General features: G+C 40.9%; 8 protein-coding genes across 14 annotated transcripts in view; 5 read left to right on the forward strand and 3 right to left on the reverse strand.

Moving 5' to 3' along the window:
• The window catches only part of bspry (B-box and SPRY domain containing), a 6,213-nt gene extending 6,127 nt beyond the window's left edge, over positions 1–86 (reverse strand). The window contains exon 1 of the mRNA XM_038734173.1: positions 1–86. This exon is cut by the window's left edge and continues 363 nt beyond it. The gene's annotated coding sequence lies outside the window, so the exon portion shown is untranslated.
• A 20,490-nt stretch (positions 87–20,576) lies between these two features.
• Positions 20,577–27,042, forward strand: zmynd19 (zinc finger, MYND-type containing 19). Its single transcript, XM_038734148.1, has 6 exons — positions 20,577–20,825; positions 22,438–22,497; positions 22,581–22,687; positions 23,347–23,487; positions 24,089–24,269; positions 24,515–27,042. The coding sequence occupies exons 1-6, from the start codon at positions 20,775–20,777 to the stop codon at positions 24,656–24,658; spliced, it is 684 nt and encodes a 227-aa protein (XP_038590076.1). The 5' UTR covers positions 20,577–20,774; the 3' UTR covers positions 24,659–27,042.
• A 3,297-nt stretch (positions 27,043–30,339) lies between these two features.
• On the forward strand, positions 30,340–32,388 carry tmem141 (transmembrane protein 141). Its single transcript, XM_038734571.1, has 5 exons — positions 30,340–30,518; positions 30,723–30,789; positions 31,353–31,436; positions 31,553–31,663; positions 31,820–32,388. The coding sequence occupies exons 1-5, from the start codon at positions 30,465–30,467 to the stop codon at positions 31,879–31,881; spliced, it is 378 nt and encodes a 125-aa protein (XP_038590499.1). The 5' UTR covers positions 30,340–30,464; the 3' UTR covers positions 31,882–32,388.
• A 4,346-nt stretch (positions 32,389–36,734) lies between these two features.
• sapcd2 (suppressor APC domain containing 2) lies at positions 36,735–52,269 on the forward strand. Its single transcript, XM_038734251.1, is given in 8 exon segments — positions 36,735–36,750; positions 36,866–37,492; positions 37,494–37,716; positions 42,221–42,354; positions 46,659–46,805; positions 47,405–47,506; positions 50,408–50,527; positions 50,653–52,269. Coding segments are annotated over 7 exon segments (1,422 nt in total). The 5' UTR covers positions 36,735–36,750; positions 36,866–36,925; the 3' UTR covers positions 50,782–52,269.
• A 10,860-nt stretch (positions 52,270–63,129) lies between these two features.
• On the forward strand, positions 63,130–67,838 carry LOC119914209 (proteinase-activated receptor 3). Of its 2 annotated transcripts, none has more exons than XM_038733329.1 (2): positions 63,130–63,543; positions 65,956–67,838. In XM_038733329.1, the coding sequence occupies exon 2, from the start codon at positions 66,012–66,014 to the stop codon at positions 66,897–66,899; it is 888 nt and encodes a 295-aa protein (XP_038589257.1). In that variant the 5' UTR covers positions 63,130–63,543; positions 65,956–66,011; the 3' UTR covers positions 66,900–67,838. The 2 variants fall into 2 exon arrangements, with proteins under 2 accessions (XP_038589257.1, XP_038589256.1); XM_038733328.1 differs by lacking the exon at positions 63,130–63,543 and adding an exon at positions 63,848–63,954.
• A 53-nt stretch (positions 67,839–67,891) lies between these two features.
• LOC119914208 (zinc finger protein 436) lies at positions 67,892–75,799 on the reverse strand. Its single transcript, XM_038733326.1, has 2 exons — positions 75,344–75,799; positions 67,892–70,767 (listed from the first exon to the last, which is right to left on the reverse strand). The coding sequence occupies exons 1-2, from the start codon at positions 75,672–75,674 to the stop codon at positions 69,128–69,130; spliced, it is 1,971 nt and encodes a 656-aa protein (XP_038589254.1). The 5' UTR covers positions 75,675–75,799; the 3' UTR covers positions 67,892–69,127.
• A 93-nt stretch (positions 75,800–75,892) lies between these two features.
• Positions 75,893–88,465, forward strand: LOC119914207 (PH and SEC7 domain-containing protein 4). 5 transcript variants are annotated; one of them, XM_038733321.1, is made up of 19 exons: positions 75,893–75,981; positions 76,713–76,795; positions 76,912–77,314; positions 77,772–77,822; positions 79,174–79,844; positions 80,206–80,287; positions 80,490–80,823; positions 80,960–81,988; positions 83,515–83,595; positions 83,699–83,811; positions 83,929–83,987; positions 84,095–84,184; positions 84,268–84,311; positions 84,432–84,604; positions 85,294–85,364; positions 85,504–85,643; positions 85,730–85,874; positions 87,326–87,472; positions 87,561–88,465. In XM_038733321.1, the coding sequence occupies exons 5-19, from the start codon at positions 79,344–79,346 to the stop codon at positions 87,846–87,848; spliced, it is 3,297 nt and encodes a 1,098-aa protein (XP_038589249.1). In that variant the 5' UTR covers positions 75,893–75,981; positions 76,713–76,795; positions 76,912–77,314; positions 77,772–77,822; positions 79,174–79,343; the 3' UTR covers positions 87,849–88,465. The 5 variants fall into 5 exon arrangements, with proteins under 5 accessions (XP_038589249.1, XP_038589250.1, XP_038589251.1 ...); XM_038733322.1 differs by lacking the exon at positions 77,772–77,822; XM_038733323.1 differs by lacking the exon at positions 77,772–77,822 and having other exon boundaries at positions 76,912–77,086.
• Positions 88,466–95,804: 7,339 nt separating this feature from the next.
• pax8 (paired box 8) lies at positions 95,805–108,723 on the reverse strand. Of its 2 annotated transcripts, none has more exons than XM_038734717.1 (12): positions 108,589–108,723; positions 105,848–106,007; positions 102,794–102,935; positions 102,375–102,572; positions 101,996–102,072; positions 101,671–101,796; positions 100,820–100,995; positions 100,422–100,542; positions 99,957–100,196; positions 99,348–99,449; positions 98,061–98,150; positions 95,805–96,833 (listed from the first exon to the last, which is right to left on the reverse strand). In XM_038734717.1, exons 2-12 carry the CDS (start codon positions 105,867–105,869, stop codon positions 96,763–96,765), a joined length of 1,365 nt encoding a protein of 454 aa, XP_038590645.1. In that variant the 5' UTR covers positions 105,870–106,007; positions 108,589–108,723; the 3' UTR covers positions 95,805–96,762. The 2 variants fall into 2 exon arrangements, with proteins under 2 accessions (XP_038590645.1, XP_038590644.1); XM_038734716.1 differs by having other exon boundaries at positions 102,794–102,959.
• Positions 108,724–124,082: the final 15,359 nt, after the last annotated feature.

Genomic DNA, 124,082 nt, shown 5'->3' on the forward strand with positions numbered 1-124,082 from the left:
ATAAGGCAACAGGTGCACCGGCAGAGCTGGAGTCGCACCTACAGCACAGCGCTGTAATACAGGTGTAACAGGTGAGCGAAACGCGGAAGTAACGCGGACTTCAGAGGTCAGAGCTCAGAGAAAAAAAGGGTTTCGCTCTACTGGTTTTCAGTTGTATGATTTAGCTTGCCTTAATTTCCTGTTTCTGTCCTCGTTTTATGTCTTATTCATGCCACTTTTTTAAACTCAGATTTCCTGTGAAGCCCACAGGGGGAATGTAAAACTCAAGTAGCTACTGTAGTTTAACTATTATGAGGTGGATTGTACTTTACACTATATTTTAGTGGGAATTTGTACTTTTTATTCACAATCAGCCTTGATTAGGCTAACCTACCTAAAGAACAATTGCAGATTTTGACTGAAATAGGTCTGAGTATATGGCACACGACATTAATAAGAATATTTTTTTTTTTCCCGATATCGATATAGTTCACTGTTAGGCATCTTCAGTGCGATTAAATGTGCTCCTTTACTTTTTACATTCAAAACAAAAACTTTAATTCTTTATTTTGTTAGTTTATGATTACAGTTTTTTTTTTAACTCATCACTTTAGACAACATACTTTTGCAAATGTGATTTTACTGATAGCCACTTTTTTGAATCATTTTGACATAGTTTTTTATTATTATATAAATCTGACACTCAAAAATCCATTACTAGGTAACGTTGTGAAAAAACTGTGGAAGAGTATAATTAAATTTTCCAGGGTGGAACCCTGTACCCAGGGATCAGAGGTGCGGCCACATCTCACAGACAGATCTGTTTAGCAATAGTGAGCAACACCCACCATCTGGAAACGCTCTTTAGTCTAGGAAAAATAATCTCTAAGAAAACCAAATATACATTAAGAAAGATTGCCCGCCCTTATAAATGGCCAGACCTATTCATTTAAATTGTTGTTAAAATGTTTTTTTTTCTAAAACACAAAATATATTAAAATAGCTTACACAGTCTGATACTGGTAAACTAGTAGAACTGTGATAGTGTTAAAAAAAAATGGAATCTTTTGCCTGTGTTTTCCTGGGCATGTGATTGGTGAGAAACTGGAAAAAGAAAATAATGTAATATGCTGTTGTTCTTTAGTAGGCTACTTGATATATTTGGTTTTAATTTTGCAGTGTAACATATTGTTTTACTGTAAATTGAGCAGCTTCTGTGCCCTATTCTAACCATATGCTTTGTTCTCACCCATTACTAGGGCTGCAAATAATAACTATTTTCGTGGTCGACTAATCTTTTAATCTGTTAATTATTTATTCGATTAGTCACTAGTCACGATTATTTTTGTCACCCCCTAACCCTAACCCAACCATTTAACTAATTAAATATCTTTCAAGTGAATTACTGATCTCAAACACACAGCCTAACTAGCTAATAGTAAGTGAACGAAGAAGACAAGACAACTTCGGTAAAACTGCCAATATTCAAATTGTACACAGCTGATTTTTAGCCTCAGAACCGCTCAAAATGTATTTAGTGATTAAATAGCGTACAAACAAAAGCCGCTCTGCTGTTCGCCTCTTTCTACGTTACTTTCTTCTGCTTCAAGCGTGAAAGCTTCTTCTTCGTGAGTTGTGTCAAGTAGTCATGGGAGACAGTAGAAGCGATACTGCCCCCAGCACCTCCTGTAGTGCATTGCAGTTAGAAATAAACTACAAATGTTCCTAATATGAAGATTGCTGTCTCTCCCTTAAACGGCATCTATGTAAAGATGCGTTGTTTTGTCGATTACGTTGCCTAATCGCTGCATCCCTACCCAATACCAATATTAGAAGTTTCCATTTAACTCTGTCAAGAATCCTGAAGAGGAAAATGTGGGCAAGAGGTTTTAAACAAAGGTTAAGTAAACATGTTTGTATCCTCTTTACAACCCCTTCCATCCTATCACCTTTTAAAATGAGCATAAATTATATACATTTTGTTAAACCTTTATCATGTATCATATATCTCTTGGTAAGTTTGAGAGGACACAGATCAAATCTCAAGATATTCAACCAACCTCCCACTCTTCCCATTTCCATGTCTTTGTGTAACTGGATAGGAGTGATGGACAGATGAGAGTCATGCCCACTGGCTCAGACAAGGTGGGTTGCACATTCACTTTGAAATGAGCACAGCAGAGACACAGGGCTGCCATTGTCTCCAACACAAGAAGATGTTTTCTAATGGGTAAAACTGGTAAACACGAGACATCCAGGTATTAATATCATGAGACGAACAAGGGCTTCCTGTGCACTAAGTCTGTTGTGTATGAAAGAGCTAAATCCATGAATACATACAATAAAACAAAAATATTTAATAATGCAAATGGAATTTGCTAAAATAAAATTACACCCCTCTCTCTCTTTTATACACCCTGTTAAGGTTAAAATAAGTTCCACCAAAAATTCTCTTCATGATAATTTAAAGTCACTCTGGGAGCAGCATGTTAACATAATCATAAATACAATAGTTTTGTTTTGTTCTTATTGATTATCATACACCATTCATCTCTTTTACAGAAAATGCAATAATAGACTTCCTTTCAAATTAAAGGCATCTTAAATTGGAGAGCAGGAGCAAAGAGAACACAGTATAGCACAAAGCTACAGTAGAGGGAAGAAGTCAAGTGAGTAACATACATTAATGGGATAAGACTGCATACAGATGGGGAGAGAGAGGAGGAGACAGGAGCTCAGTGCATCATGGGAAGCCCCACCCCCCGGCAGTTTAGGTCTGTAGCATCATAACTAAGTGATGGTTCAGGGATTATCTGAGCCAGCCCTAACAATAAGCTCTATCAAAGAGGAAAGTCTTGGGGCTACTCTTAAATGTGGATATGGTGTCCGCCTCCCCAACCTAAACTGGGACCTGATTGCAGAGGAAAGGAGTTTTATAGTTGAAAGCTCTGGCTCCCATTTTTACTTGTGGAGACTCTAGGAACAAGATGTATCCCTGCTTTCTGGGATTGCAGATGTGTTGGGTTGGGGCCTAAAGATGCTGGTAAACACTTTAAAGTGCAGCGTCTTGTGCTTCTAGATGAAACTGTATCAGGCCCTGGAGATTACTTAGAGTAATGACTGCACATCACTATAGCTTCTTTGATAATGAATCATCCTTAATGGCTCCATATTCCAAATGTTACTCCTTGGGACGCAAGGGATGCATTCCTTTTATTTACTCTCCAATATCCCATTATCCAGGTGCTGGTTGTGCTAAACTACGATAATATAGCCTCACATAGTGGTTTGAATTCTTTTTACATTTCTTATTGTTATCAGAATCTGTTTAAAGTTTATTAGTAGCAGTTTCACTTTTACAAATTATAGCCTTGTAGTAAAACCAGCAGAACTGGTTTTCATCTTAGTTGGCTACATTCTCCAGTGTGCTACCATATGAGCATGAGAGTGTATGGGGATGAAATCAAATGTGGTACATTTCTTTAAATGGATGGAAATAAAATGGCTATTCAACGAGACAATTATTACTGGCTTTACAAAAGTCAAAAAAATTAAAGTGAAAAATATAGTAAAAATATAGCTGAGCGGAAATGATTGGGATCCAAGCAAGTCATGAAAAATGCATTTGACATTTTCACAGAAGAACAGATGCAGACAACTTAAGAGATTAAAGTGATGAAAGAATTCAGACTTAATTATTAATAATTGCAGCAACACAAACTTGATTTTTACAGCATCACCTGAGATCAGAGAGTGTCATTATACAGGTGCTGGTCATATAATTAGAATATCATCAAAAAAGTTGATTTATTTCAGTAATTCCATTCAAAAAGTGAAACTTGGATATTATATTCATTCATTACACACAGACTGATATATTTCAAATGTTTATTTCATTTAATTGTGATGATTAAAACCGACAACTAATGAAAATCCCAAATTCAGTATCTCCGAAATATGAATATTACTTCAGACCAATACAAAAAAAGGATTTTTAGAAATGTTGGCCAACTGAAAAGTATGAACATGAAAAGTATGAGCATGTACAGCACTCAATACTTAGTTGGGGCTCCTTTTGCCTGAATTACTGGAGCAATGCGGCATGGTATGGAGTCAATCAGTCTGTGGCACTGCTCAGGTGTTATGAGAGCCCAGGTTGCTCTGATAGTGGCCTTCAGGTCTTCTGCATTGTTGGGTCTGGCGTATCTCATCTTCCTCTTCACAATACCCCATAGATTTTCTATAGGGTTAAGGTCAGGTGAGTTGGCTGGCCAATTAAGAACAGGGATACCATGGTCCTTAAACCAGGTACTGGTAGCTTTGGCACTGTGTGCAGTCCTGTTGGAAAATGAAATCTGCATCTCCATAAAGTTGGTCAGCAGCAGGAAGCATGAAGTGCTCTAAAACCTCCTGATAGACGGCTGCGTTGACCTTGGACCTCAGAAAACAGGGTGGACCAACACCAGCAGATGACATGGCACCCCAAACCATCACTGACTGTGGAAACTTTACTCTGGACTTCAAGCAATGTGGATTCTGTGCCTCTCCTCTCTTCCTCCAGACTCTGGGGGGGTTGGTGGAGGAGTGTGGTGGCAGGCTGACTGCGAAGCACAAGGGGGAGCCGAGAGGGTGCCATGGAAGACGCCTGAGGGAGACGTCTGAGGGGAGCCCAGCCGATTCGACGGTGGACGGAGATGAGTGAACCTGGGGAAAGACAGACAGGCAGGCAGACAGGGTTAGTAATGGGAAACCAGAGAACGGAGAACAGAGATGTGGCGAGATCAAAAAGCTAGGGATGGCACGCTCGATACGCAAGTGACGTGTCGACGCTGTGTTGAGATCCCGAAGCACAGACGTTTCGAAACACTGCTCCAAAGCGTGGTTCAAAATGTCAATGTCACGTGACCGCAGTGAAACGAGGCTTCAGTGCGTTTCACCCCTGTTTCGACAGGTGGCACACCTGCCGCTTCTACGCTTGATTCACAGTGTTTGGAACAAACTGCACATCAGCCTCTAACTCATTTGACAGATTTGTTCCAAGGACTGACAATAATTTGATTTATGCTGTAGTATATCCGCACCTGTAGGCCTAATGGCAAAAAAATATTTATCTTTGCCAGCAACAAATGTTCCATGTGACCAAATTTTGAGGCTGGTGATGTCAATTATGAAAAAAACCCGACTCAGCCCCAAAACAGCTGAATATTTCTGAATAAAACTCTTGACATATAACAAATGTGAGACATTGTTCCACTTTACATTTATAATTCTTAAAACAACTTAAACTTTACTCAGTTACAGATTTTTTATCCATTACATCTCATCACTGCCAGCACTCATTATAATTAATGATTGTTACACTAGGGCCTATATCTGTCCTGCTAATCATCATCACACCTATGTTAATAAGCTACTGTATAATACCGTAGATATCCACATTTATTATTATATTCTTAGATTTGTATACTTTATTATATTCTCTTCTCAGTAACTTCAACTACCTAGTATTTCTATTCCTTTTATGCCTTGCGAGTATCTGGAAAATAATTCACCAATAAGGTATTTCGATTATGAAAGTGGACACAATAATGGTTAAGACATATGCCTTTAGTGTGAGGGACGTGGGTTCGATTCCCACTGTGATACACGGGTCCCTGAGAAAGACACTTAACCTCTAGTTGCTCCAAAAGTGTGCCCTCTGACATAGCAATTGTGGTTTGCTTTTGAGAAAAGTGTCAGCTAAATGAGTGATTACTTATGAAACAACACACACTTTTATTGCAATCCCCATCTGCTGTCTCTGACAATCTGAAAGCGTTTGTTGTATGGTGATTTCTCCTAATCCTGTTGGTCATGTACTGGTAAGACATGTAGAACTGGAAACACTGCTCAGTCATTGTTTCAATGAAACCCCTACCAAGATGTGTCAATATCAAAAGTGACCAGTAGGTGTCACCGTGGAGACGGTTATCCAAGTGTTTCAAAGCCTCGACACAATTCCAGCACAATTGCTTCAAACATTTCAATGTTCCACAAAGCCTCACTTTGCCAATCACTACAAAAAGCTGGAGGCAAGCACTGGCACCAGGTCAGGAGCAACAACAATCAAGCAGAGATTCTGTGGAGAACCGGGGTTGAAATACTGGCAGTGATGGAGATAATTGCTGGCAGGTGTGGCAGGTAGAGGAGGTGGCTGACGAGGTGCAGGTGTGGATCGTCAGCTGGGCTCAGGAGCAGAAAGAGAGAGCGAGAACACAAGCAAGGAGACACAGACAGGCAGGCCAAAACAGAATCACAAGAAAAAAGGAGAAATAAACAGGATCACCATCAGCCTGGCTACCACCACAACATGTCACTCCATTGCTGTGTGGCCTCCACTGGCTACCCGTGGCCTCCAGAATCAGATTCAAGTCACTAATGCTTGCATACAGAGTGACTACTGGGTCTGCACCCATCTACCTAAACTCCATAATGCAAGTTTACATACCTCTCTAACTTCAAGAAGCTCTTGAAAACTCATCTCTTCCGAGAACACTTCCTCTTATAACACCTCTAACTCCTAATATCTAACATGCTCTTCCTGTGTTCTTCTTCTATCCCCTACAATTATCTTATTGATTGCACTTTTTGTTAACTCTAACTTCTTTCCCTAGGTATCCTAGGTATATCCCCGTAGCGCTTACTAGTATTTATTGCTGCTTTTATTAATATGTATTGTCAGTTGTAGATCTCGTGCTGTATTTGATGCTCTGTTGATGATTGTATGTTGTTCCTCAAATGTAACTCGCTTTGGATAAGCGTCTGCCAAATGAGTACTTTACACTATATTTTAGTGGGAATTTGTACTTTTTATTCACAATCAGCCTTGATTAGGCTAACCTACCTAAAGAACAATTGCAGATTTTGACTGAAATAGGTCTGAGTATATGGCACACGACATTAATAAGAATATTTTTTTTTTTCCCGATATCGATATAGTTCACTGTTAGGCATCTTCAGTGCGATTAAATGTGCTCCTTTACTTTTTACATTCAAAACAAAAACTTTAATTCTTTATTTTGTTAGTTTATGATTACAGTTTTTTTTTTAACTCATCACTTTAGACAACATACTTTTGCAAATGTGATTTTACTGATAGCCACTTTTTTGAATCATTTTGACATAGTTTTTTATTATTATATAAATCTGACACTCAAAAATCCATTACTAGGTAACGTTGTGAAAAAACTGTGGAAGAGTATAATTAAATTTTCCAGGGTGGAACCCTGTACCCAGGGATCAGAGGTGCGGCCACATCTCACAGACAGATCTGTTTAGCAATAGTGAGCAACACCCACCATCTGGAAACGCTCTTTAGTCTAGGAAAAATAATCTCTAAGAAAACCAAATATACATTAAGAAAGATTGCCCGCCCTTATAAATGGCCAGACCTATTCATTTAAATTGTTGTTAAAATGTTTTTTTTTCTAAAACACAAAATATATTAAAATAGCTTACACAGTCTGATACTGGTAAACTAGTAGAACTGTGATAGTGTTAAAAAAAAATGGAATCTTTTGCCTGTGTTTTCCTGGGCATGTGATTGGTGAGAAACTGGAAAAAGAAAATAATGTAATATGCTGTTGTTCTTTAGTAGGCTACTTGATATATTTGGTTTTAATTTTGCAGTGTAACATATTGTTTTACTGTAAATTGAGCAGCTTCTGTGCCCTATTCTAACCATATGCTTTGTTCTCACCCATTACTAGGGCTGCAAATAATAACTATTTTCGTGGTCGACTAATCTTTTAATCTGTTAATTATTTATTCGATTAGTCACTAGTCACGATTATTTTTGTCACCCCCTAACCCTAACCCAACCATTTAACTAATTAAATATCTTTCAAGTGAATTACTGATCTCAAACACACAGCCTAACTAGCTAATAGTAAGTGAACGAAGAAGACAAGACAACTTCGGTAAAACTGCCAATATTCAAATTGTACACAGCTGATTTTTAGCCTCAGAACCGCTCAAAATGTATTTAGTGATTAAATAGCGTACAAACAAAAGCCGCTCTGCTGTTCGCCTCTTTCTACGTTACTTTCTTCTGCTTCAAGCGTGAAAGCTTCTTCTTCGTGAGTTGTGTCAAGTAGTCATGGGAGACAGTAGAAGCGATACTGCCCCCAGCACCTCCTGTAGTGCATTGCAGTTAGAAATAAACTACAAATGTTCCTAATATGAAGATTGCTGTCTCTCCCTTAAACGGCATCTATGTAAAGATGCGTTGTTTTGTCGATTACGTTGCCTAATCGCTGCATCCCTACCCAATACCAATATTAGAAGTTTCCATTTAACTCTGTCAAGAATCCTGAAGAGGAAAATGTGGGCAAGAGGTTTTAAACAAAGGTTAAGTAAACATGTTTGTATCCTCTTTACAACCCCTTCCATCCTATCACCTTTTAAAATGAGCATAAATTATATACATTTTGTTAAACCTTTATCATGTATCATATATCTCTTGGTAAGTTTGAGAGGACACAGATCAAATCTCAAGATATTCAACCAACCTCCCACTCTTCCCATTTCCATGTCTTTGTGTAACTGGATAGGAGTGATGGACAGATGAGAGTCATGCCCACTGGCTCAGACAAGGTGGGTTGCACATTCACTTTGAAATGAGCACAGCAGAGACACAGGGCTGCCATTGTCTCCAACACAAGAAGATGTTTTCTAATGGGTAAAACTGGTAAACACGAGACATCCAGGTATTAATATCATGAGACGAACAAGGGCTTCCTGTGCACTAAGTCTGTTGTGTATGAAAGAGCTAAATCCATGAATACATACAATAAAACAAAAATATTTAATAATGCAAATGGAATTTGCTAAAATAAAATTACACCCCTCTCTCTCTTTTTATACACCCTGTTAAGGTTAAAATAAGTTCCACCAAAAATTCTCTTCATGATAATTTAAAGTCACTCTGGGAGCAGCATGTTAACATAATCATAAATACAATAGTTTTGTTTTGTTCTTATTGATTATCATACACCATTCATCTCTTTTACAGAAAATGCAATAATAGACTTCCTTTCAAATTAAAGGCATCTTAAATTGGAGAGCAGGAGCAAAGAGAACACAGTATAGCACAAAGCTACAGTAGAGGGAAGAAGTCAAGTGAGTAACATACATTAATGGGATAAGACTGCATACAGATGGGGAGAGAGAGGAGGAGACAGGAGCTCAGTGCATCATGGGAAGCCCCACCCCCCGGCAGTTTAGGTCTGTAGCATCATAACTAAGTGATGGTTCAGGGATTATCTGAGCCAGCCCTAACAATAAGCTCTATCAAAGAGGAAAGTCTTGGGGCTACTCTTAAATGTGGATATGGTGTCCGCCTCCCCAACCTAAACTGGGACCTGATTGCAGAGGAAAGGAGTTTTATAGTTGAAAGCTCTGGCTCCCATTTTTACTTGTGGAGACTCTAGGAACAAGATGTATCCCTGCTTTCTGGGATTGCAGATGTGTTGGGTTGGGGCCTAAAGATGCTGGTAAACACTTTAAAGTGCAGCGTCTTGTGCTTCTAGATGAAACTGTATCAGGCCCTGGAGATTACTTAGAGTAATGACTGCACATCACTATAGCTTCTTTGATAATGAATCATCCTTAATGGCTCCATATTCCAAATGTTACTCCTTGGGACGCAAGGGATGCATTCCTTTTATTTACTCTCCAATATCCCATTATCCAGGTGCTGGTTGTGCTAAACTACGATAATATAGCCTCACATAGTGGTTTGAATTCTTTTTACATTTCTTATTGTTATCAGAATCTGTTTAAAGTTTATTAGTAGCAGTTTCACTTTTACAAATTATAGCCTTGTAGTAAAACCAGCAGAACTGGTTTTCATCTTAGTTGGCTACATTCTCCAGTGTGCTACCATATGAGCATGAGAGTGTATGGGGATGAAATCAAATGTGGTACATTTCTTTAAATGGATGGAAATAAAATGGCTATTCAACGAGACAATTATTACTGGCTTTACAAAAGTCAAAAAAATTAAAGTGAAAAATATAGTAAAAATATAGCTGAGCGGAAATGATTGGGATCCAAGCAAGTCATGAAAAATGCATTTGACATTTTCACAGAAGAACAGATGCAGACAACTTAAGAGATTAAAGTGATGAAAGAATTCAGACTTAATTATTAATAATTGCAGCAACACAAACTTGATTTTTACAGCATCACCTGAGATCAGAGAGTGTCATTATACAGGTGCTGGTCATATAATTAGAATATCATCAAAAAAGTTGATTTATTTCAGTAATTCCATTCAAAAAGTGAAACTTGGATATTATATTCATTCATTACACACAGACTGATATATTTCAAATGTTTATTTCATTTAATTGTGATGATTAAAACCGACAACTAATGAAAATCCCAAATTCAGTATCTCCGAAATATGAATATTACTTCAGACCAATACAAAAAAAGGATTTTTAGAAATGTTGGCCAACTGAAAAGTATGAACATGAAAAGTATGAGCATGTACAGCACTCAATACTTAGTTGGGGCTCCTTTTGCCTGAATTACTGGAGCAATGCGGCATGGTATGGAGTCAATCAGTCTGTGGCACTGCTCAGGTGTTATGAGAGCCCAGGTTGCTCTGATAGTGGCCTTCAGGTCTTCTGCATTGTTGGGTCTGGCGTATCTCATCTTCCTCTTCACAATACCCCATAGATTTTCTATAGGGTTAAGGTCAGGTGAGTTGGCTGGCCAATTAAGAACAGGGATACCATGGTCCTTAAACCAGGTACTGGTAGCTTTGGCACTGTGTGCAGTCCTGTTGGAAAATGAAATCTGCATCTCCATAAAGTTGGTCAGCAGCAGGAAGCATGAAGTGCTCTAAAACCTCCTGATAGACGGCTGCGTTGACCTTGGACCTCAGAAAACAGGGTGGACCAACACCAGCAGATGACATGGCACCCCAAACCATCACTGACTGTGGAAACTTTACTCTGGACTTCAAGCAATGTGGATTCTGTGCCTCTCCTCTCTTCCTCCAGACTCTGGGGGGGTTGGTGGAGGAGTGTGGTGGCAGGCTGACTGCGAAGCACAAGGGGGAGCCGAGAGGGTGCCATGGAAGACGCCTGAGGGAGACGTCTGAGGGGAGCCCAGCCGATTCGACGGTGGACGGAGATGAGTGAACCTGGGGAAAGACAGACAGGCAGGCAGACAGGGTTAGTAATGGGAAACCAGAGAACGGAGAACAGAGATGTGGCGAGATCAAAAAGCTAGGGATGGCACGCTCGATACGCAAGTGACGTGTCGACGCTGTGTTGAGATCCCGAAGCACAGACGTTTCGAAACACTGCTCCAAAGCGTGGTTCAAAATGTCAATGTCACGTGACCGCAGTGAAACGAGGCTTCAGTGCGTTTCACCCCTGTTTCGACAGGTGGCACACCTGCCGCTTCTACGCTTGATTCACAGTGTTTGGAACAAACTGCACATCAGCCTCTAACTCATTTGACAGATTTGTTCCAAGGACTGACAATAATTTGATTTATGCTGTAGTATATCCGCACCTGTAGGCCTAATGGCAAAAAAATATTTATCTTTGCCAGCAACAAATGTTCCATGTGACCAAATTTTGAGGCTGGTGATGTCAATTATGAAAAAAACCCGACTCAGCCCCAAAACAGCTGAATATTTCTGAATAAAACTCTTGACATATAACAAATGTGAGACATTGTTCCACTTTACATTTATAATTCTTAAAACAACTTAAACTTTACTCAGTTACAGATTTTTTATCCATTACATCTCATCACTGCCAGCACTCATTATAATTAATGATTGTTACACTAGGGCCTATATCTGTCCTGCTAATCATCATCACACCTATGTTAATAAGCTACTGTATAATACCGTAGATATCCACATTTATTATTATATTCTTAGATTTGTATACTTTATTATATTCTCTTCTCAGTAACTTCAACTACCTAGTATTTCTATTCCTTTTATGCCTTGCGAGTATCTGGAAAATAATTCACCAATAAGGTATTTCGATTATGAAAGTGGACACAATAATGGTTAAGACATATGCCTTTAGTGTGAGGGACGTGGGTTCGATTCCCACTGTGATACACGGGTCCCTGAGAAAGACACTTAACCTCTAGTTGCTCCAAAAGTGTGCCCTCTGACATAGCAATTGTGGTTTGCTTTTGAGAAAAGTGTCAGCTAAATGAGTGATTACTTATGAAACAACACACACTTTTATTGCAATCCCCATCTGCTGTCTCTGACAATCTGAAAGCGTTTGTTGTATGGTGATTTCTCCTAATCCTGTTGGTCATGTACTGGTAAGACATGTAGAACTGGAAACACTGCTCAGTCATTGTTTCAATGAAACCCCTACCAAGATGTGTCAATATCAAAAGTGACCAGTAGGTGTCACCGTGGAGACGGTTATCCAAGTGTTTCAAAGCCTCGACACAATTCCAGCACAATTGCTTCAAACATTTCAATGTTCCACAAAGCCTCACTTTGCCAATCACTACAAAAAGCTGGAGGCAAGCACTGGCACCAGGTCAGGAGCAACAACAATCAAGCAGAGATTCTGTGGAGAACCGGGGTTGAAATACTGGCAGTGATGGAGATAATTGCTGGCAGGTGTGGCAGGTAGAGGAGGTGGCTGACGAGGTGCAGGTGTGGATCGTCAGCTGGGCTCAGGAGCAGAAAGAGAGAGCGAGAACACAAGCAAGGAGACACAGACAGGCAGGCCAAAACAGAATCACAAGAAAAAAGGAGAAATAAACAGGATCACCATCAGCCTGGCTACCACCACAACATGTCACTCCATTGCTGTGTGGCCTCCACTGGCTACCCGTGGCCTCCAGAATCAGATTCAAGTCACTAATGCTTGCATACAGAGTGACTACTGGGTCTGCACCCATCTACCTAAACTCCATAATGCAAGTTTACATACCTCTCTAACTTCAAGAAGCTCTTGAAAACTCATCTCTTCCGAGAACACTTCCTCTTATAACACCTCTAACTCCTAATATCTAACATGCTCTTCCTGTGTTCTTCTTCTATCCCCTACAATTATCTTATTGATTGCACTTTTTGTTAACTCTAACTTCTTTCCCTAGGTATCCTAGGTATATCCCCGTAGCGCTTACTAGTATTTATTGCTGCTTTTATTAATATGTATTGTCAGTTGTAGATCTCGTGCTGTATTTGATGCTCTGTTGATGATTGTATGTTGTTCCTCAAATGTAACTCGCTTTGGATAAGCGTCTGCCAAATGAGTAAATGTAAATGTAAATCATACAAACCGAATTTTGTACGAATCCATGCAGCGAATTCCGAGGTATAAACTTTTTGCAAGTGTAGCAGACTCGTCAAGTTTGGTGACAATAGCTTAAGCCAATTTTGATTTACCGGCATTTATGTAAAATTGTACGTAAATACACATAAGTAAATATTTATGAAAAAAAAACCAGATTGACGTATTAAAATTCTTTTGACAACTTTTGATAAGCGACATCCGGAGATGATCCTGCCAAAGTTTCAGGTCGATTGGCAAAACCATCTGGGACATGTTTGCAAAAATAGGATTTAGAGAAAAATGATAAAAAGTCATAGAATTTAACATTTTTAGATGCATGCAGAGGAATCCAGAGATTAAAATAATGAAAGAAGTTTGATTCTAAACGAAGCCATTTTCGAGATAAATGCGAAAACGTAAAGATGGTTGTTATAACGCCACCTCGAAGTCTATGAGTGCCATTTTTTTTTGCATGAGTAGTGGGTGGAATTTTGTTGAGTTTTTGTCCAGCAGTTTTTGCTGCCCAAACACTTTTAGCGGAGAAAAAGAAGAAAGAAAGAAGAAGAATCAGAACAAAAACAATAGGGCTCCAGCAGCTTCGCTGCTAGGATCCCTAAAAACAAGCAAAGGTAGCAGTCTAATACACAATTAAACAGAGGAATGACGTCTACATCTGATATTTAAAAACATCTGTCCTTTCTCCAAATCAATATTTGTATATATATATATATGTTCAACATGGCACCTCATGGAAAAGAACTCTCTGAGGATCTGAATAAAAGAATGGTTGCTCTACATAAAGATGGCCAAGGCTATAAGAAGCTGGCCAAGACCCTGAAACTGAGACCATACAGCGGTTCAACAGGACAGGTTCCACTCAGAACAGACGACATGGTTGACCAAAGAAGTTGAGTGCACGTGCTCAGCGTCATATCCAGAGGTTTTCTTTGGGAAATACACCTAGCAATGCTGGCAGCACAGATTGAAGGGGTGGGGGTCAGACTGTCAGCGCTCAAACCATACGCCGCACTCTGCATCAAATTGGACTGCATGGCTATCGTCCCAGAAGGAAGCCTCTTCAAAGATTATGAAGAAGAAACCCCCCACATGCACTGTGACATACTGAAGCAGAGCATGATCCCCTCCCTTCAGAGACTGGGCCGCAGGGCAGTATTCCAACATGACTTTTGTGAGATACTGTAGACCTCTGATGTTGTATCTGTAGCCACTCTCCCAGTTTGGGGGTCACATGCCTCAGTGCTCCGATTACCACTGGCACCACTGTTGCTTTTACTCTCCACATCTTTTCTAGCACCTCTTTCAGCCCTTGTTATTTTTCGAGCTTCTCGTGTTCCTTCTTGATGTTGCTGTCGCTTGGGATTGCTACATCTATCACTGCAGCCTTCTTCTGTTGTTTGTCGATCAACAAGATTTCTGGTTGGTTAGCCATCACCAGTTTGTCAGTCTGGATTTTGAAGTCCCACAGGATCTTAGCTCAGTCATTCTCAACTACCTTAGGAGGTGTCTTCCATTTTATCCTTGGGACTTCCAGCCTATACTCATGGCAGATGTTCCTGTACTCTATGCCAGCTACCTGGTTATGGCATTCCATGTACGCTGTTCCTGCCTGCATCTTACACCCTGCTGTTATTTGCTGTACTGTCTCTGGGGCATCCTTGCACAGTCTGCACCTGGGGTCCTGTCTGGTGTGGTAGACCCCAGCCTCTATTGATCTCGTACTGAGTGCCTGTTCTTGTGCCGCCATGATTAGTGCTTCTGTGCTGTCCTTTAGTCCAGCCTTTTCCAGCCACTGGTAGGATTTCTTGATATCAGCCACTTCTTCTATTTGTCAGTGGTATATGTTGTGTAGTGGCTTGTCTCTCCATGAAGGTTCTTTGTCTTCCTGGTCCTCACACTCTTGTATCTGCTGCCTGAGGTATTCACTAAGCCCTTTGGGAGCCATCTTCCTAATGTATTCCTGGATCTTTGTTATTTCATCCTGGACAGTGGTCTTGAGACTCATTAGCCCTCGGCCTCCCTCGCTACACTTAAGCTGATGATACATGGAGCAACTTTTAGAGCAATGGTGCTGGGCAATCTTGCTGCCTTGCTGCGGCCCCGTGTATCATCAGCTTTAGTGTACAGTCTCAGGTTGCTGGAGTTGGGGTGAAACCCTCCATGCATTGTGAGGAGCTTTCTTGTCTTGACGTCAGTGTCCTCTATCTCCTCCTTTGGCCAGTTTATTATACCAGCGGGGTATCTGATGACTGGCAGGGCGTATGTGTTGATGGCTCAATCGTTTCCCCTCTTTTTGGTACCATGCGTCCACACTCGTCCGGTCTGAAAGACATTCCAATGTCGTTGCTATAGATCCTGGTACTGTGGATCAGTGAGTCGATGTCTCGCTCATTCCTGGCATACAGCTTGATGTCATCCATGTAGAGGAGGTGACTGATGGTTGTTCAGAAGTTATTGGCTGGTAGTTGGATGGGATTGTTCCCTTCTGGGGATCCTTCATGATCAGGACTGTCTGTCCTCGGGTTAACCATTCTGGGTGGGTCCCATCCGTCAGCAGTTGGTTCATTTGTTCTGCCAGACGTTCATAGAGTGCAGTTAGTTTCTTCAGCCAGTAGGTGTGGATCATGTCAGGGCTGTCCAGCTCTTCATACCTGCCACTCTTTCTTGGATGTCTGCCATTGTAATGGTTACTGGATCTTGTTGTGGGAGATTGCTGTGATCTGTTCTTAGATCCACTAGCCACTGAGCATTGGTGTTGTGATGCCTCTTTCTCCCATATGTTCTTCCAATACTGTTCAGTCAGCTCTGGGTGGGTCTGATCTTGTGTTACTACCCTTCCACTGAGAGTACACTTTGGATGGTTCGGTGGAGAACATCCGGTTTATCATCTGTGGGCGTGTCTGTTCTGCTTTGGTCATTTAGTTTTCAGTCAGTCATGTTATTTGTAGTCTTGTTCGTATCTGTCTTATAGTATGTTGCGTCTGGATTTCAGTACTGTCTTTGTCCTATGTCCAGTATCTGTTATATAGTTAGTCTGTGTTTTGGGGTTCAGTCATGTCTTGTGTCTAGTTTACTCTGTGTGTTTGTGCTGGTCGGTCTGGTACTGTCTGGTTGTGCGGTTATGATCTGTTTAGTTCATTATAATTTTTATCATTCTGCTTTAGCCTCGTGTAGCCTTGTTTATCATTTTGTTCATCCGCATCTTTTAGTTTACTTAATATCTGACTTTTATCTTAGATTTAGCTCTGTCTTAGCTCCTCGTTCTGTGTCTCAGTTAATATCTTAGTGTTTTCTCCGGGTCTGTGTACTTCTGTATTGTTTAACCCATTCCTGCTCAGAGTTCTGTCTTATCCCAGCGTCAGTCTGTTTTCCCTGTTGGTGTTAGTTTTGTTATGATCTGTCTGCTTGTGTCTGAGTTATTTTGTTTGTTATTTCTGATCTGTTACATCTCGTGTTATGTCCTTTGTTTAGTGTTCAGTAACTTGTGTTGTGTCTGTTACCCCAGTAATCCCTCTGCATGTCAGTCTCTCTCTTTTCCTCTTTGCAATCTCTGTCTGCCTGCCTCTCTCTGTTTTCCCTGCTGTCTCTCTGCCTGTCTCGTTAGTCTCATGTCCCTCACCTGTGTACTCCCTCCCAGCTCGTTAACTGTGTGTGTGTGTGTGTGTGTGTGTGTGTGTGTGTGTATATATATCCTTGCTTGTTTCCTCTCAGTCCTTGTCCGGTCATTATAGTGTGTTGTAGTGTTGACTGCTCGTGCTCATCGTGCTCATCGTGCTCATCGTGCTCATCGTGCTTGTTCCCCGTCAGTTGTTTGGATTTTCACCTGTTTCTGGATTTTTCTGTTGGATTACCTTGTTTGTCTGAACTGTGTTATTTTGGATCTCCTGTACACAGCCTCTCTTGTAAGTGTGCACGCTTTTTGTTTACATTAAAATATCGCTGAACTGTACCTGTCAGCCTATGTATCCTGCATTTGGGTCCACCAACCTGCTCTACCCTACATCCACCGTGACATTCTCCCTTGTATGTCTCTAGGCTGGTAGCCAGAGCGGTAAGTCTCCAGTGCCTCAGGTATCGACAGCTTGTTGTATTTCTTAGGTAGCCCCTTCCTTGCACCTTTCTGTAGCTCTGCGAGCTGACTAACTTCTCTTTGTGTTGCCTTGATCTTGGCCTCTAGCCTTCTCCTCCCGCAGGTAATGCTCTTTGTGGCTTGTGGTGTTCATCTTATAGCCAAGTATCTCTAGGATTACTATTCTTGCCGTGGCGTACATCAGCTCATTGGTTTCGGTTATGGCTTTAGTTCAGAGGGTACTTTCTCACTTAGCCTTGTGAGGATGATGATGATGACATCTCTCCACTGACCTGTCGTCCTGGCTCCCCCTTGCTGTAGCATATTTGTTGTACTTAATCAATCTCTAGTTGTGATAGCAGTGGCCGTTCGCGGATGTTAGAACACTGAGCTAGGAGTTGTTTCTTTGTCAGTGTTGATGATGGTTTTCGATGCATCCATATATCCCATAGTCTCTGCATATAGCCCCTCTCACCGGGATTGCTTGTATAGTAGCATTGCATCAGATGCATATTTTCTGCTCTAGTCCATAAATGTCTTGTTCCAGTAGCCCATTTGTCAGAATCAGCTTTATTGCCAGGTATGTGTACACATGAGGAATTTGACTCAGGATTGTACATTGCTCACAATGTGCCTACTCATACAAAATCACAATAATAAAAATAAGATCAGACACGGACTTCAGTGTAGACAACACAAATATACACTATGAACAAAAACAATATAGACATACTGACAAATAGTGCAGTGAGCAGAGTGCAAAGGATGCAGGAGTATGTACATGTCGGAGGTGGATGTGATATACAGGTACATATACATGCATAAATATACACAGTGCAATGAAGCATAGTGCAAAGGATGATGGAATAAATAAGTATATTGTGCAGGAGTTATGACTTGAGGTAGGTGGATTGGTATACAATATCTACAATATAACAGTATGAACAGCTCTGAAATGGAGAATGGTGAATAAATAATAAGTGTTAGCCAGTAAGCAGGTGGCTGATTAGAGACAGAGTTACTGGGTTATTTCACAAGCATTGTTCCTGACACTGTGAGTCAGAAATCAGCTGTTCATCATAGTGATGGCTTGTGGGAAGAAGTCATCAGAGACATACATACATGCATACATACAGGGGATGGTTGTAACACAGGTCAGATGTAACATGTCCAATCAGAAAAAGTATGACTCACCTGATTCACTCTGCAGATGCTCAGTTTAGCCCTATTCACACTTTTACACTTGTCAAACTTAAATCATGTTTATTGCATGTCTAGATATCTTTCTTGCAAGATGTTTAGTGCTAATGTTTTAGCTGTAAACTAGTTCATGGCTACAAGAGTTTGGGTTAGTTATAACAACAATGAAAAAGTTACAACCTACATCAAGAAAATGTTTAGTTATATTTATGTGCTTTCTTTAAATTTCAATGTGTCTGACACACACAGTCATGTTTAATTGTTTTATATGTTCAAAGTAGACCTAAGTGAAAGGCTACATCCACACTACTACCTTTAAAACTCTGTTTTAAAACGAAAAAACGTTCTCCGTCCACACCAGCATTTTTACTGTGTATCAGAATTGATCTCAGTCTATATTAAAATGACTGAAAACGCACATCAGGTAGCCATTCATTTACACTGGGCATGCGTGCACCGGTGTATACAGGAAGCAGAAAGTCTACTCTGCAGTGGCGGAAGATTCAGCGAAAGAAGATATTTTTGCATTGACCCACAACAAGTGGGGACTGTTACTGAAAGTAACACGGGAGTATGAAGCGACTGTGGCACAGAGTTGTTGCAAAGCAAATACGGCAACATGCACAGTAAAAAATATTTCATTAAAAATACCAACACAAAAACTGTTGGTAACATTGTGTTTTTGCTTTGCATGACTTGTAAGACCCAGTCAGAATGCTAAATGTGTATGTCTGCGTCATCGTCTTTAAAGTCCTGCGTTTTCGCCTGTCCATACTAATACGCTACCCCAAAGCTACTGTCATTACTATGACAGACAGTAACTTAGACACTTGGATGACCACCCCACACACACACCAATTGTGTTAAAAAAATTCAAGTGTTGAATAAAAATCTTGCAGCTGTATGGTGGACTATATAGTGAGCTCGCCATTTTGTTGTGCTGTCCGAATGCAAGAATTATACCATATAGAGTCCACTCACTGATGAAAAAATTTGTCCACCAACCAATTGTGCAACAGCAATGATGTAATGAAAGGCTCAGAGATAATCGGAGTAGCGTTGTTTTCATTGTGCAGTTGAGCACACTATATAGTCCTTTACATGGAACACCCTAGATAGGGAGAAGACCATTTAATAGCATTTACATTTACTCATTTGGCTGATGCTTTTATCCAAAAATCCGGGCCTCTCACACCAAAGGCATGTGTGTTATCCCCTGCTCCATTGCCACCCCATTGCAGATACATGTAACTAGTTGTATCACATTTTGAACCCACTCTGAGATACAGACTGAAATGTCAAAAATGTCACAACCATCCCCGGTCTCCCCTAAAGGCAGGCAGGCAGGCAGGCAGGCAGGCGGGGGGCAAATTAAAGAAAGTGTGGAGAAACATCAAATGCAGATGCTTCCTTTTATCATCATATGCATCTATGTAGTGATGTCTTTGTCCTTTTATTGTGCCTGGCTGTGTTTGTTTTTCTTTCTATCTGCTGCACTTAGGTCTCTCTTGCAAAAGAAAAATTTCTCAATTAGATTATCTGATAAATAAAGGTTTTATTATATATATAAAGGAGGGAATATATTGTGGAGGAATAGTGTTCATCCCTCCAATAGAGTTCCACTGACTTGGCAAGGAGCACTGAAGCTCGTGGTGGCCTGACTCAATATAAGACACATCATGTTGGCTTTTCCTTTTATTAGTCACCCATCTGTATGTGGTCCTGTTCGTTTCCATATGGACGCTCTCTTATTGCGTCCATGGTAAAAGGTGATAATCCCAAATACAGCCATCAAACATTTCGCGCGAAAATGGCTGGAAGTGGTCACGAGAGTCTGATGACGTTATAACTGAAATGAGGCGGTCGTTAAGAATACTCATTTTTCTATTGGGCAGCATGATCGCACGCGTCGAGTTAAAAAACGTAGCGTTAAATTTGATTGGGCGGTCAGATTATTGGGTCGTCCCGCTCCACTCCGCCCCCAGCAGCTAGGCTTTCCTGCGCCAGCAGCGGTGTGTCACCGAGGCTAGGCTGCTGCCGGAGAGACCCGGAGTCAGGGCAAACACCCAACCAGTTAACCCAAACTGGCATCGCAGTGGGGCTGAGGGGCTGCCCCTGCGAGTTTTAAACTTGAACATCTAGGTTGGATCCTACGCCTCTCTCTGTCACCACCGCCTGTCCTCCTGATGTCGGATTTCAAGCTCGGGATCGTACGGCTCGGCCGTGTGGCCGGGAAGGTGAGCTGGATCCCAGGGCTGCCATGTGCGGCCGGGGATGGGCCCGCGGAGACCACAAAAGGCGATGGAAAATTAGTTTTTTGATGAGTCTGTGCTAGTCAACCACTAATGGTTATCAAGCCGTTGCGTACGCGGGAGTAGTTCGGCTTTACCGATTTTAGCCGCGTTTGAACGGATTAGAGAAGCCGGCCGTGCCGAGCCAGACTGGTTTTCTGTTCCTCCGCCGCCACCAACACAGTTTCGCTATGAAGCTAATGCTAACTAGCATGTAGCGTGGGACGTTAACTGTCGGCTAACGTTAAACGGTGGAGTACTGCCATAACGGTAAACACATGGGTTCTTATTGTGTCGTTACCGGTGTCGGGTAGTGAAGGAACGGAGACGACAGTTGTTTTTCGACGGAGGGTCATAGTTAATGTTAACGGTGGTACAGTTAGCAGCGACACGCTAGCTATGTTATTTGGATTACACGTTGGAGTGTCTGTTAATGAGGAAGCCCTGCTCCATCAACTGATTTCTTTTGTGCAATGTGACAAAGCACCGGCAGGACACTACTCAACAGCTGGGGCCGAAAACATGCATCGTTATTTTGGCTCGTTACATAAGTATCTCTCCACACAGATGTGACGTTAAACTAAGGTTGAATGTTGGTCAAGAAATGCTGCTGGTCCCACATTTAACGGATAAACTGTGCAGTCCCTCTTGTTTAAGCTGTGGCGACTCAGCTGCTGAGTGACAGTGCTCCTGTCAACAGTCATGTAACTAATAAGCATGATGTCACTCCTGATCTTCACAATAGCCTGGCAGACAAAGTGTCACATTGCACGTTAGGACCTTTTGGTATGTGGACAGCACCACCCATGCTGTTTTGCAACGTTACCATGCTCAGTGTAGCGTGGGGTTCTGTGTTGGTATGCTGTCACGTGCATTTGACCCACCTACTGAGTGCTCAGGTAGTCCATAAATGGTTAAAAGTAATCTGTTGTTCCTTTAAAAGAAAACATGTTGCATCTGGATTTGAGAGGAAACCAACAGTTTGGTTGGTTTAAAAGAGGCTCTTGGTATGAACATTTATGATGCTTAAGAGAGGGTCCTTCTGTTTATATTTGTGTGGCAAATGTCACATGCAGTGCAAATTTCTTCCAATCATTTGTGGCCTCTGCAAACATGCCTCTATTCATAAACAGTGTTGTCTTGACTTTTCAAGTCTGTACAAACCAGTTAAATTGGAGCAATTAGTAAATAATTTGCCCTGCTTCTTGGTAACTTCAGTCAAAGTTCTCAGAAAGTCATAGCTAAATAATATGAGGTTGTTCTGCAATAGCCAATGATTATCACTAATTGAAGTCTTGATTTATTTAATATCTAAGTGACTGTAGTTTCAAACTACTCAAACAGCTCTATGTGAATGCTTGAAGATGGATAGATGGAGCCAGTTATGAGCTTATAGAGTCCTTCTTGGGCCTTTTCCCCCTATGGGTTCCTTGTCAGTGTCCCGAAATGTTGGATGTTAATGAGATGGCGTCTTGCTAAAGCTGCCCCATGAAACGATAGCTGCTCCTGTAACAGTTGTGGTTCTTACAGTTTTTATCTCTCCATTCTCTCATTGCAGACAAAATACACACTGATTGATGAGCAGGACATACCGCTTGTGGAAAACTATGCGTTTGAGGTAAACTACGTGGATTCAACTGTTTCTTTTTACCACTCATTTGATAGTGCCAGTGTTAAACAGTTACATTATTTCCTTTACAGGCTCGCATGGAGGTAGATGCGGATGGCAATGGAGCTAAGATCTTTGCCTACGCTTTCGACATTGGCAAAGGCCGCTGGGCAGGAAGGCCACTACATGAGCTCCTCTGGTGAGTAATTTGTTCCTTATAACAGGTGTGGAATAAATTTTCTTTTGAGCATCTGGGGTATGACCCCCTTTACCCCTGGCATTAAAATGTGTCTCATATCCAGAGTGTATCTAGATATGACTTTAACCTGATTACATTTATACCTGGTATTAATGTGTCTCCAGTGTGCACATTGAGATCCGATCGCTTTGTCCAGCTCAAACAACCAAACGTGACATCCTCCCCTTGTTTGCACTGGTCAAAATTTTTTTTTACTGAAGTTGTTGGTATAGCTTCACTTTAGTTTGCTATCTTAAGGATCTCTGTTAGTTCAATTCACCAGTCCTGTGTATCTCACAAGTTTTGAGTTGACAGTTGCTTGTTATTGGTCATTCATATAATAGTATAGTATCCCATGTTTATCAGCACATATATTGGCACTTTGTACCTTGATCTACATAGTATCTGACCTGCAAATAACTTCTTGAACAAGAAGGTCCTAAAAGCTCTGCTTTGCACTTTTTACACAAGACCAAGTATTCTGAAATAAAACAAGGAAGTGGCCAACATGCAGTCCTTGAAGCACATCTTCATCAGTGAATAACACCCTCATATTCCTGAGCTGTCTTTATTTTGTAACTGGTAACTGATGTATGATCTGGATACATGTCTTGACCCAGGGAGAAGCACAGAGGAGGCATTGCCCCCAGTTTTCAAGTCATCCATATTAACTCTGTGACTGTGGACAACCGGCTAGACAACCTGCGACTGGTACCGGTGGGCTGGAGTCCCAAGCCGGAGGAGATTTCCAGCAAACAGAGGTAGGGCTACAGCTACTAGTGCTGAAGGCTGAATTATGATTCTGTAGCTCAGTAGGAACGTGGAGTACTGCACAAGCTGGATGTTTTGTCTGTAGGCACAGCCAGTCTGAGTCTTTAACGCCCTAGCTTAGCCTAAGCCTGACATCAACAAAAATATTTTTTCTTTCAGGGTAAAGGATATGACCATTTGCTCAGACAGAGTAATCTGTATATCTGCTTGTTTGTTTTTGCCATATCCAGACCTATTAAAACTAAATACTGACCAAAGTATTTAGTTTACTACTGAGGTCAGTCAGACAAATTTAGCAATGCATTAGCACCATGTTGGACGCTGTATGTATAACTTTTGTTTCTTGGTTAGCTGACCCTTTGAGACTATTAAGAGTAATATATATGTTTATAACTGGCTTCTTATTTCTTAAAGTAGTTAAGAAAATCAAACACTTTTAAATCCAAAGGAACAGAGTGGACTGAAAGGTCTTCGTTAGAAGATGAAAGTTTGATTATTTTGTCATATGTCTTGTGTAAAAGTCCACTATGTGATGTGTCTCAAGGCTTATACATAACTATTTGTTGTTAAACATGTAACTTTCTTGTCCAGAGAGCAGTCTCTGTACTGGCTGGCCATCCAGCAGGTACCGGCCGACCCTGTAGAGGAACAGTATCTGGAGCTGAGCCGCACACGCTATTACAACGCTAATGGGGAGCTAGTGGAGGAAGAGGAGTGCTCCTGCACTTACTATGAGTGTCATTATCCTCCTTGTTCACTCATTGAGAGGAGGGTATGTACTGTAACTGGCATTCCTGTGAAACCTGCATGAATTTCAAGTCATATTTTAATGAATTAAATGCATAGTGAAGTCCTTTCCCTTCATTTATTCAACAAGTGGGAGATAAAGTACAAGCCTTTTCCCTATCATAAACCTATCCACATGTTGACGCATACAGTAAATGGCTACCTGGGATCATGGACCGAAGCATTATCCACACAGAGCAATAGATGATCTTGTTCCTCATCTTTCCACAGCTCCGGGAGTTCAACATCTGCGGCCGCTGCCAGGTGGCGCGCTACTGTGGCTCCCAGTGCCAGCAGAGGGACTGGCCCGCCCACAAGAAGCAGTGTCGCGAGCGCAAGCGGGTGCTGGCCCTGGAGTCGGAGCCCGAACGATGATCTGCCTTCATCCTCGCCTGGGAGAGGAAGGAGAACTGGGTGGGGTGGTGGGAGGGTTAGACTTGTGGGAGGGGAGCGGGGATGAAGTGCAAAATGGGGGCGGGGGGGAATGCTGACAAGAGACTTAACAACAGAGGACAATGTTGGTTGCTCAATTGTTTTGATGGATTCAGGGGGTAAGAAGATGGAGGAGGGGAAGAAAAACAAAGCAAAAAGACATCTGCCACTTCCCAGAACTGGTAATTCTCCATAGCTTGCTTTTCATGTGGACGACGGGCGCACGCGGGGGGGAAGGTATTATTTGCTTTTTATTTTTGTCTTTATTTTTCTCGAGGATGGAGACCCTCGAGCTCTACCTGCTGCTATGGTTTTGTATGTGGGAGGGGGCGAGTTGTCTTGTTGATGAACTGGACAAGCTTCTTTTGGACCACAGTACAGACAGTTGTGTTGTCATCCACTTTTGTTCCTCCACCCAGCCACAGGGGTGTGGTGACATCTGTGCAGACGGGGGACCCAGGAGCTGCAGTACCTGTCGTTCAGCTGGTACAATGGGACATGGACCTTTTCACTGTATCGCTCCCTTTCTGACCTCTGTGGTGCACATGGCTGCTGTCTTCATTGGCATCGACACCTTAGCCACCACCCTGTCTGTTGCACCCCCCCCCCACCCGATAGATTTCACTGATTGAATCACACTACCAGTATTGAGTGGGAGCGTGTGTGCGTGCGTGCGTGTACTGCCAATATGTACTGAAGGACATTGACATGGTCAATGTGGGTTATGGATAGGGTTAATGTATGTCCTTTCTCTTCTTAAAGGGGCCATATTGCACCGTTTTTAAATTTCATATTTAATAATAAATTGGTGGGTTAAAAATAATTTCACTGTTCTATAATAAAGTAGCTGCCAAATTAAGTTAAGTTTTCTCAACCCATGACTTTTTATTTTTGTCATATTCATCTGACTTGTTTAGTTGTTTAAGACCTGGTACAACATTTTAATCACCTGAAGTAACTAGGTATATAACTTTTTTTTTTAAACGGCATTTTCAAAATTCTCCTGTTACTATTCATAAAGTGGTGGTGTTGGTACTTTGACAAGCCTTTTTTTCACGATCCCACAGAAACAAAGTTTGTCACATTGATCACAGAATATGAAACTGCTTTTTTGTGCTCACAAAATAATTTCATGTTCTTAAGACACAAAGTATCTGTCAAACTTTTCTGATCACAAGGAAACAAAATGGGGGGGGCGATCTCTACCAAAGTCTGCTATGACCTGTAGTTGCCACGCCTGTGTCAACTGGTTTAAACCCTCCAGTCACTCTTAGTTTGCTGGTTTTTAACAGACACCTGTCTTTTCAACTGTACTTTTTACATCTGCAGGGTTATGATATGATGTGTGTGTGTGTGTGTGTGTGTGGGGGGGGTGCTCAGTTTCTTGTGTGAGAGTTTGCTCTGTTTGGTTTTTTTGTTGTGTTTGTTGTTGGTTTTTTTTTTTTGTTTGTTTTGTTTTTTTTTTGAAGAAATTCTATCAACGGAGCTATATTTATTTAAAACATTTAATTGTGAAACCTGTTTTTGTCCTGGTGATATTTGAAGGCAAAGGTTATATAAAAGTGGACAATATGGGACCTTGATGTCTCATCTTTGTGGGCAGGGAGTGGGACTGAACATTTCAACCCCTACTTGGTTGCCCCCCCCCCCCTTCCTGGTCCTGAATGAATGAGTCCTCCTCGGTGTTGCCCTTCCAGATTTTCCATGAAAACACTGCACACCATCATTGTACTAAAATCTTCCATGTGAGAGACTGGGAGTGTAAAACTTGAATTCCCCCCTTTACACACCTTTGGTAAAATTCTATTATTGAGAGTGGTTTTATGAACTGAACCAATGACCTGCTATTGTTTTCTAAGACATGGCAGTCCAAGTGAAATTGTTCTGTGTCAACTTTTATCCTAAATTGCCTGCCTTGTATTACCTACAATGCACACCCGCTTATGTGTCCTCTTGTGTTTTCGCAGAGGAGTCCAGACACCTGGTAAGCATGTATTTCACAGACGTACATGCGACTTGTTGATTGTTTATTTTGTGTGTGTGTGTGTGTGTGTGTGTGTCTCAACAGGTTATCAACACTGCACTAAAATTTGGCTCCGATGTTTAGCGTATTTGTCATAGATGGGTTGAAGGGAGGGGTGTGATTTTGGAGTGTACAGATTGTGTCTGAAATCATTTTGTTTTGTAAGAATATAAACATTAATCACCTAGAAATAAAGAGCTACAATATGTGAATGGAAGTACAGTTGGCGCTAACTGACGGTTGCTTTTCCAATGTTAAATGATAATAAATAAAATGAACCTCATTGGTTGGAGTCGGCTTGGAGTTGTTCAAAGTGTGACTAATACTGGTAAATATGGGAGTGCAGTGTTCTTAGAAACTGTTGATTTAAATTCAAGGATGCTTTTGTGTGTGTGAATAGGTAAATAAAACTGAAGAGCGTTCTGCGGAGCTAGAAAAGCAGCAGGACTGCACTAGCCAGTGCACATTTATATGATAACACTTTACTTTAACCACCCCTATTTAGTATTTATAAACCTTTAAAACATGGTATAAAACACATATTGTAGTTTTAAGCAGCTGTAAGGACATTTTAAGTGTTCATTATTGTACAGTGTGAACAATTATAACTTCTATAAAGACCCATTACATATTATTACAACTGTGTTTACTGTTATTTATTTTGTTTATACAGCAGCCTCCACGTTCTGGTGCCCACAAGAGGATTTATATTTGTTAACAAGCAAATTTACAACTGATATTTGCTTACAATTCCATTTGAGTGTAGTATAAGTCATTTATTAAATGTTTATATAGCTATAAATGCTGAATTGGGGTGGTTACAGTTATTTTTTTACTGTATATCCCACCGGTGCTGGACTTCTCATGGGTATGTTACAAATATTTTAAAGATCCACCCAAGGATTCAGAAAATTGCCCATAAATGTTAAGTCTGTCCCTGAAAAGAAGAGTAAATCATTAAGCATCGATAGAGAATAAATCAACAACAATTTTCATTAGAGATTAATAAAGTGATTATCAAGTAAAACATTTGCTGGTTCAAGCTTCTCAAATCTGAACATTCTCTGTTTTATATAACTGTAAATTAAATATCTTGATTTCATAATTTTCTGGTGTTTTGTCAAACTATATATTTTGAAAGAAATTATCAAAAGATTTAAAAAAAAAAAATCTTTAGTTGTAACCCTAGTTATGTCCTCCCATTTTTGTGTAAAGTGGTTTTACATCCTTTAACGGTTGTATCTTTGCATAGATGAGGTTTGGATTGGAAGATGCAGCCAAAGGGGTAATTTATACGATGCTGGAGTCCTGATATTTGATCTCCTGCTTACACTAAAACATTTCCTCCACCCAACCCAGCCCCACTCACTGATTTGATGGTGAACTGCACATTGTTCTTAAAGATGTAAATGTTGATATTCACTGCTGTTAAAACTGATTTAACATCCAGATTGTGGATTGGTACTTTAGTGCTCCAACCAAATCCCCATCATGGTACCTAATGGAAATCTTGATAAAGTCCAGAGGCCTGTGAGGAACCTTATAATTTCTCACACCTTGCTGCTGATAGATAACCACCATTAATACTAAAAACTAGTTTTTCTTGTTAATTTGTTATTTCTACGCAATGTTAATAAGTTATAATAATGAATTAAAAATAAAGTATCAGACTTTCTCAGAGCTGTTTTAGACCATGTTGATGTAGTCCTTGTTTTCAAACATACTAAGCTAAACTCTGTGGCTTTATCACTTGTGTCTCCAGTCTATTCCTTCTTCTTTCTGCTTTGTATGCCCAGCTGCTCTGCTGTAGCTGTCCCGTAACTTAAGCCTCTGTGTTGTTACTTGTGTCTCAGCAGTAGGTGATTTCTCTCCATCTGCCTCTCCTTCTTCCCGCTCATTGAGGTCACTGTGGTGTCAAAGTTCATCAGACGGGGTCACAGAGGGTCAGAAGGCTGTGCTGTTGTGGCAGGCCTGAGGTCACACATAGCATGTAACAGACACAAAGATGGGTTACTGTGATGGCTTTATTTAAGCACCATCTTAAACTTTAGACTTAATGCTCCTGTACGTTAACAGTTTATATTAATTTGCACAGTAACACAAAATAGATATCCTTGCTTAGTGGCTAAAGACGAGCAATACAATATTAGAAGCACCAGATTCAAAGTGTGATGTGTGGAAATGATCAATAATGACAATAATAGGTAGTTTTGGTGACTGACATTTTGTTTTCCATGTTTGGAAGAAGAAGGAGTCATAACTTTTGTTGATCTGAATCTCTGAACATTTAATTTCTGTCCATCCATCCATCCATCCATCCATCCATCGTCAACCGCTTATCCTGCGTACAGGGTCGCGGAGGGCTTGAGCCAATCCCAGCTGACATCGGGCGAAAGGCAGGGTACACCCTGGACAGGTCGCCAGTCCATCGCAGGGCCACACATAGACAAACAACCACTCACACCTAAGGACAATTTAGGGTCACCAATCAACCTAGGCCGCATGTCTTTGGATGGTGGGAGGAAGCCGGAGCACCCGGAGAGAACCCACGCAGAAACGGGGAGAAAATGCACCCACAACCTTCTTGCTAACTACTGCACCACCGTGCCGCACTTAATTTCTGTCCCTCTGAATAAATTTATATTTTATAGTCAATGCTAGTGGTTCCCAGTCTGTGGTCAGACAGATCACAATTATTGTCAGATAAAACACAACGGCTCTAACTACAAGTCTAGACATTTCAGTTTGTGTTAATGTCAGTATCTGTACCCTTTTTTCCAAAAAATGTAACATTTACATTGTGTGCTGAATTTTAACAACATACGTTACATTGAGGAGCCACATGACTTACATTTTAGATATTATGACCTTCTCTCTCCAAGTGGCTATCATTTGTAGCCTGTAAGCAGTGGTGGAAAGTACAGTGAGGTATAATACTTAATTCCAATTTTCAGGTATTTTCTGCTACTTTATATTACTACTGCACTACATTTCAGAGGGAAATGTTGTAGCCTACTTTTCACTATACTACATTTATTTGAAAAATATTTATATTTATATTTAAATACTTATAATATTTGTTAGTAGTAAGCTTGCAGTTTTAGATTAATAGTATAAAAATATAATAAACAAATTGTTTTATTATAGGTTAAGAAAAAACTATTAAAATCCACAGCAGTGTAAAGTCATTAAAATGAGCCCCACTTTTCTTTTTCTTTTTTTTAAACTTTTGATGTTTTAAGTATATTTAGATGCTACCTTTACTTTAGTAGAATGTTGTATGCTGGAATAACAGTATTTTAATTAATTATTCTGACAATAACAGTAGTTATATAATATAATTATTAACAGTATTATTTTTGTTTGTTATACGGTTTCTTAATTATTTATTTTCTCGTTGATCTAATTTAATTTTAGTTGTCACTGATTTGTTTGTTTTTTGTGAGATGCCTTTTTAATTTATAATAATCAGGATTTTTGTGACCAGCACAAGCTGTCTTCCTCTGCAGTACCACCTCCCCTCCATCTGGCGTCGCTAGTGTTTTACACAAACTGCTGTTCCTCTCATTTTCGGTATTTCTTGGTTCGTTTGTAGCACGGAAGTTTTAAAACATGGGTTATGTACTTTTTTTGTCTATGGTTATATATACACCCTCAGCATGAGCCGGGAGCTAGTGTTATTTTTTACCTAAGAATTGAACCTCTACCTTCACAAAAGCCAACAAAATGGTCAATATCGGTCTTACCAAAGTGGACGATGCGCTGGCAGAAAAACACCCGGTGATTTTTGTTTTTACCTTTAAAAGAAAAATCATTGCAGTCTGTTGATCTCTGGAGGTCAAAATGAACTAGCTGCTGCATATATTAAAACCTTTTTATATACAGTCTATGATTAAAACCTGTGTAATATACGGGAAATAGCATAGAAATGTTTTAAGAGGGTCAACTGTGTGGTGAAAGCTGCTGTGGTTTCCTCACTTTCAGGGTTTAGGAAGTTATGCTGCCTGTCAGTCTCACGCCTTCATGAAGGGGACTGGGAGCTTTGTACTTGGTAAGTAGACTAATGTGTTATTTACAACACAGTTAAAAAAACACTAGACAATACTGTGTATTTTCGTGTTTTATTCGATTATCATCACTATGCAAAACATTATATGAGATTCTTTCACTTTTCGGTCCCTGAACAAACAAATTTATATATCATTAAATTTAACTGAGTCAAATTGTTACATGTCTATACCAAACACTTACATGAGGACCAGTGAAACTAGACAAAACATTACTTTGTACTATGTATACCACAAGAGGGAGCAATATCTTGTATGTTTTTGGTATAAATAAACCTGGCAGCTGAAAATGACAGCTTGGTTTGACTTCTATGAACTTCACAGTGATCTGTGATTTCTCATATCCTACCTAAACAGTTATTTATATACAGTATATTGACATTGGAAGAAGGCCATTAAATAAATATTTGTCCTACTGTTTTAACCATCCTGACTGTTATCGTTGGTGGACACTGTCATTGCTGTCATAATCCACCTGTATACGAAGTTTGAATGTTCATCATGTCTGTTAGACGTGCCATTGAGATGTCTTGTGTTGCTTCTACAGGTGCTGCTGGTTTATTTGCTATTCAGAAGGTTCTTCAGAGGAAGCTTCCTTATCCTCTTCAGTGGAACCTACTCATTTCAATAGGTGAGAAATAAAATGTGGGCTTTAAATAGTAACACACAAGACATCAACAAATATTTGCTCTCTAGCGAACCGTACTTCCTCTCAGCTTACATCTCTTCCTCTCTCTCCTCTCTCAGTGGCGTCGTCAGTGGGAAGTTATGTAGTGACTCGCTGGGAAACGCAGAAATGCTCAGACCTTTGGTTGTTGCTAGAAACAGGCAAAGTCCCGGACAGATCGTCACCGCAGGGTGAGTGCAGCGTGTGGCTGCAGACCTGCTCGCCATCCCTCATGGCTCAGACTGAAATGATAATGAGAGTGTTTTGTGGTAGTGGCTGTCTTTTTCGATCAGCTCTCTTCTGACAGTTTTATGCTGTATGTTTGCCTGTGTCTGTTTGTCTTTCAGTGTCTAAACCAGAGGAATCAAAAGGACCTGAGAAGACAAAATATGGCGATGTGATGGAATGAACATAGTTTTAAACACATTTTTGCATCTACTGTATATAACTGCACCTTTTCAGAGAATGTACTATGGTTGAGTGATATTCAGATAAGCTGTTTATTAACTATATAGAGAGTGTGAGGTAGTACGTACTGTACATAACCTTGTTTTTATTTTACCTTCTACATGAATGAAGTGTCAATTTTTCTGTTGCAGAGTTTGTGGAGCTTTTGAATTTCATAACTGCTTTACTGTGTGGATAAACAGACGAGTTTCCTGAATCAGAGTTCAGGAATTAGTTTGGGTTTTTCAGAAGAATCCCCTGTTAAGCCTGTGATCCGGTATTATTATTTGGATGCATTTGTTTGACATGCAACAGGAATTAACGCTGCACTGCCAGAACCAGCCACTAGTTGTCACAATACATCCTATGGGACAACAGAGCTGTGTGTTACTGGTGCCTCAACCAAACTAGTATATGACTAGTTTCTGTTTGCAAGTGTATGATCTAAATTAAACATTGATCATTTTAATTATCCGTGTCTTGAATTACGTGGAACAAATCATTGTGTAATCATTCATCGTTTTAAATATATAAACATTATTAGCTGCAGTGCAATGCACATAAAATCATTTACTGCTGTTGCTTTAAGCCACTGCATGTTCAGTCGTCCTTTTTCTGTTCAGTGATGCTGTTATGAACCCTGCAATACCTCAGGATGACCAAATATTAATCCTGTTCGGATTTATATCAATTTGGCATTCGTGCAAAAACATCCACTCCATGAGGTTAGGTGCTAATTTAGAATGACAGCACAAGCAATAGGTTAGGAGGATTAAAAGATGTAAGAGGAAATCTTGAAGGCATTGCAAATTCAGGCTTTGTATTTTTTTTAATAAAGAAATTGTTGCTGCATTTTTACAAAAATAAGAACTGAGAGGAGGAGAGAATAAGTGAGTAAAAGTGGCATGTTTCTGTCATTTTAACTCTGTTCTCCAGTGGGAAATTTTAGATCGACCTCCATCCTGCGAAGGATTTTGAAAGGTTTGCTTTATTAATGTGTAAAAACATTCACAATCCCACTCTTTGTTGTATATATTTTTTATTGTATTCAGAGTACAAAAACATAACATTCATCTGTCTTCCCCACGGACACAAAGACACCCATATGATCATGTTTTTAACTAAACTGAGAGGGGAAAATATTACAATGTACCAGGTACTGTGCAGCTGTCAGAGTGGACCTCTTGCCCAGCACCTCTAGCCCAAAATCATCATAAATGCGAAGTAAAAATATCAAAGAAATACGCCAAAGTTACAAAGATGTGTCAAAATTATTATCGTATCTTCAGGACAGGAAATAGTAGGACAAACTGTACATGACTTGTCCCATGCTATACTGGATGCCTAAGACACCTTTATTGGTTTTGACTAAGGAAATTAATCAACAAAATTAAAAAAAGATTGATAGACAGGTGGAGTAATTAATTAATATCTAGGGCATATTGCACTTTTATAGCAGCCAAATCACAAATACAAGCAACATAAGGCCACTTTGAGGTAGATAAGTAACGGTGAAAACCTAAATAAATAAACTCATTGCTGCTAAACTAAAAAACTACATTTTTATAAATACAATGCCTACTACTGTTATGTATAGCAGCAATGCTGCAAGATGGCAAGGTGCTTCATTGGAATTGCATATATGAGTGTTGAAAATAAGAAAATAACACACACACAATACCCAGCTTTATATGTGGCACAAATGGGAGTAGAGCTAATCCTGCTTTGGCAAGTACCCAGATTCAAAGGTACTACCATTTTGAATTTAAACCTGCCACCTTATATCTGTTAGAAGACACAACACACTATGAGCTTATCCAGGTGCAGCACTCTCCCACTTTATAAAGATAGATGGTATCAGCTGTATACATTTAAATAGTTGAATATTGAGTAGAGGATAAGTTCCTTTAATATCTCTGTCCAGATCCTTAAGAGCTGGGGACACTTGGTCTTTCTTTTGATTCAAATCTGCAACTGCTGGCAGTAGTGCTGAACATGTCTCTAAATGCATGTAAATGAGATCTTTCATTTTCAAATGTGCGAACATCCTCTCATGACATTTAGGCTCAGTCTTTTTGTCTTGGTAAACATGTCCACTAAAGAAAAATGTGATTGTTATTACATTCTGCTTTCCTTAAACCACACTCTGACTCCACTTCATTTGCATAGCTGAACTAGTTTGTACAATAAGGTGTTAGCAACATAAATTCTGCACCATGCAGTGCAGGCCATTGAAACAATCAAGTCTTTCAAGCATGCTTTAACACCTCGAGTGAATGAAACGGCCAAAGTCCAGGCCTTTGAGTCACAAGCCAAAGAAAAGTCCACAAATTCTGCAGTGATTACCATTTTTACAGTGGTTGTAAAAGACAAAATGTATGGATTGGTGATCCCCATAGTAAAGGAAATCTGAATAAGGGAAGATCTTGGCTTCGTTTTAATGTTCCTTTTTCCTTCAACATCTTTGTGCAGTCTGAATCCACCCCCACTCTTGCATCCCGTCGCTCTCGTCCTCCCACTGTAATTCAAATCTGATTTAACACCTCCAAGATTTGCAGGTTTGGAATCCTCTTTCTGTGTCTCTCTCCGTCTAAAAAAAAGGCTTCATGAATTGAATAAGCCCTCAAATCCTTTGTCACATGCACACTGATGCTGCTGAAGGAAAAGACTTTAGAGAAACAGAGAGCAAACAGGAGATAATGAGAGAAAAGACTGCATGTGTACCTAAGTGTGTTACACTGGACGACTGACTGGCCAGTGGAGATGAGGATCAGTACACGTCCAATAACTAAAAAAAACAGCGGTATGGACTGGCCTTTTGGCACGCTTGGCAACCAGTGGCATGGTTTATAAAGCCTACAGAGTGTGTGTGTGTGTGAGTGTTTGACTGCCCTGTGCAGCAGTGCATGTGCGTGATAACATGAGAATGAGAGATGAGGAGACCAGGAGTGAGCATGCACTTGTCTGACTGTGTGAGTCGAGAGATGAGCTGCAACTGGACAGTGTTGAATGTCTCTTTCTCCTCTTTTTTTCACTCATGGTCTTTCTGTGGTTATATAATAATCGAGCCTGAAATGCAAGTCAAAACCACTCCCAAACAAACAAACAAACACAATTTACTACATTTTTATCTCAGCCTCAAAGTGGAAAAAGCAAACCATGATCTAAATCAATATTATGAAACAACATTGAACATCTGATCTATTTGGCCCAACTCTCTAGCCTAGAGACATAATCAATTCCCACAAATGACTTTGTTAACAAGAACAACTGGTGTGTTATTGACTGACACGTGTTTGTTGTGAGGGAATTTATTGATTGTGTGTCCTCTCTTTCAAATGCTTTTCTCATTAAGAAAAATGCACAGCGCATTTGATAAACGTAATAGGGAATTTATGTGTATTCAGTACCTGGTCTGACAGGAAAAATAACTGAATTCCATGCATTAGGCGGTTACAGGCAGTCCTTTGTGACAGTATGTTTGACGGGATGGGAGTTCAAGTCTAGGCAGGTCAGAGATAAACATGGGTCTGTGCAAGTTTCTCTGCTTGACTCACCGCTATAGACAGAGAAACAAAACAAGTGTCCCTGAAGTGCCAGAAATAAATGGTTGCGATTTGTGTTTCAACTCTGTGAAAGTTGGATTTAAGTTGTGTGCAAGAATGCAGCTTTCCAGCCCGACTGAGCAAAAACCTTGATGTAGGCTACATCACATTACATAATATCAAAACTGATGAATGATGGAAAGGCCAACTGAGGGAAGAAACACAGTTAACACTTTATTGAGATAGGATTTGTTGTCATTGTTGTCTAGTATCCTTGTTTAGGGGTTAGGGCTATTCTGTAAAGTGCAAATAAATAAAAAATGACTGGCCTATTTTATGCTTTAATTTTTATTTGTTACAAACCAGTGGTTCTTTATTTGGTAAACCCCCCACTGTTAAATACATAAAATGGGAAATATAAGCCATTTGAGCCAAATGACTTTAAATTCTAGTCAAAGAATATGAAAGATCGGCTCAAAAGCAAGGATGCATATAAAATAATGAACATGATGTACAATTCTCCATTAAATGCACTGCACCTCTATAAAAATAGCAGCAGTGGATCCATGAACACTTGTATAATCTAATGAAACAACAAGTTTTATTAACATTTGTGGACCTTCTTGTTTGCAAGAGAATTCCTGAGAGGTGTTTTTTTTTTACATTGCATTATATTGTTAGAAACATGGTTCATACACTTTCCAATAATATAGCTTTTTATTAATGGCCTATATTATAGCCTGTTAGACTATGTTACATCTGCCAGACTCCTGTATATGGGTAAAGTTGAATCATTTAATTAAATCTATTATTCAAGGAGTAAAATTCCTCAGTGAACATTAATTGTAGTTTTGAGACATATAGGCTAAATAACAGAAATGGCTGAATGTTTACTCATTAAAATGGCGTTTTCCATTCAGATTGCAAATAAATGATAAAGTGAAAAGGTTATTTAATGATGTGGAACTAGTCTATGTGTAAAACAAAAGGATTCTTTATGACTGTAAGGTGATAGTTTACTCAGCGCTTTCTGGTAATGTGGAGGGGGGGTGTTCATATCCAGGCTTTATGAATAACGACTCAGCATTAGTAATAACAAAAGCACAACTCAAACTGGAGCATACCTAAGGCCTGCACCAATGAGCGCCGAGCTCATTCACACCGCGGCCAATGACTGGTCCCGGGGCGCTCGCGCACAGCCGTTTGAAGGGCGGTCCTCGGCAGAAAAAGGAAAGTATGGATCACAGAGCAGCGGAGTTTCGGTGGGAAGGTAGACACCCAAAACGGTAAAATATCGGTAATATTTCAGGCTGAAAGTCATAATAAGTATATACATTTTCTGTTCAGTAAGCGTGTGTTCCTTTTATTAATCTGTAAATTCTGTTGTATGTTTATATAAAGTTTGCCAACTTGTGTTGGCAAGTTTTTGATTGATTAGTCAGAGAGATAATCAGAACCTTCATGGCGTTGATAGCGACCGACCAGGGCTGCAAACTGAACGGTACGTCGGCGGTTTACGGCAGAGTTGGACCAAGAAAAGAAGTCTATCAAGGCAAGACGGAGAGCTTTAAAACTGCCAAAATGCAGCCCAAAGAAACGGACTATTCAACAGATGGCCTGCCCAAAGCCTTCCTGCACAGCCTGAGGACCCTGTTTGACATTTTGGATGACTGTGGACGGGGATATGTCCACATCTCAGAGATCGAGAGCCGCTGGCAGGGCGCAGACACCCGGGATCTGCCCGGCGGAGTTCTTAGCTGCCTCAGGAGGGTCACCCCACCGCATGGCTGCCTCACCTTTGAGCGGTTCGTTGCGGGGCTGCGGTACTCCATGCTCAACCCGGAGAACAGCAGCCACTTTAAGGCCCAGGCTGCTGTGCACCCGCAGCAGGTACCAAAGCAGCCCCACAAACCCGCCCCGCTGTCCACATGCAGTGTTGGGACACGAGTTGAGAACAAGGTCCGTCCGCTGGGGCCAAGCAACGTGACCAACACCCAGCCGCACCGGGCGTCCTCCCTACAGAGCCGGGGCCAGGCCGGAGGAGGGTGCCGGGTACCCCGTGTCTGGACCGGCGCCGTACAGCGCGGGCTTCGAGAGGTCCGGGCGGACTTTAGAGCGGAATCCCGCCGCTCAGGGGGGCGGCTGTTACCGGGCCGAGCCGGCCCATGCCACCAAACCAACGCAGCCCCAGCAGAGCCGCGTCAGGTCCATTGAGTCGCTTGCTCTGGAGTCACCGCAGCTCCAAGGACCAGGTTTGTGGCATGTCATATAAGTAAATGAATAAATAACGTTGTCTTCAACAAGTCAGAACCCTGTCTGACAAAATCTAGATGTAACAGCAGCATACACTGACACTAGCACAAATACAAAACCGCACATAACTCTGATCTCATCTGCCAATCAACAGTTCATACTGCTGTCACTTCTACCACACATTTCACTGATTAAAAATTCAATTAGTGCGATAGAAGTCTCTTTTTCTAGTTTGTTTAGCCCATAAATGTCAGGGAATAATGCGAAATACCTATCACAATTTTCTGAAGATGAAGCTGAAGCAGTCAGATAGGCAAAGATATTCAATTTGTTTTTCTGGTTTCTAGGAAATATTAATCTATGTATGATAATTTCAGCATTGCTGTCTATCAAAGGTTCATGCAGGATGCTACTGTCTTTTCAATACTCCCATCACATGTTTTGAATTTATTATTTAAGGCTCTTTTTGTTTGTGTCTTAGATTCAATTTGCTGCTGACCTAAAACAAAGACAAAATCTTATTTAGACACCAAAAAATGTGCCTGAGGACGAGTTAGAAGTGGAGCTGCTGCGTCCCTAAATACACTTGAGACTGAATTTCCAAGAGCAAGCCTGCATAACTGAGTTGATATGTCCATTGCAGCCTTGCCAGCTTCGATCTCATATTCTCATTTAATTGGATGCAGTGATCCATGTAGTACACACTAGTGCACAATGCCTGCAGTGCTTGCAGGTCAGTGTTTGTCATCCAGAGAGAGCCTTGCAAAAGCCTTGTAAAAATGGTTCATTTAAAAGGGAGTCTTCGCTTGAATCTCAATGGGGGTCAACAACAATAGTCATTTGTGGGTTTTGACAACACACTTCTCAGGTATCAGTATTATGTCACAGCTCAAACAGACCCTGTTTAAGGGCCTCTACTGCAGTGGGTGACTAGTTGAATAATTGCCGTTGTTAACTCCAGGTCAGGTCAGAGGTTGTGTCAGAAATTCCTGCAGAAATGTATCTATCTTGAGGTGTTGCCTCGTGGAGGGAGCAAAGACTTCCCTGCCATTTGATTTGTTCAGTTATTCCACAGTGTCCTGAGTGTAGGTTAGAGGAGTCGCTGCTGAGAAATTTCCATCCCATTCCCTCATTATCTCGTTCATACATACAGGCTCTCGCTCTCCAACTCTCGTTTTTCTTCCTCTCACAATCATATCAGAGTACTTTCACATGCTCTCTCCTTCTCTCACACACTACACACACACACATCAACTAGAGTCAGTCTAAGTTTGCCTGATCTCTTTTCTGACAGGCCTGTCTGGAGCTATAAGAGTGACACTCTCTTTGTTGAGCCCTCGGGGCTTTTACTGCTTACACTACTTGCTCTTAGTACAGTGTTTTTAGATTGATGGACAGATAGACTAAAGTCTAAGTTCGCATACTTTTCTGTACTTTCGGTCAGTTTTTTGTTCATTCAAATGCAAGGAAATCTTAATGCTACAATATACAATGACAGAACCCCAGTGCCCTTGTGCACAAAGCAAGGTCTGCGAAGAAATGGTTTTCTGAGTTTGCTATGAATGAACTGGACTGACCTGCACCTCTGCCTCATCCAACACCTTTGGGATGAAGCACCCAACATCAGTTGCTCTTGTAGCTGAATGAGAGCAAATTCCTGCAGCCAGTTTCTAAAATCTTGTGGAAAGCTTTTCAGAGGACTGGGGGCGGTTATAGCAGCACGTGTGTATCCAAAAATCACACTTGGGTGGAAGTCTTATGTCCACATACTTTTGGCCACATAATGTAGACAGACAAACAGACCATCTGAGTCCATGCTGTAATCTCTCACATGCAGCCAAACCCTGCTGGATTAGGCCAGATTACAGCAGACACACCAGGCCTCACTGAATCACGGCAGTGGTGAAATCCTCCCTAACACCCTGGACATTGCCACAAAGTCCTGCCTCTATCTCTCTTTCACTTTCTCTTGGTTTTTGGAAAGCAGTAGGGGTGTGCTCTTAAATCTACACATCTGATAAATACCTCAGTTGAGATGAGGGAAATACCACGGAAAAATACCACATTGACATGCCAAGTTTACACACTCAATGAGACTGAATGAGAGTGGAAGGAAGAAATCTTTTTAAATGTTGTCTTTGGAATAACTTAATACTGTGTTAAAGTTGAGCTACTACCCACTGTAATTTCTAAATGCCACAATTTGCCTATTACACTGTTATTGTGTTCAACCATCTCACCTCGGTATTGGAAATCCCAGTATTTTCTAAGAACTTGCTTTAGGTTTCTGAAAGGAGCATTGATATAAGGAGGTTGTCCCCTTGTTGTTGAGATATCTGAGATGTTATCTCTATAGTGTTAAAATTTACATATACATATTTTCTTATGTGAAGTATTTTCCTCACTGTATATGTGAATAAGTATTTGAACACCCTGCTATTTTGCAAGTTCTCCCACTTAGAAATCATGGAGGGGTCTGAAATTGTCATCGTAGGTGCATGTCCACTGTGAGAGACATAATCTAAAAAAAAAAAATCCAGAAATCACAATGTATGATTTTTTAACTATTTATTTGTATGATACAGCTGCAAATAAGTATTTGAACACCTGAGAAAATCAATGTTAATATTTGGTACAGTAGCCTTTGTTTGCAATTACAGAGGTCAAACGTTTCCTGTAGTTTTTCACCAGGTTTGCACACACTGCAGGAGGGATTTTGGCCCACTCCTCCACACAGATCTTCTCTAGATCAGTCAGGTTTCTGGGCTGTCGCTGAGAAACACGGAGTTTGAGCTCCCTCCAAAGATACTCTATTGGGTTTAGGTCTGGAGACTGGCTAGGGCACGCCAGAACCTTGATATGCTTCTTACAGAGCCACTCCTTGGTTATCCTGGCTGTGTGCTTCGGGTCATTGTCATGTTGGAAGACCCAGCCTCGACCCATCTTCAATGCTCTAACTGAGGGAAGGAGGTTGTTCCCCAAAATCTCGCAATACATGGCCCCGGTCATCCTCTCCTTAATACAGTCCAGTCGCCCTGTCCCATGTGCAGAAAAACACCCCCAAAGCATGATGCTACCACCCCCATGCTTCACAGTAGGGATGGTGTTCTTGGGATGGTACTCATCATTCTTCTTCCTCCAAACACGGTTAGTGGAATTATGACCAAAAAGTTCTATTTTGGTCTCATCTGACCACATGACTTTCTCCCATGACTCCTCTGGATCATCCAAATGGTCATTGGCAAACTGAAGACGGGCCTTGACATGTTCTGGTTTAAGCAGGGGAGCCTTCCGTGCCATGCATGATTTCAAACCATGACGTCTTAGTGTATTACCAACAGTAACCTTGGAAACGGTGGTCCCAGCTCTTTTCAGGTCATTGACCAGCTCCTCCCGTGTAGTTCTGGGCTGATTTCTCACCTTTCTTAGGATCATTGAGACCCCACGAGGTGAGATCTTGCATGGAGCCCCAGTCCGAGGGAGATTCACAGTTATGTTTAGCTTCTTCCATTTTCTAATGATTGCTCCAACAGTGGACCTTTTTTCACCAAGCTGCTTGGCAATTTCCCCGTAGCCCTTTCCAGCCTTGTGGATGTGTACAATTTTGTCTCTAGTGTCTTTGGACAGCTCTTTGGTCTTGGCCATGTTAGTAGTTGGATTCTTACTGATTGTATGGGGTGGACAGGTGTCTTTATGCAGCTAACGACCTCAAACAGGTGCATCTAATTTAGGATAATAAATGGAGTGGAGGTGGACATTTTGAAGAAAGACTAACAGGTCTTTGAGAGTCAGAATCCTGGCTGATAGACAGGTGTTCAAATACTTATTTGCAGCTGTATCATACAAATAAATAGTTAAAAAATCATACATTGTGATTTCTGGATTTTTTTTTTAGATTATGTCTCTCACAGTGGACATGCACCTACGATGACAATTTCAGACCCCTCCATGATTTCTAAGTGGGAGAACTTGCAAAATAGCAGGGTGTTCAAATACTTATTTTCCTCACTGTAAGTGCTCAAATAAAGGACCATGACGTTTTTTTTGTCCTATGTAATTTATATCTGAATGTTTCTGCTACATGTATTATCACTCTGTGTTGAATTCAGTGTGCACCATGTAATACAAGTCATGCTGGATTGTTGGAACCAAGCACAATAAGGGAGGGAGTACAGCTCCCTCCTGTGGTATACACTGGCAACCCAAATGCATTATCGGTTCAATTAGTGTTTTGCCTGTAGTATTCTTAGTCTTCTTCATTACTACAGATGTGGATGTTTGGCCGGTGAAACTTAATCTCACATTTGTTAGATCAGGGACTAATTTAGAATGGATGTATGAAAAATGAACAAGAATTCGAATACAATGCAATATTTATTTTCAAATCTTTTCATAAAGGATTGTGCAAAATGAGTTTTTTCCCCCTATACTGCTACCAGTAAAACTCCAGACTACAGTGTTGGACTGAAATTGATTAAATCTCTCTGTTTCACATTTGTGTAGGTGTGGTGAAATCAGGGTTACCAAGATCTCAGAGCGAATCAGCAACAGGATTTACTGGCTGCTCCAGGCGACATGGGCGGAGTCGGGAAGAGCAGAGGCGGCATACCATATCCAACGGGGTGGATTATGGAGTGGTTAGTACACACACACACACACACACACACACACACACACACACACACACACACACACACACACACACACACACCACACACACACCACACACACACCACACACACACCACACACACACCACACACACACACAGGAACATTGGGGCAGCAGGTGACTCACAACCATAGATTCAAACTCTACAGCCCTGAAGGCAGAAATACCTGTAGAAAGTGACAGAAGGAGAGAGAAAAGGAAGCACATGGAAACTACGAAAGAGGGAAGAAGTCAAGTTAGGAACATGCATTAATGGGATAGGAATGTGTACAGATGGTAATGGTGGGGAGGAGAGAGAAGCTCAGTGCATCATGGGAAGTCTCCTGGAAGTCTAGGCCTATAGCAGCATAAATAAGTGATGCTATGGCAGAATATGATCTGTTTTCCTGGTTCTTGACAGTACATGCGCTGCAGCATTCTGGATCAACTCTTAAGGGACTTATTCGTGCATATGCGTGGACTAGTTTTTCTGCATCATTTTGAGACAGGATGTGCTTGATTTTTGCAATGTTACATAGGCGAAAAAAGGCAGTCCTTTAAGTTTGTTTTATGCGGGAGATAGAGGACATCCTGATCAAAGATACGTCGGAGATTCCTTATGGTGGTGTTCGAATAGGATTGGTTGAAGCACAGAACCTTGTGGAACTTTGGAGTGCATAGAAGATTCATTGTTAACATGTACAAACTGAGAGTGATTTCATAAATAGAACTTAAACTAGCTTAGAGTGGTTCCTTTAATGCCAATTAAATGCTCATGTTTCTGTAATAGGATATGATGGTCAATGGTTACAAAGATGTAACAAGACATGTACAGAAACCTTTGTCTGATGCAATTAGAAGGTCATTTGTAAGTTTCACCACTGCTGTCTCTATGACTGAAATCATGAAATAAACTATTTCTATTATGTAGAAAGTCACACAATTGATTGATGACTGCTTTCTTAAGGATTTTAGATAGAAAGGGAAGGTCTATAGTTGGATAAAAAACCTTATATACAGTCTATGATAAAAACCCAAGAGTGGTGTGGATACCCAAGAGTGGGCTTTTTAAGAAGAAGATTAATTACAGCTACTTTAAAAGACTGTGGCACATTAAGCAGCCTAGTTGGGATGGGGTCTAAGAGGCAGGTTGATGGTTTAGATGACGTTAGTTGGTGAGTATGGAAGAAAATCAGTCTAAATATACATCAGATTTTACAGCTGTTTCTAAGGTCCCTGAGATAAATCTGTACCGGCTGAGGACAGGAGGTGATGAATTTTGCCTAATGGTGTGTAGTCCAGTAATAGAGACTTATTAAATAGTGGTCCGATAAAATGGGATTCTGTGGAAAGACTATTTAAATGTTCCATATTTACCACCTCCTTAACCAGTGCCTCGAGGAATGTAAGCCAGATTTCAGCAAGACAAAATAAATCATTAGAATAATCTGATAATAAATAATTTACTAGTACAGCTTTATATGACAAATATCTGATTGTCCACATTTAATTCTTTGTACCTTTGCAGCGGTGGTGTTCATTTTTATTAGGTTTTTATGCACAACTCCTTTTTGTTTACATTTGATTTAATTAATTTAAGTGATTGGGGTCCAGCCACCATTGCTAAAGGGTTTTGGGTGGGTAACCGACAGAAAATTAAACAGTTTTGATAAGCGATTAATAGTTAATTATTTTTCAAGCAAAAATGCCCAAAAATGGCAGGTTCCATCTTATCAAATGTGAGGATTTACTGATTTCATTGGTCTTATGTGATGGAAAATCTTTGGCTACAGGACTGTTGGTCAGACAAAATACGCAATTTAAATCTGTCATCTTTGCACCAGTTTTAAAACTCACAAAATAGGACAACCACTGACCAAAGTAGGTAAGGTAAGTAAGTAACCAAGGAAGATGATATTTTTGAACATTCCCCAGTGGATGGAAAGTCTTACACATGATTTAAAAATATATGTCAGAAAATATTTTATTTATGTGAAAAGTAAATAGTTGATGCATGAAAATTCCAGGAAAAAAACAAAACAAACTCCTACTTCTACTATAGGCTCTTCTCCATTTCACTTTCTATTGGTCCCCACATTCCCCTCCCATCCCTATGCCCGCTGCCTTTCCCCCCATTCTGCCCCTCCCACACTCCAGTTCGGAGCTCCTGCCTCCCTTTGCTCTCAGTCTCTCCCCCTGCCTCACCATTTCTCACTCTCTCCAGTTCGCCTCCTCTCCCTATTTCTCTCTCTGTTTGTGTCGCCGTCTCCGTCTCTTGTCCCCTCGGCCTCTTTGTCTCGAGAGGCAGACTGACCGACTCCCCTCCTTCTCCCTCCCCCCCTCCCTGCCCCTCTCCTCCTCCCCCTTCCCCGCGGCCCTCCCACCCTGGCCGACTTGGCCCGCTGCTGCCCTGATGGTAGTGAGCCGGGTCGGGCCCAGGGGCCTGGTAGAAGTAGAGGACTCGCTTGGCCGGCCCGGCCCAGCCTGGACGGCTGTGTGGGCTGCCTACACTACCGTCTTCATCCCCCTCAGTAGTAGCCTCTACAGCAGCAAGGCCCTGCACTTTTTCCTTTGGGTGAGTAGGACAAGAAGAGGGAGAAGGAAAGGGAGAGGTGGTTGTAGAGGATACTGGAAATTTAAGTTTGTCCTTGAGATGGTTTTTCAGGATTTCAAGATGTGCATCAGGTTGTCTTAATATTTAATTGTGACAGCTGAAACAAAAAGAGGAGATGAAAAGTTGTGATCAAGTTCACCAGCTGGGAATTCAATGTGTATGCTGTACCGGATAGTTAAAACGATTTATTTGTGCTAGTTTTAGGGACTTTGAGGCTTGTTTGTTGGCTCTAACCGACTGTGGTATTATCTGGCTTTGGGGTTTCAACTAGTGCTGAGACAAGTAGTCGATTAATCGTTTAGCAGTTTACCAGAACTTAATCGACAAAGTTTCAAGTCATTTATTTAAATATCTTTATACTGTTGGCTGTTGACAAAACAAGCCAAGGCAGGCATTTATTTCTATTTTCTAAATATTTAATTGATTAATTGACCAACTGCTAAACTAAAAAAAGCCTACAGATTATTCTGTGTAAATAGTTGTTAGTTGCAGCCTTAAACCATCCTTGTTTCAGAGACTTTTGGACTTTGGCTGTTTCATGGTGCTTTGTAGATGCAATTTGAAAGGCCGTTATGCTCTCTTTTGTGTTTTTAGCTAAACAGCTTGTGCAACGGGTCATGTTATTGTATGTTGTGTGTATTCATGCCTGCTCATTCAGCCAGCATACAAACATATGTGCAGACACTTTTCCACAACCTTTTTGCCTCTCTGCTCCCCCTCTGCTCGTATTTCCTTTTCTCCGCTCCCTTTCTTTTTTAGTTTTGAACAGTGGGTTCTCCTGCCTGTGGACTACTGCACATTCATGCAGCCTGACACTGGGTTATGCTTCATTCTAGACACGGACCCCTCCTCTTCGCCTAAACTCCCCTTTCTCTCTTCCTCTGTGTGTACTCTTGCTTTAGGCTCTTTGGGAAAGAGTATGTTAAACAGAGTTTGATTGATTTTAGACTCTTAAACTCTGTCCTCTTTTAGTTTACTTTCACTACATGTGTCCCTGTGTATGGACTGTGTTTTCAATAGCACTGTTGTGCGGTGATGAGTGGAATGTACTGAGCTACACAGGGGATGGAGGGCTGGAGCAATGGGTGGCTAGAAAGATGACACACCAGGTGGCTGAATGCCAGCAATGAGGCCTGGACTGTAGCAGTGTGGTGCATGGACAGCCTGGTCAGCACAACTCAATGCAGCCTTGCTGGGGTTCACACACACACACACACACACACACACACTGGGGTGGCCATAGTTGAAGTGGGTCCACCGTTTACCCCATTCTTAGGTTGCTGTGAGGTTGCCATGACGCTGGACTGATTGCTCCTCTAAACATTGTTCAGGATGGGAGCGAGTCCGGCACAATTGCTATGGCGCCATTGTCTCCGCCAGCACAAAAGAGTTTGCTGCAGATGCCCTTGTGAAAAGATGGGAGTTTGTCTACCATGCAGGCTGCTGGCAGCCCAAAATCAATGATTAGATTTAATCTTGGCAGCAAACAGAAATCTCTCTTAGTGAAGGCAGAAAAATTAAAAGAAATGTTTGGGTCTCTATGTAAGACCTGTAGAGAAAGTGAAATCAGGCAGTTTTGTTTTTGTTTTGTTCTTAATCACATTTTTCTCTTTCCTCTTCCACCATTTTGCTTCCAACAACACACCTTCCTGTGTAACTTTCAACTCAACTCACACAGTTGAAGCAAATGAAAGAGCTGGAGCAGGAGAAGGACTCCCTGCTGGCAGGCCTGGAAGTGGTGGAGCGGGCCCGCGACTGGTACCAGGGCCAAATCCACAATGTCACAGAGAGACAGCGGCAGATCGGCCAGAGCTCCCACTGCACGGTCGGTTCAAACACTAGTCTAAAACTGTTCAAAGGCACAGAGAGTGTTGGAGATGCAACCTGTTGTAATTCGTTGTTTGGTGATGTTTGATATTTGGTACTGCATTCTTTTATTGATATGGCTAACTGGATAACAGATGTGTAGCTGTTGAACTAAGTATTTTTATATTTCCCAATAAAACAACAAAACATAATTTTAAATGGAATTAATGAAAAATTAAGGAATTGTTTGGACCTCCTCTTCCCATTGTTCATGAGTTTTAAAATGCCTTCAGTTCAGCATGTCATTCTGAGAAAGGTACTTTGGATAATGTAGTAAACTGCTAACTGGATAACCAGTTAAGGCAGGTTAAGGGGAACTTTGGTAGACCCGACATAGAAAAGTACCAGCCAGTGTTAGTTTACTGTATGTCTTGATGCCTTGATTGACGTTTTTGTGATGGCAAATAGTTCCTTATTTACAATTTTAAGGCAATCTCCTTTTACCAAAGCTTGTCCTTTGTTTGTTAAGTCATCTTACCTCCTTGTCATGACATTTTCAGACCTTTCACCACTTTCTTGAATTTCACACTAATTGTCTTTTATGTCCCCTCTTCTCAGGATTTCTTCACAGAAGCAAATCAGAGTCGCATTAATGTTCTAATACCCAAACTGCAAGAAGTCAACCGCTGCCTTAACGACCTTATTTCCTGCACTGGGATGGTGAGTGTTGTCTGTCCACTGCTCACTGATTCATGTGATTGTATTAAATGTTAAGTGATTCTCCTGACTGCCAGTTTTATTAAATGGCCTTTTCATAATGTCCTTTTAGCTAATTAGGGGAAATTATATGAGACGTGGTGATCTTCAGTCATACTAGCGGCACGGCTCTAGTGGGTGTCAGTGTCATCACTTTGGTCTAGACAGAAATATTTCAAAACATCTAGTGGGAGAAATACCTGCATAACTAATGACAAGTTTACGGAGCCACGCTATATGTTTTGCGTTCCATTTTTATCCTTCTATTCCTTCTGACCCATAGCCGTGTCTGTTTCTGCACAATGCCCCAGAATGGATCAGATTTTACTTTGAACTGGGTATTGCCTATGTAGACAAACCGGACTAGTCACCACAGGAGGGTGCTATGACCATCCCAGAGGAGGGGAAAGAGAGCCGGATAGGACCCTGGCCCAGCTTGTCCGGTCTGGACAAAATGGGACTCTGAATCACAGTCTGTTGTGCCCCCATCTTTACAGAGACCTGCTCCATCATCCGGGATCAAGCACTCGGCGGGCGCATTGTGTTCTAAGCTAAAAGAGCACAAGACTCTGGCGAGATGAGAGGAGGCAGACTCTGTGTTTACATCGATGATGTTTGGTACTCAAACGCAGTCAAAGTGGATGGATGTTTCCCAAATGTGAGACATTTTATGTGAAGATGAAATCCATATTATCATCACCATCTTGTTGCTGCTGTTTACGTTCTCGTGTAGCATGAAGGGACTACAAATGTCCATTTCGAGGTCAATGATGCTGCACAGTCTCTTTGCTCTACACTGAGCTCGTGCCTGGATAGCCTGTGTCCTCTATCCACCAAGCCTGCTCGCCCAAACCAGCCCCACCCGAGGCTAACTGATACCATCCGTGGGCTCCGTACTGATCTCAGAGCCGCTGAAAGAAAATGGCAAAAAAACCAAAGACCCTGCCGACCTTAAGGGCTACCAACTCTTCCTGTCCTCCTTCTCAACAAGCATCAGTGCTGCCAAAACTGCGTTCTATAATGACAGAATTAGCAGTGCCACTGACTCAAGGAAATTATTTTCCACTTTTAAAGCGCTACTAAATCCTCCTCAACCACCAACAAACTTGTCTGCTGATACCTTTGCTGCCTTCTAAAAGATAAGAAGATAAGATAAGAAAACCTTTATTTGTCCCACAGTGGGGAAATTGCGGTTTGCAACAGCAAAGACAAGAGCAGAGATAGATAAGTGTACAAGATAAAGTGTCAGACAAGAAAGTACCGTTCTTACAGTAAATAAAAACAAAGTTACTTTACATTAAATAAGACTAAACAGACTATGCCTTATACAGTACAGTCTTCTGCGGCATAAATAAATACTGGTAATATAAAAGTGTTATAGAAGGGCAATGCACATAAGTCAGATATAGCAAACTGTATTATACAATAATCCAACCATCACTCCAAGCAGGGTGGTTAAAAACTGTCCTTTTCAGACCATGTTGCTGCTATCTCTCGGTCGTGCCGCTTTGCTCTATACAACATCAGAAAAATCAGGCCCTACCTCACTCAATATGCCACCCAGCTTCTGGTCAAGCCATGGTTATATCTCGCCTCGACTATTGCAGTGCCCTCCTAGCGGGTCTTCCAGCTTGTGTGGTGAAAGCCTTACAAATGGTTCAGAACGCAGCAGCGCGACTGGTTTTTGATCAGCCCAAAAGGACTCATGTCACTCCATTGCTGTGTGACATCCACTGGCTACCCATAGCCTCCAGAATCAGATTCAAGTCACTAATTCTTGCATACAGAGTGACTACTGGGTCTGCACCCATCTACCTAAACTCCATAATACAAGTTTATGTTCCTTCTCGCCCACCACGCTCCTCCAACGAACGCTGCCTGGCTCTGCCGCATCTGTAACACCACGATGGTGGAACGAGCTACCACACGCCATCAGAGCAGGGGCGTCCCTCTCTAACTTCAACAAGCTCTTGAAAACGCATCTCTTCTGAGAACACTTCCTCTTATAACACCTCTAACTCCTAACATCTAACATGCACTTCCTGTGTTCTTCTTCTATCCCCTACAATTATCTTGTATTGATTGCACCTTTTGTTAACTCTAACTTCTTTCCCTAGGTATTTACCCCATTGATGCGATATGTGCTATTAGCGCTTACTAGAATTTATTGCTGCTTTTATTAATATGTATTGTCATTTGTAGATCTCGTGCTGTATTTGATGCTCTGTTGATGATTGTATGTTGTTCCTCAAATGTAAATGTAAATGATAAATAAACTACCTTGATACTTGATTAGTGAAAGTAAACTGAAATGAATTCTTAGATGAAGAGGCCTCTCCAGAAGAAAGTACTACAGTAATCTGCAGAATGTTTCATTCGTGAAAAGTTATTGTGCTCAGGACAACTGCACCGATACAGATGGATGTATTTTGAATGAGCTGGATCCCAGACGGGGTCCCACTGAGGAAAAGGAGACATCTCCAGAGGCGGAATTATTTCTCAAGGAGACCCAGTTTCAAATGGCATATTGCCTCTTATGATAAACTCAAACCTTTCAGCACTTATGTTAATGGCTTAAAGTCTTTTCTTACTCGTAGGCCATAATCATTACATTTAGAATACATCCATCTGTATCGGTGCAGTTGTCCTTGTACAGTAGCTGTTTATGAACGAAACCAACATGAATGAACAACAACCTGCAGATTACAGTTCTGGTTTCTTCTGGAGTCTACCTTAAATAGACATAGTTATGGGAAGCTGGGTTAGACATGAAATTAATGACACTGGAAAAATCTAAATTTAATTCTATTGGTCATGTCCGGGGTGAACTTTTCTTTTTAACACCGGTTCCTCTTTGTTTCCCAGCAGTCATTTCCTTCCAGCGGTGCACAGACCGCAGTGCTCTCAGTTAACCCCCAGCCTCCAGGTCCAGCTCCTACGCAAGCCATCCAGAGACTGAAGGACCAGAACCGACTTCTCACACAGGTTTAACACAGACTATTAAAAATTTATTAGACTTGCAGAACAGTTACCAATCAGTGCTGTTGTTTTCAGGCACTTTAGGAGTATGGGTGTCACTCACTTCATTTATTCTTCTTCTTTTCATAAAGGAGGTGACAGAGAGGAGCGAGAGGGTCGCCCAGCTGGAGCAGGAGAAGTCGGCCCTGATAAAACAGCTTTTTGAGGCTCGAGCCCGCAGTGCGCAAGACACCAGCACAATGGATTCCACCTTCATCTGAAAACAATTACACTCCACCCACCACCATAGCATCACAATGTTTCAACTAGGAATGATCATGACGCTGGTCTGGAGCAAAACTTTTATAAGACTGACTGTTGTTTACCCAAACTTGTAGCAATGACGCACCTTCAGCCATGACACGCCAACACCCTTGACCGCGGCAACATGTGACCACTCCACCACAAACCAAATCCATGCACTACCCAGATGGGAACACTCCGAGGAATACCTTACCCGAATAAGTTGACCCAAGAGTCCAAAGACTCTGTTACGGCCTTTACGTTTCACTGCATGATCACTTGAGCTGAAAAGACTGAAACCCTTTCAGGAAACCAGTCAGGTCTCATGATCCCTTCACTCCCTGCAGGATTACAGCATCTGCAAGATCTCCGCTCCCAAAAAAACATCAGCTTTTTACTTCTGCTGCTTGAATGCACGGGCAACGGGACAAAGAAAACACAAATTTTAACTTAGAGGTTCAAAAAGTAATTGGACAGTAAGGGAGGAAGGTTTCTTTTGGAATAAAATGCCATATTCTTACAGTTTAATATGAAAACACATCATCAGCTGCATCTGCTTGCTGTGACCCATCAATTACAGTTTTGTTTAAATATACTTTTTCCCGAAATATTAATGAGGTACACCCATGTCTTTTAGTATTTCCTTCCTTTTAATGTAAATTAATAATAATAACATGTTTACCTGACGGTGGCTTTCTGGGTTTTAGAGTGTTTAATTTCAAACACTGAGAGACAGGAATTACTGAAAAGAGCAGTTTTTATATTATAGTAGCATGTTTAATGTTAAGACTTTTTTTTGGTTGAAAGAAGAGGTGGGAGGACAGCCTACAAGCCATCGAGATGTAGAGGCAGAGACAGTTGAGAGAAGTTTGCACGTAGAAGAGAGATGAGGAGGATAAACATGGTAGACGGTGAATGTGTCAGAGCCTGAGCTCCAGGGTTGAGAGATCTTCTGATGTCACGTCGGAAACAAAAGAAAATCACTTTGGCTATTTAGTGCTACAAACCTCTTTATGTCTTTACAGTGGATTCTTTGCATGGGGTCATATTTCTAGCTCAAAAAATATTTATCTTCTGAAGAGATTTCTGAGATTAAACATTAGCACAGATGTGAAAACCCACTTTGTCCTCGTACATATCTCTCTTTACCAGGATCAGCCTGGAAACGGTTGGCTTTAGACTAAAACTTTAAAAACATTCAGCCATCCACAAGTTTACAAAAGAAATATTTAGTTAGTGGGTGGCGGTAGAAAAAAAAACATTGTAGTTTTATAATGGATCTGTATGGTACCGCTGGGATGACTGCACTTAACATATTGTTGATGTCTGTTTCCCACTTGTTTGATTGTATGTTTCTTGCTGCTCAAATTACATTATGTGTGAGTGACCCTCTTTTTCCTTCTGCTTTCTATCGAGAGTACTCGAACTTCAGATGGAATGTTAAATAATAAACACGACCAAACCAAGCTGACTGTTCTGTGGTTTGTTGCAATGTGTTTCTCTTTGCTGAACTGAACTACAATGCTGCAGTCTACATACCTATATTAAAGTATATGTATATATGTTGAAACCAAATCAGTCCATAAGCATGTCTCAAATATAGTATCTCACAAAAGTGCAAATATTTATTTTAATATATCTTTTCATGTGACAACACTTTCATTCAAATGACACTTTGCTACAATGTGCTGTTGTACAGCTTGTATAACTTTAAATGTGCTGTCCCCTCAAAATAACACATCACACAGTCAGGGACGTGCACAGGAATTTTGAAGGGCAGTTGCTCTGACCTGAAAAAAGGCACTAAACACAGTATCCAAAATGTATTAACAATATAAATGTCACCAAAATACATATGAGAAAAAGAGTTCCTTATATTATTGTTTATTGTTTTTTTAATCATCATTATTTATTTATTTTTTCCTTTTTTTTTTATTTGAAAATAAATAATCTAGATTGAATTGACAGATGGGGAAAACTCGCTTCTAATAAAATATTAAATAAAAAAACGCTTAGATTTCGGAAAAAAATACAATCCTTTTTTAACCTTTTGGCTTCCCGTACATTCAGTTGCGCTTCTAGCTCGTATTCACTTCTGTTGGTACGTATCACGTATGGTAACTGGGCAAAACTACGCATGATTTGTTGTAGTATGATTGCATAAAGGAAGGAAACAGGAATTCCGGTAGGGAACAGAATCGACTGACGTGCAGGCAGCGCTGCAGCAGTGCAGCCACTTAAACAGAGTTTGCCCTTCCCCTACTGACTTTCACTTTCGGTGCCCGAATGGAAGTGAATGAGGCTTTGCGATCGCGATTATTTTTTTATTTTATTTTATTTTTCTCGGAAGGGCGAGTCGGAAGGGCAACTTGAGTCAGGAAAGGCAAACGGGCAGTTGCCCGGGCAACCAGAGCAACCCCCCTGTGCACGTCCCTGCACACAGTATTAATGTCTAAACCGCTGGCAAGAAAAGTGAGTACACCCCTAAGTGAAAATGTCCAAATTGGGTCCAATTTGCCATTTTTCCTCCCTGGTGTCATGTGACTCCTTAGTGTTACAAGGTCTCAGGTGTGAATGGGGAGCAGGTGTGTTAAATTTGGTGTCATCGCTCTCCCTCATACTGAAAATTCAACATGGCACCTCAAGGCAAAGAGCTCTCTGAGGATCTGAAAAAAAGAATGGTTGCTCTACATAAAGATGGCCTAGGCTATAAGAAGATACCCAAGACCCTGAAAATGAGCTGCAGCACAGTGGCCAAGACCATACAGTGGTTCAACAGGACAGGTTCCACTCAGAACAGACTTCGCCATGGTCGACCAAAGTTGAGTGCATGTGCTCAACGTCATATCCAGTGGTTGGCTTTGGGAAATAGATGTATGAGTGCTGCCAGCATTGCTGCAGAGGTTGAAGGGGTGGGGGGTCAGCCTGTCAGTGCTCAGACCATACGCTGCATACTGGGATGGACATGGATTACTGGAAGCATGTCCTGTGTTCTGATGAGACCAAAATAAACTTATTTGGTTCAGATGGTGTCAAGCATGTGTGGCAGCAACCAGGTGAGGAGTACAAAGACAAGTGTGTCTTGCCTACAGTCAAGCATGGTGGTGGGAGTGTCATGATCTGGGGCTGCATGAGTGCTGCCGGCACTGGGAGCTACAGTTCACTGAGGGAATCATGAATGCCAACATGTACTGTGACATACTGAAGCAGATCATGTTCCCCTCCATTCAGAGACTGGGCCGCAGGGCAGTATTCCATGATAACGACCCCAAACACACCTCCAAGACGACCCCTGCCTTGTTAAAGAAGCTGAGGGTAAAGGTGATGGACTGGCTATTGAGCATCTGTAGGGCATCCTCAAACAGAAGGTGGAAGAGTGCAAGGTCTCTAACATCCACCAGCCGTCATGGAGGAGTGGAAGAGGACTCCAGTGGCAACATGAGAAGCTCTGGTGAACTCCATGCCCAAGAGGGTTAAGGCAGTGCTGGAAAATAATAGTGGCCACACAAATATTGACACTTTGGGTCCAATTTGGACATTTTCACTTAGGGGTATACTCACTTTTCTTGCCAGTGGTTTAGACATTAGGCTGTGTGATGTGTTATTTTGAGGGGACAGCAAATTTGTTATACCTTTACACTCACTACTTAACATTTTAGCAAAGTGTCATTTCTTCAGTGTTCTCACATGAAAATATCTATTCAAATATTTACAAAAATGTGAGAGGTGTACTCACTTTTGTGAGATATTGGATATGTTGCAGAAATGATTTACATTTAAAGATGTCACTTTATTTTTCTTCCATGTGAATTACACAATTTACTGTAACCTTGAGGTTAATTTTGTCAAGAGAAAAGCCTTTCCAGTGTGTTTCAATAGGTTTTTGTACAGATGTTGGTGGTAGATGACACATCAACACAACTTAAACTTTGCAATTCATTCCTCTCTGTGCTTTTACTTCTCTTTTTCTGCTTCCACATTTTGATATGAATTTGGTCACGTGATGGGTTCGTTTGAGGATGATCTGATGTAACTCATGCACCGAATTTACTCTTCACCTTCAGATGTCACTAGCTCTGCTTTTGTGTAGCTGAAAACTCATTTACAATCATAAATATATCCATTTATCCTACAACTTTAATGATTTTTCATAAAGAAACTTATACTGTATCATTCTAGCTGAGCAACATGCATGTTGGTCACTGGCTTTTTTCATTTATTGTTCATATGCTTAGATGTTTGAGCTTCACTTTGCAGAATGTCTGTGCAGAGTAAGTTTATTTCACATTTACAAATAGGCTCAAGGTGTGAAGAGTTCAAGCGTTTCCACAGCCGTTTCCACAGCCAAAAAAAACAAAGACCTCCTTCATGTCCATAGTGGAGGGCTGTCACTGACAGCTCCCTGCAGTTCTTAACCGCAGGTTCCTATTATGCTGATTGCCCCTGAGTTTCCCTATTCTGAGCATATTCTTAGACCCTCAAGCAAGGTGTTAAAGAACCAAAACCAGACAAAGCGTTTATCACTTGTCTAGCACTTTAACTTTAATAGAGACATAAAAAGTCAAGCACTTTTTCTTTCAACTCAAATGTATTTTGAGAGCAGGCCATTTCTTATGGAGGACTGATCCTGACAAATTCAGAAATAAATAAAGATATAAATAAATGCTCAATAAATAAATAAGCATCCGATTAAATGCACAAAAAAATTAAGTAAATAAATGTAGGCAGTAATTAAATTATACAAGGAGACATAAATGTATATGTATTTTAGCTTCTTTACTTATTCACCTTTGTAATAATTACCTTATTTATTTATTGTCCGTTATAATCTTCAGCTTTATTTATTAATTACTTATTTTTTAAATGTATTAATTTATGTGTGTGTTTTAATATTTTTGTCTGTTTTATTCTTCCGTTGCATTTCTACCCTATTTATTTCCCCAATGGTATTTATTTCTGCCTTTATTTTGTCGTTTTTACATTTCTCTATGCATTTCTGCCACATTATGCAAATGAGGAGGGGCTGTGTCTCAAGGGGTGACCTTCTCCCCTATTGGTGGACCAGTCAGACCTGCACACATCAACAAGCTTGCTCCTCACACAGTCAGATGGCTTCCTTCAGTGCGCTGAGGTGTTTAGAAACTCTATTTGAAGACAATACTACCAGCCATGTCTTCCTTCTTTTTCGTGTGGACGCTCTGACAGACAGTGTTTTCAGATTGCGGCATGCATGGACACAGAACTGCGGTATAGGGAGAAGCACACGGTCAGCTAGCTGCAGCTAGATCTGGAGTGCACTCATATTCAATTCTTTATGGTAAATTCAGTTTTGTCTGTTTCTCTGCAGAGCAGGTGCTCAAAGTATAAAATGGAACATGGAACAATGATTTAAAATGAGGCTGTTCTCCAAATATCGATACAGAAATATATTGTGGTGCATCCCTTGCTGATACACGTATACTGATGCTTCTGTATCGATACATCAGCAAATGTTGTGACGCAATCTTGAAAAAGCTCTAGCTTTAAAACACTGTGGGCTGACATAACTTACAGGGAACAGTTGCTACTGAGGGGTTGCTGGGGATGTTGCTGCTGCTGCTGCTGCTGCTGCTGTTGTAGCTGCTGATACTACTGGAGGTGATCTGTGACTAGATTTATTATAACAAACAAAGGATATATATTAGACAATTACAAATATGAGCCAATGACAAGATGTAAAGATTGCTGACAGTGTTTGGGAGTGGCTCACTATAACTGACCTGCTGTAGTGCTGCAGCTGCTGCCAAGACTGACTGCTACGAGAAAATAAGAGGGAGATGCTCACAGAGACTGCTGCACACCGAGAGCTGCAGGTAGAGGAAATAAGATACCAGATTCAAAAAAGTGTGGGAAATAATCTGAGAAGGAAACAGTACTGGGTGAAAGGACGAGGTTGGCCAAGGTAGGAGTAAGAGTGAGACAAATCTATAGACAGGTGTGTGTGTGTGTATGTGTGTGTCTATAGGCAATATTTTGATAATGATTTTATATATTGCATTGTGAATCTGAGATATATTTGGATTTTGATTGACTATCTGTCTAATCATAAATCTAAATAAATAAACTGTGTGTGTTCTTTCTGTTGGCCCATAATAACCATGACAGAATAGCATTTACCTTTCAACATTTCATACCTTTGTCTGAAATCTAATAGGGCCTAGGTATTTACCCCATTGATGTGATATGTACTATGAGCTCTTACTAGTATTTACTGCTGCTCTTACTAGTATGTATTGTCAGTTGTAGATCTGTATTTGATGCTGTTGATGCTTGTATGTTGTTCCTCAAATGTAAATGTATCTGTGTATAGAAGTAATGTTAGCTGTCGGCACAGTGTTAGCCGGCAGCTAACGTTACTGCTACAGGCCACACACAGCAATATGCTCTCTTTGGGTCTTTCTAGCAAACAACCCACAACAACCACATTGACATAAACCCCTCTTACCAGCGGAATGGGAGTTGTCGGCCGTGCTGCTGAACAGTGTCTGAACGGGAGGGCTTGTCACGGATGAGGTCATCAGGTGAAAGGTCATAATGTGGGTCATTTTATTTACTGTGAAATTATTATTGATTCATTTTACTAATAGTGTGATTGGGTCTTCACAAAAGGTCCTTTACAAATTCAAAAATAAATAAATAGACTAAATTTTTCATTGGCAAAAGGGCACTTTGGGCATCAAAGGGCAAAAGGGCAGGAGCTCAAGCACCCATTGCACCCCGCTCTGCACGTGTATGCTGTTCTCCCATGCTCTATAATCACACAGTAAGGATGAGATGTGTGCTGTTCTCCCATTCTTCCTCTGTATGTACACATAAACAAAAAATATAAAAGGAAATATAAAAAGAATTTATTTTATTATTTGGGGATTATTTTCTTTTGCTCTCCTCCTCCTTCTTCTTCTTTTTTTCCTCTGACGAATATGTTTATGTTTTCCGCATGCCTCCTCCTGTGTTTTCTGTGCAAGACATAGAAGTACAGTAACTAGCCTACATTAAATCATTTCAACTTGTTAAGTGCAGTAAAGTTAACTTTAAATTGACTCCACCACCACACGTAAAACACGGCTTAATAGCAATCACATTTAACAGAAGTATAATATTCTTCATAAGTCTCTTTTTGTACCTAAACAATGACCCAGAGAAATCCATTAAATGCACATTTTCATTCCACAAGATAACTCCACGATATTTAATAGAAAACTTACCATGTGATGTTTTATACAGAGGAAGATGAAGATTCTTAGATTGTCCAGTTGGATAATTATGGAACTGTGAATTATTAACAAAGTAATATCTAAAACTATAAGGTAAATCTGTATCTGTAAAATAAATTTCCATTACACTTCCCTTCTTTGAGCATGCTCAAACAAAACAATTTAAACTTAAATCATGTGAGTATGATATAATTCTGAAATTACAACTGTTAAGAAATGTTAATAAATCCGGCATTAATTCCCTTAAATCACAGGCATTAAGAAACCACCCTTCAGAAATCTGCCGTTCATTCACTTCCATTTACTGAGTGTTAAGAGACGGTGTAAAATAGAACCTGGAATAATAATTATCAAGCTCAATTGCAAAATACCCCCCCCCCCTTGCTAACATATTTTAAGCAAACTGTTATAACATGACATATAAGTGTTGGTATAAGTCATCACAATCATTTGTCTCCTCATGGGATGGAGGAATTGAAACTGTAGTCGGCAAGAGATCTGGTACTGCATTTTTAGAAATCTAATCAGTTTCCTGTGGAATTAAAGTGTATTGGCCTGTTATTGAAATCACCATTCTCTTAAACACTGACATCAAACAGGAAGCACAGATACACATCAGCAACATCCAAAGCCCCAAAGTCAGCCCAATAGCAAATAAGAGATTCCTCAAAGAAGAGAGGAGCCGTTTTCTTTGGATTTGGGCTGTAGGTCCTGTACAGTTCAGGGGACTGTCGTGTTCAATAGGCTATGGTGAATTATACCTCCATCAGCATCATGCTCTGGAATAAACAACATGACATTTCCACCCTGGCAGTAGCCATCAGGTGGTCCAGTACCATCCTGTTATGCATTAACATAAGTGTCATGCTGGTCATCTAGTCCTTAATGTGTGGAGGTGATAGTCATGTCAACAAAACTCAAAAATCTGTAATTCTGAGTTTCCCTGCGTAGTAACAGCTTTTCCACCCGTCCATGTACTGTGACTGTCCATGTGTTTTCCAGCCAGTCGTGTTCAAGGTGGGTTGCATGTGTTCTTCTGTGTTTTTAGGCTGACTGGTGTTGGTAGAGTTGGAAAGTGTGAATGCTGGTTGTGGCTTTTCAAGCTGCAGTGTCACAGTCCTTCTCTCAGTCTGCACCCTGGGTATCTAAAGGGTAACATGGTCTCTGGGTTGGCGTCAACTTAATCAGCAGTGTGTCCTCAGCTCACCCCCAAATGATCTGTGTTAGCTCTTTGTGAGTTTGCCCACTTCTGCTTCTTACTCTAGCCCTCACACCTGTCCACCTTTTCTAATCTCATCCTGTCATTGGACACCAATATTCAAATACATAGCTCATGTGATCAAACTTGGTTCCATCTGGAAATAATGGTGTATTTTCACTACGTCAAACTATAAAAATGAAAGATTTATTGCTGCATCAACCAATAGACATATCATTGGTCATCACAAAGCGTAAGCTCATGTATGACAGTCATAGAAAGTCACTAAATGTAAAATTTGTTCATCTGCTGAATTAAAAGATGAACGTTATCAGATTCGTCAGACTACGTCTCAACACTCGCGTGTGTTTCAGGAGTGTATGTTGCAGAAATGTCAAGATAATATATTTTGATGTAATGATTATTAACAAGATTCTTTATATCTCATCAGTGACTGATCAATTGTAATTCAATAATGATCAGTAGAAAATATTTCTAACACACTCTGCAGTTCTTAACTGCAGGCTCCTGTTACTCTGAGTGCCTTGTCCCATTGAGTTTCCCTATTCTGAGTACACTCTTGGAACCTAAAGTGAGGTGTTAAAGAACGAAAACCAGCGTTTATCACTTACTCTATCTAGCGCTTTCGCATTAACAAAGAAGGAAAAAATCAGACAGATTCATTTTCCATTACAGCTGTTTACACATTCATATGCTGGAGGGGGAAATTTCTCACCTTAAAGTTTATTATGTGTAGGTTATGTATGAGCAGCATTTTGTGACATTGTGATTAGCTTGGAAGCCAATCACGGTCCAGTATGCAACTTCAAAGTGTAATGTGGAAGCCTGGGGTGAGTCTAATCTCAAAACGAGACTTACGTAGAGGTGGAAAGAGTACAAAAATATTCTACTTAAGTAAAAGTATGATTAAAATTACCGGTATAAAAATCTACTCAAGGGAAAGTAGCTCATTTAAAATTTACTCAGAGTAAAAGTTACCTCCTAAAATAACTTATTCATATTGATTTAATATATTATTTATACGTGTTATACTTATTTAATTAAATTGCCGTCTTTTGCGAACAAAGCCATGGTGCTTTCAATTTTAGTTTGTTTGACAGATACTTTGCCAAATTAATGGCAAAAAACAATGACATTTATGATATAATGAGAAGTTTGAGTATGTTTTTGCTTCATTAGGCAACAGATTAGACTCTGGCCACACTCTACTGGGAAAATGGGAGACGCAGGACAGTATATGAAGTCATATCCCTATTTACATTCAAACAGGTGGTAATTTTAATGGGATATCATAAGCGTTAGTATAATAAATAACTAGTTACCAGCAGGTTGTTAATGCCAACATACACTGTCATGCATCAATGTCTTTTTGGCTATTTGGAGCAAAGCATCTTACCAAACTATGAAAACTTATTTGTAACCACCAATGGAAGTAGGCTATTATTTAACTTACCTACATCAGGGGTCCTCTAATATATTTGTTGAAGGGCATACAATTTTCTAAGCAGACACTGTGGGGGCTGGACTTTCAAAAATAACTGCCATATTACTGCTTAATATTTTCAAATTTTGCAAAACTTATGTTTTTATTAGCTTATATAGCCTATCAGTGTGAGCAGACTAAAAACATGGTGGGTCTAAATCCATAATGATAAATCTACATCGGCGTACTTAACTAGAAAATGTTCTCAGACCGCAGCCAAGGAGGCAGCTCACTGAGGAGTGCTGGTTAAAATCTGTAATTGTAAATGTACCTCTGATTGCTCTGATGTTAATCAACCGGTTTTGACGCTATTATGCAGCTGCGCCGTTATTGTGCATGAGACACTTGAGTTACTGGTGGTAACAGCAGATGCCTTTTAATACCACAGGGCACAGAAGTCTCCGGCAGCTAAATAAACTAGTTCACTTTTCAGGAGAAGGTGGAGGTGTGCAGCCTGTCGCCTGCAGCTCTTTATTTATCAGCTGACCGTGTCTACTGCTGACTGTTTCATTACTCACTGCAATATTTCAAACTGGTCCGCTGTTAGAAAACTGTTGAAAATGATGTTGTCTTGTGTAGACGCATTTTTGATGAATGAGACCGGTCAGCGCTGATCTCGCAAACAGATTGCATTTCCTGTGACTACTTCAAAATAAAAGTCAACTTGTGTTTCGCCAGTTGAATGTTTTAAATATGAAGCTGCAGCAGCAGGAAATGTTCAGTTTGCATTAGCAGTAACTTAATACAGCATTTTAAAATAACAATGCATGATAACAAGCATGATAAAGCTGTTGTTCTCTTACACTTCAAGCCAAAGCAGTCTCGAGTTTTTCCTTGTGCTTTCTTTTACTCAGTAACGATGTGATTGAAGATTTAGCGAAGTACAAGACTTTAAAACAAAACACATTTAAGTAAAAGTCAAATTACAGATTTAATAAAAAATACTTTAAAAAGTGGAAGTACACAAAAAAAACCTACCCTATTACGGTAACGTGAGTAATTGTATTTCGTTTCATCTCTGGACTTACATAACATAGGCCTACTGCCTGACCCTGGAGCAGCATTTTGTTGCTAAATGTTGTTAAATCCTGATTGATGCCATAGATTGATGCATTGGTCTGTCTTGGGTAAAAAGTTGACGTCACATGTGACAGCACATATGACAGAGCCCCGCCCACTTCTAACAAGTAAGACGCAAAGAACAAAAGAAGAAAAAGTACAAAGATCTGTCATGCGAAAAAAAACCCAAAATGTTGTAATTTTGAAGGCAAGTTATGTGTTAATGCAGGAACCCACTGATCGTAGTAAGAGGCTGGTTGAGAAAACAGGTTTTTTTATGGTCATTAAGAATTTTAATGAAGTATTTTTTGTGGAAGAAACACACCAAACAGAAATCATATCTTATTATTTTAAATGGCAGTACATCACTATGTGGGAATTATTATTAACCACAGAAATACAGTAGTGTCCATGTATAAAGACTTGTTGTCTGCAATATGAATTAGCTAAATAATTTATTACTGTAAAATCATTTTGTCATTTTTTTCTATCTACTAACCATGTATATATTTTGCTCGGTTTATTTTCAAAATAATGAACAGAAAAACCTTTTGCGTCTTTGTACTAGTTTGATGGGAAATTAAATGCATAACGATAATCTGCCAATATTGTGTTCATTTAAAACAGTGATCTCTGTAATGGGCCTGTGTGGACAAAAGCAGCTGTGTGCTGCCGTGTGTGTGTTTCTACTCTAATGCAGAATTTACCAAGCCTGTGAGAATCTTCTGCCTCATAGGAGGAGACACATCTCCTGCGAACCTGACACAAAAACAAACCAGTTCAGAAACTGACACCCAAAGGTAAACAAACCTGGGTCGAGTTTGAACAGAGGCAAGCTGTTCAAACAGCACTGACAGTAGCACTGTAGCACCGCGAATACACATACAAAACACAACCTGTGGTGCACTAGTGAAGAAGTGATCAATGATGAAATAGTCTTATTTTAATAGCACTCTTTCTACTGTTCAATAAAATAAGAGTAAAAGGTCAAAGGTCACCTGAAAAGGCCATTCAATAACCCTCAAAAACAACACGGTCTGTAGATGCCAGGAACAACCTAACACTCAGAGAACTCCAGTTAAATACATACTGTACAAACTGTACTCTGTAGTGTTCAGTAGAGATACAAGTCACTGTTTTGCATGTTTGGGTGCGCAGACGGACAGCACATCTCGAAACATGTCAGCCTCACGTAACATGTTACACGTTGTTACACTGAATTGAATCAGAAGTGATATTCTGGACTGTTGCATCAGTTGTTTACTGACGATTTTCCGTCAGGCACCATTGGTTTGTTGCATCATTGCCAATCGGTGTGAATGGATAACAGCTTTCCACAACGTGTCCTCCACACACAACCTGTTTCATGTTATATCATTTTCACACTTTTTCATACCATTCAAGTGATCACCCTCATCTATGTTTTACGATTATTTAGTTTGTTCATTTTCAAGGGGTGATGGATGCACAGGGGCCAAACAAGACATTGTGGTATTCAGAAGGAGATCCTCAGCTTCCACATTCTCATCTCAACGCTGTGATTGGATAATCGGACGGAAGCAGGATCCCTGAAGTGTTGGGTCATCTTACAAAAGATGTTTTCCATTGAATTTTAAGGCGAGAACTCGGTATTTGCTCACACTGGGACAGACAGGAGTGACAAGGATTAGGTGGAGAGTGGGGACACCAGTTGCTTTAGGAAGGTGCTTTTGATCCTGTTGAACAGGTGAGTGTCATTTTGGCATAAAATGGTAACTCCTGAAATAAAGTAGAAACACTGCAATGTTACTTTTTTGAGAGAATGCTTCAGTCATGTAGCCATGTATTTTACAGTGGTAATACCCTTTCACAGCAGACTTTATTAGATAAAGTGTTCTGCAGGAGACGAGGGTGTCTTTACAGTCAGGTTGTACATTTACATGTCTCCCTTAGATACGGAGATAGTAGAATGGGCAGCTTGTTGACATGGTGGAAACATGTAGACACACATGCAAACAATTCTGCAAGCCTCTTTATAAAGCAACCTCATATCACAGTGTGATAGGGAAACGGAAATGCAGAGACATTGTGTCAGCACTACAGAGACAGTTGAGGGCAGAGTGGATCAGTTCATTAGACGACTAAGGACCAGTCAAAGGTAAGACGTTTCACTTACAATACAGAACTGCACAGAATTGTTATTTTATTTTACATATGCGTGTCCACTTTATTTTTTCGTTTCATTCATGTATTGCGTATTACAAAACGACTTATTACACTGTAATATGTGGTGTGCGGTAGTTTTTTGTCAAGCTCAAGTACTACATGACTGGAAACATATTTTTTCTTAATGTTAAAACTTTTGTTTCCGACAGAAAATAAAGATGTTGATGCAGACTAAACTACTGTTTAATTCTACAGTATCCTATATCTGCTTTTTCTCTTTTTAATCCAGAGCATTCACGTGATTAAAATATGCTTCTTTTAAAATATATCCTTCATTACTTGTACAAAGGGTATTTAGGGGAAGTAAATTTTCTAACAGAAAGCAGTGGTGTACCAATTTAGCATTTCACGTTCTGCTTCCAGTCCAGTGCTGGTAAGCAAATTTCAACTGTGTAACCATGGTGTATGTGGCAATATTCAATGACTGTTGCTTTGATACAGTATTTCAACTGAAGTCAGGGTGAAACGTGTTCTACGTGCCAGGTATCATAGATCTCTAGAGATCTAGAACACAGTCATTTCACTCAGATTGAACTGTCAAGTTTAGTTTAAAACAGCCAAGTATCGCACTAATACACTATTTGACCATCACCATAGTCATGGACAATCTTTAGTCAAATAACACAATATCAATCTTAATACGTTGATGTTGAAGACTGTTGCACTTCATCATCTTAATAGTTATATAAACATACCAGGATGGCAGCATATAACACCAACAACAATCAGTAAGCCTCACATATGCTTAAAATAAACAATAGTGCTTTACACCACTAGTTCCCAAACTTTCTGGCTTGTGACCCCATAACATGAAGCAATGTCTCCATTTGACCCTTCATCACAGGTTATGAGCTTAGTGGATTCATGAACATTTCTGCCATAGAGGGATTTTTCCTTCTTTTTAGATGTCAACAGTGGTGAAAGTGTCCAGTATTTTACACGAAAAAAGAAAATGTTTCTTATCCCTCTAATCATCTTATGACACCCTTAGATTTATCATGTCCTTGGGAGGGTCCTGACCCCAGACTGAAAGAGATTGGCTAATGCTGCTTCCATTTTGTTAATGTTGTCTGCTTGACAGCAATCCAGTTTACAACACAAAAAATGGAGAAGAAAAAGTGCAGCGTGTCTTTTCTTTCTTTTTACTTTCAATATAAGGACTGTGCTTTAAACAGTCTTAAAAAGGGGCGGCTGCGGCTCAGGAGGTAGAGCGGGTTGGCCGTTAATCGGAAGGTCGGCGGTTCCCCCTGGTTGCATGTCGAAGTGTCCTTGGGCAGTGAATGTGTATGGGACCCTGGTGGCTGTTCTGCCAGTGTATGAATGTGTATGACTGGTGAATGCAGATGTAGTGTAAAAGCACTTTGAGGGGTTGAAAAGACTAGAAAGGCGCTATACAAATACAGAGCATTTAAACTTTCTTGTACAACAAGTTTACGTGTATAGGGTCCATTTTTACAGCAAGTAAACAAATTATTGTTCATGGTTAGTTAATGAGAAAACATTAGTTGCTAAAACAATGTATCTAAAATGCATCCACCTGAAATGTCTTGTCTTGTGGAAAATGTCACAACATTACATTTAACTGACGCTTTTATCCAAAGCGACTTACAATTGCTATACATGTCAGGTTGCACGCCTCTGGAGCAACTAGGGGTTAAGTGTCTTGCTCAGGGACACAATGGTGGACAGGTCACAGCGGGGGATTGAACCAGGGTCTCTCACACCAAATGCATGCATCTTATCCATTGCGTCATCACCACAAGTGCATCAGTACAACACCCACACTTGCACATTACAATGTGTATATTTATCTTCATTGGTCATTATCGCATAGCTAACTGACACTCTTCAGTCTCACTGCTGAGCTATTTTAATGCATCTATTGTCTGAACTGAACCTGACATTGTTTCTTTGTTGTTCTGTTTATTGACAGATTTTTGCTCCTCTGGCTGAAGTCTTCTCACGACTTCTCTCTCTGACCAGGCTGTCATGGAGATTTCAGATGTCAACTCCTCTCTGCTCTTCATCTCTCAAAGACCCCTCAGCTACAATGAAAGTGAGAAGACACTGTATGAGAAATGCAGAGACACGCATGGTTTTCTCATTTGGTACCTGTGCCTGCAGTTCATTAACATGTTTCTGGGCATCCCGGCCAACGTCATGGTGCTGTGGCTCATCCGTAAGAACAAGGGTGACTCCTCCACCTCAGATATCTTCATTATTAATCTGGCGGTTTTGGACATACTTTTCTGTCTCACCCCTCCCCTTGAGCTGGCCAACATAGTCTTCCTCCCCACCACCAGTAGGAACTGGCTCATCCTGTTCTTCTTCTACGGCATGAAAGACTTCTCGCCTCTCTTTCTCTCCTGCATCTGCCTGGACCGCTACATGGCCGTGATCCACCCCATCACCTTCACTGAGCTGAAGGACCGTCACCACCGAGCAGTCCTGGCCCTAGTAGTCTGGCTGATCATTCTGGCCTACTCTGCTGCTAAATGTGTAAACACCAGTGAGAACTTCAGCATGATCTTTTTGGTGATGATCCTTGTAGCGTTCGCCTTCATGGTGTTCTGCAACATTGCAATCCTCTGGGCACTGCGGCAGTCTGGGCCCGGAAGAGACGAGATGCATCCTGTGAAGAAGAGAGCCTTCAAGATGGTCCTCATTATCCTGGGCATCATAGTGTTCAACTACTTCCCACCTGTTGCACTGTTCCCCTTCCGTGGCTACTTCACTAAAGACGTGTTTCATTGCACCATACACCATATTGCATTTGGCCTGATGGACTTCAGCAGCAGCATTCAGCCTCTGCTCTATCTGTCCAAGCTGCCATGGAGCCTTAACATCTGCCAGAGCAGAGATCTCCAAATCCAATAGGGAAACATTTTTTTATGTGCTGCAAAAGTTTTCATATGAACTCACTGATGTTATGAAATTTAGGAGAATATGTTATTTATATGCTGTGAACTGCCAGCAGCAAATTAGCTTAGCACAAAGATTGGAAACAGGGGTGAACAACTAGCCTAGCTCTGTCAAACGGTAACAAAATCCACCAACCAAATGACACGAGAGTGGCACTGATCTTCTCATTTAACTCTCTGCTAAAAATCAAATAAGTCTAAAAATCTATCTGTTTGGGCTTGTGTTTGTATTTTGGATGAACTGATCCTTTAAAGTGCCGTATAGCTGGAAATTTCAGTCATAAAATGCAATCTTCAAGCACTTCCACTCTAAGTAAGACCAGCTAGTCTAATCTGTTTTGATTGTTGTCTGTCAAAGCATCACTATTTTACTAGTACAATAACATAATCCAGTATCTAAGATCTTTATGGACAGAGAGGTACCTTATTGACTTGTACATGTAGCACAATTGTTTCTTGTTGAATGGGACAAACTCCTTGGCCAATGGTACTGACCGGAGAACCTAACATGTTTTTAATGGTGGTAGAAACCGGAGCACCCACAAAAACGACCTGCAAACTCCACAGAGAAAGGCCTGGGACGACCGGGGTATGAACCCAGGACCTTCTTGAAGTGCAGCCCATTGTGCCTAACTATATCTGAATTGGTGGTTACTTTATGCTTCAGGGATACTACGGTTGGAACCACTGCATTTCGCACAGGCACTTATCTATACACTGTGTTGTATTTGCTTTTATGGTTGCACTAAATGTTGGCGGGGGGGTATGTAATCCCATTTTACATTGGGCGAAAGGCAGGGTACATCCTCGTCAGGTCGCCAGTCAATCACTGGCACTAAATGTATGTGAATGTCTATTTTGTATTTTAGTGAACATATAAAATATTTTTTTTTCACTTGTCATTTCTAATAAAGTACACATATAATATGTAAATAAGAGATAAAAAAATTGTAAAATTTTCTCTTTAATTTAGACACAAATCACACAAAAGTAAGTCACAATGAAATCCTAGTAGCAGTTTAATATACACTGCTGTGCAGGTACTGTATATCAGCCAGTTGCCACCACAAACAGCAGCCCCATCATCACAAACATGACATTGCACTCCTGTGTGTTGTAACATAATGCATGGTAAGAGACATGTTTCCTGGTAGAACAGTGAACAGCCTAAAACACATCCTGTAGAATCTTCACATTCATTGATCAGCATGGCTTACAAAACAATTATCAATTAACTACCGAACGCTGGTTAATCGATACTGAATATCTGCAGTAACATTATTTTCAGTAACATTACTACACAAATACATTCTTATCACTTCAACTGATCAGACTGCTGACTGTATAGTTAAAGCTATATACAGCAATATATTCATGATTTTCACCTTAAATCAGTGTTGCAGCACACATTTCTAACCCTCTGGCTACTACAAATTGTATAAACATGTTCAGAAGCTTAATATTTCTAAAACAATTGTATTGTTCTTTTTTTACTGACCCCTGTGGAGAACTTTTAATTTCTCCACTAGGAGGTCAAAGCTCAGGACCAGTGGATTCAGTGTCTTACTTTGGAAGGGTGGTTGAAACCTTTCCTGTCATTTAATAATTTTTCTTTTCCTTTACAGCATTTCAAAAACAAACCACAGACATTGTGGTAACATACAGCAAGTTCTTTTACCGTCCTGTTTTCAAGCTGTTTCTCTTTACACTGTGTTGTGAGAGAGAAGGCTATAAGAGGCTGTATGATAATCAATCATACGGTATTGGTAAATATTTTCAACCTACGTACTAAATCACAGCAAAGATTAGACAACAGTGTATTGCACTGTACCACAAACATCACATTACAGCTTAGAGCATTAAACTTTATTCTCTGAACTCAAGGTCCGCTTACTAGCTTTTTTTTTCGTGGAGCTTTCATCCACAGCCAGAACAGTAGTGGTGATTCAGGTTGAACACAGCTCTGTTAAAACAGGAGGTTCAGCCTGAGTAGCAGAATTAAAACGTTTAAAGGCACAGCAATTTGTAATACTCAAACTGATGTAGACCGTGAGATGCCTTTCAAAATTCCGAAAAAGCTTGTAAGTAGACCTTTAAGATTATTGTTTTAAATCACACTCAGCACCCAGTCTATACTTTTGAATTACTGAAAGATTTTTTTATAATACTCCCAAGAATTTGGTTCTAGTTTCTATCAGCGTCTGAAAGTGTCTCAGAAGCTGAAGGCTGGGCTGCGTTTGTTTCAGCTTCGCTGGTGCTGCCCTCGCTCTGAGCCTTCTGCTCCTTGGCTGCGTGCATCTTCAGGTGCTTTTTAAGGGAGGACTGGTCGGTGTATGTCTTTCCACACTGGCTGCAGAGGAAGACCTTCTCTTTGGTATGGACCAGTTCGTGTCGCTTCAGGTGACCCGACCTGCTGAAGCTCTTGCTGCAGTATGAACAGCTGTACTCCTTCTCTCCTGTGTGAGTCCTCTGGTGCAGTTTGAGGCTGCTGGCCACCGTAAACTTCTTGCCGCACTCGTTGCAGCTGTACGGTCTTTCTCCCGTGTGCATCCGCATGTGTATGGTGAGGTGGCCCGCTTGGCTGAAGGTCTTCTTACACAGCTCACAGCTGTAGGGCCTCTCTCCAGTGTGAATCCTGTAGTGTGTTTTGAGGTCCCCCAAGCCGTTGAACCTTTTCCCACACTGAGCACAGCAGTACGGCTTCTCACCGGTGTGGATCCTTTCGTGTATACGCAGGTTGCCGGCATTGCTGAAGGTTTTGCCGCACTCCTGGCAGCTGTAAGGCCTCTCCCCAGTGTGAGTCCGCAAGTGGACTTTGAGCTGGTTATGTTCGTTGAAGCGCTTCCCGCAGTGCGAGCAGGAATACGGCTTCTCTCCAGTGTGGATGCGTTTGTGTATCCTGAGCTGACTGGGATGGGCGTATGTTTTGCTGCAGATGTTGCAGCTGTAAGGTCTTTCTCCTGTGTGGGTGCGCTTGTGGGATTTGAGGAGATCGGCCCGGCCAAAGCGTTTACCACAGTAGCTGCAGCTGTGGGCCTTCTCACCGCTGTGAGTCTTGATGTGGACGTTGAGCGAGGCTGCCCGACTAAATGTTTTGGGACAGATGGGACAGCGCAAAAAGTTGTCACGGACCTCCAATAACTCATTTGCGGGAACAGCGGGGGATTCGTTTTCCTCATTAATCACTACTTCTGGCTCCGCAATCTGTCTGTTTGCTCCCTCTGGTTCGATTTCTAACTCGGGGTAATATCTCAATGCATGCTTTAACTCTCGCTTAGAGAAACAGCCATTGTCATCATACGGCATCACACCGTTCTGCTCCTCTTCCTCGGTCTTAAAGAACTGCCCATCCTGCAAGTAATTGTCAGAAACAATGGTGACTTTAACTTCACTGTCACTGCCGCTGGAGTCTTGATCGAGACCTGTAGATGGCGACAGAGGTGCATATGCATCATGACTGTCCAAACTGACCTCTGTGCTCTCGTTTTTAATCGGCCTCATTGTCAGATTAAGAAGGGATGAAGGTTGGGAGAGGTCAATAGCACCGCTTTCCTCCAGGACAGGCTCTGTTTTTACAGACATGTTTTGGGTGGAGATGCCTACTTCTGCTGTATTCACACATGGTTTTTCTACCATTTGATCAGTCTGCTGTAAAAAGGAGGCAGAGGACACGCTCCCCCTCATCTTGTCTTTGTGCTTCCTCCTGAAGCTCTTCTTGTCACTGCTGCATATGGACATCTTGTACATGCCCTGGCCTGAGTTGATGGGATGACTGTTCCATTCTGAAGTCAAAAACTTTTCAGTGGCATCTTGTTCACGAATATCTGTAAAACATTCAAGGGCAAAATAATATTATTTAGAGTCAAACATACCTACGTTACAACTAAAATGTTTAATTTGCTAAAAGCAGTGTAGGCACATTATAATTTATAGCTGCATTAATTGATTTTGTGGACACTTGGGGACTTGCCTTTGTCTTGCATATTTTAAATAGTACCTGACAATGTAGTATAACGGTGTCCTGGATGGTATTTTATTATTAATTTATTATGTTGTTATGCTGATTTATAAATCCAGCAGATATGGAGCAGCATAAGCTTTCATTTGCAGTTTGGTTTCTTTTCAATCTATAATTCTTTCTTCTATATTCTTCTATAATTCTCTGCAGCTTTGTCACTGCGAACGACCCGTTTCACATTACACATAGTCATTTGATGCATTTATATTAAGACACTGATCAGTGCAGCTTTAACCAGAGGATGCTTAAAGGCTCCCTGTTGTCTTTTCACTGTAAACAAACACTATAGGCCCTATTTAAACAATCTATAGTGCGAGGTCTATGGGCATACTTACACTAGGTGATCCGAACCATGCCCGAGCACGTTTAACCCCCAAAGTCCACTTCGTTTGACCAGTGTGATCGCTCCTTGTCGTGTCTGGGCCCGGGCATGGTTTAACGCACGGTACACATCTAGTGTGATCACAAACTGTGCATGAAACTCAAACTGTACAGCCGTGCGAGAGAGCGCGCTCTTCTTCAACACAAGCTGCATCGCGATGACGTAAGCATAGTTAGCAGCTTTAATCAGATTTACTGGTTATTCTATACATACACGTCCAGGTGATCATTGAAAGTGCAGTCATGGCTCCCCATTCATTTAGAAAGGGGTCTGGTCTTTTTAGGCTGAAAAAAAGGTAAGGCCCAGAGGTATTAAAAAGATGGCTGCCGAGTGACGGGACTCGCCTATAAGGACTTTGGTCCAACTCTATTGGATAATCTGGGCACAAAGTAAGGCGCAAAATGCACAAGGTTGTATTTAGTTTCTTCATTAATCATAGGTGTGTTTTGGGTCATCTCCCATGATGCAGCGTGATGCAGACCAACAGCAGAGAGAGACAGAGGTCCCATCCACACTACTCCGTTTTAGTTTACAAACGGAGAATAAAAACTAATACAATATCCGTCCACACCTGCGTTTCCGCTGCGTTTTGGAGTTGATGTCTGTCTATTTTAAAATGACTGAAAACGCACAGCAAGGGCTCGTTCAGGTGCACTGGGCATGCGCATGCTAGTGTAAACATGAAGCAGATGGTCTATTCCGTAGTAACAGAAGATTTGGCAAAAGAATAAATAAATACAGACTAAGCATCAGACCAGTTTTTTTTTTTGCATGGATCAATAATGAGCTGGGACTGTTACTAAAGGTAACACGGGAGTGTGGAGGCAGAAAACAGACTGGGAGCTGTTGCAAAGTAAAAGGCGACATGCACAGTACAAGTGTAGGCAGAATAGTGTTATTTGCACGGTACAGAATATTTTAATAAAAATATGATATCAAAAACCCGGTCAGCAGCATTGTGTTTCTGCTTTGCAAGACCCAAACAGAGAGCCGAGCGTGAGCGGCTGTGTCATCGTTTCTAAAGTCCTCCGTTTTGGCCCGTCTTCACTAAAACGCAAATAGTTTTTTAGACAGCTCTGATTGAGCTTGGGACTGGTTCTTTACTCCAAGCTATTTCTCTATATGAACCTGGGGTCTCATTTACAAATGGCGCGTACACACAAAACAGGGCTGGAATCGTGCGTATGCCACTTCCCACGCAAATGTTATGATTTATAAAAAAAACAAACTTGAAGGGAGAATATGCTGTCCTCCATGCAAACTCTGAGCCATGAGTATGCATATAAACTGGAGAAATGAAAAACGGCTACTCGCAAGGCAGAAGGATGAAACGGTTTGAAATCATACTATTGTGTAAAACAAATCGAAATATTACCTCTGAGTATTATAGGCCAATAAGATTTAATATGTAAATATTATATGAGTTCATTTGCAAAACAGATGAAAGCCTTTCTGAATAAACAAACACCTGCACAATTAAAAACACAATAAGATAACTTGCAGTGCACACAGAAAGAACCATGACTTGGGAGAATAAACAAATACAGAGAAATCAGTTTTTGCAAAAAAAATAGATAATAAAAAAATAAATAAAGGCCTGCCATGCTGTGCGCCAGTGTGTGGATGTTGGGTCATCCAGTGTGTCTTGCAAATACAATTATGCCCAATTCATTGTGAATATTCATTTTACCAATAGGTTTCATCTGGCTGGAAATGACATAAACAAGTGACAAAGACAGTAAGATAATGTGTTAGAGATGTTAATGATAAATCTTCAAAATTATTCACAACCCTAACAAAAGTCTCAGTAATCAATGGCAAAGCCTTTGTTTGCCATCACAATGGTTCTTATAATTGCTAACAAGCTTTTTGCATGTCTCCAGTGGGATTTTCGAGAACTCCTCTTTTGCGATGATCTCCAGGTCTTTGAGGTTGGAAGGGCTCCTTGCTATCACTCGGGTCTTTAGTTCCCTTGTTCTCGATGGGATTCAGGTCTGCACTCTGGCTGGGCCACTCCAAAATGTTGATATTGTGGTCTGTGAACCATTTCTTGGCCACTTTGGCTGTATGTTTAGGGAACATTGTTTTGTTGGAAGATCCACTGCTGCCCAAGACCAAGTTCTTCTGCAGACTGCCTGATGTTTTCCACCAGTATCTCAATGTAGTCCTCTTTTTTCATGATGCCATTTACTTTGACAAGGTTGCCTGGTCCATTGGCTGCAAAAAACCCCCAAACATTACTTTCCCACCACCATGCTTGACTGTGTGGATGTTGTTCTTGGGGTTAAATGCTTCTCCTTTCTTTCGCCAAATGAAAGCCACATCCCTGTGCCCAAACAACTCAATCTTCGTCTCATCTGACCACAGAATTAATGACCAAATGCTTTCTTCTTTGTCCAGGTGAGCTTTAGCAAAGGCTATGCGAGCTTTTGTGTGCCTGTCTTGGAGAGGTGGAGTCCTCCTTTGTTGGCATCCATAGAGAACAGCCTTGTGCAGTGTCCGCTGGATTGTCTGTCTTGAGATGTTGGTACCAGAGTTGCTCAGATTCATTAGGATGTCCCTGGTGGTGATCCTTGGATTCTTCTTGGCCTCTTGCACTACCATTTTTGCCAGCGCAAGGGTCACTTTTGGCTTCCTATTACGCCTTTTGAGGCTTTTCACATTGTGGCACCCCATGTTCTTTCTGATTATGCATTGCCCTGTGGCCACTGAAAACACTAGTATATGGCTTTATAGGTTTTCCCTGTCTTGTGAGCAGTCACAATGCACAACCGGAGGTCCTCAGTATTGGTAAAATGAAATTTCACTATGAATCAAAATCTGGCAAGGGTATGAATAATTTTGGGATTAACTGTATGTGTCCTCCTCTGCACAGTCACTACTCAGGAGGGATGTGCCTTCCTGCAGATCGGTTATCAAGGGGGGTTGCCCCGTTTCCTCCAGTGCACAAGGTCACACTGGGTTAAGTCTTTTTTTTTAAGCTTGTCAGTCAGAAATTGCCGTCCTTACCTTCATGCAGTCAGTACGAATTAATATAAATGAGGGGCGTTGCACTGGCCATTAATAGGCAACTATGGGCGTTTAAAGGATGGCTCACATGCGCTACATTTCAAGTTGATTGTGATTTATACAGGGAAATTGGCGCAGGATGTGCGTGAACTTTTTTATAAATCAGAATATTTTTGTGCGTACACACTTTCTGTGTTTTGTCTGTACTCGACCTTTAGGCGTCTTTCAGATCCAGTTTTATAAATGAGCCCCTTGGACTGTGTGTTTGACCTTTTAGATGTGTAGACGAATGCAGAACATTAATTAACATTAGATCCTGTTCCCAGACAGTGTAAGTCAGTGCCCAATATGTATGCTGTATGTTTCATCCAAGGAGATATCACAGATTATATATTGCAATATGTAAAAAATAGTCTGGACCATTATAAAAAATAATGCTGTGTGTTTCTTTCCATGCATGCAGACTTTTGAACTTTATGTCTAACTCTGGGTTGACTCACACATTGGTCCACACTGTCTCAGCCATAAAGTTTATGGCCTCATGTCAGCCATCTATGAATCACTGACACTGAAAATTCTAGTTATTGATTTGTGCATTTTGAAAGCATATACTGACATTTTAGGGTTACATATTTACATCTTCAGGTACATATATATTTGCTGTATTGTAGAATTGTCTATTTTGTTCTATCATTAATAAAGGCAGGATATTTTAAGAGTTGTACTACAGTGTAATTAGTGCTGTACCGCACAGTGATCTCTAAGCCTACCTCATAAACGTTTGCTGTTTTGAATATACTGAAACCTGCCTTGTTTAAATCTGCAATGCAGTTTTATGTATGTTTAGTTGAACACACACATCGCCTGACGTTACCCTATTTGCTGACAATGCAGGGTCTGTCTGAACAAAAGGTCAGCCGCTGCACTCAGCGACACTGTCCGCTGTCGTGACAAACACCCTACATTATTCAGCGAGCGTACACTTCCATACCTCTGCTGGCAGACTCCGTGCTCTTCTGTGCGAACAGCAGCCGCTTCAGGCCCTCGTTCTCAGACTCTATCCTGTGTATTGTGCTCTGGTACTCGGACAGGGTTCGGTCCACTGAGTCCAGGATGTCGCTCACTGTCGCTTTAAAGATCTCATTCAGAGAAGACTCCAGGAAGATTTTCAGATCACTCGACTTGGCCATGTTAGACCGAGCGGTTGTAACGTTAGACAACTCACCAGACGGTTTGTACACAGCTGAAAGTATCTTGAAAAAAAGTGGGCGTGTGCGACTCCGCTGCCGTGTACGGAAGAAACAAAGCAGAGACAGTCGCATGAAAGTGACGGCGAGGAGAAGCCGGATTATTTTTTGCCAACATGTCTGTAGTGCCCCCTGTTGGTATGGAGTGGAGTCGTTGGATCAACGGGGACCCTTGTAACAACTGTTAAACTGTTTCCACAAATAACCACGGTGACAAATGGTGTTTAAATAACTACAAGAAGGACTGCAAAACCATAGCAGCACTTCTAGGTCACTAGCAAACTACTAACTGCGAATGCTAATAGTACAAGTACTGCTAACCAGTCTCTAACTTCACTTTACTAAATCACTACAACTGCAAGGGTGCTCACATACATGCTAGGTAACGTTAAAGTTAATGCTAATATTTGAATACCAACAGTCATGCTAACCGTGTGCTTGCTTAGGTCAGTTGTAAAGTTAATATAGCTAATAATGCTAATCATGTAAATTGTTGATAACTAATAACAACGTTACATAATATTAATAACGTAACGTAACGTTACGCTTCTTCTACTAACCTTACGTAAATTAACGTTAATGTGCTAACGTTAGTATGCTATGACATATCTACTTTAACTGCAACACCGTTAACAAGAGTGCTAAGTTAATAATAATAATAATAATAATAATAATAATAATAATGGAAATGGTAATTGGCTCATTTTGAATACTAGTGTGACCACTCATAAAGCTAACGTTAGCTAATAATGAGTAAAGCTAAGCATGTGAATGCTGATGAATGCTAATTGGGCAAACACTATCAAAAATGCAAAAAATAATACCAAAACGAACAAGATTTCTAAAGTGTTTAACTTACATCAATTAATTAAAGCTAACTAAAAATAGTTTAAAGCAAATAAAATAGGAAAAAGTATGTTAAAAGAAGTATGCAGTCTATGCAATTTCTTTGTTAGAGGTACTCTAAAAAACCTGTCATGTCTGTGTTAAACAGGTTTGTATGTGTAGACCAATAGAAAGAGGCACAGCTAATTCCAGTGCAGCTAATGACTTCAGCACATAGCATCTGGATACCTTCTGGTTTAACCACATAATTCCTGGTGTCATTTGCAGTAAGGAAGCTGAGCCACTCCCCTCATCTGACCTGTGTGCTTGCATGCCTTCAGGGTTGGTGGGCGTTGGCCTAGGCCTCTCAGGTATCTCTAAGCTTTGGAGTCATCTGCCAATCACAATGTGCCTTTTCTTCCTGTTGTCACTCAGCTGCTTTCTCTTTATTTCTGTCTTCTAAATTTCCCCCTTTTTTTCCCACCAGACACATCTGCTGGGAGACAAACGGGACAGAGAGAGATGGAAGTCTGATCTTGATCTATCTAATATGGACAGGAAACATCAAGAAGAAGGTGGAGAACCCGGTTCAGACTAGGACTTGCATGCATCTTTATGCGACTCCACGCACAGAAATGCTGCTCAGCTGAAAGGGAGCAGATGTGAGGCTTGTTTGTTGTGCGCGGCAGGTTCAGACATAATCAACGGAGGGTTATTTGTATGCTTGTGTGCATGTGTGTGTGGATGAATATGTCTGTGAAAGCACAGCTCTTTGACAGTGGTGTAAACCTAGTATAACGTAGTGGTGTGTCTTTCCCTCCCACAAAACTTGACTTAAAACCTCACAAGCCAGCAGATCATATGACGTTACTTTATAGAGCCTGGAGAGGGTAAGTCATGCTTCACAGTTGAAAGGTTCCTCCTAATGAAATGTTTCTTTTTTTTGTTTTTTGAGGTTTGAAAATGTTTAGTTTAATCTCTGTGCCATGTTCAGTGGTAAAGAATGACATTCTAGCTAATGTTCATCCTCTTTAGACAAATTCTATTATGATACACATATTTATAAGTCATTTAACAACTTTCACTTCAAACTGTGTGGCTGTGTTCCTCTTTTTATTTCATTCTCCCTGCTATCGTTTTTTAAAATATTTGTACTTCTCTAATATTGTGTTTACCATTCTGTCAAGCCTGTGATGTTCTGTATAAACTTTCCAAGCATTGTAAGCAACTTCTGCTATTTTCCAGTTAGGGCAGACTGCAGTTTGTCTGCCTGAAAGCATCCTGATTTGTTGAGGATGAAATGGTGTTTCTTTCTGTCGTCTGAGCATTTCTTTTTATCATCAACAGTGCTGTCAAACATCACACACAAGATTAACTGTGTTATCACAACACAAGATGGTGAGACATTGTAATCAGTACTGTTTAATAGTAGAAAGAGCCAAATCATTTTGAAATTAATTTGATTTAAACTGTCAGATTCTCACTTATAAGCCCTCAAGGGAGACAGTACTGCTTTAAAAAATGTTGAATGAAATTTTATTATCGCCACATTTTTTGTTTCAAAACACAGTGCGATATATTTAACTTAACTGACGATCCTCTTTGTTAATCTTCTATAATTCTTGTACACGTACTGTAGCACTTCTTGCACCCTGACAGGAACTGAGAAGTGAGCACCCACACAGGAAATGTGGTCAAGGTCTGTCCCGGATGTTGGTTGCATGACGTGAATAGAATAATGAAGAGATAGACAGTGGAGGATAGAAACAAAGTGTAACAGAGAGAGGGAGAAATAACTGAAGGTGAGAAAGAGTAGGCAGAAAATAACAAGATTTGAGGTGAGATATTATAACACCCCCACTACAAACATGGACAATGTTTTGTTGTTGACCTTCTGTTGCTGGCCTTGGTGTTGTCAGGAGAGATGCCCTTGGTTTGTTTTGACAACATGCAGTTCAAATTTTGACTCTTTCACTGTTTTATCCTTTGCCCAGAGTCACAGTGCAGTCTGCCGATAAAATGATAAAACACAGGACGCACGACTGTTAAACTGCTCACCAGAAGCAACCCCTGAACCCCACCCTCTGCCTCCCGCTTAATCCACGGCGTACACCTCTATCTCTCTTTCTCTCTTGCTCACTTGCTCGGCTGATTTTTCTGTGACTGCGGTCAGGAAGTACAAACATGCTTTTGTGACATTTCACTTAAAGTCTTTTGCACTGCACATCTGCAATGCTACACCAAGAAGGTTCACAAAATTGACATATGAGCAGTGCAGGCTACAAAACAGACAAGCATCTTCTCCGAACTGGATTATGTTGACATACAAGTGGTGAGTGTGGAGGATTTTTGTGGCTTCGGGGCTTTAAATTATTTTATTTCAGTTCTGGTTTAGCTTGGATTGTGGTGTGTAATTTAAAATGCTGTCCACAGCAGTTTTAAAAGTACTCCTTCTCACAGATAAATAGAAAATAATTTAGAGCCACTACAAAGGCGTCACTATTACTCAACAACCAAACATAGTTGAATCTAATGAATGGCTTTTTTGTCTGTCAGCTCATGAGATGTTCCTTCTGGAGGTTCCCCAAAGTTTTTTTTTCAAGTGGCATTGAAATAGTTCATGAAGGATCAGTTTAACAGAACAATTTTGCATTTGTTGTTGCACGATATCGGGCTCCCATAATTCGAGGGAAGAATTTCTCATGTTGCTTCAGATAGGGTTTAATGTTTTTTTTTTCTCTTGTCACAGATCTGTGAATGGCACTATTGGAGGTTGTGACATGCTTCGGGATTTCACGTTCATGGAATCTTACAAAATGATCGTCCTTCTTACAGCAGAGGAGGACATTTTGTAGCCAGACAACGTTTACAGCCACAACCCCTTTTACTGAAACTCAGCTACGGAACTGACTGAGATACATGCTAATGGAGGAGGAAAGCTTGTGCTCCTCTCTGCCAGATATTACGGATTCAGTCCTTCAACAGCCTCAACAAGACTCATGGATCTCAATAGACCACCAGTACATTAATGGAGAACAGCAGGCCATTGTGTGGGGCGAGACAGAGGTTCAGATAAACCAGGCACATGGGACAGATCAACTCCCTTTCTCTGAGGAGCCTGAACTGTGGGAGCAAATAATATGGCCGGTGACCTGTACCAGTCCTCACCTTTCCTTCGCCACAGTGCAGTGGGACATGCCTGATCCGTCTGCGGGGACGTCTGCACTCATGACTGACAGTGGCTTGGCCAATAAACTGGACTCTGGCAGTGTGACAAGTCTAGACGCAACTTCTGAGTCACTTCACCAATCTCAAGTTGTTAATGCTGAGCTTTTCACACTGGAGGACAGAGAGGAAGAAGATGGGTTTCATTCACAGTGTCTGAGCTCAAATCTAGAGTGGACGGGAAGCTGCTCCGAGGTATGTTCTGTATGTGATGAGATACAGAAAGAGGTGTGATGTTGTCATACAGCCATTAATTAGAATTTTGTCTACTATTTTTACGCATTTTCCATGTGCATATACACTTTCATATACAGTTTCCTGTATCAGTAACCCTTCCTTCTCTGAGCAGGGACTGACTCGACTTTAGCCTCACCACCTCAGTCTGTATCTCTTTAGAGAAACGTGTTTGGGTTACTTTAGTAGGTTGAGCAGACGTGGGAGGGCTCAAGTAGACATAATGTTGGTCAGATGAGGCTCAGAGTGCAGCTCTTTGCGCGTGAACACGCTGGCAATCACAAGCTTTCTGATGTTCATGAGCCTGTGTTGCAATTTCCAGCCATGTGATGCTGCAAATGTGCAAGAGCCGACGACACAGGAAAAGGAAGACACAACACATGAGCTGTTAGACAGTAATAACGGTACGTATTACTCAGAGCAACATCTTAATTAGGTGTTAAATAGGAAATGTTTTTCCATTTGTCGCACAGTTTGACATTCCACATTCAAGATTATTGGCTTCTGGAGTTTGCTTGTGGCCTGCTAATTTTTTTTAATCAGAAATGACTTCTGGTTTAACTGCAAAATGGTGATGTTTACCTTCTTCTAAAATGTCTTTTTCAGAAATCCCCCTGAGGACAGACTCAGAAGAAGAGGAGGGACATTCAACAACCTCTGATTCTGTTGAAACTGTGGACTTAATCGACACTCTTGAAGAGATTGAAGGCTCGGACAATGAGGCGGACGGCTTTGTAGATTTAAACCCAGAAGAGGAACAGGAGGAGCCCGCCATTCTGTTGACTGGACAGGGAGACTCGGAGGAAGAGCAAACTTCAGCGAATGTTGTTAAGATTGAAGAGGAGGATAAGGAGGGAGACAAGGCAGAAGAGGAGCAGGGTGTTGAGTCTTGTACTGAAGAAAGTGAAGAGGCAAAAACTGTCAGTTATCTGAGTGATGTGTGAGTATCATGGATTTCATATAAGAAAGGGGAACAGGAAGTGTTTATTAACAGTAAAAACTTCCATTATATTAATCATGTCACAGTTTTGTTTGCTATTAAAACATTAATTGCATATTTCAATTACTCTTTGTAGGGAGGTTCCTGATGAGCCACTACAAACCGACGATACTGGACCAACCATAAACCCAGATAAGCTAATTGATCTTCAACAGTCAGAGCTTTCAGAGGAAAGGTGGTGCTCAAGGACTGAAGAGGACACAGAGATACTAGAACGGTCACATGAAGATCCCACAGGGCAGACCGAAGCGCAGGAAATGTGTGAAGATGTAAGTCAGAACGTGGACCCTGAACAGTCAGAGGCCGTGGACGACAACGAAGAACCATCGATACAGTTGGCAGATAATGCAAAGAGGATAGATGCCTCACAAGCGATACTAGAGCTGACTGAAAAACTGAAGGAGACAAGTTTAGAGTATCAAGATTGTGATCAAACAACTTCACAAGACGCCGAGCCTGAGAGCTGTGAGTCCGAGCAGCTTGAGATGACCAAAGAGTCGGAGCAGAACCAAGCGGAGGTGTCACATCAAGCAGAGGAGCCACACTCCACAGACCTGTTGCCCCATCTGGAGCAGTCGACGCAGATGGAATTGACAGAAGAGTCAACCCAACCTGAAAATGCAGACCTGCCAGAGCAGTCCACTCAGTCAGAGCAGACAGTTTGTGTTGAAGCTGAAGACCCTCGAGTGGCAGAGCAGCAAGCACAGACGGAGCCATCAGAGCAGAGTGAGCAGCCGCTGCAAACGGCCGACTCGCCTCAGCCATCATTCCCTGAGCAGCTCGCGGGACCAGAGAAGACGGATGAGACCGAAATAACACAGCAGCTGTCTCCTGAGACTGAGGTCACACAGCAGACAGCCGAGGCCGAGTTAAACCAGGTGGACAAACAGGCTGAGACAATTCGGGATGAAGAAGTACGAGGTAGCGAGGACTGGTCCGTACAGACAGTTGTCACAAATGGAGAGCAACCCAAACCCCCCAAGACAGCAGTGCTTATCATGAACGGAGGTGAGGTGGACATAGAGATGGCCCGCCACCTTGCTGAGCGGCTGTACAAGTTGGATGGGATCCAACGTGTGGACGTGGTGAAACACTTAGACAAAGAGTAAGCTCAAATAATACATATCTTCTATCTTCCTTTCTTGTGTTATCAGCACTGCAGCTAAATCCACAACTGGTCAGTGAAGCTCTCAGACGCAGAAGCGCTAATGAATGAATTCCATTGTTAGTATCGTGTCATGCATACAACGTCCAAGACACCATAAATTCAAATAAGCCACAAACAGTCCTGCGTATACATTTTCTAACATTAAAGTCCAAAAATATAGAACCAACTTTAACAACTGTCAGAATAAAATCTTTAGACTTTAATTTTCTACAACAAAATTCAAATATCACTGGCAAAAGCATTTACTGTTTAGTAATTAAGGTGGAAATAGTCCACCTTGCCTCCTTCTCTAGGCTTTTGAAAAAATATGAGCAAACGTAATGCATCAAAATTAAACAACCTTTCTAATTTGTGACCGTCTGTTCACCACAATATTTCAGGTTGGGACTTTCCACTTCAACCAAACCACAGAGCTCACACAACCTGTTTTCCTGAATATTTTTGAGTCAGCCAACATAAATAACCAGATGAAGAATGCTGGCTCTCAACTGTGCAACTGGCTTCTAGATAAACAATATATATATATATGTGTATCTAGAAGCCAAATATCTTCATATATATATATATATATTGTATGTCTATGATATTGGATTTGACAAGAAAAATATACAGCATATCCACCTCCTCAAAGATTGAGTGAAGCCCACAGAAGATGACTGTGTAATTTATTCCATATAAACACATTATTTAATGCGTAGAGCCCCTTTAATGTTACATGGCAGCAGATAGAATAAATAATATCTGCTGCTATGTAACATTAAAGGGGCTCTATGCAGATTTTACACATTAAGATATGTTTACTTGTCATAGTTCTTGGCATAGCTGTTCAGTCTGTTTAAATCTATGGTTAAAACCAGTTGTGTATTGTCTTCTGTAGCTTTGGAGGAGTTTTCAAATGAGAAAATACTGGGCTACCAGTCAATAACAGAAAGTCTGTGTTATAAATTGGGTGTGTGAAGGTTAAAAGACTTTTGCATTTACATGCATTCATTTGAGTTGTATGAGGGGAAGTGTAGGATCCAGTATTTTTGGAGTTTGACCTATACTAGTAGTTAAAAATCAGGATGTATCAACCTTTGCTGCCTGATTTGGTTTTTCTGATCTGTCTGTTCAACTCCCCCAACTTTATGGAAACGCAATACTGAAATGCTGAATTACGTCTTTAAAGAGTTAATCAATAACAGGCTGAAAGGCAGTGTTTTACTTGTTCTGTGTGGCATGTCATATGGGATTTTGGTTGTCATAATATTGAGATTTAACTAAAATAGAATCCATTTTTTTATTTTGACCACATCATCTTCCTTTGCCTCCAGTTTAGATTGAAGCACCGATGATCATCCCCAAAATATTATCATCATTAGAATCAAGATTCTTGATTTGCCTTGAAAACTAAATACATTATATCATTTCTAAGGAGTAAAGCGATAACTCTGATGCAGAATGTATTTTTTTTCTCTCTTTAGTAATGACTTCAGTCGAGCTGTCGGGGAGGAATACCTCAAATTGTTTGACTTCACCGGGCAAACTCTCGATCATGCCCTGAGGTGAGAATTACAGAGGCGGCACCTGGATTGCATGCACTGACATCTCTCATAAAAGAACTTGTAATCTTTTTTAAATTTTCCTTTCGGTTTCTCTCCCTCTCAGATCTTTCCTGAAAGTGGTGGTACTGATAGGAGAGACCCAGGAGAGAGAACGCGTGCTGCAGCATTTCGCCTGCCGCTTCCATCACTGCAACCCCGACTCCTTCACCTGTTCAGGTGAGCCTCAGCCACGGTTTACTTGCTGTTGTTTTGTTTTCTGCTGAAAGAGACAGCAGTGAGCACTCAAATGTGACAGATGCATGTGCCATTTGCCCTCTTTTTTTATATCCTCAGGGGCTGTGTTGGCTCTTACGTGTGCTTTGATGCTTCTCAACACTGACTTGCACGGCCAGGTGGGAAACATTTATGATGGCCAAAGTTTTGTTTTGACATGACACTGTGTTATCAGACGTTCTCTGTGAGGCATTTAGTTAATCGCATGTTTTGTGTGTGTTAACAGAATGTAGGAAAATCCATGTCCTCTTCTAAGTTTGTGTCCAACCTGGATGGGATGAATGAAGGAGAAAACTTCAGCAAGGATCTCTTGAAAGTAATGATTTTTTTTTTCAGAAACCAAAGTCTAATCCTTGTTGGTAAAGATTTTTTAACCTTTCCCTCTCATCTACATTTCAGAGTCTTTACAATTCCATAAAGAGTGAACCGCTGGAGTGGGCTATGTAAGTGGACTAATATAGATACTGAACATCATTTGTTCTTCCTCATTCATTCTTCCTCGATTATATCCTTCACATATATATATAATCTCACACTCTAGAATCTGTCTTTGCATTTTGAAGTGATGAAGAGGAATTAAAGAGCTCTGTCTTGGTGGACGAAGATGCAGCAGACGACGCGCCAATGCGCTCAAAAGCCAACCCCTTCCAGGACGTCCCTCATGACAAAAAGGCCTCTGTGGTCAAAGAGGGATTCCTCCAAAGAAAACTCCATGCCGACATCGACGGCAAACGCAGTGAGTGAGACACAAACTTGCATGGATGAACTGAGCGTCACCTAGTATCTGTCTAGTTTATATAGCCTTGGAGGAGAGTCAGATCCTGTGATTTAGTTAATGTGACATATGACAAATCCACGGCAACAGTAGATCCTATGTCAGATGTGGTTTGGTGTTGTGTTAGGGTAAGCTGAGGATTGCAATTGGAAGATATGTATCGCAGCAGTGCTCATGAAAGTAATCAAGTAATTAACGTAATGTAAAAACAGATTTTCTATCTTTTGTGACCCCATGGCAAAACTCTGACCTCCTACAGGTCGAAACAAGAATACATATGAGATGCGGAAGTGGTGATTTAATTACATTTTTATTTTATTTTTTAGTTTATTTAATGTATTATTTTACTCATTGATTGATTTTATATTAGTTTGAATGTGTTTGTTTTAATTTATCCCCATTTAATGTTTGAAATATATTTAGTACACTGAATCTGAGCACACCACATTATCCTGTAAAGGTTTTTTGGGGGTAAGCACTCCTGTCAGTTAAATAAATAAACGGATTGTATAAAATTTAAACCAAAACTATAGAATATATATAGAATAATGGAAACTTACATATATTTTGATAATTTCTTTGCTGTAAAGTTTTAATTTGTGATATCACTGTTGTCTAATCTTCATGCACCTGCTGATTTGTTGTGGCAGCTCCTTGGGGGAAGAGAAGCTGGAAGACTTTCTACGGAGTGCTGAAGGGGATGGTCCTATACTTACAGAAGGTCAGAATTCTTTTTTTAGCATTATCCAGTAGGATTCTCAAATCAATGTCATTAGAATTTTCTCTACAATAAATATTTATAGAATTTATAGTGATTATAAACACTTTTCTGTAATATCTCCTCTTTGTGTGTGTGTCAGAATGATTACAGGAGGGATCAGCCGGAGGAGGTGGTGAGTGTGCACCACTCTCTGGCCGAGCAGGCAGCCGACTACACCAAGAAGCCACATGTTTTCCGCCTGCAGACGGCTGACTGGAGGGTTTTCCTATTTCAGGCCTCGTAAGTCACAGCCGGAGTGTGAGTGTGTTTACGTGTGTCAGAGAGTCCAACAGTCAGTGTCAGAGCTCTGTGTGTTTTCCTCTCAGATCCAAAGTGGAGATGAATTCATGGATCAGCCGCATTAACCTGGTTTCGGCTCTTCACTCCTCGCCTCCGTTCCCCGCCGCTGTCGGCTCTCAGAGGAGGTTCTTCAGGCCGATCCTCCCCGCCTCGCAGTCTGCTCAAACTCTGGTACACACTCCTACTTGTTTTTCTTAGTGACATTACTTCTCTTCTAAATAAATACAAGTCATTCTTTTAAGTTATATATTTCAAGTTAATTTCAGTGTTACAGTGCATGTTGGTAAGATGAAAATGTCACAGGTTCAATTCCTGGGAGATTCTACCAATTCTGACTCTACTGTCCACCAGTTGACATATTTATACATATGCCAAGCCACCCCTATATACAAACTGCTCCAAAATACTTGTTGTTGAATCTAGCTCATGTTTTGCTTAGTAAGTCACACAATACATGTTCCTGGACTATAAAGTAACAATGCAATGACAAAGGTTGTTTTTCACATTAGAAGCAATTACCATGATAAACATGTAGAGCTATCTTAAAATCGCACACATACTTTTTCTGAACAGCCAATAAACTGTATTTTTGAACGTAACCTTAGCTATACAGTGGCCACTGTGGCTACATGTGAGAGTTAAGGAATAATAATAAATGCTGTCTGTGGACGTAGCCACCATGACGTCACCTATCGGTTTGTGGGCTACCATTTTGAAGCCTCGAGGCTGGCATTTTGGCCGTTGCCATCTTCGATTTTTGGAACCAGAAGTGACCACAGTGGGATGAGAGGGTGGTGCTAGTTAGCTTGGTTAGCAAGATGCGTCCGTAATTCACATTAAATGTGATATTAATTCGGATGCTCATTTTGGCTATCGAAAAAAAGGGTTAAAACAAAATGTACTTACCAGAAACAATAAAAAGCTGAAAGTGTCTTTTAGTAAAACTAAACGCTGAACAAGAAGTTTTTAGCTGGCCGTAATGTTACAATTAACTTTCATGAACTGAAATTACACTGTGTAAGGGTTTCTAGATAAAAAATCAGACAGTACCCATAAACAAGTTCAAGGCTAGTTAAATCTACACAGTGCAGTGGATACTATTCAACTCTATCCTGATTGACAGGTCACTGTGGTAGTGACTTGTAGACACGCCTAAAGTACCCTGCTTTATTGTCTATTTTACTCTATATGGGACTATAATTTACAAAATATACATCATGCTGTATTGAAGAAGACTGGAAACTAGCGATTAAGATCATAAACTCATTAGGAAAGTGTTTCTTGAGGTAATAAATCAAGTGAAAAGTAGGGTCATTCTCTCATAGACTCATACTTCTTTTTGCATCCAGTGGAGTCGCCCCTGCCACACATTTTGAAGAAATTAGACTGTGATGGGCCGCCATGGTCTCATTACTTAATGGGCACACTAACTAAAGTGATCAAAGGTGCATTTAATTGCTCATGAATCAAACTTTTCATTTGTCAAAGAAGGAATGTGGTAGTCTTTCTATTAAAAGTTACGTAGTTTAGTCTCACTTTAAAATCAAACCGTCTGTCTTCAGCAGGATTAGCATTAAATGGATTTGCATGAAATCTACTCCTCTTTCTTGTTCCCTGTGCAGGATCGTCAGCTGCAGTCTCATGCGGGAATGCTGAAGTCTTTCAAGGCGGACCTGTTGTACCTTCAACAAAACCTACCAGAGGGAAAGAAAGCCAAAGCCAAGGAGCTGGAGGAGCATCGCGTCAGAGCAGAATACCTGCAGCACGAAGTAATCAAACTGTTCTCATTGAAAGTGTGGGTATACCAGTGTAAAAACAACCTCAAGTGACCCTGGGTCTTTTGTTCAAACCTTTCAGATGTGTCGCTATGAGATCTATATCCACGGGCTGGAGGCCTGGAAGAGCTTGAAAAAGACAGGCGACGATGTGTTGAGCACCACAGACCTGACCCTCTTTGATAAAGCTGTGTGCGGTGACTCTGTGGGGGAGGAAGAGAAGGAGGAAGGAGGGCTGAAAAAGTCCTACTCTAGCCCCTCTCTGGAGCTGGAGCTGGCTCCTCCGACGGTGATCAAAGTCAGACGCAACATCTCAGAAAGACGGACTTATCGCAGAACCATCATCCCCCGATGGAATAAAGAGGCCTGAAACGTGTTTCCCTCAGAGGAATTCATTAATTTCTGCTGTGAGCAGACGGGACTTCAGTCTTTGAGTTTGTGGAAGCACTGAGCAGAGGGGCAGACAAACACCAAAGTCATATGTGAAATCTGCCTCAGCAAGTTATTGTTTTGTTTTAGAGTTTTTCTGCAGTTTTATCTTGTGCACTTTTACAAAAAATAACCCGCAGTCTCTCTCAGGATAGAGAGGGTGGAGGCCTGATCCATATGTTGAGTGGCTCAAAATGTTTGGACTTAATTTATTTTATTTTTTTGAGTTAACTTTAGTCTGTAGTAGTACTAAAAATAGTACAAATTTGCTTACATTTGTTACTTTTCTTTGGGCAAAAATGTGCCTTTAATCTGTAAACCACTAGAGGGGGCTGTAGTACAGTACATCTCTGAGTCAATGGACGTTTGTTTTTCAAGAATCCGAATTGCACTTTTATTGTTTTTAATATTGTGTATGAAAAGAATTCATGATGTTGACGTCACTTACATATTTTTTCCAAATGAAGGGTTAATTTCCAAAATGTTATGAAGTGTTTTCTCTTTGAGGGAAAAATAAAATGTTACTTGATTTTATCATTAAATATGGGTGAGGCTGTTTATGGATGCTTTTTGTATGAGGGCCTGCAATTCAGTTGTTGTCTCGATGCAACAATTAGTAGAAATTCGACATTTGCTCCACAGTCACTGGTTCTGTGAACTGTAACGTCAGATACAAACTTTTTCTCTGCTATAACAAGATGAGTTGTAAAACTAAAAGATGCAACAATAAGATCACACGTATGTGCAATGTGATGAAGCATGCACAGTAAAGTAAGAGAAAGGTTAGTGTGTGTGTGTGTGTGTGTTTCTGACCACTGTACTATATATATTGCATTTTTTCTTTAAGCTTGCTTTTAGCTAGAGAAAGTACACATTCTAATCTCAAACATGGTTTATTTTTTGGATAAAATTCTCTGTTTTCATACATAACTGTTAGCACAAATAGGAAGAAGGCTTTTTAAATATTGATCACAGGGCCACAGTGAGTGTTGACTGATCAAACTTATAGATGAACTCAGAGTTAAATCGACCTGGAGATCCAGTGGTCTTAGAAAAGTATGATAATAATTTTACAGTCACTTTTTTCAAATACTGCATGTCTAAAGTTGATTGAAGTTGATGATTCTCCTCACGTGTCACCTCAACTACAAACAACAAAACAAAAGGTAGACTAGGCCTGCCTGTGTTTGTGTGTGTGTGTGTATGTGTGATCGCTCTCAGTGGCACGGGCCCAATTTTGTTCTCTTTCAGCCTGACATGTCAAGCAGTGGTTCACTTGGGGCAGTCAACAATAAGAGCAGGATGTCTGGAATCAAGCCCCCCCTCCCCCCAACTCCAAACACACATACACTCTTCACACAGGAATGAGATGCAACAATAGAAAATGCAATGAAAATTATACACAATACAGACGGGGACACGCCGTCCTGTCCGAATCGGATCACGACACGAGACAAGCGGACGTTTTGCTAGAGCTGAACTTCGTCTTGTGGATTTTTCGGACGTCATCTGTGGTGCTTAGTTAACGTGATAATGCTCAACTTCTTGTTCTTTGAATGGAAGCAATCTCCATTCATTCACAGGAATGACAACAGCTCATTAAGATAAAGTCAGATTCTGCAGATGGGGGTGACTGATGTCCCTCATGAGTGACAGGGGCTCGGGGCCATCACAACACCTTGAGGGGCGGCCTGACACGCTGAAAGGCGACGCCATCTCAGCTAACCTACATACTCTCGGGCCTGTGACGAAATGTTACAGAAAGGGGGCAGCCATTAGCGCCACTTGTTTTTCAGATCAAATTGAAATGTTTAATCTGTGCTAAAGGTGCTCGTTTGGACGCTGGCGTCGCAGAGGAGCTCTCGACCAAAAGCTCTCCTCACATGGCCTGTGGACCATGACTTCAGCGGCGGTGGTGGCCTTGTTTTGTGAGTGCCATCTCTCTCCACCTCTCCAACAACAATAATGACCGGCTGGAGCAGCAGGGGCTGCATTAGCTGCTGGGTTCAGAGGGCATCTTTCCCAAGGAGTTGGCCTGTTTTTGTTCCATCTGCGCCACTCAATTCTCGTGCTTTGTGCGACTCAGTCAGGCCTGGGTGGGTAATTAAAAAGGCAAGAGCTCAAGTTGTGGTCATTAGGGGCTTGTCCAGCATGGGACAAAAAAAAAGACCCCGACATGTAAGGTCACTTCTGCCCTTTTCTTTTCCACTTTCCACCCCCCCACACCTCAAACATACAATGTTGCTTTGATGTTGCTCAACATCCACAATGGCTCTGCAATAATCAGTAAATATAAGCCACAAACACCTGCAAACACTGCCAGAAAACATAAACTGTACTGTAAACACTCACATTCATCCCTGGGATTTTTTTTTTTTCTGCCCTCGATGCTCCTCCTGACGCATATTCTCCATCTGCTGCTGACGCCTTGCACGCTCTACTTGTTACTTTTTATCTCCTATCTGCACTAACACTTGATTTCTCCCACTCTGGCTGTTGGAAAAACATTTTCTTTTTGTCTCCCACTCGGCATCCTCCCCCTCCTCTGTTTCTCTGTCTCCATCCATTCGCTCTTGACTGCTGCCGTTGTGGTTTTTCTTTCTCCGTCCAGGGCCCTTGAAGTCTCTCTGTCATCCTTGCAGGGGTTTTGTTTTTCCACTGAGACTCCATTCAACTCTTTCACTGAGTTGTTAACTTATGACTCTCTTCCTCTTCTGTCCTGCTCTTATCCAGCACACTCGTGTACTTTCTGACCGTTGACTGCAGAGAGCCAAACACACTCAATATATTCGGTTTTCATATGAGTGTAAATTTCAGTGGGAGGTGATATTCTTTTATTGCTGTAACTTGATTTGAAAGAAATGGGAGGCACTAAAGAAAAACATCTTACTTGCCTTTTTTTTCTCCCAGACCGCACTCATTAGTGCGGCTTTTCTCAGGGCCCGACATTTTCATTTTATTTGCCAATCAGACCCAAACATGAATCACCCTTTTGATTTCACCAGACCCAACCCTTCATAGCCCCCCTTTAACAAATGCTTTTTGTAGGAAAGGAGCCTCTCATTGAGAGAGTTATAGCAAGTGCCTTGCTTAAGGGCATTTCAACGCATGACCTCTTTTTGCCCTCTCTTCTTCCACACACACTCCTGCCTCTGACAACACTCCTCGGGCACAGACTCGGTGGCTTTTAAGATGCAGAACAAACATTGCGGATGGGATCTTAAAGCCGGCGCTCCATGGGTCAATGCAACGTACAGAGCGGAGCAAGAATGTCTGTGAACTAATCCCCTCCATCTTATCTCGTTTCATCTTTCAGCTCATAGGAATTAGTTTTAACTGTAGCACTCAATCCAAGTCTATCAATGTTTGAATCAATTCTTTTTTCTGATTGATAATCTTTAGTCTACTGTGCAATTCAAGGATAAGACAACATTATGGAGATATGTATGTGATGTTGAATGAGCTATTTGTCAGCTGCGTGTTTGACTCCCCCGGCCTCCACAGGTCAACTCTCTCCCTCGGGGCAGTACCTGATACCTGGCAGATTTTATCCACCTCGGTTTGTGTGTAGTGTTGAATGTGTGTGTGCTGTGTGTGCTTTGAAAGGTGTGTTTTTCTTGATGTCTTCCAGTCAATGGTAGCTTCCTTCCTTCAGGGCCTGTGTGTTGTTTAATAGGCTGGTAGGACACAGGGCACCTGTGTTTCCTTCCTCCGCCTGTTCCTGCACAGAAACACCCTCTGTTTGACCGCGTTGCTCTGTTTGACTGGCACATTTGTTCTAGATTCATTATGAATAAAGGTGGAGGAGAGTAGATAGCTTCTTGAAATACAAGGACGGTGTTGTCATTTGAAGTCCGCACAGGTGGTCTGAGGCCTTTGGATGGCAAGGTCGTCCAGTTGATCCAGAATGAAATATCTCAACCTTTACTGGATGGATTGGCACAACATTTTGCACAGACATTCATGGATCCAAGAGGATGAATTCTACTGACTTTGGTAAATAAATAATGAGGTTGACACTTGTGGTTTTTAGTGAAATGTCTTGACAGTTATTGGATGTTGAACTTAATGATTAATTTTTGGTTGCGGAAACAGAAGACGTTGAAGCACCAACTTACTTAGTTATTTTACATTATATAGATATTAGATATATTAGATATTTTTTGGTTAGACTATTTTAAATTGTCATGACAACAACTGATTACAACTTTGATTATCCCTTAACCTTTCATCTGGTTATCCTGGCGTCAAAATTGTGTCTAATACTTCACTACAATACCAGCGAAACTAATGACAATATCTTCTGCCCAACTGTACTTTCTGTTTATGACTTTTCATATTGGACATGGCTCCACCATAGACTGTATAAAAGAAGTGGACGTACCCACTGTGACTTCCCTCGGTGGTTTGTGGACTACCATTCTGAAGCCTCAAGCTTGGCATTTTGGCCATCGCCATCTTGTTTTTTTGGACCCAGACAAGACCATATTTGAATGAGAGGGTGGTGCTAGCTAGCTTGGTTAGGTGCAGCCGTAATTCACTTTAACTATGATATTAATTAAAAGTGAAAAAACAGGCCTAAAACAGGCCTAAAATAAAATGTACTTACCAGAAAAACAGAACAGCTGACTCCTTAGAGTGTCTTTTAGTACAACCGAGCAATGAACAAGACATCTTTAGGTGACCAAAATGTGTGAACGTGTCAATGTTCTTAGATGAAAACACAGACAGGACCCAAAAACACGTTCATGGGTAGTTAAATATACACAGTGCAGTGGATACAATTCCCTTCTATCCTGATTAACAGGTCGCCATGGTAGTGACTGATTAATCCCAAGGTAGCCACACCCTAAAGCATACCCTGATTTATCATCTATTTTATTCTAAATGGAACCATAATTTACAAAATGAATATCATGCTGTATTGAAGAAGATGTGAAACTAGCGATTGAGACCATAAATGCATTCAGAAAGTGTTTCCTGATGTAATAAATCAAGTGAGAAAGTCACTTTGTCATAGACTCCAGCGCAAACAGACCTTTTTTCAACCAGTGGATTCGCCCCTTTCTGGCCTTTATGAAGAATGCAGGTTTAAGGCACTCCCACATTGGCTTCACTTTTCAGACCCGGAGGTTGCTGCTTGGGCTCTACATAAGAAAAGTGACGGAAGTAGTTTTGTAAAGAAATGTACAAAAATTGTCGGACACAGTTCCCACAATTCCAATGTCAGGATGGCTTAGGGAGGGGATTTCAGATGGTGTTCGATTATCAGGGACCTCTTTAATCATACTTTGAGCCAAGTGAGAATGAGAAGTTGGCATTAGTCGACACAGCAGAATCAAAATCTCATACTGTGACAGGGCTGCAAAATATCTGTGAAAGACTCAAATAAAAGATGTAAAAGACGACAAATGGTTCAGAATTATCAGCCAGGCTTCCTCCAAAACAATTCATCAACAAGGTGATGGGTTCACTCACACAATCTGGGTTTTCTCGAGGGCCACAAAGAAGCCTGAACCGGGCGGGGCAGACACAGCAGGGCTGCCATTCACAGTTTAAAACAACAACGTGTTCTGCAGCTCATTTGGACGGACAAATTCTGTCAGCCTACATAATACTTATTTGCCAGGCTGAATTGGTTGGCCAGTGTCTCGGGCCCAGAGATAAGTGGAGAACTTTCCAGATGACTGGCGCAGGACAACCCCGGCCCGTCATCCCACTGATTGCCACACACTCCTCTGCTGCCTTTTTGGCAGCAATTTCTCCAGGGGCCCCTATTCTGTCTTTGAGTTTGTCCCCATAATGGTAATGGGGCACATGTCTTCTCTTCCACACAGACACACACAGAGTTAAATCACACAACACACACATAGATAGACATTCTTGCTCTCTTGTCTCTCTATCACACACACACACACGCATGCACGCACGCACGCACGCACGCACACACACACACACACACACACACACACACACACAGACACAGTGTTAAATGTAGTAAGTCCCAGTCGCCCCGTCCTGCCAGCTTTGTCTGCCCTCAGCTGTTCCGGCCCGGTGCCTGTATTGTGCTGCCGGGCTCATTACCAGAATCACTGTGGCCCGAAACCTCCTTACTAATAGGCCCATAGAGAGACAGAGAGGAGTTATTTTTGCTGTGGCTTGAGTGTAGCTCTATAATGTTCTGTTTGTCTTTTGGCAGGGAGACTGTTAATGTTTAGCGCTTGCTGCTGTTATTTCTCTGGCCGGACATCAGCTAGCTGAGGAATTTGAATTTGGGTTCAGTGAAAAGGTTTGCCTTGTCCCTGTGAAGCACGTTGTCTTAAAAGCTCCTCTGTATGTATGAGTGTATATGGATGTGGGTGCGTGTTTCTGCATGCCTGAGCAAGGAACTGGAAAGAATAAGTGTCCTGTCAGTTGATGGGCTGTCTGAAGTGGGCCAGGCCACTTGGACAACAATGGGATGAAGTGCAGCTATTGTTTAAAGTTTACAGGGCGGTACACGGTGTATACAGTAGTGCGGCTGCAGGAGAGGGATACAAAGAGAGGGGTGTAAAGAGGTGAGTCAGGAAAATGGTGAAATGTGAGAAGAAGGGAGGCTTGGAGGGACAGAGAGAAAGAGAAGTGCATACTGTAAACAGAAAGACGTCAGGGCTGATCTTCATCAGCAGACAGATAACAATATGACTGAACTGATATTGAGGACTTTAAGTGATTGTCTCAGAAGTCAGACAAAAGCCTTTATACTGTCTGATTCAAGAGTTATGTAATTAGGTTTGAGGGTTTCTTTAATGGTGAATTAGGCCACGAACCACACAGAAGTTTGTGAACTGCAGAGGTTGCACTGGTCTAATGAGAGCAAACAGCAGCCTCCACAAAAGAGGGTTAAACCCAGCACTGAAACTGAAGCAAGTTTAAGCGCACATTTGTTAACCAGACTGTTTCTAGATATAGTTTCTAGATATAGCCTAATTTTAAAAGATACAAAAACAAAACCAATAAAAGAAGAAAGATTATAAAACATTGTATATATATAAACTTCACATTTATGTATATATATAATAGAAAGGTTTGGCTATAAATATATAATATAAATATATAATGTATAATTACACACATGATGTATTGAGATTATATATATTCTAATCCCATCAAACCACGTGTTTACTTATAAACAGTAAAACGTATAGGCTATTATTATATGTTATTTAGACAGAGGTTTCCGCATCACTCACAGGTATCACTACAATAGTTGCAATATGTGCAATGTGTAACTGTCTGAGCGCACCTGCTTTCACGTGCTGCAGGTCTCGGTACTAGATCGTCATGCGGCCTCCCTCTCCATCATCCTCACGTCGTCCCACGCGGCGGCACCAGGTGGGCCGCGGCACCGCCGAACCGTGGCATCGTTAACGCGCTGCAATTATAAGGGCCGCAAAGAGGGACGAAGTAATTGCTAATAAAACTACATGATGCAGAAAATAAAAAAAGAAATTAAACAGATGCGCGTGTTTTCGGGATCATTGCTTTCGTCCTTTTAAAATGCTGAGAGTTGCAAAAAAATATTCACCATTTCAGCATATGCAGTTGACTTTTAACGTGTTTTTAAGTACCCGGATTTTACTACTACTACTACTACTACTACTACTACTAATAATAATAATAACAACAATAATAATACATATAATAATAATAATAACAATAATAATAATAATAATAATAAAAGTTTAGGACTTCACTTAAGCACTCATTAACATATCAAAATATTAGTTAACCAATTAGGCTATTCTATCTCTTCACTTGTACAAATAATTATTTACAGAAAACATTATTCCTTTGTCAGCTTTCAGTTTGTAAAATCAGAACCATTCTTTAGAAAAGACAACAGTAAAACAGCAAGAAATTTGTCATGCTTTAATTAAAATAATTCTTTAGAAATTCATTATTTACATCTGCAATAATATTAATAACAGTATAAGAAAAAATAGTCACAGTTCTTACCAAACATCATAACATCAGCATGACAACAAACTAAAGTTATCTGACGCAAAACAAATGTATTTCAAGCCTTGTTGGTTTTAGTAGCCATCACCATCGTCCCCCGCCCTCATTGGTCACTCTCTGCGTAAAACTGCTTCACTTCCCCATAAGTAATTCATCATTTACAATATGTACATATTGCTAGACAAATGCATTAATTGTTTTTGAGGGGCATATGAGGGCATTTTGTTGCAACTGTGTCACCTTTTACTCTATTTTCACTATGGGAACGCTCTTTAAAAAAATCTCTGAATTTACAGTGAAAACAAGTCACAAAATGAATTTGCAAGCAGACACTGATCACAAAAAGGAATTCATTTAGTGATGATGGGACAAAAACATTGTAAACAAAAGCAGGCATAGTTCAGTATAAGAAGTTGCATATCCGTATTCACTGGATCAGTGGAGTCAAGTTGCAGATGTGCGAAAAATTAAGTCTTTGGCCAAAACAGCGTTAAAGAGCTCTATATACTGAAGATATGCACCTTGATGTGAGATGTTGGGCTGAGTCTCTGGAAACAGGCTCTAGGTTGGAGTTCAGTGTTAGCAATGTGTAAACGTGCATGAGTCAGAGTTACCCTGGGCAACGGTATCAGTACTGACAAATAAATAACTGGTGAGTAGTAGACCATGAGAGGATATAAAAACAAACAAATGTGTTGCTGGTTCATCAGCAGAGTCTCAAGTTCACATCCAGTTTTGACTTTCATGCCTTGGTCCATGGTCAGATGTGTGTCAGCTGATGTAATGTTCTCCGGTCTTGGCCCCGGGTCGAGTCAGGTCCAGTACCAGCGCAGAGTCTGTCCATGCAGCAGGGACTAGAGGTGGTCGTAGGCGGCTGCGGAGGGGGGAGCGGTGCGGGAGGCCGAGCTGTAATAATAGGGTGAACCTGCGGGGGGAGACACAGATGGAGGCCTTCAGAAGTGGAAGGTGTTGGGGGTGGGGAGGTGGATCGGACTTGACTCCTTGATCTATCTTATCCAAGGTTTTACTGCACATGGTTGAGCTGAAAGTCTGAGCAGCTCGGGCTGTTTGTGCTGTGAGTGAATTGTGTCTGAACCCCCTCACGTGAAGATAAGAGAAATGCAGGACTTTCTTTTTCTAGCCAGGATAGAACCCAAATGGCTCTGAGCTTCTGTAAAAACAAGCTTCTGGGCATATATACACCAGTCCCATGTCAATTCATAGTCAATATACCATTCATCCAAATAGGAGTTTTTTGAACTTGCCTAGCATATTTATTTGTATATGATTTTTAAACCCAGTGTTTAATTTCACCACTATCTCTCTGCTAATGACATAATGTGATTCAGATTTCATTTTCTCAGACAAAAAGATCTGAGGTTTGTCCCCAAGGTCAGGTGGAATATGGAACTGATGTGGTGACACTTATATTTGAAGGCTTGATCTACTGTGGCTTTGACTGTACCTTGTTAGTATGTCGCTTTGGGCAAAGGTGTCTGCCAAATGAACAAATGTAAATGTAATGATGGATGAGCAGAGATGGAAAAGAATGGCATCAAGCTTCCTGGAAAAGTGTGTAAAAGGAATTTAAATTTGATGTATCGCTTGTTTGATTCATAGTCTTCATGATCTCAGCAATGACAGGGCAATATACCATTCATCCAAATAGGAGTTTTTTGAATTGTAATTGTAATTGTGTTGTAAACATTGTAAATTACTCCCCTGCTTATCATCTTCTTTGTTTGTTTGTTTGAGCCTTTTTGCTGTAGAAAATCTTTTTTTAAATATTGTTTCATCTGTAGTCTGATTTTATATTGTTTTGCCTGTAGCTTTTGTGCCGCAAAAGAGCTTTACAAACTTATTTGGGACTTTAACTAATTAAATAAAGGTTAAATAAGTGAAATTTTTTAATTAAGGTGGAGCACAGAGCCGTAGGTAAACCCTGGTTAATAATGTCATTATATGACTTAGGCAGTTTGCATGCCACTTCCTGGTGAGTCTCTCCTCTTTCCTACAGCACTGAAAACCATTTCAAACATCTAAATAATTTGTCTTTTGTTTGTGAAGGTCACAATTATTAAGGCAAATCTAAACATATCCCGAGGTAACAGAAATGTATACAGCACAGTACTCTTGGTGTGTTCCCACTCACCCAGTATGCTGGAGTTGGTGAACCTCCAGGCTTCACTGTAGGAGGTGTAGGGCGAATGGCTGTAGGTCTGACCTGTGTAGTCTGCACCTGCTGCAAGAAAGTAAAAGACATCATCAAACACTCACTCCCAGATAAAACACGCAATACAAAAAAGAAAACATTCCTTATTAACAGGCAAAGCTAATACGTCGCCAGGAGCTGTACAGAGTGGAGTTGTTTGTGTGTGTGTGCCAGCATCTGCTCAGCCTTAGCACATAATTCACCAACAGTTAGTGCGGCCTGTAAACCATTAATCTGTGGTGCAGGTGGATGGCTGAGGGTAAAATCCCTCGGCCCAGTGGTGCGTGCATGCAGCTAGCCTCTACGCCCTCTCTCCTCGGCGCCCGGCCCCTCGCATCACTCAACCTCTGCCCTCTGAAATGCCCTCCGCCTCCTTCTCCTCTTGCCGTCCTACACTTCCTGCTTTAGCCTCTCTGGCACTCCTCTTTCTTTCTTTTCTCTTTTTTTAACATTCCAATATCTAATTGGTAATTATGTTGGCTGGAATGAATCCCTGAGCCCCCCACCCCAACCCCCCCTCCACCTCCTCCTGTCCTAACCCCCCCACTTTTACTCAGTAATTGTGTAGCAACGCTTCCTCACAGCAAGCCCACCAGAAAAATAATAAATCAGACCCTCTCATTTCGCGCTTCGGAGGGCAGACTTCAAATAAAAAAAGGCACATCACACACACACTCCCTTTCTCTCTCTCTCACGTCGTATGCAGGCATCCTGACGTACACACACACACACACACACACACACACACACACACACACACATCACAAAGACCCTCCTCCTCTTTGCTCATACCCAGACTTTACACCCCCTCAGCCCACCCTGCATCTCCCTCCCGGGCCCCCTGGTTCCCATGGCGATGTGTGGTCAGAGGTGTCTGGGTGGGGGGTGTGGGCAGCAAGGCGGAACCCCCAGCCTGCTCCCTGTACCCCCTGGGCCCATGTGCACCCGCGCGCACACACCCACACCCAAACGCACGCACAAGCACGCACGCACACACACACACACACACACACACACACACACTATACAGTTCACCCTGGCAAGACTACTCATTGACTCTACCCGTCTTCCTGTTAATCTACAGGCCTTCATCCCTTCCTCTCTTTCTCTTTATTCCTTCTCTGCCTGCCGTCATCATCCTCCCTTCTCCGTCTACCTGTCTTACTCATTTGGTGTCATTTGATTTCTGTTTCCTACCTAATTCCTAAAGTCAAAACTGCGCCCTACCTGCAACCATGCCCGTGATGGCGGAGGAGGAGTATCCTGACTGGGCAGGGGATGGGATGTGAGGTGGGTAGCCTGGCAAGGTGGAGCTCACCATGTCACGACCTAAAAAAACACACACACCTTTAACGTCAAGATAGAAGTTGAAGTTACTATTTTACATTTGTTTCAGCTACAAGACGTTCTGGTTTTAGGTTTGTCTTTGCTGCAGAGAAAAAACATGAAAACATTTCGTTAACAAATTGATAAGTTGACAGTCAGAACAATTTGAATTTTTTTTTTGAGAAAAAATGCCAAAAATTCACAGCTTTCAGCTACTCGGAGGTAAGTATTTTCTGCTTTTCTTTGTCTTCTATGATCTAGGACTTTCTTGCTGTGAGGCCACAGTGCTATCCACCGTTCCACCGGGCCACTGTGCCGCCCCATTCTCCCCATTTCTCATAATTTTCGGACAATTCAAAGACAAAACTAATTAACTGAAAGTGGATCAAATAACAGCAGTTTAATCAGTAATGAAAAAAATCTTTAGTTCCAGCCTTACACTAATGGTCCCTTGAGAAAAGTTGCACATGACAAATGTGTGAACATGAATGAGATGGATGCCGGCATTACCTGAGATGATGGACTGACTGCCGAACTGCCCGTACACTGGTGCATGATGGGAGAATGAGTTGAAGGCGTTGGGGAAATGGTTGGAGTTGCTGCAGCTGCTGCTGACAGAAACGGGCTTCTGCAGCGCCTGCAGTTCCACGAACGCCAGGTTGGACGCTGCCATGTTTGGGGAGGGGCTCGTGCTGGTTACTTCTGGGGACATTTCCTGTTTTAGACAGAGCGGCAGGGACTGTAGGGGCTCTGAGGTGGAGACAGCCAGTGTGCAGTGGTGAGCGGGGTGCAGGCGGGTGAGAAAATGAAAACAAATGGTGAACATGAGGGGAACTATGAATGCACAACAATAAAAGTGAGTGAAAATGTCAAAAACAAACAAAGAGTGAGTGGCTTCAGGATACAGATGCACTGTTGTGTGTTGTAGGAGTCAGCACGCGGGTCAAAGGTACATCATAACATTAAGAGTCTCACCAGTCACCATGGTGTAGCTCTGGTGCGCAGTCAGATTCCGTCCAATGGCAGAGCTGGATGTTGAGAGGCTGGTCTTTGCCTCGTCTAGACTGCCATTGATGAGGGATAGCGGGTACAAAGTCTGCAGATGATGAACAGGGATTAGCTATTGATGTAAAGTGTGCATATGTATGAGAAGGAGCAAACATGCATGTGTGCAAGCCATAAAACAAAGGGTTTTATTTTTTTCAATTTACAGTTTGAAATTGTCGAGAAAGAAATCTTAAATGTAAAGAAAATATGAAAACAAGACCAAGGACAGCAGATCTAGCAATCACTGTGTTCACTTTGCATTTATTCCTTATATAGACTTTCTGAGTGGTGCTTCAGTGCATATCAAACATAACACCTGTTTGTACCTGCTCTGTCTTGCTGCTGGAGGCGGAGCCGAATGAGTCCGGCGGATAGTGGTGCCGATCAAACCCACAGTCCAGATGCTGCGTGGCCGCGGAGAAGTGATCCACCCTCATCTGTTTCCTTGGGACGCCTCCGCTACCCTGAGAGTCCACGCTGTGCCGACAACTCTCCTGATCACCTGAGAGGCACCGAGGGAGGGCGGATGGTTAATGAACAGACAGTTCACATGTGATATGTATGGTGAAAGTGCAAATCAAACTCCTCAGACAAAGTATAAAAAAATACAGAGGATTGAACTGTTTTATTACCTAAATGTTAAAATGCTGAAATGACTCTCAACCGTTTCACCTTACACTCACAATAGCTTTCCAAACATAATGTGGGTGCAATATAAAAGAATGGGTGTCAGGATTTTGTAGATTAGGTTTATTTTTTAAGAGTGTGAATGGGCTGTTTTTTTACACTTTCAACTCCAGCAGGCCTCAAACTGAGCAGATTTTCTTTCATGTATCCCTTCATTGCTCTTACTTTGATGCCTCTCAGCCTGTTCCCCCTTGTAAATGAATTTCAGGTAAAGTAAAGGTCGAATAAGTTATTAAATAAAGGTGTTTTTCAGCTTTTCCAGATATTTTGAAGTGAGTGACTTCAAGGCAGGATGCAAATATACTTTCAGAAACTAAACATTAACCTGGAATAAAGTTGAATGTAAGTGCTTGTGTTTGGAAACGACTTCAGTATGCTCCAAAAACTAGCAGAAAAAAACAAGATCTGATGGGCTTCCTCCCATGAACCACCACAATAAAACAAAAGTATGCCGAAGTGTGGTGTCTCGTTTATTTGATGTAATTCTTACTGTCATCGTGGCTCCTCTTGCCCTCGGCGCTGGGTTGGGGGATACCCAACAAGCCACTGATGGAGTAGGTGGAGCCCAAAGAGTCCGACTGTGGAGACTCGGGAGGGGTGACTGCCGAGCTGGGGACTGAGAGAGAGAAACGCAGACACAGCGGACATGATACTGTACATCTCACTAGTCCTGTTAGGACAAGGTCATGACCTGAATCCTACACAACGATGAGGATGTTCTTTAATCTTTAACCTTAATCCTTCGCCATCACATGATAATGCTTGGTGATACAGATGGTGACATGGCCTCCATTGCGCGTGTGTGCACGACTTACTTAAAGTTTGCCCCGGACTCAGGCCTTTTCCATCCAGAGGCAGATTGAACGGCTGCTGGACCTTTGTTCGAATTATTCTGAAGCAAAAAGAGCGAGCATTAATTTTACATTTAACAGTCTCTTTAATTGTTGTTTGGTGGGTGTAAGCATCGCCATAAAGACAGCATATCAATTTTGAAGGAAGATGCAGTTTCTCTTGTCTGGGAAATATTTGCTTCATTTCCTAAAACATCTTTAGTAGATGTTGGTTTCATGACCCTCAAAAATGCACTCAATCTTACTCATCCATCATCCAAGAAGCCAGATGTCTAAATACCGCGGAGCCACAGTGGCATATCAGTGCCTCTAACATGGTCTCATTCATAATTCAGTTTGTCACCTGTTAATGGAGCTCACGCTGGGCACCGTGTCACTGTCACACACTCCCTCTGCCAGCAGTCTGTCCCTGATTTCCCAGGCGAACATGGTGGGATTCTGCCTCTTGTACTCTGCGATTTTGTCCACAACCTTCGGGGTGGCCACCTTGGGCTTAGAGCCGCCGATCACGCCAGGCTTGATGCTGCCTGTCTCGTAGTAACTGGAAGACAGATGGAAGACAAGGAGGGTGTTGAGGATTGATTGTGTGTATGGGACCTTTAGTTTTGATTAAATCAAATAAAGGTTTTCAGTCATTACTTCAAGCTTGGCTGTCAGACAAACACCAAAGTGTCCCGGATAAGTAAACAGAGGTCAAAGAATACGAACAAGGCTGATTAACAGTAACAGGAAGTGGAGTAAGGTGCTTGTTGACGTTCTTACCGTCCCAGGATCTTGCTGACGCAGCCGTGGCTGACTCTGAGCTGCCGCGAGATGTCACAGGGCCGAACCCCCTGGTGGGCCATGTCCACGATGCGTTGCCGGATCACCTCCGGAAGCGGGCGTCCATTAACAAACATTCCACCTAGTTGGTTAAGACCCCCATGACCTGGGGGAGGAGGGGGGATGAACACTCATAAATGTCATGGAACCTAAGACATGCTAACCTCAACCACACACACACACTTTTGAGGGCACTGCAGACTCAGACTAACCACAGCGAAGACAGAAAACATTTTAGCAGTGAAACTAAACCAAGGAGTCCAATTTAGATCCCTAAAAGTTGTCCCTATGGTAAAACATGATGAGTGGATAAGTTACACACACACGACAGAGTTTCTGTCTGTATGAAAAAGCATGTTTAAGTCATCAACTCATTCAATGTTACAAGTGATAATGAAAAAAAGCTTAGAATACATTACTGCATTACTTGCTTTAGCCTCAGGGATCAAAAACAGTAAAGAAAGAAAATTATTTAACTTTCCCAAACAGAGTACTATGTGGTCTCTGAAAAGCTGACGAGCCACTTTGATTCTTTTAAAAGTGACCCGCAACGTTTATCATTGATTGTCTAACAGGCTGAAGGTCAAATGTGTCTTGATAAATTATAGCAGTGCCGGTGTTGTCTGGACTGTAATGAAGTTTTACATTAAAACAGTGGAGGACACAGGAGACGATGAAAGCAGCGAGAAGAAACAAACCTTCACCACAATCAGGGGCTGTGAGTAGTGGATGAAAGATTGTGGCATTCCTGCTTCAGAGTTGATTTATTTGCATTTACTTATTTACTTGTCTAAACTGTTCAGTGAATCCATAAGATTAAACTTTCGTATTGTTATATTGTACCCGTTTAACTGTACCCAACAGCAAAGCTCATCCTTTTAAATTGATGGTTGTTTGATTACTTACAGGCTAATCACCTCCTTATGATTAATACCTGCAGGCCTATTCTCACAATTCTCATTTATTTGCCACTAATTTGTTTTGAGGGCTGTGACATGAGGCCCAGTGGGCTTCAGTGACGGTGACTCTCTTGTTGCATTGTCCTTGGAAATGACGATAGGGAAACATGTCATGTAAATGTCTGTGTGGTGATCCTAATCATTTGAACACAGAAACATATCATACACAGAAACAGAAATTTAAATAATTAAGAAATACATGGAATCACTCCACATTTTTTGTATTATCAGTCTTTTTAAATATATAAATAATGTTTAACAATATTTTTACATCATACTTGACCTTTCCTCTGGAATTTATAAGAAATGATGGCACAGTGCTTATTTTTATTCATGTATAAATATGTTTTCTACAACATAAGAAGCTACTTTGGTATCCTGCAATATACTGCTAATACATTTTATATATCATTTTATTATTAATAACATGTGGAGCTGATAGTGTTTTATTGCTAATGTGATGTCGTTTTGATATTAGTGTATTTAGCCTATTTGTACCTATGCTGAAAATATTGTGAATAACAAAAAGCAACACTGTTAATGTCTTAAATTTGATTTTCAGAAATATAAATTATTAGGCAAACATTTGTAACATATTGCAACAATACATTGGTCTAAATGATATCCAGAGATGTTTAAAATTCTGCTCCTGCAAAATAACCTACAAAAATATATTTTTCCCCCCGGTAAACACCAACAGACAAAGCGCTCGTTGCGTTTCACCGCCATCCTCCACTATCTTCTCTACAGGCTGCACGGTGGTGACTCTGCAAGAACACCATTGCTTTTAATTTAACCCATTGAGACGCTTCTTTTTCTCAGCCTTTTCCCAGCTTTCATTTCCACATCAAACAGCCGGACGAGGCCGACGAGGGGGAGGGAGGGAGCCTCTATTAACGCTGCCAGCGGAGTGTGGAAAAAAATCTCCCCGCCAAGCTTCATCAACCTGCAGGATATTAAAGCGGAGCAGACCCGGGGGGCGGTGAGCACGCACGCGCGCATGGCTTACAGACCCCGCGTGCACACCCAAAAACATGAAAACAAAGCGCGAGTTCATTACGAAAACACTTAGATGTCCTATATATAGATAGATATATAGAAACAAACCGTTAGCCTCCTGCTGCTCCATGATTGACCCAACTGTAGTGGCTCTGACCAGGGGAGGATTGCTCTAAATTTAAATTTGACAGCTTTAAGTGCCATCCAATTAACTTCCATAATATCCTGCACTACAACCAGAGAAAAAAACAACAAAACAATTCATTCTCTCAAGAATCACACTGAGCAGACAAAACACCTCTCTGCATCCCATAGGCCTTCCTTCTCCAACAATGTTTCCAGTGTGTGTCTCATAGCTAATATTAGGCTGGGTGGGACTGACATGCCTTATGTCTAATGAGAGTGCCCTACAGAACTTTATTTTAAATTCTAGTGGAAATCCCAACGTTTCTGAACACACCAGATATACCAGGCCACATTTTGGATAAATGTGTATAAAACCATGCACACTATATGGTGCAGCCATAACCCACATGGAGACATGGGATTGTATATTTAACGCTCATCTAAACATAATAAAGGTTAAATAAAGAGCTGGAACAAGCTGACATAGTAACACTTAACTTTCCCTTATTTAGCCTTTTTAAGCAGTATATAAACATTTAATAAATGGTTTATAATACACTATAATGTAGTTGTGCAGATATAAGGGCATTTCTGTGTTTCACTATATTATCTGTTTATGCAGCAGCCTCCACTTATTGGTGCCACAGGAGGAGTTACAGCTTTAGACAAATACATAAAAACTTATATCTGCTTACAACTGCAATATGTGCATGTGTTGTGTAAACCATTTAATAAATGTTTGTAAGCTGCCTATGAATGCTAAATATTTTTTCCAAACCTCACAACATGAGAGGAAATAAAAGGGGACGGCTGGAAGTTAATAAGAGAGGTTTTAAAGGTCAGGAAATGCCAAATATGTTTAGCCTAATTGTTCAGTCAGCAGCAGAAGAAGCTTGTGTTGTGTATTTACCTCTTCCACTGTTGGTGGACATATCCCTGAGTATTTGGTCCTTGCTCCACCAGCTGAACGTGACGCTCTCCTCCACGCTGTCCCAGTTAAAGTGTTTTTACTCCCCGCCCTGCCTCGTCTGGCATCAGTGTCACTCCTGAGCGTCACTGTCGACCACACGCTGCAGGAGAACAGTGGTTTGTGAAACAGGCTGTTTGTCATATATGTGGTGCCTCTGAGCTCGTACAGGTCCACTGAGCTGGTGTTTCGCAGTGGCACCCTGTGTGCCTCTACGGGGAAATACAGCTAATAAACTGAATATTGTCTTTAAATCACCTGTACATGAGACAGGTGGTGGACAGTAGAAGAGACTGAGGTCATTTAACATTAAGACTAAATAGAACAGGCCCGTGTAACTGTATTTCTGTAAAAAATACTGTGATTTAATAAGAAGTATTTGTAAAACATGAAAAATTTTCTTCCCCTTCGGCCAATCCAGATGGCTGCTCCTGTTATACATAAAATTCCCCTTCATTAGCCGCTTGGTAATTAGGATTGACTGGTCTCATTAATCACCTTATAATTATTATAACCAGAAAGTGTATTTTATTTTGGGTATTGGACCGAAGAATTGGAGCGTAATATATGTGTAATGATGTAAAGTAGATCTGATGTAAGTGGAAAAAGTTGGAGGAGAGAGAGAATCACTCTTCAGGACTTTGTTTAAATAAATTATTTTATCTTTTGAACAAAAATCTATATTAAATGAAATTAACCAGAATCAAGTCAACATGAATTAAAGGACTTTTCTTAAAGATCTCAAGAGCCTTCTTCATCTCTGATTTGTAAATGGAATTAAAATTAAACAACTCAGATGGAGTGAAGAGATGACACAAATTATTAGAATTTCAAGTCTTAACTAAAAGATGCCAAATCTGTTGTAAATATGTAATTGGCAGTGGTTATTGTCCATACATTGTTTACAGGCTCCATCTGCTCAGCTGCTGCACACCTCTCCACACTTCTGTGTGATCTTCACAGTAATAAGAGCAGAACATTATGTCATATATTAAGTAAAATAAAACAGTGGCAGTACCTTCATTAATGCACATACATGTAGGACTGCTGTTAATTTACATCAACTGCAATTATTGGAATAATAGGTTTTGACAAAAGTGGAAAAGAATGGCATTTATACGCAAAAGATTAATAAAGCCAGTGTTAATGTTACTGTGTGGAACTGTTGATTGTCAAAATGTTAGCATGCTGTTTAAGCTGTCAGGCCCTGCTGGGTGGACAGTTTAAAATTAACCACATAATTAGCAGACTGTCACAGACTGTTAGATATTAGATGTGATGATTGACAATATAAGTTATAATGAAGTTTTTGATTAAACTTATTCTGGGTTTGTGGATAATAACATTTAAGCTGTTACTATTAAATAACTAATCACTTTAGTCTAGCCTAGTATTGTTTTAATTAGCTTTTGTTTTTTGATGTTTGTGTGTGGATCAGCTTAATTGCACTAATCCATTTATTTGACAATGTAGTGTAACATGAAATGCAACTTCAAATTTTTGTTGAATATATCTGTGTTGTTTTTTAATTTTATTGTAGTTGGCTGTGACCATTTGCAATTTGTCTCCAAAAACCTGGATATTTTAATTTCAAACTTTATTGGTACAATACAAAAATTAAAGCAGCTGGCTAGAACCATATTTAAAAATTTTACATTTTAAAACGTGAGGTAAAATAATTGTACTTCTTAAGTTGCTGAAATAAAAATGTAGGGAGCACAATTCTAGAATTAGTCTAATAACAAAACAATATAATAGTTAGTTAATAAATTACTAATTAATGGAAGTTTTGCGAAGAGGTCTGATTTTGGGGGAAAACAAGGCAGGATTAGAAACAAAGTAAGTTTTTACATTTCCCTGATTTTTTTTATGTAACTGTGTAGCTTTCAGTGAGTATAATAACAACTTATCATCCACACGACGTTAATACTAGCATACAACAACTGCTTGTAACTTTTACTTACTGTTTTAATTGTTCCTGTTAATAATGCCAATCAATATTCTCCAGCCTGTAGGTCAACATGAACATATGAACAATATCACTGGCATTTTAAGATCCTAGTTTATGTCTAGATCGTTTATTTTGTGAGGTTTATATCTGACAGTTTCTAAAGGTGAAGGATTTGGATCTTTCGCTTGGCATAAATTATGTCTATAACAGTTGACCCTCGCGCAGCTTCTGTTCGGGAAAGAGATGAGAGGCAATCATGGGCTATTTATAATTCACCGAAAATACAGCCTATAGCCTCTTAACTCGGGCCCAAGCACGAAGGTTCATTTTTTTGGACCAGGTGTGAATGTGCATTGGAGAAAAATATGAGAATTAATCACAATCGTTCAGATATTTCTTTGTGTAACGACGACTGATCATTACTCTTCTTCTTCTTCAAAAAAAACTTTCCCCTTATGTGCACATGGTCACATCTTTACACCCGTATCATAATAAACTGCTACCATTATTATGCCTCATGTTCACCCAAAGTAGCGTGACATTAGCGCACAGTAGGCTACTGTCTCTAATTTTTTTCATTTTTCATTTTTTTTTTTTTGGATCACTGAAGTCTCCTCTGTTACGGTTTTCAGCTCGCTGTGCTGTCAGGACTGCGGATCACTAATTGCTCCCGGTATCAGACACCACACAGGCTAACACAACCAGATAGTGAGGAACTGAAACGAGGGCTTACCTTTCAACGACGCAGCTCAAATAACAGACAATAAAAAACTCGTCCCACAGATATTTAGATATTATCCAAATGATGGGGTCTCTGGTGGTGTGACACGGTGTGTGCCCGGGCTGCTCTTGTGTTGTGCTGTGTGTGCGCTGCCAACTCTCAGCCAGGTTTTATCCAACCGGGGCTGCGCAGAGGACGGAGCCGTGCAGCCATTGGAGGAGTAAAGGAGAGGAAGCAGGAGGTGTGGTTTTATGGAAAACAGAAGAGCACCGCACCCCACCCGGTACCACACACACTCGCGCTTAAAAAAAAGAAAAGAAGTGGATAACTGACCCTGTGTTTTTATTGCATTACTCCCACTGAGTGACTGCGACTGTACGGAGACACTCGTCAAGGAGAGACGGCTTGTTTCCATGCGCCTCCAGCAACAGCCCCACTTTAATTAGACTGTACAGGCATGTGAGTCCGATTCCACTGCGTTCACTCACAATTTAGTACCCAATTTGCTGCCAAGAGTTCCCCCCTTGCAGGTAGGCCTATGGCTACTGCACACCTGACTTGAGGAAAAGGCCGGAAATGTAGCCAGAAAGGTGAACCACTGACCCCAAAGTTATGTTTCAGAACTTTTTTTTTTTTACTGATCACTCATTGGGAAAAATAAGAAAACGGACATAGGACCACTAGAAGAAAAAGCATATTTCGGTGCAAACCAATGACCTTCTGTCCCACACACAGTCCTATAGGCCCAATTCAATAGGAGATGAATGTGATTCTTATCGCCAAATAATTGTCCTTTCCAAGCGCAGTGAATTCGGGTTTTTAATTAAAGGAGGCATTTCCCTTTAAAATCTTTAGCGATCTTTCTTTTCTTTTCCGTAAATGTATTTGTCCTGTAAAAAACAAAACAAAACAGGTAAATAAGCTATATATTTTTTCTCCTCCTCTGTCTTTTGCTCACAAGGTTAAAATATCTGGAATCATGAAATAATAAAATCTCAACTCAGGTAGCCTAGGTCAAGTCGCACCTGTGAGTGCTCCAGGGCGTTTTTTGTAAAGTTTGGGCTTAATTATTTTCTTTTTGGATCTAATGGCACTGGAGTCTGAAAAATAATCACACAAAAGTCGATAGATAACATTTGAGTCTATTGGTAGCCTACTATTTCACAGCTCATCTTGGTCTTTTACTGACATTCATCTTGAAAAATAAATTAGGCATAGATTAAACAGAGGGTTATTGGCCAGATAACAAGGAGTAATAAAATGAAATAAAACACAAACTAATTTAGAGCCTATATATGCAACAACGGTAATGCTACCTCCAGACGCTGCATAAAGAAACATTATAAAGAGATTTCTGCACAAAAACAAATTTCTTGCAGGCATGCAAACGACGAAGAGTTGACTTTCTACACCATGCGTATAACAGGGCTCGTAAGCGCGTGATGTCACACCATAGTGTCAGGATATAGTTAAAACGCTATTAATGTTGTTCTCACGAGCCTGTAGAACAAACACAACACCCCTTAATGACAACCACTCGCGGCACCACGTCGCCTGTCTCATATGAAAGCAGGTTTAGCCATATGGACTTTTTTTAGGGGAAGTGATCTGTTAATAAGATTTTAAGTAGCCTAAATTATTTTGCCTGGAGAAAAGGTTGATCTGCGAGAATTAATTCATACTTTTATGTAGGCTACATGTAGCCTATTCAGATTCACGACAGGTTTACAGCAAGAAAAAGGGGAACCAAAATTCCGGAAGAGGCGACCTCAGTCCTTATCTCGTCAGTTTGTGATTGAAGTCCTTCATTCCTCTGCCACCATACATCAGTGCCGCTGCAGGACAATGGAGCGACTGTTTTTAAATAAATAAAACTGCCAAAAGACTAAAGGGAATCATAACATTAGCTGGAAACAGAGACAGTCCTCTGTAAAGTGACCAGAGCGCAGAGAAAATGACAAGTGCCCGCAGGGAGAAGAAGTGGCAGAGGAGAGAGAGAGGGGTGACAGGGAGTTTAACAAGGGATTAAAACACACAGACACACAAACAGATTGGTATCTATCAGATGATACTGTGAATTAAAATAGTGCTTAATTATATGGGCCCACTTGCCGAGGGGCAGCAGTCACACACGCCCTAAATCCGGACTCTCATAACGCATATTTAGAAAAGATCCCACTGGAGCATCTTCGTGTTTTCCTCAAGCCTCGCCTCAAACCGTTCTCATACAGTAGGCTACTGGTTATACTGACAGGATGCTGTCAGATACCGTCTAGGCTACAACCGCTGTAACTATAGTCGTGGTTAATTCTTAAAGCTAAATGCCACCAACACCTACAGCTCATAACGTAGGCTCCCTGTAGTTTGGACTGCAGAAACACACTCAGAGAAATCCAAGAAGACTCAGGCTACAGAAAGACTTAATTAAAATTATAGTTAGACCTATTCTTGGCTTTGTAGTGAATATAATATTTATTTTCATACAAAATAAAAGTGTAAAATACATTATAGGTCTGACAACTTACCATCTCCTGACTGATAAAAAAGACAATTGCAATTGTGCTGTATATGGCCTTGCCAACGATGCTGTTCATCCCAAGAAACAGGTGATTTTTAAATATTCTTTTCTATAGGCTACATATTTTTACAGGCCTATACTGCTGAGAAATGTGGTACAATTAAAGACTGTGTTGATGCTGACAGTGTGCAAAAATAATTTTAAAAAGGTAGGTTACAAAGGATAAAAACGCTTTGCTAAAATATAGTTTGCATGTATATAGGCTGACACATTTACTGTGTTTAACTTTGATGGAAAATTAGGGCTGTAATTCTAACTCAACCTCTCAAACCTGAGATGCAGTTTTCTGGATTTTTTTCTGCATCTCACCTCATGTCACTCAAAATGAACAATATTCAGTGCAGCTAAATTACTTCCCAGAAAGATTCATAAAAGACACCAGATTTCATAAAGCCTCCAACACACACTCACTGACTGTCTTTCAGTATCCGCGTGCACCCTCAAATCTGCAGTCCCATCAGCATCCACACTCTAAAAGTGAGGAGTTAAATATACAACGTTTATTTATTTCCATGTCTCCGGGTGTTTCTTGTTGACGGGTGTTTCTCCGGATTTACTTCTCCGAGCAAAGTCTGTGTCCTTTGCCAAAAAAAAAAAAAGCAGCATAACCTGCGGCGACAGGTGGCAACAAGAGGTGAAGGGAAAAGGTCAGAGCGACCACTTCCGACTGCAGAGGTAAGGGAACATGCAGAACAGTTTTGCTGTTTAGAGATGATGAGATATGTATTTTCAGCTTGATTCTAAACATAGAAGTAATCTAATTTAATAGGCTACAGCACGAATATATAGGAAACGGTTTCCAGATGTAAAATGATTGTCGTGAAACGTCTTCACTTTAATCTTTATTTTGACTTCTGCAAAAGACGAGTTAAAGGCTAGACTAATAACAATTCTGCACTTATAATGGCATTTATCAGGGTATTATGGCAAAAACCTACTATACTAGACTTTATAGGTCAAAATGTGCAGAAGGACTACGGTCAAAATAAAGTCATTATAAACAAATAAAGGCTACCAGAAACACACTGTGCACCTAGGCTGTATATTAAAGTGAGACCTGGTGAAAATAAATTATGAAGCACCGCACAGTGAGTGGCCCATACAAACTCTTCAGGAGTATTATAAAAGTCAGGTTTTTCCTCTCCCATCTTTCATCCCCCTCTCAAACCAAGCAGAGTCGGACTGCCTCGCAGTGCGCGCTCCCGCAGACAGTGATGCATCGCCCCCTGCCGCCTCCGCGCGCGTCCCCCGCACAAGATGAATGCATCCCGGAGAAAAACCATCCACTTAATGACAACTTTTATAAATCTATAGCCGCGCCAGCGCATGTCTCTTTGTGGTCAGCCAGTCGAGATGAGCCAGATAATTAGGTCATAATAGCTGGAGAAACACCTCACTATTGATGATCCCATTAGGGAGATGATTTCCCCACCTCACAAGTGCTGAAACGTTTATTTTCTGAGCTGTTTTTGGTTTAGAGGGTTTCCCATAATGACAGAATAATTAAAACATTTTGCATTAAGATTATTCACTCCAATCTCTTTAAACTTTATTTGTGGGTTAAACAAGATATTCTGCATTGTGTTAAGAGCTGTCTGAGGAGCACAGTGTCCCACTATGTCACCATGAGAACTGGGACACACATCACCCCTATGATGGAGTGAAATCCATACTAGTACGGTTATAGTTGATATGAGGGGGGTTGATTGGCAACAAACATCTGCAGATATGTAGTCTACAGTGTGCCTGTTTGTTGGGATTCAGTCATGTTGAGGTGTTGAGCCTTTCTTCCTTGCTATTACTGTCCCCCCCCCCCCCCCCCCCGTCCATCTTTCAGTGCCGCCCCTTTCTCTCTGACCAGCCTTTACCATCTGTTTTGGCTCCCCTCCATTCTGTCCCCTCATCTTTTTCTCCTCATCTTCCTGTGTTTTGTGGACTGTCCACCCTCCCTCCAGCTTTGTCTGTCTTGGTCCAGCCCTGTCCATTGTTCCCCCTGTGCCTCCCATTTCCGCTTTGGTGTTGCCCTCTGACCCCACACCCTGTCCTCCCCCCTGTCCCTCCTGCTGACGCCGCCCCCACCTACTGCCCGGGACCCCAAATCTTCTTGTTCTTCTCTTGACTGCTCCCTCTTTAGGTTTTTTTGGGGGGCTAATAACTGTTGCCAGCAAGCTCCACACAAAATCCCAGCGTGATTGCTATTGTGAGGTCTACAATGGCATACAGGCAGTAATGGCCATTAGCAACACAGGGGCTCGGTCTGTGAGCAGTGTTTAGTTGTGTTTAGCCCACATGCGATTTGGACTGGTGGTCAGATAATCTTCAATTGGTCAGCCAAAAGTTTTTAGTCTCAGTCTCTCAGTCTCTGTTTCTGTTGGTCTGTTACTGACCCCCTCCCTCTCTCCTAAATTAGTGTAAAAGCATTATTTATATGAATGAAATCAATGTGGGTAATACAGGCCAGTAACACACACACACACACACACACACACACACACACACACACACACACCGCACCCCCATCGACACACACTAGTAATTGCAGTAGACTTTGAAGATCAGAGAGGGTCCATCAGAGCGGACCTTGTCTTCATGCCTGTCAGTCAGAGTCGGTCTCCACAGAGACGAGAATCACAGAGTTGGCAACTGGCTGTAATGTTTTGAGGGGTGTGGAGCTGACTGTCTTCATGGGAACTCAGGTGCTCCTCTTAAGTGTAGGCATTTAGGCCACAGAGTTTATCAGATGAAAAGTAACAGAGCCTCATTATCCATAGACCATGTGGCTGTAATGCAGAAAATATCAAAGTACATCTCTGTTAGCAGGCTGACTGAATGTCAGCGAGGAGACCAAAACACTTTGTGTTGTCTCCTGGATTAGTGTCTTGTTACTCTCAGTTTCCAATTAACTTGCTAAAGAGACTCAGAAGAAGACACGTTACACAAGAGCAAGATTTGGTTCTGCATATGTGTCTTTTAAAAAAAATGCTTTAGATTTACAAGCCTTACTGACTGAACTTAAAGGGTCAATTCAACCAGATTACAAAAACAAACCCCAAATGGCCTTGCTTTTAGGAGTTTTCATTTAGGGACTATTTCTTCATTAGAAAGTAGTTGTTGGCCAATAAATCAGCTGATCCACCATTTCTGTCCAGACTGAAATATCTCATCAACTGTTGTGTGAATTGCCATGAAAGTTTATCCAGACATTCATGATAAACCCAATTACTTTAGTGATTCCCCTGACTTTTTCTTCTAGTGCTACCATGAGGTTGACATTTGTAATTTTAAATGAAATATCTCGACAACTATTGAATAGATTGCCATGAAATTTGGTACATATATTCATGTAGCCCTCAGGATGAATTGTAATAGGTTTGGTAATTACCTGATTTTTCATCTAGCGCCATTATCAGGTCAAAATTTCAATTGTCTAATACTAAGTATGTACAAAACTGCCAAAATGACATTTCCATCAGCCTCAGCAGTACTTTGTGTTTCTGGTACTTTGTTTAATGCTAATAAGCAAATGTTAGCATGCAAACATGCAAACTAAAATGGGTGACGAGATTAACGCTACGCTAAACATCAGCATGTTAGCATTGACATTGTGAGTATGTTAGCAAGCACCACATTGCTAAATACAGCCTCACATGTGTCTGCCACAATGGCGGTCAATTAGTCTTGTTGTAATTTTGTAGAACTGGCCTTTTAACACACAAAAAAAGTTTCAGTTTCCAGTTTACTTTTGGTTCCAGATAACTGAAGCTGAAGACCACAATCACATTTGTAACACAACAGTGACAGTTTAATGTACCTCCAATAGAGTCAGTTACAGGGTTATTTAATGTACCTAACTTGACATGGAAACATCTGACAAGCTGCACCTATGACCCATACAACCCGTGAACAGCCAAAACAAGAGCTCTAGCAGTGTGGCAACAGCATTGTTGTATTCTCTATCATGTTTTAATGGACACTTTTTATGGTCAAACTACACATAAGGAGGTGGGTAAGAATTAAAGAGTGTAGTTAGGTATGCAGCTTGAACCATATATTTTCATACAGTCAATTTTATATATATTAGATTGAAATAATGGAAGTGTGACTGCTTTGAGTATATTTGGCTGTAAACAGACGATAAAGTGGAAAGAAATGTTAACACTGTAATGGTAACAGGCATTAAGAGAGCCGGAGAGAGCGCCTGCAGATTTACTGTTGTGATGTCCCACTGATGCGGCGTGTTTGACGATTACGGACAGCCCAGGGTAATAGCAATGTAATTAGGCCTTTACTGTCGTGTAATTCTCCGTCAAGCACATTGTCAATAGCTTGGCTGATGAGGTTGAAAGTGAGATTGGGATCTAGTGACCCAGACCAGCCGCTGTAATAACAGCACACACACACACACACACACACACACACACTCACTCACACACACACGGGCAGAGTGTTTGTAATGCAGTGTTGATGCTGTGATATTTGCTTTTGTCCCAGTGTTGATCTAAGCTGACATTATGCTGTATGGCCCTGATCGCTGTTTGTCTGAGTGTTACATTTGTCATCTGTGAGAGGGCAAACGAGGGATCAGGAGGACTGGAGAGCAAAGTGAGAGAGGGAGGGAGGACCTGGCAGGTGAAGGAGGGAGGAATAGAGAGAGAGTGAATGGGGGGTGGGGGGGTGGGGTATGCGCTCATCTCTTGTGTGTCAGTTGCAGATCTGCTGGTGCGGAAGCAGATCTTTTCCCTCAGTGACTCTATTAATTTACCTCATTTATCTTAACCACCCCCCTCCCCCCAATAAATACTGGAGACCTCAATCCATGTGTGTTTGTTAGTGTGGGTGTGGGTGTGCATGTACGTGAACAACTATATATCTGTATGTGTGGATATGTGTGTGTGTGTGTGTGTGTGTGTGTGTGTGTGTGTGTGTGTGTGTGTGTGTGATGGAATAAAAACACAGCAGCTCCCCTTTTCTATTCCCAGAGGACAAATCCGTGGCGGAAAAACTCATTTTCCTGCAAATAGTTTGTCAGCCAAGCTAGGAGGAGTGATAAATTATCACAGACGTTAGGTGAAGGAGGGTGACTGGAGGAAGAGGGAAGCCCTCTCTCTCTCTCTCTCTCTCCCTTTCTCTCATACACACACACACACACACACACTCCTTTCTCTCATCCTCACTCACTTTCCCAAAATACTCCTCCCTCTACTTCCTCCTATCATTTCTATTTACCTCTGATATCTCTCATCCTGAATCTCATATTTACAGGAATCTCTGATCAAAATCCATACATACGTGCATTTCATATGCAGAGATAAACACTCACACAGACAGCATGTACACAAACATGCACGCTTGCACACACACACACACACACACACACACACACCCAGTGCAAGTTGGAATTGGGAAAATGCGGTTGCCCCTACAACTCAAGTGTGACTCCCCATTCCAAATGATAAATTGATGGCCAGAAAAATGGATTTGTTTTCAACTAGTAACACATCAAAGAAATAATAATTCTTCGCGGGGGAGAGTGGCGGGATGATGAATGGGGTGGACAGCTGGATCACAATGGAGCAATGGAGTGAGTGAGTGAGGGAGAGGGAGAGAGATGAAGGAGTAGGATATGAGAGACAAACTGTAAGATCAACACGCAAACAAAACATGTCCAGACAGCTGAAATGGTTTTGTACGTTTTGTAACAGGGTAACTCTGGGGCGGAGACGTCTGATACCTGTCTCAATTGGCCATATCAACATTTGGACACTTAAACGTTACGCCCATATAGGATTGTTAGACAGCTCATTCCAAAACGATTGGCATTAATATGCTGCTATGACAGCCTTTTCTCTACTGGGAGGATTTTCCCATCGAGACACAAGAGCGCACTCAAATTCATCCCAGAGATGTTGAATGTGGTTGAGGTTGAGGTCAGGGCTCTGTGCAGGACAGTCAAGTTCTTCCACACTGGAAAAAACTTTATTGTGGATCTGGCTTTCTCATGTTGAAACAGAAAAGGCAAAGTTGGAAGCACACTATTGTTTAAAATATTACTGAATTATGTAACATAAAGATCCCATAATTGGAACTAGCCCAGAGCATGAAAAAAAAAGTATACAGAAAGGGGGGTCCACATGCTAGTCAGGGTAAATTTATTAAACAAACATTTTTAAGTGTAATTATTGATGCTACATTTATTCTGCAAGAATGCCTGCCAATACACATTACAGTGTGTATTGTATTTTGCATTAATGAGAGTGACAGAGGTGAAGGAAAAGTTCAGGTCTTTAGACCATAACATATACTGTAGCGATTGTATACATAGTCTGTACTTTTAAAATTTTTATTTAAGCTGACATGACCAAATATTGCGTCTAAATTATCGAGTTAGATGTACTGCAACATCACTATAGCATGCAATTCAGATACGATTTTTAAGAACTCCTCAATCTCCACATAATTTAGTACTCCTTACACATAAGCATCTCTCTCCATTGTTGTTCATTTAGTTTGGAAGAAGTTTGTAAATTGAGTGAGCTTGTCCATTGATAGATTCAAGGTACTTTACTCTTTGCTGGGTTTTGAAATTTTGTCATTTGTTGTTTAACTCTCTTTCCACTTAAACTACTACAACTAGAGAAATGCAGATTTTAAAACTTGTTGGCTAAATGTATGGGAAGTGCCACTAAAAACAACTTCAAAACACAACCAATGATATACAGTAAATGCTGACAGGTGAACTGTAGACAAAAATATTATCCTAGCAAATATTGAATCAAACTCCATATATTCATCTCGACTGTTAAAAATCTGAAATTTAGACTATGTGAAAATCAGTATGAGACTACTATGTTGCAGGTGACATTTTCGACTACTATTGGCCCTGTTTTCTAAATATCAATATTTGGCCACTAAAATGATCTCTTCTGTAAACTGAAGGAGTGGACGGGAGAGTTTGATACATCAGTAAAAATGTGATTTATTAAAACTGAGCAAAAATACTCCAAGCCACAGATGTCCAATGTGCAACACTGCGGGATCTTCACAGCAGACTGTTTGGCTTTTAATGCTTGTTAAACAGAAGAAGGAAAACAGAATCAACCAAAGCTATTTCCAAGAAGCACAATAGTAATTTGGAGAACAAAAACAACAGGTGTATTTAAGTTACATCACTCCCTGATGTATGAATTACGGAATATATTTCCCTAGTAACCTGAAAATCCCGTTTAGTTCTTTCTGTTGCAACTCATCCACCTCTACAGGCCTCCCACTCAGCTCTCATCCCACTCAGGTAGTCATCTCACTCAGGTAATAACCGTTAGCATAAGCACTAAAGTCACATCATCATGATCATCATCATTATCATTATCATCATTGTCCCTGGTTCTAACACATTTATAATCGTAGGCAGAGCCACATTGGTAACCATATATTCAAACAGTATTCAGGGAATTATTTGGACTGCCATCGTGCACAACGGATCATTAAATGTAAGAGGTGTTCTTCCCCCCAGGTTTCTAAAACCGACCCAGTACGATGTCTATACGCAATGTGTGTTTTCATCCCGCTCATTTTTTTCCAACCATATCTTATTTCTATTCTTTTTTATTGCCCCCACCCCTCCTGCACATACACTCTTTCCCTTCGTAGTGATTGATGGAGTTAGGCAACGGAGCACAGAGCAACTTGTGGCCAACAGTCCAAGACAGCCTGCATCTGAGAGAGAAAGAGAGAGGTTAGTGTGTGGTGGTGGTGAGGAGGAGGAGGAGGAGGAGGGTGGGGATTAAACGAAGAGAGAGGTAAAAGGGAGGGAAGGAAAGAGGAAGGAAATGGGGAGTCTGAAAGAAGAGAAGTGGAGAGAGAGAGAGAGAGAGAAAGAGAGAGAGGGGAGCTCAGCTGAAAGCCACAGACTTAATTCTATGCATCATTAAGCAGTCTCACTCAATGCAACATCCCCTATACATCATCCACGCTCAGTAAACACAACGGTGACATTACATTAGCAACTGCAAATGAATTTTCTTTTTAGAAGGAAATTGAGAATACTCTCTTTCTCTCCCTCTCTTTTACCCTCTCTGGCGTTGGCAAAGCTTGAGCACAGGCCATAAAAGGCGGGGAGATATAAACAAAATAAAAACACAAACAATATTTCCCTTTGCCTCTCAGACAGAACAGTGCAGAGATGTGTGCACAAATACACACCACTGTTGTGCGTTCTGCTGTTGTTTATTTATTATATGAAAGCACATCCCCCCAAAATTAACATTTTATTCATAATGTTGCAGGAAACAGATCATTTTTATTTAAAGATAAGGTATGTTTGGTGCTTGGAAACACTAAACCTGTTTGTGTTGTGTACTGGCAATAGGCCTGTCCGTCAATTTGCTCTCAGTTTGTTAAATTTAATCTTGTCCTGGAGCTGGATGCACCAGCTGTTCATAAGTTATCCTAGTTTTAATGTTGTTTCCTGAGTGCACATTCACACATCACTCAATTAAAAAGATCAGTTGTTACTAAATATTCTGACTCACTGCTAGGTGTAGGCTAACTGTTCTAACTCAACCAACAGATAAAACCAACGTTCGCTTGCTATACCATCCGTTTAGACTGACAAGAAAAAGATGTTATGTGGTCCACATGTCCGACACTTAATCAGAATGCTGTTTAATAATGATGTAAACTTAGAAATACTCAAAAGTAGAAAATGTTATGCAGTGTTATCTAGAATGACATTAACGTAAATGACCAAATAAAGTTGATTATGTCAGTTTCAGCTAAACTGGATATCTCCTTGTCACTTTAAACTAACTTGGTTTTCATAATTCTCATTTGTTGTTAACCTTATGGCAGAACTCTACCATGATTGGAGAAAATATGCAGTCTGTTACACATATTGCAAACACAAGGTAAAAGGCCAGTGTTTACAGCTACTACTCCTTTCATAACAATTGATCTAAAGGAGAACATAGCACCAAAGCCTAGGCTAATAAAGTAAGTGACAAATGCTAAATTAAAAACACATTGGCAAAGTGTGTGGGAAGTGCTACTACAAATAATTTGCTTAACATGGACAATAAAACATTAGCTCATATATGACCTGTTTAGGTTGGCATGATGTGACAAGTGATCAAAATGCTGTTTGATAATAAAATAAACTAACAAATGCCCCTAAGTAGAAAATGTTTTGCCAATGTTAGCCTAAATTATGTTAGCTTAAATGTCGGTTAGGTTAACGGTAGCTTAATTGGATATTTCCACGTCTACATGAAACTACATGAATACTACAAACTCACACATATTTTTCTATGTATGCATATATAAACAAAGAGATTCATAAAATAACGAAGGATTGGTAAGTTTACTAAGGCATTTGACCAATTGGCCGCTTACATTTTTGGTACTTTTTGGCAGCAATGTTACTGTAATATTTACATAGTTTTATATTGGATACAGTTACAGATGCTTATTAGCAACTGATTTACACAGTCTTTACTAGCTAGGACAGTTTTAAGTTTGTGCAACTTGAGTGAATAATCAGTAGTTTGAAACTAGTTAAGAACTTAGAAATGCACAAACTTAGTAATAAATTCAAGAATAGGTGGTGAAGCCCAATTCTGAGGTTTATTAAAACAACTACACAGATACCAGCAGGCAGACACACACACATTTGAGCTGCAATCCATTAGAGCATGTGAGTAACATAAATTATTAAGCAAGTCAAATGAATAATTATGTTTTTATTACACAAATTAAGCCCTTTCCCCTAAACTAGCCAGGCTCTGAGGCCTGGGAAATCTATTAAGGCTGTGCTATAGATCATCCCATCCACTGTGGCGTGTATATAGATCTGTCGGCTCATTTGAGGAATATTGAATCCGTTACAGTAAAGTAAGCCCCTGGATTGAGTCAAATGTATAAATCCATGCATGTGTGAGGAGCTGTCAGTGTGTGCTGTAATGACGGATGGCACTGGGTCTCTGTTTCAGTGAGAGGTGATAAAAAGTCAAAGTATGAGTGCCGGGGAGGGACAAGGGAGTGTGGGGGAGCAAAGACAGAGAAAAGAGAATTGGAACAGATCCGTCAAATGATAAGGGCAATCAGTCAATCTAGGAACGTTTCAGACGATGGAAAGTGTTATTTCCTCCCAGTGTAGTTTGGAGTCAAGGGTCGGTGAGGGGTCAAGAGTATGACCTCTGACCTCCTGCTAGTGAAGTGTTATTGATTCATGGTCTGCACAGTTTACTCATGTTATTATCTATTGGACAAGATTGGTTTCCAATTGCAGTGATTTGAAGTGAAAGTACTTTAACACAAAGGAGTGACAAGGACTTGATTAGCAAGTAAACAGCATTTTTAAAATAAAAAAATATACTCCTAAATTTCATACAATTTACAGACATGCATTCAATATTTGTCTCTTTTGAGGAAATGGACCTGACACACTATTTTGTTTTTTACAAAAGGTGAATAAAGGAGAAATAAAACACCTCTGACCACACAGCCTCACACACTTAAAAACACTGTCAAAATATTAAGTTAGTTAGATATGTTATTTATTGTGTGTTATAGTGCTTATAAGAGGCCGACGTTTGGTTGGTTTGTTTTTCATGAGACAATGTGTTCTGAATTTAACCATATGATCTGAGCATCATATATATTACACTGTAACCAGTTCTGAAAATTTTCAATTAAATTCATGCTACAGAATGAAGATTTCACCTCAATAATGCAGGGGTGTACTTGGAAAATCTCTTAGTGAGCATGCTGTTGAGGCAAATTCAAAATCAAAAAATTTGGAGGTTCCTATCAAATAACATGATGGCCAAAAACATGTGTAAAATTATGAAATCCCAGAATTTACCCCCATGAGAAGTCAGTCAGAGTTTCTGGTAGCATCCCACTTTATTACCACACGTTTGGTTCATCTTGACACCATCTCTCCCTTTCTGCTTTCTGTCTCAAGAGCATCAAACAGAGCCACGGACCCCCTACCAGGCTGACCCCCACGCTGACCCCTCTCCACACTCTGAACCGCTCGGAGGTGTGAACTTCTGTCCCCCAGCTGATAGAGCCTCCCGATAATTTTTATAGTCCCCATCCCTTGCTGTTTATGACTCTGCAGTTTGATTATAGCAAAGGGGGCTTGGAGCAGTAAGAGCCTCGGAGACACACACACACACACACACACACACACACACACACACACACACACACACACACACACATCAAAGGAGCTATGGGAGGAATGTGGACATTTGTTGTTTGTTTTATCATTCAGTACCAGCACTTATCTGCTTAATCATAAAGGATTGGCCTGGGAATGAGGCAGGCGGGACCGGGTGCTGGCCAAACAAACTATCCCCAACACTGTAATTGTTACTGGAGGGATGAGCCAGGTTTGTTTTGGTTATAGCAGCTTACAAGGTACATGGGAGTTTTATTCAGAGAGAGCAGAAGAACAGTTCAATTTAACATTACAACTGTTGCTGTTATGGTAAAGATGCATCCGAGTGATTCAGCTGACGGTCCACTATTTATGCACCTTAACATTACAGTTTAGACAATACTTTGCCTTTTTTATTGGGTTGAAGGAGGGTGGAATAAATAATCAGTAACATATGATTTCTTGCAAGGCATTATGATACACTGTTAAAATATTATGATACATCATCAACTACAGATTATTTTCATTATGATTAATCTGCCAATTGCTTTCTTTATTAATTGTGTGGTCTATGAAAAAAAAAGTGGAAAAATGCCCCTGAAACTGGCTCATTGGATGTATGGTTGGACCAACAGTCCAAAACCCAAAGACATTCAATTCAAAATAAAATAAAACAGAGAAAAGCAGCAAATTTTTATATTTTCGTATTAGAGATGCTGGGACCAGAAATCCTTTATTACAGACACATGACAAAATTGCTTGTTAGAACATATGAGAAACATTGTTATATAATATGTATTCACCATCTATCTGATGGGACTTTGTAAACAGGTGTTCAGTTAGTAGTGTACCTATATGGTTTATCACTATTAGAGCGTTTGGCCTGGCCTCTACTTATGTGTTTAGATAAGTAGATAATTAGAACATAAAAACTGTCTGTTTCTGACATATTTATATTTTTGCATTGGCCCACATATTTCTCACTCCCTCTCTGTATGTTCTGTTTTACATGGACTAAATGTTTTTTTTTTCATTCTAAGTCAAATCAGCATCTGAGTCTCAATACTGAAGCATCCGACAACACCGCTGTATCACCAAAGTGACTGAGCTGTAGTTACAGTGTGCCAGATACACAACACTTTAATTAAGTCACAGGATCTCACCCCCTTTTTTTCTCCCTGGCCCGGTGAGTCAATCAGACTCTATGCCCTTCGTTTCCCTTGTGTGGGAGGCCGGTGTGCTGGCCTGAGTAGCTGGGAAAGTCCGATGATTTATGGCCCTTTGCAGGCCTGACTGCCTCTCACCTCGCTGATGTAAGAGCCAGGGGTAACGAGGACTGGTTGCTCCAATCCACTCTTCTATTTGGTAAATCCAATTTTATTCATTTGGGATTTAAAGCCACTTCACGGCCTTTGCCATCTGATGCTACTGGTAGATCCAATTGGAAAGATTTATCAGAGTACTTCAATGTGTAATTGGTCATATTTTTTACAGGTTAGGGGATTATCACATGGACTAGATGTTAATGATTAAGTACTCCAAAGGGTAAGAGGGGGCATTTGATTCTCAGTCTCACATGGTAGACTTTCATTTCCTTATTCATTACTTTATTTCTCTTTTGATGTATGCTCCATAGAGCCTTGTAAAACTACAGGATGCGTTTGTACGAGCAATTTGGAAACACTGAATACCAGTCTCTATCCCTTTTTCAGTTTGTCCAAGAAAATCTGTTGTGGCTTAATATTTACCTTGTGACTCTTTCCCCCG

The sequence above is a fragment of the Micropterus salmoides genome, unplaced genomic scaffold (assembly GCF_014851395.1).
Source record: "Micropterus salmoides isolate LMB-PRFRI ecotype aquatic unplaced genomic scaffold, ASM1485139v1 Ms_hic_scaffold_20, whole genome shotgun sequence".
Taxonomy (NCBI): domain Eukaryota; kingdom Metazoa; phylum Chordata; class Actinopteri; order Centrarchiformes; family Centrarchidae; genus Micropterus; species Micropterus salmoides.

Excerpts from the sequence above, each read along its gene's own strand:
- pax8 (XM_038734716.1), bottom strand. The coding sequence starts at position 105,869 with ATGTCCACCAACAGTGGAAGAG. Across the intron at positions 102,573-102,793 it reads GTCAGCAAGATCCTGGGACG|TTACTACGAGACAGGCAGCA; the intron begins GTAAGAACGTCA and ends TCTGTCTTCCAG. Across the intron at positions 100,996-101,670 it reads CAAGAGGAGCCACGATGACA|GTGATCAGGAGAGTTGTCGG; the intron begins GTAAGAATTACA and ends GGTGCCTCTCAG.
- LOC119914209 (XM_038733329.1), top strand. The coding sequence starts at position 66,012 with ATGGAGATTTCAGATGTCAACTCCTCTCTGCTCTTCATCTCTCAAAGA.
- zmynd19 (XM_038734148.1), top strand. The coding sequence starts at position 20,775 with ATGTCGGATTTCAAGCTCGGGATCGTACGGCTCGGCCGTGTGGCCGGG. Across the intron at positions 22,498-22,580 it reads TGGAAAACTATGCGTTTGAG|GCTCGCATGGAGGTAGATGC; the intron begins GTAAACTACGTG and ends TTTCCTTTACAG. Across the intron at positions 22,688-23,346 it reads CCACTACATGAGCTCCTCTG|GGAGAAGCACAGAGGAGGCA; the intron begins GTGAGTAATTTG and ends GTCTTGACCCAG.
- tmem141 (XM_038734571.1), top strand. The coding sequence starts at position 30,465 with ATGGTCAATATCGGTCTTACCAAAGTGGACGATGCGCTGGCAGAAAAA. Across the intron at positions 30,519-30,722 it reads CGCTGGCAGAAAAACACCCG|GGTTTAGGAAGTTATGCTGC; the intron begins GTGATTTTTGTT and ends CCTCACTTTCAG. Across the intron at positions 31,664-31,819 it reads GGACAGATCGTCACCGCAGG|TGTCTAAACCAGAGGAATCA; the intron begins GTGAGTGCAGCG and ends TTTGTCTTTCAG.
- LOC119914208 (XM_038733326.1), bottom strand. The coding sequence starts at position 75,674 with ATGCGACTGTCTCTGCTTTGTTTCTTCCGTACACGGCAGCGGAGTCGC. Across the intron at positions 70,768-75,343 it reads CACGGAGTCTGCCAGCAGAG|ATATTCGTGAACAAGATGCC; the intron begins GTATGGAAGTGT and ends AATGTTTTACAG.
- LOC119914207 (XM_038733321.1), top strand. The coding sequence starts at position 79,344 with ATGCTAATGGAGGAGGAAAGCTTGTGCTCCTCTCTGCCAGATATTACG. Across the intron at positions 79,845-80,205 it reads GGACGGGAAGCTGCTCCGAG|CCATGTGATGCTGCAAATGT; the intron begins GTATGTTCTGTA and ends TGCAATTTCCAG. Across the intron at positions 83,988-84,094 it reads ACACTGACTTGCACGGCCAG|AATGTAGGAAAATCCATGTC; the intron begins GTGGGAAACATT and ends GTGTGTTAACAG.